This window comes from Oncorhynchus masou, chromosome 10 (assembly GCF_036934945.1).
Source record: "Oncorhynchus masou masou isolate Uvic2021 chromosome 10, UVic_Omas_1.1, whole genome shotgun sequence".
Lineage (NCBI taxonomy): Eukaryota > Metazoa > Chordata > Actinopteri > Salmoniformes > Salmonidae > Oncorhynchus > Oncorhynchus masou.
In genome coordinates, this window is record NC_088221.1 from 4,307,838 (window position 1) to 4,452,016 (window position 144,179).

The 144,179-nt window shown below is 42.0% G+C and overlaps 2 protein-coding genes across 8 annotated transcripts; both read left to right on the forward strand.

Annotated features, from left to right (window-relative positions):
• The first annotated feature begins 5,352 nt into the window (after positions 1-5,352).
• LOC135547064 (cell division cycle protein 16 homolog) lies at positions 5,353-47,717 on the forward strand. 4 transcript variants are annotated; one of them, XM_064975667.1, is made up of 18 exons: positions 5,353-5,553; positions 7,562-7,616; positions 7,708-7,805; positions 14,968-15,006; positions 23,962-24,102; positions 24,573-24,732; positions 25,532-25,626; positions 27,803-27,936; positions 29,055-29,134; positions 29,254-29,303; positions 29,639-29,712; positions 31,336-31,461; positions 31,701-31,853; positions 38,401-38,464; positions 40,639-40,700; positions 41,732-41,867; positions 42,027-42,135; positions 46,856-47,717. In XM_064975667.1, the coding sequence occupies exons 1-18, from the start codon at positions 5,476-5,478 to the stop codon at positions 47,113-47,115; spliced, it is 1,914 nt and encodes a 637-aa protein (XP_064831739.1). In that variant the 5' UTR covers positions 5,353-5,475; the 3' UTR covers positions 47,116-47,717. The 4 variants fall into 4 exon arrangements, with proteins under 4 accessions (XP_064831739.1, XP_064831741.1, XP_064831742.1 ...); XM_064975669.1 differs by having other exon boundaries at positions 7,711-7,805; XM_064975670.1 differs by lacking the exon at positions 14,968-15,006.
• Positions 47,718-51,986: 4,269 nt separating this feature from the next.
• Positions 51,987-89,750, forward strand: LOC135547065 (regulator of nonsense transcripts 3A-like). Of its 4 annotated transcripts, none has more exons than XM_064975672.1 (11): positions 51,987-52,204; positions 59,179-59,285; positions 60,008-60,114; positions 61,441-61,539; positions 71,239-71,349; positions 71,443-71,498; positions 71,604-71,762; positions 75,347-75,480; positions 77,888-78,179; positions 78,764-78,841; positions 81,750-89,750. In XM_064975672.1, exons 1-11 carry the CDS (start codon positions 52,064-52,066, stop codon positions 81,921-81,923), a joined length of 1,458 nt encoding a protein of 485 aa, XP_064831744.1. In that variant the 5' UTR covers positions 51,987-52,063; the 3' UTR covers positions 81,924-89,750. The 4 variants fall into 4 exon arrangements, with proteins under 4 accessions (XP_064831744.1, XP_064831745.1, XP_064831747.1 ...); XM_064975673.1 differs by having other exon boundaries at positions 77,888-78,167; XM_064975675.1 differs by having other exon boundaries at positions 77,888-78,192; positions 81,750-81,909.
• The last annotated feature ends 54,429 nt before the right edge of the window (positions 89,751-144,179 follow it).

Sequence of the window (144,179 nt, forward strand, 5' to 3'; positions counted from 1 at the left end):
CTGCGAGGTGTGACAGAGAGCCCGTATATACAAAAATTGCATTTACCATTTATTGCTTAGCTAATAAAAAATACATTGTATACAATCGGTGACTCAGTGTCATACTTGTTCTGATATCAGATTCGAATTGAAGCAACCCTAACAAAAACGATCGTAGTATGTTTTCAGTACCTTTTGATTCAGCCTCGGTAAGTGTCCATGTGTTGTAAAGATCTCCCTTTTTCACCGATCCAGAGGAGCAGGTAGCTGCATTTTTCCTCTTCTCCTGTGTCCTTCAGAGGACCCGTGAACATTAGCTCCACATGCTGTTGTACTTACGCCATGCATCGGGTAAGTTTGTAGACTCCCAGTCCATTCGTGGTGAAGGAATTCCAGAAAAAATCATCTTTTAAGACCTTTTACTCTGACACCATGTCTTGTTTTGCACACTTTGTACAAAATGATCAAATGCAGTACTACAGGATATTTGTTAACGTAGCTCTTTATTAGCTAGCTACAACTTGCATGTTCACCTATGCCAACCAGGATCAACTGACCATGACCTAACCATCTGGGTGGTCTTAACCAATCATAGCACAGTATGATACTACGGTAAAATGCATCCAATTATAATTCAGTATGTTTACACATATGAATATTACATTCATAAAGTTGGACAACTTTCGAAGAGTACCATGGCATAAGTAATTGATTGACATTGTGAATCAAAAAGATATCCAGCTAGCTATATGATTTAGATGATGTCTTTCAGAGTTCAATACAGGACTGTACCGTTAGCTAGCTAGCTACCTTGCCTAGTCCAACTAGGCTAGCTAATGTTACGTTACCTGCAATGAAAAATCTTAGTTTCTCATCACTTCTCAGCTGTTGTCGAAATGGATGCCCCGTCAGTTCAGCCTGAAAATCCCTCTGATTATTTTTTTGTCGGCTTAAGCATAATTCTTGATAGCTGCTACCCACTGACAGCATCGGAGAAAATATCTGGTAGGAAGAACGGTGAACGAAAATCTCATGATAACAAACTCGTGAAAAACAAACTTACATTTTTTTATTTGCCTAAATTTTTAGAACTGTGTGAGAACTGTGTGTTGGTCGTTCAAAGTTAACTACCTAGCGGGGCAGTATCAGCATTCGCTATGAGCGCCGGACTGTGTGGGTCACTATGAGCAGCTGAATACACAGCAAGTCGAGATAACAGCCAACTTGACAGAGCTTGAAGAATAAAAAAAATCCAGGTGTGCTAAACGCTAAGAGACTCAGGTGTAATCGCTGCCAATAGGGATTCTAACATGTGTTGATTCAGGGGTGTGAATACTTATGTATATGAGATATTTCTGTATTTAAGTTTCAATAAATTAGCAAAGACTTCTAAAAACATGTTTTCACTTTTTCATGATAGGTATTGTGTGTAGTATATGGGTGAGAAAATAAATATATTTAAGCTATCATAAGCTTGGCATATCTTGTCACTGGGATTTTTGCCCATTCTTTAAGGTAAAACTGCTCCAGCTCCTTCAAGTTGTATGGCTAAACAGGTCAGGGACAAAGTTGTGGAGAAGTAGAGATCAGGGTTGGGTTACAAAAAATATCAGAAACTTTGAAGATCCCACAGAGCACCATTAAATCCATTATTTAAAAAAATGGAATGAATATGGCACCACAACAAACCTGCCAAGAGAGGGCCGCCCACCAGAACTCACGGACCAGGCAAGGAGGGCATTAATTAGAGGCAACAATGAAACAAGTTAACCCTGAAGGAGCTGTAAAGCTCCACAGCGGAGATTTGAGTATCTGTCCATAGGACCACTTTAAGCTGTACACTCCAGAGCTGGGCTTTACGAGTGGCCAGAAAAGTGTCCAGAAAAAAAACTCATTGCTTAAAGAATAAAATATGCAAACACGTTTGGTGTTCGCCAAAAGGCATGTGGGAGACTCCCCAAACATGTGGAAGAAGGTACTCGGGTCAGACGAGGCTAAAATTGAGCTTTTTGGCCATCAATGAAAACGGTGTCTGGCGGTTACATCTCATCACCCCGAGAACCCAATCCCCACAGTGAAGCATGGTGGTGGCAGCATCATGCTGTGGAGATTTTTTTAATTGGCCCAGGTACGTCTGGGTTTGGCCGGTGTAGGCTGTCATTGTAGATAAGAATTTGTTTTTAACTGACTTGCCTAGTTAAATAAAGATCTACATCATACTTTCACAATCTTAGCTAACAATCATCATTGTGAATCAAGTCCACTGGCACATCATTTTTAATCCTTGTCATATCTCAACCCCATAGAAAATCTTTGGAGGGAGTTGAAAGTCCATGTTGCCCAGCAACAGCCCCAAAACATCACTGCTCTAGAGGAGATCTGCATGGAGGAATGGGCCCAAATACCAGCAACAGTGCGTGAAAACCTTGTGAAGACTTACAGAAAACATTTGACCTCTGTCATTGCCAACAAATGGTATATAACAAAGTATTGAGATAAACTTTTGTTATTGACCAAATACTTATTTTTCCAGCATAATTTGCATATAAATTCATTAAAAAAATCCTACAATGTGATTTTCTGGATTTTTTTCCCATTTTGTCTGTCATAGTTGAAGTGTACCTATGATGAAAATTACAGGCCTCTCTCATCTTTTTAAGTGGGAGAACTTGCACAATTGGTGGCTGACTAAATACTTTTTTGCCCCACTGTACATGCTAAAATTACCACTGGGCCTATCGATTTTACTTAGGTGATGATAGAAGTTATAGGCCTACTGTTGCATTGGCCTATAGGCTGAGTTCCAGGCGCTCATTTCTTTAAGCGCCAATGGATCACACTGTATGGCGGAGGCTGGTGAACTTGCATAAGTTGAATTTTAGCATTTTATCAATTTTTATCATTTGAATTCAGATTTTTATGATTAACGACTTAGCAGTGATTGAGAAACAAAAATGTTATTGTAGAAATGAAACTGTTCCATGAAAATACTAATTTAAAAATAATTATAATTGGCACATATGTAGATGGGTAGAAATAAGAAATTGAGCTCCAACAGATTTCCATAACAAAATGTTAAATGTTGCGTCCAACCTTATAACAACGAGAGAAAAAATACTATACAGTGCATTCGGGAAAGTATTCAGACCCCAGCCTTATTCTGGAATTGATTATATAGATGTTTTTCCTCAACCGTCTACACACGATAATGGCAAAATAAAAACAAGTTTTTACAAATGTTTGTTAAAATTTTATTTTATTTTAAATGGCATCACATTTACATAAGTATTCAGACCCTTTACTCTGTAGTTTGTTGAAGCACCTTTGGCAGCGATTACAGCATTGAGTGTTCTTGGGTATGACTCTACAAGATTGGCACACCTGTATTTGGGGAGTTTCACCCATTCTTCTCTGTAGATCCTCTCAAGCTCTGTCAGATTGGATGGGAGTGTTGATGCACAGCTATTTTCAGGTCTCTCCAGTGATGTTCGATCGGGCTTAGGTCCGGTCTCTGGCTGGGTCTTTCAAGGACATTGAGACTTGACCCGAAGCCACTCCTGCGTTGTCTTGGCTGAGTGCTTAGGGTTATTGTCCTGTTGGAAGATTAACCTTCGCCCCTGTCTGAGGTCCTGAGTGCTCTGGAGGAGGTTTTCATCAAGGATCTCTCTGAATTTCGCTCCTCTCTGTACTTCGCTTTGCCTCGATTTGGACTAGTCTCCCAGTCCCTGCCGCTGAGAAACATCCCCTCAACATGATGCTGCCACCACCATGCTTCACTGTAGGGATGGTGCCAGATTTCCTCCATACGTGATGCTTGGCAGTCAGCCCAAAGTGTTCAATCTTGATTTCATCAGGCCATAGAATCTTGTTTCTCATGGTCTGAGAGTCTTTAGGTGCCTTTTGGCAAACTCCAAGTGACTTCATGTGCCTTTTACTGAGGAGTGTCTTCCGTCTGGCCACTCTACCATAAAGGCCTGATTGGTGGAGTGTTGCAGAGATGGTTGTCTTTCTGGAAGTTTCTCATCTCCACAAAGGAACTCTAGAGCTCTGTCAGAGTGACCATTGGGTTCTTGGTCACCTCCCTGACCAAGGCCCTTCTAGCTCGATTGCTCAGTTTGGCCGGGCGGCTAGCTCTAGGAAGAGTCTTGGTGGTTCCAAACTTCTTCCATTTAAGAATGATGGCGGTTACTGTGTTTTTGGGACCTTCAATGCTGCAGACATTGTTTGGTACCCTTCCCCAGATCTGTGCCTCGTTACAATCCTGTTTCGGAGCTCTACGGACAATTCCTTCAACCTTATGGCTTCTTTTTTTTCTCTGTCAACTGTGGGACCTTACATAGACTGGTGTGTGATTTTCCAAATCATGTACAACAATTTGAATTTACCACAGATGGACTCCAATCAAGTTGTCAAAGATCAAGGATGATCAATGGAAACAGGATGCATCTGAGCTCAATTTTTATTTATTTATATATATACATTTCTCAACTTGTTTTCGATTTGTCATTATGGGTTATTGTGTGTAGATTGCTGTTAATTTGTATTTTTTAAATCCATTTTAGAATAAGGCTGCAATGTAACAAAATGTGGAAAAAGCCAAGGGGTCTGAATACTTTCCGAAGGCACTGTACATAGCGAGCTCAATTACCTTGTACCCCTGCACATCAACTTGGTACTGGTACTGTATATAGCCATGTTTTTGACTTGTTATTGTTATTCGTTATTCACTGTAGTCATGTTATTTTTTCTCATTCTTATCTGTTATTCACTGTATTTATTCCATGTGTCACTATTTCAATGTTTAATTTAATCTTTAACTCTGCATTTTTGGAAAAGTCTACAGCTGTTGTTTACAAAGTATGCCACCAATATAATTTGATCAGCGATATTAAAAAAATAATAATATTAAAAGGTGTGTAATAATTTAACATTTCATAGGGTTGTTCCCACATGACCATATCTCCATGATACATTCATTTTTTAATATATATTTTTTATGGAAGACATGCTCCTAACACCTGTGTGTAAGCATAACTGGGGCGGAAGTGTATTTTGTCAACTGGAGGCACACACAGCCTATGAATCTCTGTTGAATGTCTAGTGTGTCGTTTTTATTTCAAAGATTAATTCTCGCTGATATGAAAGATAAGGGGCATATCAGCATATGTTTCAAAAACAGTTTCGCAAGCAATGATTATTGACTTTTCTAAACGTGTACACACACCGTTTGAATTATGGTACACGCGAAGCTAAACGCTGAAATGTTCTCTGCTCTAATAAAAAAATATATTGTGGGATTTTTTTTTCTCTGAAATGACCGGAACCCTGATCAATGGGTCGAGTTCCTTGCGGAGTATTTTAAGTGACACTCCCGCTGCAAGAAGACCGCGGACTTTTTTTGTTTCCTTGCGTAGCTAGTTTACGCGTTACTACTAGCGATCTTATTTTCACACGATACAAGTTTTATTTGTCGCTCAATGAAAATGTTACACTTTGATGTATAAAGGGAGCATTAGGACAATCACAATGAATCTCGACAGACTTCGACAACGTGTACGACACTACATTGATCAGGTAAGAAACGTAGACTAGATAGGCTAAATTGGTAGTTGGCTAGCTTGCCGCTGTCTGATTGCCGTAATTTATTGTACCGGCTAGCTAGCTAAGTGAATTGTTCATAATGACAAGTCTACAGTTTCCAGATGTGTAACACACTTGCGTTAGGTAGCTCCTTAGATATCAACATGCTAACCTTAGTACCTAGTTAGCTTCCCTGCTACCTAAGTCAGTGACCTGAGCTAGTTAACGTTGTTGGCTACTACTGTAATGTTATGTACTTGGACTACGGTAGCTAGTTACCCCATTCATAGCTCTTAAACTCTAGGCGGCATTTTGCCTTCTCCCTACAGTCCGTTAACTTCGCCCACGACTGCCTTATCTGAACTACAATCCCGACGCTATGTGTTAACCTTTAGACACGTCAACCATCGCCTGCGATCTAGATTTCAAAACATATGGCCCTTAATTGATTAGCGAGGGAGAATCATTCAATTAAGTTACTTGTAGCAGTTTTGCACAGATCCATACAGCTATGGCTAGCCTCCATCCGACGAAACTACATTTCCTGAGTTACGCTTACACTAGATGGATCATTAGCGCAGGTGGTCGCCTCTTGTTTTCCGTAAACAAGTACTGAAACACTGATATAATGCCATTTGGGAAAACTAATCATATTAAAGGTGTAGGACTTTGTGACATCTGTTGCTGTAAAAAGGGCTTTAAATACATTTTATTTATTGTATCAATTTAACATTTTTAATTATTTCTCGCTGATATGAAAGATGATATCTTTATGCTTACGAAAGCGGTCAACTTGCCATTCATCAGCTTAAAGTCAAAATGCGATTGGAACTTACCAAGAATGGAGTTTTGCTGATCGACTTTAGTCATAACTTGCGTCATGGCTGGTATGTACTTCCAAAAAAGGCTTAAATAAAATGTTATATGCAACTGAAAAAAGGCATTGGTATTGTTTTTCACCAGGTGTGCATGCATCAAATCCACCTCTTCTGAACCACCTACAAAATCTGTAATTAATGCCATGCATAGGTCAGCTGATCCAACAGCAGGGAAGATTTATTTTATCCAGAGAGGAAGAGGTGAAACGAGAGGTTTCACTTTGTTCAAAATCTGTCAAAAATAAGCACACTGTTTCTATGGGCTTATTTTGGACCCAAGCTTGTCGCCTACCTTTGCATCTGGGACAACGACTTGGGCCAGAGATTTGAGCATCTCGTCGTTAGAGGTCTGTTTTTATCACCTACAACAGTGGATGAATGTCATATCAATCTGTTTCACCTGTATTACACAGAATGCAATATTATTTCATACAAGTGGAATAAGTAGATAATATACAGTATGTGTACAGTGATTGTATATTTAAGCAATAAGGCACAAGGAGGTGTGGTATATGACCAATACACCACGGCTAAGGGCTGTTCTTAGGCACAACGCATAATATCCTTATTGCTATTATAAACTGGTTACCACTGTAATTAGAGCAGTAAAATACATGTTTTATACCATATGTACTGTCGGCCAATCAGCATTCAGTGCTCGAACCACCCAGTTTATAATTCTATTTTCTATATTTTAATTTCTCTCCTAATATTGCAGGAGGTGCTGAAGAGGTGGATTTGGTGCATGTGTACTCAGTCAAAAACAATACTTAGATTATTTCCAGACAATGCATTTTTTTGGTTGCATGTAACTTTTCATTTCAACATTTTTTTGGAAGTACATATCTGTGTGACGGCAGTAATATGACGATAGTTGCTTGAAAAGCTGGTGAATGGCAAGTTGAATGGCTGCTTCCTGGGCTTAAAGGAGAATCGCCATATTCAACGTCTCCTGTAAACCCAGATTCTGGTTAAATTCTTGGGCTACTTGGAGGGTGGCTAGATAACTGTTAACTTGTATCAGTGAGTATTGACAGCTCCTGACAGTATCAGTTTCATACTTCTAGTTAATACATTCAGAATGTTTGCTTTCATGCTGCCTTTCCTGTCTGTTTTGTTTGCAGCAACAGTATCAAAGCGCTTTATTTTGGGCAGATAAGATTGCATCCCTGTCTCATGGTGAGTAATCTTCTTGATTTGATGATTGTCTGGCTAGTTACTATAGAAGGTAAGTTAGTAGTCTATTTAACTGATGTTGTACCTTCCACAGAAGACCCCCAGGATATCTACTGGCTAGCACAGTGCCTTTACCTCACCTCCCAGTACCACAGAGCCTCCCATGCCCTCCGCTCACGGAAACTAGATCAGGTAAGACCAACTGGTTGGCTCCCTGGGTACCTGCATATTTCTGTATGTCAGCAACTCACTGTGGGGCACTCAGGCTTGCATGCAACCTGACTAATGACATGTTAATGATATGTCGGCCCACATAATGAGTCCGGAAAGTCTACACATCGCATTCTTCTCTGTAGCTTTCAAAACTATGTGCTATACAGATTGTGCCCTTGTTCTTCAAAACAAATAAGATAATATTGTACCTGGTTAGCTCTCGAGAATCCAAGGGGGTATACAGCCATCCCTAGGGTTCTCAGTTGAACGTATGGACCACAGCTAGCTCAATTTGGACTCCAATCCCCACACTCCATTTTAAAGGTAGATACTTTAATAATTATCACTTGCGATATGTTTTTGAAAACCTTTTGGAACTTACATTTGTACAAAAAAATGTACTTACTATTTTCAGTTTTAGCACTGTGTTTTGAATAACTCATGCATTCAGCCAGTAAACGGAAGTTCCTTCTGCTGCACTCAAATGTCGTACTTCGGCTGGAAGCATGAATTGTTATTCAAAACACAGCCGCGTGCAACTTAAACTGTGTACAGTAAGTGCATTTTTTTTGTACTTTCAAATATTTCTTGCTTATATGAAAGTAAAGTTTTAAAAGTTTCCGAAACCGCATTGCATGCGATGCGTATGAAGGTTTACACCAGGGGTATTCAACTGGGCATCCGGAGGTACTGCGGATGTTCGGCAAAAATATTAAGTAACTTTAATGTTTTTATGAATATTGCAAGCAACAACAGAATACAAGAAATTTGAATGACAACTTCTAGGGGTCTGACAAATGGAGAGAATTTTTTTAAATGTTTAAACTGCCAATAGTTTTCTGTTAAAAAATACCATACAGCACTGAATGAGAGCAAATTTGACATGTAAAGTTGTCTGTTGACCAGCTACCTAAAAGTGATTTTTACATTCATCATAAATATTCAAGTTGATTTTTCCGCCTTTTGTATCTCTGTTAACAGGTCTATATTATCAGCGCTTTGGGTTACTTGAGTTCACTCCCCTTCCAGTGGTCCCTGCGCACAAACGTCAATGTAACCTGTCTAAATGACCACCCGTAGAACTTCCGTCTTTACCCATGAAATGCTTTGGGGCGGCAGGTAGCCTCGTGGTTAGAGCGTTAGGCGTTGGGCCAGTAACCGAAAGGTTGCATGATCGAATCCCCGAGCTGACAAAATAAAAATCTGCCGTTCTGCTCCTGAACAAGGCAGTTAACCCACTGTTCCTAGGCTGTCATTGCAAATAAGGATTTGTTCTTAACTGACTTACCTAGTTAAAGGTTAAAAAAATAAGCTGGTCATGGCTCACATCATCCCAGAAACCCTGGACCCACACCAATTTGCATACAACCCCAACAGATCCACAGATGACACAATCTCTATTGCACTCCACACTGCCGTTTCCCACCTGTACAAAAGGAACACTTACGTCTGGATGCTGTTCATTGACTCTACAGCTCATTGTTCAACACATTAGTGTCCTCCAAGCTCATGGCCTAAACACCGCCCCCTGCAACTGGATCCTGAACTTCCTGAAGGCCAGCTCCCAGGTGGTAAGAGTAGGTAACAACACATCTGCCACACTGACCCTCAACACGTCGGCCCCCCAGGGGTGCGTGCTCAGTCCCCTCCTGTACTCCCTGTTCACGCACGACTGCATGGCCGCGCAATACTCCAACACCATCATTAAGTTTGCAGACGATATGACGGTGGTTGGCCTGATCACCAACGATGAGACTGCCTATAGGGAGGAGTTCAGAGACATGGTAATGTGGTGCCAGGACATCAACCTCTCCCTCAATGTGAGCAATAAAAAAATAATCTTGTTGTGGACTAGAGGAAACTAAAGGCCAAACGTGCCCCAATTCAGTGACTAGGCTGTAGTATAGCGGGCCATGGTCCAAACACGTCAACACAGTCGTGAAGAGGGCACAACAACACCTATTTCCCTTCAGGAGGCAGGAAATATTTGTCATGGGCTCTCAGATCCTCAATGTTGTACAGATTGAGAGCAATCTTGACTGGCTGCATCACTGCTTGGTATGGAAACTGCTCGGCATCCGACCGCAAGTCGCTGCAGAGGGTAGTGCTTAAGGCCCTGTACATTACTGGGGCCGAACTCCTTACTACCATCCAGGACCTTTTTGCCAGGCGGTGTCAGAGGAAGGCCCTAAAAATGATCAAGCCATAGACTGTTCTCTCTGCTGCCGCGTGGCAAGCGGTACCAGAGCGCCATGTCTGTGACCAAAAGACACCTGAACAGATTTTACCCCCAAGCCATAAGACCCCCCCCCACACGCACATTGACACCACTCGCAGTGCTGCTGCTACTCTGTTATTATACAGTGCATTCTCAAAAGTATTCAGACCACGTGACCTTTTCCACATCTTGTTACGTTACAGCTAGTGATGCACTGATATGGCATTTTTGGCTGATTCAGATATTTCCCTTGCCAAAAAAACAACGAAAAACGATATTTAAAATATTTGCTGCCTTAAGCATTTAGTAAAGTTAAGTAGCTAATACACACACATGGACACAGCGGTCTAAGGCACTGCATCTCAGTGCAAGCAGCTTCACTACAGTCCCTGGTTCAAATCCAGGCTGTATCACATCCGTCTGTAATTGGTAGTCCCATAGTGCGACGCACAATTGGCCCAGGTAGGCTGTCATTGTAAATAAAAATGTGTTAACTGACTTGCCTAGTTAAATAAAGGTTACACACACCACACTGACCAAAAATATTTTGTTTGCATTTACATGTCCCCATTACTCGTCAAACATAAACAAAACCTACTTCTTTCACTTACTAGCTGTGCTTTTTCGTTGTTCATTCGTTTTTATTCTCAACCGGGATTTCATCATGCATGTCAAGCAGTGAAGTTTCAGCTCTCTGTCTGTGGCGCCTCTTCCTTGTGCGCACTGTCACTGTCTGTTTCCTTCTTGTCCAGCTGTGTCTAACATTTCACGTAAATCCTGTTTCTTTATCTGCATCAAAGTAGCGGTCCTTGTACATAGCATCGAGCATGGTGGCGACACAGTAAAGAGAGAGTGCCACCGAATCGCTTGTTCACAGCCTTTGTCAGCAGTTTTGTTGCGCAAGCGTTTCAATGCCATGACAGAGGGTATCAAGTCAGCTGCAGACGCAGTTGATGAGCTTATTTCTCCAGTCAGTTGTTCGAATAGAGCTTGGAGTGTGTTCATGTTTACGAGTTTCAAATGTTCTCAAATGCCATTGAAATGGCAGCAGCGGTATGACAACCAGCATATTAATGCGCGTGCAATACGACTTTCTTCAATTCGAAATCCTTGACGACCCACTGTGCTGTCAGACTCAGCATGCTCATGGGGCTGATATCGCTGGTCCAAATGTCAGCCGTGAAGCTTTTTAGCAGTGACGCTATTACTGTGTAACTCCGGTAGGGCAACATCTGAAAAATAGAACACTTGGTAGTGTGTACCGGTGCTCGACCAGTCGGCAAAGCCAACATCACCCAGGACAGAGAATGGTTGATTGTCAAGGGCAATGAATTCCATTATCTTGGCGTTTATTGGATTTTGCCTTTAAGAAAATTCAGCGAGACAACAGTCTTTCAAATGACTGCTCGATCCACACAGCAGACATTGTGGGCTAGGTTATGAATGCTGTGTTGCATGTGTAGCGCAAAATTGTACGTGGCGTCATTACACCATGTACCTACGTTATATAGGTATGCACGTCAGCTTTGACATCGGTTTTGCACATCGGCGTTAAAATAGACATAGGGCCATGTTGGCATTTTTAGCTAATATAGTCGGATTCCGATATACTTACTGATATTGTGCATCCGTAGTTACAGCCTTATTCTAAAATGGATTAAATTGCCCCACCCCCCCTCAATCTACACACAAATCCCCATAAATAACAAAAAAAGGGTTTAGAATTTTTTTCCAAATGTATTTAAAAATAAACAGAACATATTACATCAGTATTCAGACCCTTTACTCAGTACTTTGTTGAAGCACCTTTGGCAGTGATTACAGCCTTGAGACTTCTTGGGTATGACGCTACAAGCGTGGCACACCTGTATTTGGGGAGTTTCTCCCGATCTTCTCTGCCAAATCATGTCCAATCTATTGAATTTACCACTTGTGTACTCCAAGTTGTAAATCTCCAGGATAGGGCTGGGCGATATGGCCAAAATCTCATATCCCGATAACGATACATATTACGATGTACACTTTCTGTAAATTCAATGAATAAATTGTTTATATAAAAGGACCACACGTAAAGGCCTATTTCTTATTACATTTTTGAATTACACTCAACAAATAAAAGATATTGGGTCGAGTGTTATTACCAACTCACTTAACCCCCGTTTCTCAACCTTGTAAATTGGGGACATGTCTTTGCAGATATAAGTTGTAATGACAGCTGTTATCTTCATGATTCTTTGCCATATGGTGTGCCGCGGGCAAAAGCCTCTTGCAACGTCTGAGTGGGGTTTGTTTTGAGCACTCGACCCTACTTTTTTGGGTTTCATCCGTAGACTCTCTCCGTACTTTTTCACATGATTCTTGCGTAGGTTGTAAGAGGTTATTGGTGTTTGAGCCTTTTGACTGGACCGGCCAGCGGCGTATTTTGCGGAGATTGATTTTCTAGTCCGTGTCAGACTTTTCATACTCAAACCACGTCCATGCTTTTGAAGTAACCCCTCTTTTTTAGGTACGGTCTTCGTGCTCTGTGTCGCATTCACACTCCATGTTTTTTTTTTTTTTTTTGTGGCAAATTTCAATTCAATTTCAATTTCAAAGTCCAATTTGAAAAATAATGTTGCCTTAAACACCATAATGTTAATCAAATTAATAAAACAACATTTCTTAAAATAAAACATCTGTCCCATTTACTATGTTCCTACAAAAAAATGTTTGAAATTCTCTAGTACAGCCACTATTGAAGGCTATCTCATGCTTAAAAGATTCTATTTCACATAAGTGTCAACCACCATTAATGCTGGTTAGTGCTAGTTTGACCACCAGAGGGCATCTTTGAAGCATTTGATAGCCTTCAATAGTGGCTGTACTAGAGAATTTCAAACTTTTTTTTGTAGGAACATAGGAAATGGGACAGATGTTTTATTTTAAGAAATGTTGCTTCATTAATTTGATTAATATTATAGTGTTTAAGGCAATACTATTTCTATTCCAAGAAACTGAATGGAATGGCAAATATGGCACTGTACAATGTGACGGTCGGGAGTAGGCTACACAGTACTATGTTATTTAGCTAAAGAATCACTGTGTCATACGCGGGAGACTAAGGTTAAATTCCTCGACGGATAGGAAGGAGTAGGCTGTCCTTGTAAATAAGACTTTCTTCTTAACTCACTTGCCTAGTTAAAGGTTACTCCTCAGCTGGAGAACTGCAAGGCAATCCCATTGTGCGCCTCTTGGGAGCCATGACCAATATATATATTGTCCTGCTAATAACAGGGTTAATAATATCTGTGATAATATCCAAGTGTTTCTTATATAATTCTAAATGAATAATAATTTCTTTGTTTAAAAACCAACTATTTTGGAGATCTCGTTTTCAAATAACGTAAAATGGGCGAGGGGGGGGGGGGGGGTGGCGTGGTATTCTTGAACACGGGGTGAGACATGGTTACTAATTTGTAAATAAAGCTAGTTTATTGTTTTAGAATTAGTTATGTTTTTAGAGGGAGAAAAACCAAGTCATCCCAGTCGAGGCCAGCACAGGTATTGAACCAGCATCTGTAGCAACACGGCTTGCACAGCATTGCAGTGTTTTAGACCGTTGCACCGCTTAGGCGCTGTACAATGTGACCAGTTGGGAGTGTACTTCAATAAGAGCAAAAAAAACAATAACCTTTAGTCTAACAACCAGTTTTAGTAAGTATCAGTTTCTATTTCGGTTTATGTCGCCCATTCATTGTCAGTTAGAGACACAGTAGGACCCAAAAGCATAATCAGTGCTCTAACTCCACCTTGCGCTGTTCTGGAGCAATGAAGTGGTGACGCAGGGTTTCGTACTAAACCACAAATTACCTCCAAGTACCGCAGCATAATCGCAAAATATTTAGTGGAGCAACCACTATGTGAAAAATGGTGTGTTTTTGTAGTCAAATATAGAGGAATAAGTGTTTCCATTGACCTCTGTGTGCATCGTGTGATTATATATATATATATATAATATATATATATATATTTTTTTGACCAATTGTGAGTAGTCATTGCCTACTAAATCTCGAATAATTGGTTAATGTCATTGGAAACCATTGTTTTGACCTCAAAACAGAAATATGCCGTTTTTGTGAAGCGGAAACGTCAAGGAGCGACAACTACTCAGCCGGCCATGTGGTAGGCCACACAATCTCACAAAGAGACCACCCAGTGCTGAAGCCCGTAAAAATCGCATGTCCTCACTACCGAGTTCCAAACTGCCTCTGGAAGCAATGTCAGCACAATAGCTGTTCGTCAGGAACTTCATGAAATGGATTTCCATGGCTGAGCAGCTGCATAACAAGCCCAAGATCACCATGCGCAATGCCAAGTGTCGGCTGGAGTGGTGTAAAGCTCGCTGCCATTAGACACTGGAGCAGTGGAAACGCGTTCTCTTGAGTGCTGATCATGCTTCACCATCTGGCAGTCCGATGGATGAATCTGGGCTTAGCAGATGCCAGGAAAACGCAGTGCCCGACCTCATTAATGCTCGTGGCTGAATGGAAGCCTATCCCTGCAGGAATGTTCCAATATCTAGTGGAAAGCCTTCTCAGACGAGTGGAGGCTGTCATAGCAGCAAAGGAGGACCAAATCAATATTAATGCCCATGATTTTGGATTGAGATGTTGGATGAGCTGGTGTCCGCATACCTTTTTGTGCATGTTGATGTTGGGGCGGTGCGGGAGATTATGATTATGAAGTGTAACATTTTTGAACTGTCCCTTTTAACGTTTAGACTGTCGGCATTTCCCTCATAAATGCCAGATATTTGTAAATGGACACTAACGTGCTTGTGTTACTGTCTGAATGGGCAAATGCTGGTGCCATTGTTGAGGTGAAAAGTTGTCTGTCAGCTTGTGCTTTGGTTTTCATTTTCCCAATATATCTTTCATTTCACAGTTGTATGGCGCGTGTCAATATCTCGCTGCTAGATGCCACGTGAGTATAAACATTAAGCAGTTACTTGTGATGAAATCAAACTCTCCACCCTCCTATTAGTCCATGGGCCTTCTGGAAAATGTGTTCACTTTTATAGTCTTATTTTTATGTGTGTGTGTGTATATATATGTTTGTTTGTATGGGAAATTATGCAAAATTATCTTTTGGAGGCTGTTGAAGGACATTTGAGACAAGGTGGAATGTTCACATGCTCATTGAAAATGAGGATTTAACAACAGTTGAACATTTTATTGGTTGCAGCTCATCTTAAAAACCGTGTGGTTTGGGAAATGTTCTAATGATGACCTAGACTGACTCATCTTATGAAACAGCTGATGTTAGATGTAGCAGAAATACATATTTGTTTAAGGAAAATTGGTCATGGCTTAGTGGGAAATAATACCAAGAAATCCAAATCTGGTATCATGTTGGTTTTATATTTGTCACCTGCAATGCTAACATGAAATGTGTGCCATGTCATTTGTTGAGTTCACACAGATTTAGGTAAACACATTCTCTAAAAAAGAATATTTGTGATAATTTTTTATCTAACCTTTAACTAACTTCTGTCCTTGACCATCATGATTTAAAACTTATGCTCTCTAACCTTCAACCTTAAGTTATTTATTGATGTGTTACCTAATTTGGCAGCCATTAGTTCAGCAGCTGGTTGGCAAATGTTATAGCCTATGGCATCATTTCTAAGGTTTTTCTAATCACCAATCTGACATATTGGTGCGTCTGGCTTCCTGGTTAAGCGAGCAGTGTCAAGAAACAGTGTGGCTTGGCAGTGTTGTATTTCTGAGGACGCATGGCTCTCGACCTTTGCCTCTCCTGAGTCCGTACAGGAGTTGCAGCGACGGGACAAGTCTGTAACTACCAATTTGGATATTGGGGGGGGGGTTACTAAAATAAACAAATAACCAGCCTTTGTGCATTTAGACCATTGCTGACACCCTCGACAACCCTCACCCAGGGCTCTCCATCCCTGTTCATGGAGAGCTACCCTCCTGTAGGTTTTCACGCCAACTCCAGTTGTAACTAAGCTGATTTTTAAGCTTATCGACCAGCTAATTATTAGAATCAGGTGTGTCAGAATAGGGTAGGAGTGAAGCAACAGACTGTAGTGCACCAGGTACAGGGATGTAGAACCCTGCTCTAACCAGTACATATTTCAGTAGGACGTACACTACAATGTATTTTCCCATAGATAGGGTAGCTAGACACCATCTATAAGGCTTCAATACACCAGCTATGTAAGTTGATGTCCCCTAATTATCAGGTGGTTTGTTGGAAAGTAGTGTGTGTGTGTATTTATGACAGCATACAAGGCAGCTTTTACTTTTCACAATATGGCATATCATTATCACTACAGAACATGTCTTTTTTTTTTTCCAAATATACAAATTAGAGCTCTAAGTACAGACCAAAAACAGTTGTTTGAAGAATTTTGCTCATCTATTTTTACAAAGATGAGATATTTAGCAAACCTGGCTGAATTGTTATCTGCATAACTAAAATATTTAATTATCATTAAGCATATTCTACCTATTATTAAAACCAGTGGATCTGGTTTGTGGCTGTGTTGGGAAATGGTTAACCTATGGTTAAATCCACAATAGCTAGGCATCATTGTTTACACTTCTCCTAGCTTTGTCAACTTGTGTGCACTCATTATGAAGGCATTTTGCAAGAATGGGTACCTCTTTGCTGGATGTAATGCATTCCTATGGGATCTCATAGTGCAATGTATGGGACAGGTTTCACATCAACATTTATTGTATAATATTGCATATCATTTTAATGATTTATATATCAGTGAATGTTTCTAGAACAGTTTCTAAGTGTTTCAGGGGCGGCAGGTAGCCTAGTGTTTAGAGCATTGTAACCGAAAGGTTGCTGGATCGAATCTTCAAGCTGACAAGGTAAAAATCTGTCATTCTGTCCCTGAAGAAGGCACTGTTCCCCGTTAGGCCGTCATTGTAAATAAGAATTTGTTCTTGACTAACTTAACTAAATAAAATAAAAATAAACAATTTAATGTAATTGAAAGGCTACAAAATGTATTAACACTTTTCTGGTAGTTATTTAGCGAAATACATATAACTTGCATGGGCCATCATTTTGGGTTGTCCTCATTGTAACACATTTTAAGCAATTATTGGTCTTATTACACCAATTATTTATTCAGTTATGGCCATGCAAAATCAATGCAGTTTCTTCCCATTTGAAAGGACTGGTGGCCATCTTTGAAATAGGCTGCTAGGATTGATTGACAAAATCTATGATGACTATATATACAGTTTGAAGTCGGAAGTTTACATACACCTTAGCCAAATCCATTTCAATTCAGTTTTTCACAATTCCTGACATTTTAATCCTAGTAAAAAGTCCCTGTCTTAGGTCAGTTAGGATCACCACTATATTTTAAGAATGTGAAATGTCAGAATAATAGTTGAGTGATTTTTATTTCAGCTTTTATTTCTTTCATCACATAACCAGTGGGTCAGAAGTTTAAATACTAATTGAGTGTGTTTGGTTGCATTGCATTTTAAATTGTTTAACTTGGGTCAAGCGTTTCGGGTAGCCTTCCACAAGCTTCCCACAATAAGTTGGGTGAATTTTTGTCCCATTACTCCTGACAGAGCTGGGGTAACTGAGTCAGGTTTGTAGTATGCTTGGGGTCATTGTCCATTTGGAAGACCCATTTGCGACCACGCTTGAACCTCTCTGGGATTTGTGGGATGCTAGCGTTGACAACAGCCAGTGAAATTGCAGGGTGCCGAATTCAAACAACAGAAATCTCATAATTAAAATTCCTCAAAACATACAAGTATTATATACAATTTTAAAGATAAACTTCTTGTTAATCCAACCACAGTGTCCGATTTCAAAAAGGCTTTACGGCAAAAGCACACCATGCTATTATGTTAGGACAGCGCCTAGCCACAAAAACCATAGACATTTTCCAGCCAAGGAGGGGGCTCTCAAAAGTCAGAAATAGCGATTAAACTAACCTTCTGATCTTCACCAGGTCTCCCAGGATGCCATTGTTATACAATAAATGTATGTTTTGTTCAGTAAAGTCTCTATGTTCAAAAACCTCTGTTTAAATTGCTGCGTTATGTTCAGTAATGCGTTGTCTCAAATAACTGGTGAAATTGCAGAGCCAAATCAAATGACAGAAGTACTCATCATAAACATTGATGAAAGATAGAAGTGTTATATATAGGTTTAAAGATAAACATCTTGTTAATCCAGCTGCTGTGTCAGATTTCAAAAAGGCTTTACGGCGAAAGCAAACCATGCTATTATCTGAGGATGGCACCCCATCAAACGAACACAGACCATCATATTTCATCCCGCCAGGCGCAACACAAAAGTCAGAAATAGCGATATTATTCATGCCTTACCCTTGAAGATCTTCGTTTGTTGGCACTCCAATATGTCCCATAAACATCACAAATGGTCCTTTTTTCGATTAATTCAGTCGTTATATCTCAAATGTCCATTTATTTGGTGTGTTTGATCCAGAAAAACACCAGTTCCAACTCACACAACATGACTACAAAATATCTAAATTACCTGTAAATCTTTGTCCAAACATATCAACTTTGCTAATACAACTTTAGGTATTTTTAACGTAAATCGATAAAATTTAAGACAGGATAAACGGTGTTCAATAGCGGATAAAAACAAAGTGGAGCGAGCTTTCGGGTCACGCACCCCAACCACAACAGTACACTTCACTCGACCCTTGTTCTGAACAGGGCTACTTCTTCATTTCTCAAATGAAAAACATCAACCAATTTCTAAAGACTGTTGATATCCAGTGGAAGCGATAGGAACTGCAAGCAACTGCCTTAGAATTCTAGATTCCCATTGAAATCCCATTTGAAAAGGGTGACCAAAAAAAAATAATCTTGGTTGGTTTGTCCTCGGGATTTCGCCTGCTAAATAAGTTTATTTTATACTCCGACATCATTCAAACAGTTTTAGAAACTTCAGTGTTTTCTATCCACATCTACTAATAATGTGTTTTTACGTTGTATTAGTTAATGTGACGACTGTTGCTCATCGAATGATTAAAGGTTTCTAATTGCATGATTAACTGAATCAAGCAATTATTAACCTGGGGCACCATGGGAAAATTAGTTTTATTGAGTTTCTATTTCCCAAATTAACTCGAAGAATATCAGTATAGTTAGTCTCGTTCTGAAAATTGCATAACCCGGGAATCTGCACGGACCCGGGTCTCACCAATGAGTTCGTACCAGACCAATCTTAGTTGAGTTTATTTACTAGAAAGCTAAAATGATGATAAAAGATATACATACACAAAAACACATTCTAGACTTGATTAGAACTTCGTATAACGGACCAACTCACTATGGTGCGTGTTACCCAAAAATGGGGATTTAAAAGAGAAAGTACACGAGAGAAATATACATTTGGGTGAATTTGTCAGCTATGCTTATTCTAACCCTAGCCTTGCCCCAAACGGCCGCTCTTATGGGTCAGAATATAATAATGTAATTACGTGGGGAAGGTCTCCGTGGATTCTCCGCGTGGACCATTCAGGCTGCTCAATGACTCACTTCTCCCGTGCAAGTCTTTGGTTGCCCTCACGATGTCAGTGTCCTTTTGGCTTAGGAGTCTGTTCCTTCGCCCTTGCTCTGGAAGGGCTCTTCTGAGGACAGACAGCTCTGTAGCTCGGAGCTCACAGCGTAGGAATGAAACAGTGTAAATACCACGATTCGATGTGGACTGGAGGCTAGGTGGTTCGACTTGAATTCACCCGCTTAGACACAGCTACTCATCCGTAGCTTGGATAGAAAAATATTTAGTTGAAGACAAACCTGTTGCGTTTTGGGTTCGTTGACTTTTTAGACCTCGGCTGCAGCTTGGGGTCACTTAGTCTGATCTGTAAATTCTTCACTCACAGGTTTTATACCCTCGGGTCAGAAGTGGGCATAACCGCCTTTAGGACAATTCTCTGGGCGTACCAAGTTAATGAGGGCAAGGTCTAGATTTTACTCAAATCCAATTTTAGACAATTAACTTCACATTTCATCTTTACCAAAATATGCTCTTTGATTTGTACATTTTCCATACAACGTACAATGTATAAACATCAAACATATATACTAGGTAAACTGTTGACGTTACAATGTTTTCTTAATAACATCTATTAACCAACCTTTAATAACAAAACAAATGACATATACATTTTCATATTTCATCTATCGTCATGACCACCGTGGCTGATGGAAGCCATTGTCCCAAAGTCCCTTTATTTCATGTTTAATGTTCTGAGGGTGGTTCTCCATAGTAACAGAACAAAAGGAATTTGTCTGTGGCCTAAGATTGACCATGGGCGTGAGGGGTCATAAAACCCCCACATCTTCAGACCTCTAGATCTCTCCTCCTCTGTTGGGGTTGAGAGATAATCTGTAGGGTTGTGGTCTCCTGTAACCTGATCAGGACAGTCATTATATATGCATATCCTAGCTTCTGGGCCTGAGTAGCAGGTAGTGTACTTTGGCCATGCTTTTCTTCCGTACATGAAAATACCAACCTCTAGGCTAGAGGTTAACTTTCCTACTTCATGATATCATCTATTTTGTGAAGTGCACCAGTCCCTCCTGCAGCAAATTACCCCCACAACATGATGGTGCCACCCCCGTGCTTCACGATTGGGATGGTGTTCTTCAGCTTGCAAGCCTCCCCTTTTCCCTCCAAACATAACGATGGTCATTATGGCCAAACAGTTCTATTTTTGTTTCATCAGACCATAGTACAATCTTTATCCCCATTGCAGTTGCAAACCATAGTCTGGCTTTTTATATGGTGGTTTTGGAGCAGTGGTATCTTCCTTGCTGAGCGGCCTTTCAGGTTTTGTCGATGTAGGACCCGTTTTACTGTGGATATAGATACTTTTGTACCTGTTTCTTCCAGCATCTTCACATAGTCCTTTGCTGCTGTTCTGGGATTGATTTGTACTTTTCGCATCAAAGTACGTTCGTCTCTAGGAGACAGAACGCATCTCCTTCCTGAGTGGTATGACGGCTGCGTGGTCCCATGGTGTTTATTTTTGAACATGGTACCTTCAGGTGTTTGGAAATTGCTCCCTAGAATGAACCAGACTTGTGGAGGTCTACAATGTTTATTCAGAGGTCTTGGCTGATTTCTTTTGATTTTCCCATGATGTCAATCAAAGAAGCACTGAGTTTGAAGGTAAGCCTTGAAATACATCCACATGTCCACCTCCATTGACTCAGGCTAATTGACATCATTTATCAGAAGCTTCTTAAGCCATGACATTTTCTGTAATTTTTCAAGCTAATTAAAGGCACAGTCATCATAGTGTATGTAAATTTCTGACCCACTGGTATTGTGAGACCGTGAATTATTTCACAAATAAATCTGGCTGTAAACAATTTGTTGAAAAAATTACTTGTCATGCACAAAGTAGATGACCTAACTGACTTGCCAAAACTATAGTTTGTTAACAAGACATTTTAATGACCCCAACCTAAGTGTATGTAAACTTCCAACTTCAACTGTTGCTAAAAAACAACTTCCCCAATGGGTCTCCTTGTCCTGTATCCTTTTGGTATAGTTATCATCTTGGGCAGCCATACTCAACTGGCAGACTGTAGTCCAGATCCGGACTGAGAATGGGGTCAGACAGACCGTGTTAATTTTTTATAGTTTTTTATATAGGAACTCAGTCAGGCTTTTCATTTACTTCTTTTGAGAGTTGTTATAATAGAATACATGAGGTTACATTTTGAAATGTGGTATTGCATGGGCAGTTTTCCTCATGTCATTCACTGACAGACCAGATCTATTTTTAACCTGTCAGAAATGTTCCGTTGATCAACTACTTGCCATGTTAGCAAGATTGTAGTTATGGCCAGATGACGTGCTCTGGGGCCTCGAGTCTGGGGCCTCGAGTCAGTCGATTATCATAACACGACATGGTAAAATTTGCAATCGAAAATCACATCGAATTGCAGGAAATTAACTTTAAAATCATGACTTTCTTTTCACCCTTTTCATTTCAAAATATGTAGAATTGAGGGGAATGAGCTTAAAAATGACTCGATGTTCTTGCCGCCAACAAGTAGTGTGACTGGTTTGGGGTTGCACGAGGTGGGGGTTTGTTTACGAAGACAATCATTTAAAATATCCATCCGGACCTTTGCCATCTAGGAAATGTGTGACCGGACCTTCTCAAATAGTAGTTGAGTACCCCTGATCCAGGGTACCTTGTGGTAATAGAGCACATCCCAATATTGTCCATTCTGGTTCGATATAGCCCAAAATGCATATGTGTATTACCTTTGATGCCCCAAAGGTGAGCCAGTAGAGATGTCATTACCATTACAATTGTTTCATATGTTAATGTGAGGTTTTATGAATTTAACGTATCATATTGCCTTAGTTTTTGAAGACTGTTCCCTGATAATACAGAATTATGTTTCATACCCTGATCCTTTTGGCTCAACTAATTGCATGGGGGTCATAAATGTAATCACATCAAATTGTAGGTGTAGACCTGAAATGCTTAGATACAAGTCCTTCACCAACGATGCAGACGTGTTTGCTAATAAACAAAATAGTGAACTAAGGTAAGAAAAAAAGTAACATAATAAAATAACGTTGACATGGTACACCCTGTAAATGGTGTCAATGTGCTGCGAGGGTACAGGTTAGTCGAGGTAATCTGTACATGTAGGTAGGGGTCAAGTGACTTTGCATAGACAATAAAAAGCAGGTTGCAGCAGTGTGTAAAAATAAATATTTGATTAACTGTTTAGCAGTCATATGGCTTTGGGGTAGAAGCTGTTTAAAGAGGCTTTTGGGCCTAGAGTTTGTACTCCGGTACCGATTTGCCGTGTGGTAGCAGAGAGAACAGTCTATGACTAGGGTGGCTGGAGTCTTCAACACTTTTTAGGGCCTTCCTCTGATACTGCCTGTTATGGAGTTCCTGGATGGCAGGAAGCTTGGCCCCAGTGATGCACTGGGCCATACTCACTACTCTCTGTAGCGCCTTGCGGTCAGAGTCCGAGCAGTTGTCTTTTTAAATTTTTTTTTTTTTTTACCTTTATTTTACTAGGCAAGTCAAATTCTTAAGAACAAATTCTTATTTTCAATGACGGCCTAGGAACAGTGGGTTAACTGCCTGTTCAGGGGCAGAACGACAGATTTGTACCTTGTCTGCTCGGGGATTTGAACTTGCAACCTTTCGGTTACCAATCCAACACTCTAACCACTAGGCTACCCTGCCGCCATACCAATCAGTGATGCAACCAGTGCTCTCGATGGTGCAGCTGTAGAACTATAATTGGTTAAGAGCCTGTAAACCGGCAGCCAATGCCCTCTGGTGCCATTATTCCTTGCGAACATATCATTCATATAATGCAGTGATGGCCATGTATCGGAGGTAGCTAAATGTGGCTATCATACCAAAATATAATCCACAGACATGACCGTTTATGAAAATCATCATTAGACTTTGCGACCCCAAAGTGACCCTCTGGCCCAAGGACTATGTGACCGATGTCGTGTCTATTAGACACTTTTTAATTCCCTTTTTTATTTTTTAATGGTACAAAAGCTCTAGGCTCACCTCCCCTTCACTTGTATTTTAGCTATACCAAAATGTGTTCTTTTGAACATGTTTTCTCTCACTATTTGTTTACTTTCCACCCTGTTTTACTTACACTTACAGACTAGAGACAAGTAAAAGTTCATCGTATTTGTGCTGTTATTCCCCAATATGGTAATTTAGCAGCGTCTTCCTAGCCAAATGATCTTACAGAACTGCCAGCATATTAATTATGTGGCCTAAGCAGGAATCAAACCTACAACCCTGAGTTTACCAGCACCATGCTCCAAACTGACCTGACCCATTGAAAGCACTAACCTATTGTTTGTTTTGTGCAGTATGCTGCCAAAGAGTTCCAGCAGGCCTTAGACATCCTGGACATGGAGGAGCCAGCCAGCAAGAAGCTGCTGGGCCAGAGTGTCAAAGAGGACCACGGGATACAACAGTCGCCCAAGGACTGGGAGATGAGCCCTGCCTCTGTGAGTCTCAGCTCTGACCCAATAGGGTCCATTTTTGTTTTTGTGGCCCTGTAATTCCAGGTTTGTGTTCAAGCCTCTTAGTGTGATTAAAAACTTAAATAAATCCCCAGTTCCTTCACATTTATGGTGTTGTGGTTACAGGTTAACTATAGTATTTGCATACTGTATTGTGGGTGACTAATATGGCAACACCGTATTCAAAGACCCCATGGCTGCATTTTCATGAATTATTCCTTTTGAAAGCAATACATTTTCATTTCTGTAGTAATGATTGTCATATTATTAAAGAGGTCTGTCGTTCACCACATTCATACAGTAGCCACATTCATACAAAATTAATGTGTGGGTCTTTATGTCAGTGGCCCCTGGAGGCTTCTCCGACTGATGCTGCTTCAGTGGTCCTGACCCCTGTGGTCTCACATCTTTCTTTAGCTCCCTCTCTTCCTCATTTCCCACTCACCCCCTCTCAGATCGACAGTTCTATTTGTCTGTTGCGGGGGAAGATCTATGATGCTATGGACAACCGGCCTCTGGCCACGTCCAGCTACAAAGAGGCCTTGAAACTGGACGTGTACAGCTTTGAAGCCTTCGACCTTCTAACGTCCCATCACATGCTGACCGCTCAGGAAGGTGAAGCTTATGGGTTTTGCACGTGTGTAGCAGAACTAATTGTAGATTATTTTGTGCCATTGTTTTTAATAACGATACTGTACTTACGGATGTTTCTGTAGGGTAAATGTAGTTGTACCATGTATGCTATGTAGGCAGATGAGTGTGTATAGTGCATTCGGAAAGTATTCAGACCCCTCGACTTTTTACACATTTTGTTACTTTACAGCCTTATTCTAAAATTGATTAAATGATTTTTTTCCCCTCATCAATCTACACACAATACACCAAAAACTTTTTTTTTTTTTTAAATTTTAGCAAATGTATAAAATAAATGAAATATAGTGATGCACTAATATGAAACTTTTGGCCAATATCTGATATTTTCCTTGCCAAAAAAGAAATGATACCGATAACCAACCTTTTGGTTACTGGCCCAACGCTCTAACCACTAGGCTACCTGCCGCCCCAAAATCTGCAGAGAAGAATGGGAGAACCTCCCCAAGTACAGGTGTGCCAAGCTTCTAGCGTCATACACAAGAAGACTCGAGGCTGTAGTCGCTGTTTAAAGTGCTTTAACAAAGTACTGAATAAAGGGTCTGAATACCTGTGATATTTCAGTTTTTTTCTAAAAACCTCATTTTGCTTTGTCAATATTGGGTGTTGTGTGTAGATTGAGGGGGGGGGGATTTTTTGTCAATTCTAGAATAAGGCTGTAACGTAACAAAATGTCAAAGGGTCTGAATACTTTCCAAATGCACTGTCTATATTTTTTACCCAAGCCCCCCATTTGAAGACCGGTTGTTTTTGTGTGTAATAGAAAAGGACTTCCTGTGCTCACTTCCTCTGAGCCAACAGTGCACTGAGGAGGAAGACGAATTACTTCACTTCCTGTTTGAGAATAAATTGAAGAAGGTATGTCCACTGTTATCCTCCATGTCAGGACATCAATTCTGTTCAGATTCCGATGTTACTTTTCCGTTTTTACAGTCTATGTTGATCACAATGTTGTTTCTGTACTTGAATACCCAGGTCATCATAGGGCTGTGGTAAAATTATACGTGACCATTGAGTCACGGTCATCTCCTCTTATGCACTCCGGACAAGCTTTGGTAGTACCCAACTTGCGACTTAACATCACCGATTGTCCCTCGAACCACTCTGACATCAATGCAAAAGCAATCGGAAATCACATCCAACACTTATCAAAACAGAATCTTGCTTTTAAAACTCACTTAAACTGTGATGATCAATTTGAAGAAAGAAGTTCAACGGCAGGTTGAAACTGAGTGCAAAACATGGTTGTGGATTCTGTTTCAAAGCCTAACACAAAAAAATGGAAAATGCCTTCTAAGGTGATGATCAATTCAAAACACCCATACACATATTAGAGCTTATGCATAAGGGTTATGAGGCCAAGACAGAAAATAAACCTGAATTAAAATGATGATTAAGCCGTTCTACAATACATATTACACATGACAAAAAAAGTCATAATCAAACAGATTTTGGGACATAATTAGTCTTGCCTATACTCCAATTAAACACATTTGAGTAATCACATTTGAGTGTGGATTATTTTTATCATTTTAATATTGACTCATTTATGTCCATGTCTGGGAGAGAACGTATAGCCCTTGGTGATGCTGTTGGTTCATTGCTTTTGCAGGGTGGCTCAGTTAGGCTATTATTATACGGAATTTGTATTTGATTTTGAATAGCCTAGTAAAAGGAATTTAAAAAATGTATTTTCAAAAATAATTGGATGACACATTACCTTTTTAGCTATACAGAATATATCTCCACCATGCGTTTCCATCTCTCCTTGCACTCCTTTATGGAGTGCGCAGAGGGGTTGTCAACAGTTTAAATGTTTTGTTGTGAAGAAATTTTACTGTCGACGTTCCCGAACAGATTTCACTTTCCAAATGAATCACTGGGTAGCTGCAGGAACTGGGTTGGAGAGCCCATGGCATACAGTTTTGGCGGAATATCACCTGCCACGCAGCGAACGCATGCTCCTCAAAACAGTGGTTGAGGCGTGGCGTGGAATAAGTGTGTTCATATTTGACTTCTCAGCTGCTCGTGTTATGCACATGCACCGCTATAAAACCGAAGCAGCGCCATCATTGAAAAACGGACTGGTGGGAAAGCGCATGCCTCCGTTCACTATTCAGTTGCAAACAGATTACTTTTTATCCTGCCCCTTTGATAATGGGACGTTCTAATTTGACATATTAGTGAAGACCAGATTAAATTAAGTATAGTCTGAGTGAGAATATGATAGAACAGCTGTGCAGCCTGCGGCAAGCATTTTTTGCAATTTGTTAAATCATCAATAGCCTATAGTTGCATCATGCAACCCATGTTTTGACTTTCTAAGACATTCTTATCATTCACAACTGAAGTTGCCAAATAACTAAATACAGGACCTGTTTCAAATGATCACTTTTATGCTCAACATAGCCACGTATGTGCACTCTCTCCAGAATGGGAAAAAATATCCATTTCATTCATGTTAAGTTCAGTATCATTGTTCTTACTATAAAATCATATAATATTAAATAATGGAACGGGACTTCTAAGCATATCTTGTCTGCCATATGAACAAGCCAGATAACATACAGTAGGCAAACTCGTATTCTGTTCTACTGAAATACATTTGCTTTGTATCATGTTTCTTTAGACCTGACTGAAATAAGTCATGGATTTATTGTGATGCTGTATATTAAATTGATAAATCAGACTTTTTTAATTGTAGATATTCCAAAGGCACGCATCAGCCACTTGGTATGCGTGGAGGCCTAGAGACTTAACTTGCTTATGTTAACTGTCATTTACCGTGAGACGAACAGTCTTTTGCATGACAATAACCGGCAGAAAGAATCTCACAACGGCCACAGTAGGTCATCGCATATCACTTTGGATTTTGCCCTATAGTTCAGAATGAACCATATTACATTTACTCCTATTGTAGTATTGGTCATCTACAGCTGCCCTTGTCAGTCAACCAGTAACCATGACAGCATAACCCTAAAATGTTCTCCCCACCCTTTTTGTCCCTCCATCCATTTCTCTTTCCTTCCCTCAGTATAACAAACCCAGTGATATGGTGGTCCCAGAGATGGTCAACGGTCTCCAGGACAACTTGGATGTGGTGGTCTCCATCGCAGAGAGGCATTATTACAACTGCGACTTCAAAATGTGCTACAAACTCACATCCATGTAAGTTTGATAACTAATCGCTGGCCCACCTTAACCTTTTAACTAGAAATACATAGACTGGCTCCTCTTGAGATTTATTGGCAGTCTGCTGGTGTTAATCTGCCAAACTAACCTTTTTTTTGTTTATAACCTCAGTCTAAGTACCCCCCCCCAACAGCGACGCTAACACATGGAATGGTTTTGAGATGGTCATACCAAGGATCATTTAGCTATTTGATTTAGCATTTTAAGACCCCTTCAGGTATAAAAACAAATATATTATTTGATGAAATATTGAATTTGGCCTTGGCCTAACTACTATAGCTCATAGAAGCATTGAAAAATCTTAAGGTTTTGAAATATCTGTCTTATATTGAGGAGATATGACATTTTTGGGGGACACATATTTAACGAGTTGTTGGCACAAAACTACTTCAGTTCGTTGGTATGGGTTACTTTAAGATGAGTGCAGGTGTTAAAATGGCCAAACCTTTTTTTGTTCATAAGATCTTATGATATACACTTGAGTGTACAAAACATGAGGAACACCTTCCTAATATTAATCTGCACCCCCTTTTGCCTTAGAACGGCCTCAATTAATCGGCCATGGACTCTACAAGGTGTTGAAAGTGTTCCACTGTGATGTTGACTCCATTGCGTCCCACAGTTGTCAAATTGGCAGGGTGTCCTTTGGGTGGTGGACACATCTTGATACACACGGAAACTGTTTAGTGTGAAAAACCCAGCAGCGTTGCAGTTCTTGACACAAACGGTGCCCCGGCAACTAATACCCCGTTCAAAGGCACTTAAATCTTTTGTCTTGCCCATTCACCTTCTGAAATGCACACACACAATCCATGTCTAAATTTTCTTAATTAAGGCTTAAAATTCCTTTAACTTGTCTCCTCCCCTTCATCTCCACTGATTGAAGTGGATTTAACACGTGACCTAAATAAGAGATCATAGCTTTCACCTGGTCGGTCTGTCATGGAAAGAACAGGAGTTCTTAATGTGTTATGCACTCAGTGCATGTCTGTTGGAATATTATTCTCTCAGCTCAGTTCTGTGAATAGGGTATAAGTTGCATACTTATAATTTGGCCCCGTCTACATATCACCTGAATGTTTTGTTTCTTCAAGGGTGATGGTGAAAGACCCATTCCATGCCAACTGTTTACCTGTTCATATAGGAACACTGGTGGAGCTCAGCAAAGCAAATGGTAATATGGTTGATGCTCTCCTTTAAGTGTGTTTATTCATACATACTCATGAAAGATAAATGTACATCTAAATTGTTTGGAGAGAGTACCATGATTCTCTGCTCTTTATTCCCCTACAGAACTGTTTTACCTTTCACACAAGCTTGTGGACTTGTATCCCAACAACCCAGTAAGTATAACCCCTGCTTTGTTTCCCACTACTTTCCTCTGATATGAGTATACCCACCACAGGAGGCTGCTGAGGGGAATACTGCTCATAATAATGTCTGGAGAAAATGGAATGGCATCAAACACCTACAAACCACGTGTTTGATACCGTTCCACTCATCCTGCTACCAGCCATTACCCTCTTCCCCAATTAAGATGCCACCAACCTCCTGTGATACCCCTCTATACTTGCATCTTGACATGGCATATGTCCAAGCTCTGATTGGTACAATGTTTTTTTTTTAATGGATTTAATATTTGACCACTAACCAAATGGTAAGCATTGTTTTCATCCAGGTCTCTTGGTTTGCTGTGGGATGCTACTATCTAATGGTCGGTCACAAAAATGAACACGCTCGTAGATATCTCAGGTACCAGATGTCATGTTCTTATTGCCAGGCCTATTCAGCAGTCAGATGTTGATATCCAAATATTTTGATTCAGTCACTTGCTGATGAATCACAAGTTTGGAGACACCTACTCATTCAAGGGTTTTTACTTTACTTTATTTTTAATATTTTCTACATTGTACAATAATAGTGGAGACATTAAAATATGACATGACACATGGAATCATGTAGTAACCAAAAAAGTGTTAAACAAATCATATATTTTATATTTGAGATTATTCGAAGTAGCCACCCTTTGCCTTGATGACAGTTTTGCACACGCTTGGCATTCTGTCAACCAGCTTCACCTGGAATGCTTTTCCAACAGTCTTGAAGGAGTTACCACATACGCTGAACACTTGTTGGCTGCTTTTCCTTCACTCTGCAGTCCAACTCATCCCAAACCATCTTAATTGGGTTGAGGTTGGGTGATTGTGGAGGCCAGGTCATCTGATGTAGCAATCCATCATTATCCTTCTTGTTCAAATAGCCCATACACAGCCTGGAGGTTTGTTGGGTTATTGTCCTGTTGAAAAATAAATCATAGTCCCACTGTGCGCAAACCAGATGGGATGGCGTATGCTGGTTAAGTGTGATTTGAATTCTAAATAAATCAGTGTCACCAGCAAGGCACCATCACACCACCTCCATGCTACACGGTGGGAACCTCACATGCAGGGATCATCTGTTCACCTACTCTGCGTCCCATAAAGACATGGCTGTTTCAACCAAAAATCTCAAATTTGGACTCATCAGACCAAAGGACAGATTTCCACTGGTCTAATGTCCATTGCGCATGTTTCTTGGCCCAAGCAAGTATTTTCCTCTTATTGGTGTCCTTTAGTAGGGGATTCTTTGCAGCAATTTGACCATGAAGGCCTGATTTCATGCAGTCTTCTCTGAACAGTTGATGTTGTTTGTTACTTGAACTCTGTGAAGCATTTATTTGGGCTGCAATTTCTGATGCTGGTATCTATTGAACTTATCCTCTGCAGCAGAGGTAACTCTGGGTCTTCTTTCCTATGTCGGTCCTCATGAGAGCCAGTTCCATAATAGAGCTTGGTTTTTGTGACTTCACTTGAAGAAACTTTCAGTTCTTGAAACGTTCCGTATTGACTGACCTTCATGTCGCAAAGTAATGCTGGACTGTCATTTCTCTTTGCTTATTTGAGCTGTTCTTGCCATCAAATGGACTTAGTCCTATTTGGTAAAAGACCATCTTCTGTATACCACCCTTGTCACAGCACAACTGATTGACTCAAACTTATTAAGAAGGAAATAAACTCCACAAATTAACTTTTAACAAGGCACACCTGTTATTTCAAATGCATTCCAGGTGACTGACTACCTTATTAAGCTGGTTGAGAGAATGCCAAGTGTTCAAAGCTGTCATAAAGGTGGTTACCTTTTTGGTTACTACATGATTCCATAGTTGTAATGTCGTCACTATTCTTCTACAATGTAGAAAATTAAGAAAAACCCTGGCATGAGTAAGTGTAAACTTTTGACTGGTACTGTATTACTTACTTACTTACTCTGCATTCGTTCTGTGACTGAGTAGAATATCTCTTATTTACACTAACATCCTAATTCTGTCTCCCGCAGCAAGGCAACAACTCTGGAGCGGACGTACGGTCCGGCATGGATCGCCTACGGTCACTCGTTTGCGGTGGAGAGTGAACACGACCAGGCCATGGCTGCTTACTTCACCGCTGCGCAACTGATGAAGGGGTATGTACTGTTATTGAACCCAGACTTCCCTTCCACACACGCACATGGACACCCAGATACCCCCACAGAACAGGATGTGTGTGAAAGTTATTTTCAATGACGGCCTAGAAACAGTTGGTTAACTGCCTGTTCAGGGGCAGAACGACAGATTTGTACCTTGTCAGCTCGGGGATCTAACCACTAGGCTACCCTGCCGCCCCAATTAACCCCTAACCTTTGCTCTCATCTCTCCTGTCCAGGTGCCATCTCCCTCTGTTGTACATAGGGCTGGAGTATGGCCTTACTAACAACTCTAAACTGGCCGAGCGCTTCTTCAGCCAGGCCTTGAGCATCGCACCAGAAGACCCCTTTGTCATGCACGAGGTGGCCGTGGTGGCCTTCCAGAACGGAGAGTGAGTAACACGCAGAATATTAGTTTTGCATGGTCTCTATGCACACTCACAGGTCCCTGCACACTGACACTCCAACACAAACACTCACTCCATCATTTGCTCACAGTCATAATATGCACATACATTTATACTGACTCTACACACACGCATACCCACTGACATCCAATCAGTATATATGCTGCTGCTACTCTGTTTATCATACTGTTGAAGTCGGAAGTTTACATACACTTAGGTTGGAGTCATTAACTTGTTTTTCAACCACTCCACACATTTCTTGTTCAACTATAGTTTTGGCAAGTCTGTTAAGTCATCTACTTTGTGCATGACACAAGTAATTTTTCCAACAATTATTTACAGTCAGATTATTTCACTTATCATTCACTGTATCACAATTCCAATGGGTCAGAAGTTTACATACACTAAATTGACTGTGGATTTAAACAGCTTGGACAATTACAGAAAATTATGTCATGGCTTTAGAAGCTTCTGTTAGGCTTTTTTAGACATCATTGAGTCAATTGGACGTGTACCTGTGTATGTATTTCAAGGCCTACCTTCAAACTCAGTGCCTCTTGCTTGACATCATGGGAAAATCAAAAAAAATCAGCCAAGACCTCATAAAAAAATTGTACATTTACATTACATTTAAGTCATTTAGCAGACTCTCTTATCCAGAGCAACTTACAAATTGGTGAATTCACCTTCTGACATCCAGTGGAACAGCCACTTTACAATAGTGCATCTAAATCATTTAAGGGGGGGTGAGAAGGATTACTTTATCCTATCCTAGGTATTCCTTGAAGAGGTGGGGTTTCAGGTGTCTCCGGAAGGTGGTGATTGACTCCGCTGTCCTGGCGTCGTGAGGGAGTTTGTTCCACCATTGGGGGCCAGAGCAGCGAACAGTTTTGACTGGGCTGAGCGGGAACTGTACTTCCTCAGTGGTAGGGAGACGAGCAGGCCAGAGGTGGATGAACGCAGTGCCCTTGTTTGGGTGTAGGGCCTGATCAGAGCCTGGAGGTACTGCGGTGCCGTTCCCCTCACAGCTCCGTAGGCAAGCACCATGGTCTTGTAGCGGATGCGAGCTTCAACTGGAAGCCAGTGGAGAGAGCGGAGGAGCGGGGTGACGTGAGAGAACTTGGGAAGGTTGAACACCAGACGGGCTGCGGCGTTCTGGATGAGTTGTAGGGGTTTAATGGCACAGGCAGGGAGCCCAGCCAACAGCGAGTTGCAGTAATCCAGACGGGAGATGACAAGTGCCCGGATTAGGACCTGCGCCGCTTCCTGTGTGAGGCAGGGTCGTACTCTGCGGATGTTGTAGAGCATGAACCTACAGGAACGGGCCACCGCCTTGATGTTAGTTGAGAATGACAGGGTGTTGTCCAGGATCACGCCAAGGTTCTTAGCGCTCTGGGAGGAGGACACAATGGAGTTGTCAACCGTGATGGCGAGATCATGGAACGGGCAGTCCTTCCCCGGGAGGAAGAGCAGCTCCGTCTTGCCGAGGTTCAGCTTGAGGTGGTGATCCGTCATCCACACTGATATGTCTGCCAGACATGCAGAGATGCGATTCGCCACCTGGTCATCAGAAGGGGGAAAGGAGAAGATTAATTGTGTGTCGTCTGCATAGCAATGATAGGAGAGACCATGTGAGGTTATGACAGAGCCAAGTGACTTGGTGTATAGCGAGAATAGGAGAGGGCCTAGAACAGAGCCCTGGGGGACACCAGTGGTGAGAGCGCGTGGCGAGGAGACAGATTCTCGCCACGCCACCTGGTAGGAGCGACCTGTCAGGTAGGACGCAATCCAAGCGTGGGCCGCGCCGGAGATGCCCAACTCGGAGAGGGTGGAGAGGAGGATCTGATGGTTCACAGTATCGAAGGCAGCCGATAGGTCTAGAAGGATGAGAGCAGAGGAGAGAGAGTTAGCTTTAGCAGTGCGGAGCGCCTCCGTGATACAGAGAAGAGCAGTCTCAGTTGAATGACTAGTCTTGAAACCTGACTGATTTGGATCAAGAAGGTCATTCTGAGAGATAGCGGGAGAGCTGGCCAAGGACGGCACGTTCAAGAGTTTTGGAGAGAAAAGAAAGAAGGGATACTGGTCTGTAGTTGTTGACATCGGAGGGATCGAGTGTAGGTTTTTTCAGAAGGGGTGCAACTCTCGCTCTCTTGAAGACGGAAGGGACGTAGCCAGCGGTCAGGGATGAGTTGATGAGCGAGGTGAGGTAAGGGAGAAGGTCTCCGGAAATGGTCTGGAGAAGAGAGGAGGGGATAGGGTCAAGCGGGCAGGTTGTTGGGCGGCCGGCCGTCACAAGAAGCGAGATTTCATCTGGAGAGAGAGGGGAGAAAGAGGTCAGAGCACAGGGTAGGGCAGTGTGAGCAGAACCAGCGGTGTCGTTTGACTTAGCAAACGAGGATCGGATGTCATCGACCTTCTTTTCAAAATGGTTGACGAAGTCATCTGCAGAGAGGGAGGAGGAGGGGGGGGGGGGGGAGGAGGATTCAGGAGGGAGGAGAAGGTGGCAAAGAGCTTCCTAGGGTTAGAGGCAGATGCTTGGAATTTAGAGTGGTAGAAAGTGGCTTTAGCAGCAGAGACAGAGGAGGAAAATGTAGAGAGGAGGGAGTGAAAGGATGCCAGGTCCGCAGGGAGGCGAGTTTTCCTCCATTTCCGCTCGGCTGCCCGGAGCACTGTTCTGTGAGCTCGCAATGAGTCGTCGAGCCACGGAGCGGGAGGGGAGGACCGAGCCGGCCTGGAGGATAGGGGACATAGAGAGTCAAAGGATGCAGAAAGGGAAGAGAGGAGGGTTGAGGAGGCAGAATCAGGAGATAGGTTGGAGAAGGTATGAGCAGAGGGAAGAGATGATAGGATGGAAGAGGAGAGAGTAGCGGGGGAGAGAGAGCGAAGGTTGGGACGGCGAGATACCATCCGAGTAGGGGCAGTGTGGGAAGTGTTGGATGAGAGCGAGAGGGAAAAGGATACAAGGTAGTGGTCGGAGACTTGGAGGGGAGTTGCAATGAGGTTAGTGGAAGAACAGCATCTAGTAAAGATGATGTCGAGCGTATTGCCTGCCTTGTGAGTAGGGGGGGAAGGTCAAAAGAGGAGAGGAGTGGAAAGAAGGAGGCAGAGAGGAATGAGTCAAAGGTAGACGTGGGGAGGTTAAAGTCGCCCAGGACTGTGAGAGGTGAGCCGTCCTCAGGAAAGGAGCTTATCAAGGCATCAAGCTCATTGATGAACTCTCCGAGGGAACCTGGAGGGCGATAAATGATAAGGATGTTAAGCTTGAAAGGGCTGGTAACTGTGACAGCATGGAATTCAAAGGAGGCGATAGACAGATGGGTAAGGGGAGAAAGACGGAATGACCACTTGGGAGAGATGAGGATCCCGGTGCCACCACCCCGCTGACCAGAAGCTCTCGGGGTGTGCGAGAACACGTGGGCGGACGAAGAGAGAGCAGTAGGAGTAGCAGTGTTATCTGTGGTGATCCATGTTTCCGTCAGTGCCAAGAAGTCGAGGGACTGGAGGGAGGCATAGGCTGAGATGAACTCTGCCTTGTTGGCCGCAGATCGGCAGTTCCAGAGGCTACCGGAGACCTGGAACTCCACGTGGGTCGTGCGTGCTGGGACCACCAGATTAGGGTGGCCGCGGCCACGCGGTGTGGAGCGTTTGTATGGTCTGTGCAGAGAGGAGAGAACAGGGATAGATAGACACATAGTTGACAGGCTACAGAAGGGGCTACGCTAATGCAAAGGAGATTGGAATGACAAGTGGACTACACGTCTCGAATGTTCAGAAAGTTAAGCTTACGTAGCAAGAATCTTATTGACTAAAATGATTGAAATGATACAGTACTGCTGGAGTAGGCTAGCTGGCAGTGGCTGCGTTGGTGACACTACACTAATCAAGTCGTTCCGTCGAGTGTAATAGTTTCTACAGTGCTGCTATTCGGGGGCTAGCTGGCTAGCTAGCAGTGTTGATTACGTTACGTTACGTTGAAAGAACGACAATAGCTGGCTAGCTAACCTAGAAAATCGCTCCAGACTACACAATTGTCTTAGATACAAAGACGGCTATGTAGCTAGCTAGCTACGATCAAACAAATCAAACCGTTGTACTGTAATGAAGTGAAATGAAAATGTGATACTACCTGTGGAGCGAAGCGGAATGTTGACCGGGTTGTTGAAGTTCAATTCGGTAGACGTTGGCTAGCTGTTGGCTAGCTAGCTAGCAGTATCTCCTACGTTAAGGACGACAAATAGCTGGCTAGCTAACCTCGGTAAATTAAGATAATCACTCTAAGTCTACACACTCTAAATTACACAATTATCTTGGATACGAAGACAGCAAAGACAACTATGTAGCTAGCTAACACTACACTAATCGAGTCGTTCAGTTGAGTCTAATAGTTTCTACAGTGCTAGTAGACGGTGGACGTTAGCTAGCTGCTGTGCAGATAGCAGTGTAGACTGCGTTAGGACGACGAAATACGATAATTACGCAATTATCTTTGATACAAAGACGGCTAAGAAGAAATTGCTAAGATTAGACAAATCAAACCGTTGTACTATAATGAAATGTAATGAAAATGTAATGAAAAGTTATACTACCTGCGGACCGAAGTGTAGATGCGACCGCTCGCTCCAACCCGGAACCAGACCTCCACAAGTCTGGTTCGTCCTTGGGAGCAATTTCCAAACGCCTGAAGGAACCACGTTCATCTGTATAAACAATAGTACGCAAGTATAAACACCATAGGACCACGCAGCCGTCATACCGCTCAGGAAGGCGACGCGTTCTGTCTCCTAGAGATGAACGTACTTTGGTGTGAAAAGTGCAACTCAATCCCAGAACAACAGCAAAGGACCTTGTGAAGATACTTTATCTATATCCACAGTAAAACCAGCCCTATATCGGCATAACCTGAAAGGCCGCTCAGCAACTTCTGGAGAAATGTCCTCTGGTTTGATGAAACAAAAATGGTACTGTTTGGCCACAATGACCATCATTATGTTTGGAGGAAAAAGGGGGAGGCTTGCAAGCTGAAGAACACCATCCCATCCGTGAAGCACAGGGGTGGCGGCATCATGTTGTGGGGGTGCTTTGCTGCAGGAGGGACTGGTGCACATCACAAAATAGATGGCATCATGAGGTAGGAAAATTGTGGATATTTTCAAACAACATCTCAAGGCGTCAGTCAGGAAGTTAAAGCTCTGTTGCAAATGGGTCTTCCAAATGGACAATGACCACAAGCATACTTCCAATGTTGTGGCAAAATGGCTTAAGGACAACAAAGTCAAGGTATTGGAGTGGCCATCACAAAGCCCTGACCTAGAAAATGTGTGGGCAGAACTGAAAAAGCATGTGCAAGCATGGAGGCCTACAAACCTGACTCTGTTACACCAGCTCTGTCAGGAGGAATGGGCCAGAATTCACCCAACTTATTCTGGGAAGCTTGTGGAAGGCTATCCAAAACGTTTGACCCAAGTTAAGCCATTTCAAGGCAATGCTACCAAATACTAATTGAGTGTATGTAAACTTCTGACCCACTGGGAATGTGATGATAGAAATAAAAGCTGAAATAAATCATTCTCTCTACTATTATTCTGACATTTCACATTATTAAAATAAAGTGGTGATCCTAACTGACCTAAGACGGAGTTTTTACTAGGATTAAATGTCAGGAATTGTGAAACTGAGTTTAAATGTATTTGGCTAAGGTGTATGTGAACTTCCGACTTCAACTGTTTATCCTGATGCCTTATGTTTACACATATCTACAACTATCAATCCAACATCCCTTCACATTGTAAATATGCTACTGGAACTGACTGATGCTTTCTTTCTCATGTGTTTTTGTTGTTTTTAGAATTTACATTATTTCGCATTTCACCATACTTGTACATGGGACATTATAACTTAAGATGATACCAGTATTGCAATATTTTTTCCATGTCAAAAATGAAAACACAAAGCAGAACAATGTCTTTCGTCCTTTAAATCCCTGATGTATGTGTAACAATGGGCTGTTTTCCTGAAGTAGATTTTGCTTCTTGTTTTTTCCTTGTCACGATACTAACGAGTGTCGCGATACTGGCATCATCCTGGCCCGAACACATACTGGGATAATGTGTATTTCTACTCACACACAGACACGCACGTGCACCCGAACATGATGTAGAATACCTCCACGTGCACACATTTGGCTGAGTACTTTTCCTTTTGTGAGGGTCGCGACATCTTTGCCGGAAATCTGAACTTCGAACTCTTAGACGCAGCTGACCAAATTACGTAAAATTTTACTTCTGGGTTAACAGAGATTAGGTTGTGACTAAAAACACGGGTTCTGTCTATTTAGTCGGGAAAAGATTATCCAACAGCTGTACCTGGCAACGTGTCCACCATAGTTGCTGGAAAGGACCATTTGAAAAGACAATTTGAACGAGCACAGTACTGTTCAGGCTGACACGATGTGTGAAAGGTACTATTGCCTTATTTTTACTTATTTATTCATGTGTGGATTTAGCTGAAATGTCTTCGGTTCTTCCCTTTTCAGCTGGAAAACAGCCGAGAAGTTGTTCCTGGATGCCATGGACAAGATCAAAGCCATTGGGAATGAGGTAGCTGCTCATTTCAATCGAGTGCCACGTATCATGCTCCAACCTTTAAGTTTTGGGACTTAATCATACGACCAACATATTTTCCATGCATGGATTACCAAATGGGTTCACTTTGACTCCAATAAGAAACTATTGGGGGAAAAAGCAACAATCATAGCAAAATTGTTTTTAAAACAGTAGAAGACATGTATTAATGTTATCTGGAGAATCAAAATTACCAGAAGACTTTTAGCACAATTACAGTTAATTTGCATATTCTGTAAAAAAATATATACATTTTCTCCATTCACGTTTTAATGTCCCATGTACAAGTATGGTGAAATGCCCAATAACAATGTAATACTAAAAACAACAAAAACGCACTAGAAATAAAATTAACACGAGAAAGCAAGCATAACACACACACACACACACACACGGTCAGTCAGTTCCAATACCATATTTACAATGTGAAGGGATATTGGAGTGATAGAGGTAGATATGTATAAGCATAAGGTGACTAGGCATCAGGATATATGATAAACAGAGTATCAGGTATTTGCTGATTGGGTATGTGTGTGTGTAGTCAGTATATTTGTGAGTGATTGTTTGTGGTGGAGTGTGAGTGTGCAGAGACCATGCAAAAATAATAATACGCATGTTACTCTCCGTTCTGGAAGGCCACCTCGTGCATGACAAAGGGGTCTTCTGGTGCGATGCTCAAGGCCTGGTTGAAGAAGCGCTCGGCCAGTTTAGAGTTGTTAGTAAGGCCATACTCCAGCCCTATGTACAACAGAGGGAGATGGCACCTGGACAGGAGAGATGAGTGCAAAAGTTAGGGGTCAATTCTAATGGGTAAGGTAGGTTGGCAAGTACAAGTTATATGCTCATAAAGATATATTATTTTGTGGCTCCCGAGTGGCGCAGCGCTCTTAAGGCCTTGCATCTCAGTGCTAGAGGCATCACTACAGACCCTGGTTCGATCCCGGGCTGTATCACAACCGGCCATGATCGGGAATCCCATAGGGCGGCGCACAATTGGCCCAGCGTCGTCTGGGTTAGGGGAGGGTTTGGCCATGGTAGGCCGTCATTGTAAATAATAATTTGTTCTTAACTGACTTGCCTAGTTAAAATAAGACATGTTTTAAAACATGTACTTACCCTACGGGCAGTGTTGGCATCTCTGCTAGTTAGACGTTGGGAGTGGTAGGGCCTACTGTAGGACGTTTCAAAAAGCATGTCAAACTCCTCAGTCACTTCAAACAAATGTACAGTAACCCAAATACCATAACAAGTCTCACACACAGAATATTATAGGAATTCTGGTATTTTTAACATTTCCTGTAAAATAGCTTTTTTTTTTGAGAATACACATGACTAGAGCACTGTGTTCATATAGAGGGTAGCTGGTTTCTGTATTAGTTCTACCAGGTATTCTTAGTACTGACACTTTTAATTTCAAGGCTAAATTTTGTTCATGGTTATACTTATAACCATAGGCGTACATTTTTATTATTTTTTTACAAATATTTATTTAACTAGACACGTCAATTCTTATTTTCAATGACGGCCTAGGAACAGTGGGTTAACTGCCTTTAGGGGCAGAACGACAGATTCAATCTTGCAACCTTTCGGTTACTATTCCAACACTCTAACCACTAGGCTACATAAGGTGCATCATCACTGCAGGTGTTCTGGCTATCTAGTCAAAATCAATTATACAGGTCCCCCTTCACCCTCTTGTGGTGGTATGGATAACTTATTAGGTCTCCAGAGACTCCTGGATTCAAATAAAGATGTGTTTTTAGATTTGTGCTAGAATGACTTGCCTTCTTAGACAATACACACATTGGGTGATATCTTATGTCTCCAGAGAAACCTAGATTCAAATAATATCTGTGAAATAACTATAGTCAGATAATTATATTTTTATTTGGGGGGGGGGGGTGACAGGTCAAAATGACCCCAAAGGTCTTGAATATTTAAGTCCATATTGATACAGAAACACATTATTTAGAGTTGTTAATGACCTGGTCAATTTTAAGAATTGAATAAACCACCTTTGGGTTACCAGTCGATAGTATGAGGGTTAAGAACTGGCAGCCAGTATCGTTAAGTTGTAAGATTCAGTTTTAGAGTTCTGTTCAATGCAAACATTCCTCTTTTGCCATGATTTCGTTTTTTTTATTTGTCAGGTGACCGTGGACAAGTGGGAGCCTCTCCTGAACAACCTGGGTCACGTTTGTCGAAAACTTAAGTGAGTATGAATCCTCTTGGGTTGTCCATGTGCAACATGTGGAAGGTGTTGGTTAGATATCCACCTTTGTGATATGGATGAATCCTGAGCTGAAATGTGGAGCAAACTGAAGCTTGCTAGCTTTAGCTCATCCAGAATATTTATAGCTGGCTTTGTGACATCTTTTGAGGGGATGGAACTGAACAGAAAGGAGCTCTTGTAGCTCTCCTATGATGCCATCGTTGTAATTTCCATGTTCTCATCACACTTATGGGATGGGTAGGCAGGCATTTATCGATTGTCTTCCAGGTACTACGTTAAAGGACAGGGATCCAAAATTAACCTGAGTGGTATTTCAGGTGGCGAGCCTGAGGTGATGATAGGACCTCTCTCTCCTCTGACTATTTTCAGAGAGACACACTTGCTCTCCTCAGTACTTCTGTATAAGTAGGTCTCTAATTGAGTATTCATGCACAGATCTGTTCATGAATAATGCGTAGGAGCCACTCAGCAGATCTAGAGAGAGGCTTTGCGGTACAAGTGGAGGTTTTGAAAAGGTTTGGGTACTTTATGTAAAGGGCAATATTTGGTAATCTGCACCTTGCAGTTAATGTTTTTTGTTTTTATTTTAATAAAGGCTTCTTAACCGAACTGCAGTGTGTACTGACCAATTGATTGAATCAGTTTAAGTCAAACTCCTGCGAATGACATACACATGGTTCAGTATTTGATTTGTACAAAACATGATGGGCTGTTTTCCTATGTGGTGAATTTGAAAACTACTACTATTTGGACACGGGTCTGAGAGAGGAAGATGTGTTTACCTCTTATTTTGGATCTCTGAACACACCACAGGGGGCTGCTGAGGGGAGGAACGGCTCATAATAATGTCTGGAACGCTATCAAACACATGGTTCCACCTATTCTGCTCCAGCCATCCTCCACAATTGAGGTGCCACCAACCTCCTGTGGAACACACCCAGACCAGGCAGATCTCTAGATTGGCTCTGGGAGAAATGTCTGATTGGTTATTTTGTTCTGTCCTCCAATAGGAAGTATGACCAGGCGTTGGAGTACCACCGCCAGGCCCTGGTTCTCATCCCTCAGCACGCCTCGACCTACTCGGTCATCGGATATGTGCACAGCCTCATGGGAGACTTCGAGAGCGCCATCGACTACTTTCACACGGTACTGGTTATTCAGTTTTTGGGTGTTTTTGTTCCTTTATTTGAATGTTAAATCCATTGACATGGATCCATTGACATGACCATGTGATATGTTGAATACATTTTGCTATACATTTTTTGTATGTTATTACAACTATTGAGTTTTGCTTCTTTTTGACAGGCACTCGGTCTTAAAAGAGATGACACGTTTTCTGTGACGATGCTCGGCCACTGCATTGAGATGTACATTGGAGACACGGATGCCTACATAGGTCAAACTTCCTACATGGGTAAAACTACTTTGCAACCCGTGTTAGAACACCTATACAAACAAAACAAAAAATAATAGCATTTGTATTTTTAACAATGAACCATCAGATTTGATACAAGGCAACTGTTGATTTTATGTTTTCGGTTTTTCTTTTTCCTAGTCTAGTTGCTAGCGTGTGCCTTGTGGGTGAATTACATGTTAAAGGGGCAGTGCAGCTAAAAATGTGCTATTTCCACACTATAGCTGTTTTAATATTCAATTGGCGAACAGATTTTCATGTGAATATTGTAAAATCTACATGCATTTTTCAAACCATAGATGTTTTCATAAAAGGCTGTGTGTGATGTAGTGCACATAAAATTACTTTTGTGGTGAAATACCCATGTAGTGAATGGTTTTCCATCACATTTTCTTCACAAAAAATGTTGCGTTATATAGCGAATGTGCCCAAAGGTATCGGCATGTGGGATCGAGCCAACAGCTCGCAGATACAGTGCGGGTATAGCCAACATGAGATTATTATGAACAAAAGAGATTATTTTTGCCAAATGGCAGCTCCGCATCGATCATAATGTCACCAGAAGAAGAGCCTCGATATTTATTGGAAAGGAGCATCAAGGTCCTCACCGTGCACTTTCGCCACCCTGTGAATTTCATCATAGCTAATTTAATCTGTAGCCAAATACTGCATGCCTGCCTGAGTCGTAGTGGGAGGAACGCACCATATCACCGGACTCCAAGTTTACTTTGATATCATGGTTATTATAAACTTAGAAAAATAAACGTCCTCACTGTCAACTGCGTTTATTTTCAGCCAACTTAACATGTAGAATCTTGTTATGTTCATACAAATATTTACAACTGAGACATAAACTGAACAAGTTCCACAGACCTGTGACTGACAGAAATCGAGTAATGTGTCCCTGAACAAAGGGGGGGGGGGTCAAAAGTAAAGTCAGTCTCTGGTGTGGCCACCAGCTGTGTTAAGTACTGCAGTGCATCTCCTCGGCGTAATGCTTATTCCTTCGACGATAAACGCGAATCCGACCATCACCCCTTGACTCGCCAGTGAAGAGAACTTTTTGCCAGTTTGGTCCAGTGATGGTGTGTTTGTGCACATAGGCAACGTTGTTGCAGGTGATGTCTGGTGAGGACCTGACTTACAAGAGGCCTACAAGCCCTCAGTGGTCTGCCACTGCGAGGATGATCAGCTGTCCGTCCTGTCTCCCTGTAGCGCTGTCTTAGGCATCTCACAGTACGGACATTGCAATTTATTGCCCTGGCCACATCTGCAGTCCTCATGCCTCCTTGAAGCATGCCTAAGGCATGTTAACGCAGATGAGCACAGACCCTGGGCATCTTTCTTTTGGTGTTTTTCAGAGTCAGTAGAAAGGCCTCCTTTAGTGTCCTAAGTTTTCATAACCGTGACCTTAATTACCTACCGTCTGTAAGCTGTTAGTGTCTTAACGACCGTTCCACAGGTGCATGCTCATTAATTAATGTTCATTGAACAAGCATGGGAAACAGTGGTTTAAACCCTTTACAATGAAGATCTGTGAAGTTATTTGGATTTTTACTAATGATCTTAAAAAGGGACATTTTTTGCTGAGTTTATATACAGTCATTAGTAACAGCTCTTTATGGCTGACATCCATGAAGGTGCTGGAAAACGCGGAGCTAGAGGAGTACAACTTTGTAACATTCACACAATATATACAGTGCCTTGCGAAAGTATTCGGCCCCCTTGAACTTTGCGACCTTTTGCCACATTTCAGGCTTCAAACATAAAGATATAAAACTGTATTTTTTTGTGAAGAATCAACAACAAGTAGGACACAGTCATGAAGTGGAACGACATTTATTGGATATTTCAATCTTTTTTAACAAATCAAAAACTGAAAAATTGGGTGTGCAAAATTATTCAGCCCCCTTAAGTTAATACTTTGTAGCGCCACCTTTTGCTGCGATTACAGCTGTAAGTCGCTTGGGGTATGTCTCTATCAGTTTTGCACATCGAGAGACTGACATTTTTTTCCCCATTCCTCCTTGCAAAACAGCTCGAGCTCAGTGAGGTTGGATGGAGAGCATTTGTGAACAGCAGTTTTCAGTTCTTTCCACAGATTCTCGATTGGATTCAGGTCTGGACTTTGACTTGGCCATTCTAACACCTGGATATGTTTATTTTTGAACCATTCCATTGTAGATTTTGCTTTATGTTTTGGATCATTGTCTTGTTGGAAGACAAATCTCCATCCCAGTTTCAGGTCTTTTGCAGACTCCATCAGGTTTTCTTCCAGAATGGTCCTGTATTTGGCTCCATCCATCGTCCCATAAATTTTAACCATCTTCCCTGTCCCTGCTGAAGAAAAGCAGGCCCAAACCATGATGCTGCCACCACCATGTTTGACAGTGGGGATGGTGTGTTCAGAGTGATGAGCTGTGTTGCTTTTACGCCAAACATAACGTTTTGCATTGTTGCCAAAAAGTTCAATTTTGGTTTCATCTGACCAGAGCACCTTCTTCCACATGTTTGGTGTGTCTCCCAGGTGGCTTGTGGCAAACTTTAAACGACACTTTTTATGGATATCTTTAAGAAATGGCTTTCTTCTTGCCACTCTTCCATAAAGGCCAGATTTGTGCAATATACGACTGATTGTTGTCCTATGGATAGTCTCCCACCTCAGCTGTAGATCTCTGCAGTTCATCCAGAGTGATCATGGGCCTCTTGGCTGCATCTCTGATCAGTCTTCTCCTTGTATGAGCTGAAAGTTTAGAGGGACGGCCAGGTTTTGGTAGATTTGCAGTGGTCTGATACTCCTTCCATTTCAATATTATCGCTTGCACAGTGCTCCTTGGGATGTTTAAAGCTTGGAAAATCTTTTTGTATCCAAATCCGGCTTTAAACTTCTTCACAACAGTATCTCGGACCTGCCTGGTGTGTTCCTTGTTCTTCATGATGCTCTCTGCGCTTTTAACGGACCTCTGAGAATATCACAGTGCATGTGCATTTATACGGAGACTTGATTACACACAGGTGGATTGTATTTATCATCATTAGTCATTTAGGTCAACATTGGATCATTCAGAGATCCTCACTGAACTTCTGGAGAGAGTTTGCTGCACTGAAAGTAAAGGGGCTGAATAATTTTGCACGCCCAATTTTTCAGTTTTTGATTTGTTAAAAAAAGTTTGAAATATCCAATAAATGTCGTTCCACTTCATGATTGTGTCCCACTTGTTGTTGATTCTTCACAAAAAAATACAGTTTTATATCTTTGTTTGAAGCCTGAAATGTGGCAAAAGGTCGCAAAGTTCAAGGGGGCCGAATACTTTCGCAAGGCACTGTATAAAAGTATGGACACTTCTTCAAATTTTGGATTTGGCTCTTTGAAGGTGCTGGAAAACGCGGAGCTAGAGGAGTACAACTTTGTTGCTGACAGGTGTATAAAATCGAGCACACAGCCATGATATCTCCATAGACAAACATTGTCGGTAGGGTTGAGCTCAGTGACTTTCAATGCGTTACCGTCATAGGATGCCAACTCAGTTTGTCAAATTTCTGCCTTGCTGCCCCGGTGTGCTGTTATTGTGATGTGGAATTGTCTAGGAGCAACAACGGCTCAGCTGCGAAGTGGTAGGCCACACAAGCTCATAGAACATGACCACCGAGTGCATAGCGTATCAAATAAAAAGTGTCTGTCCTCGGTTACAATACTCACCTCTGAGTTCCAAACTGCCTCTGGAAGCAATGTCCGCACAATAACTGTTCGTTGGGAGCTTTATGGAATGGGTTTGCATGGCTGAGCAGCCGCACACAAGCCTAAGATAACTATGCGCAATTCCAAGCATCGGCTGGAGTGGCGTAAAGCTTGCCGCCATTGGACTCCTGAGCAGTGGCAACGCGTTGTCTGGAGTGATTAATCATGCTTCACCATCTAGCAGTCCAATGGACGAATCTGGGTTTGATGGATGCCCCAATGCATAGTGCCAACTGTAAAGTTTTGTGGGGGAGGAATAATGGTTCGGGCTAGGCCCCTTAGTTCCAGTGACGGGAAATCTTAACGCTACAGCAGACAATGACATTGTATACGATTCTGTGCTTCCAACTTTGTGGCAACAGTTTGGGGAAGGCCCTTTCCTGTTTTAGCATGACAATGCCCCCGTGCGTGCACAAGGCGAGGTCCATACAGAAATGGGTTGTCGAGATCGGTGTGGAAATACTTGACGGCCTGCATAGAGCCCTTGGAGGCTGTTATAGCAGCAAAGGGGGGGACCAACTCCATACTAATACACATTATTTTGGATTGAGATGTTCGACAAGTTCTACATACTTTTGATCATATAGTGTAGCTAGAATATGGCTGACAATGATAAATGATCAAGGCAAGCTAACACATGATGGAAGGTTGCAGGGAGTTATAACTGGCGATATATACAACCGCCATAATACGGTCCGATATTATGACATATAGAAATACTCATGTTTTCATAAACGCACACAACTTCAAAATATAGGGAAAGAACACTGGATAATGTTTGAAAGGTGCTGCAGTGTAGCTAGGCTGGAAACTGAAGGATTGAGAGGTGTGTGCGCGTACGCGCAGCTTTTCACCGATGTGATGCCACAGCTCATGGCTGAGGGAGCAAGGAGTTCTTCACAGACTGACTATAAGAACAAGGTAGTTCAGACTTGAACACTGATGGTACATTCAGCATTTTAATGGTAATGTGTCTTTCAGGGACGGACATAAAGGACAAAGTCCGTGGAACGCTGAGCACGCCAGTGTTGATGAAGATGCTGAACATGTCAACGGAACCCAGTGACGCTCGAGCCACGCCACTTCTGGAGGAGAGCGACATCATGGTCCTAGAGACGTTGCCGTCCAATCAGGACAAGGCCTCGTTGGACACGCCCCTTCGGCGCTCGCTGCCCCTGGAGTGTGACATGTACGAGAGCGACATGATGCTTGAGACCTCGATGTCGGACACCAGCACGTAATGTCACTGATGACATGATCGTCGTAGTGACCAGTTGTGGGACCAATTCTAAACCAGACCTTTGGCACTTATCTTTAGGTTTCTTGTCGACTTCCTCTCTTTGGGATTTGAAATGATTGGATTGGTGTAGCTGAAGCGGTGGGGAACAACCTGGGTCTCGCTTAATAGAATGTAAGGCAGAGTTTTTAGCATAAATTTGAGCTCTAGTCGAACTGGTTTTCTACCGTATAGTAAATTTTTTTATTTTTTTTTGCGGCTGAATTAATATTGCTCCCAGTAATCCAGTCCTTTCAGATTCCCAAGGGCCCAGGGATGTGGGGTGAGTGATTGGTTTGGAATAGGGCCTCAGGTAGGTAGTTTGTTGAAGAAGTGGGGAAAGCAGAGACATTGTCCTCGGATGCTTGACTGAACAGAATTAATGCAGCCGCAACACCTTTTGAGCTCCAACTGACTGCCCCGTATCCCTGCCTCCTAGCAGGAACATGTGGGATGCGTACCTGTGGCTTTTTACTTTGAATAAACAAAACTGTCTGAATGCCAGAACTTTTTGATGAAAATATTGTTGGTAATTCCTACAATAAACCATGCATTTATCTTTTTATATTTATTTCTGTGATCATTGTAATCCTGGCAAGTTTTGTCTCTTGATAGTAATACTCGAAAGCATTGACAGGGAGATGATCTCATGTTATCAATTGTCCCTTGAGTTTAACTTAAATTCCTAAACAAAAATGCTTGTGTAATAACACTCAGGTATGTCAGTCATGAAAATACAAAGCATTGAGCGGTGAAGTTTGTCAACAGACCCCAGTATTTTAATCTTCCCCCAGTGTTATTGATATGGTAATTATACAGTACATTGTGTCAACCTATTTGCGTTATCAATATTGTGTAATTATGCAACACCTACAGGGCTACATCAATTTGATGGTAGAAACTCTCATTTTAAGTCGACGCACTACACATTATGCACAGCCCCCTTGAACTTCAGTTTCATAAATAATGGTTGATGTTTGTGCATCTCTGCGGAACTCCCAACAGAAGTTAGGACCGAGACAAATGCATAATGGAATCGAATAGAAACTAAATCCATGGTTCCTGTTCCAAGTAATGATCTTGGTCGATCAACCAAGTGGGCAGTCAGATTTCCATTCATTTCAAGCAGCCAAGCCCAATGATTGTCACAAAGCGTACCATGCCCTTATTTGGTCCCTACTTAACCACTTCCTCACCATCGTGGAAAGTAATGCTCAGTGTGTTTGTTTTACATCTCAAGAGCTGTCAGGATATAGTGCTCAAATCTACTCACACAGCCATGTAATCGAGAAAAGCACGTTTTGGGGGTCTTTGTGACGCCATCTTTTTGGAGAACCAAGGCAAAACGTCACACACACTTTAAAGGTCAGATGGAAGGAAGGAGTGATGTTTAATTTCTGATATTTCTCCTTGTGCTGCTTCAAATGAGGGCTGGTTACTACTCTCGATCGCCTTCCTGACAACTAAAGCAAGGATTCTAGCTGCGCCCCTGACAACCACCAGAGTTCTCACTCAACTCCTCCACTTATCCCCCTCTCATACATACACACACACATAACTCACCCACTGCACTCTACTCGCCTCCCTCTCTCTCTTTCACCCTCTCCTCAGTCTCTCAGCAGAACACGTGCAGTAGAGTGCTCCTTTCCTCATGGAGTATAGCAGCAGCAAGCAGAAGGGGTAGTGATGGGCTGCACTCCGTCTAAGTCCTCCATCACCTACACCCAGGACAGGGTGTGTCGGGACTTGGACACCTGCTCCACCTTTGTCCCCAGTCTCAAGAGTTCCGTGTCTACCCCGAAGAGACCCTCGCCTCAGCTCTGTCTGGAGACCAGCAGCGGCAAACAGACTTTCCTCAGTGGTGAGAGGATTGTCACTCAATGACTTTATCGGAAGGTTTGGGGAAAGAAAGTATATATAACGGGGTACTATACTATAAGTAGCCACCAGTAACATGTTGATTCTTCTCATGGTATCTCAAAGTACTTACAGAGCATTGTAAGGGGATAATGTAGCCTATTTTTGTATTGCAGCATTGTTAATTGTAATTTATTGGTGGCTTAAAATATAGTGCTTAGGCTGATGTGTTAAGGTATTAGTAGCTCAAATAAAATCCAGTTAAATGGCTTGGACACATGAATGTCAATTAATTGCCAGTGCAGACACCTGTGAGTGGTCACTTTGCTATAGTCATTACTGTTAATCTCCTCTATATGCAGTTCCGTACCGTGACAGCAATGGGCGGTCTTTAAGCCAGCCTTCGAGCCCGGACGCGTGGAGCACTTTCACCACTGCAACCACTGCCAGCCCGCTCTGCCTGCCACACTCTATCCTCAAGCCAAGCTGCAGCGAGAGAGACAGCGACTCTGACGGGGATGAGAGTCCCACATGCGGCTAGAGGTGACGGACAATCTGCGGAGACAGATTTGCGTCTATACTGTCTATACTATAGGACTCTGCAAGCAAAATGAAGTGCGTGGTTGGCGCACTGAGGTCCAGATCTCAAGAAAAGTAGTTTCTGAAGAACTTTGAGAATGTTGATTTCCCTTATGAATGTCACTGACGTTATCCTTCATGGCCAAAAATGTCCCGGGAAAGGACACAGCATTTCTTAAAACAGTTTATTAAAGGCCCCATGTAGCCGTTTTTACTTCAATATCAAATTTCTGGGTAACAATTAAGTCCCTTACTGTGTTTTGTAAACTATCAAAATGGTCTAAAAGAAACAAATAGCTTCTTAGCAAGAGCAATGTATCAAACAATAATTTTGCTAGGACTGTCTGGGAGAGGGAAACCTGAAAACGATATGTTATTGGCAAATAGGTTTGGAACTCTCTTATTGGTCTATTAACTATTTACTGCCTGGTGAGGTCATGACCATAAACTACTGGGAGGTCAAAGCTCCATCCCCAACCTGGACTCGAGTAAATGTAATATGATATGTTTCGTATTGTAATTATACATTTGTTTATATCTATCCATTTCATATGATATGTTATGAATTACAATGTGTTTTGTCTAATGTTAGCTCGGTGGATAATGTTAGCTAGGTTAGGGTTTAAGGTTAGGGGAAGGGTTAGCTAACATGCTAAATAGTTGGGAAAATAGCTAAAAAGTAGTAAGTAGTTGCTAATTAGCTAAAAGTGTTCTGTGATGAGATTTGACCACGCAACATTTGGGTTGCTGGACATTTGTGTTATACACTCACCCAGACCAACGACCCTACTTTCGTGTTTGCCTTAAGTAACCGGTTTTATGTTACATTTGGTATGGTTACATATCATATTAATTTGTGTGTCCCGGATTTACATTTACTATGTTAGTCTATGAAACCAGGCTGCCAACCCACCAAAACAGGCTGAACATTTCAGATGGTCTTTTCAAATAGCTTGTACACTAAAATGGCCTTATCATCAATTTCACAATTTTTGTATTTATTTTATTTTACATTTCTTTAACAAGGTAGGCAACTTGAGAACAAGTTCTCATTTACAATTGCGACCTGGCCAAGATAAAGCAAAGCAGTTTGACACATACAACAACAGAGTTACACATGGAGTAAATCAAACAGTCTATAATACAGTAGAAAAAAAGTCTATATACAATGTGAACAAATGAGGTGAGATAAGGGAGGTAAAGTAAAAATAAAAAAGGCCATGGTGGCAAAGTAAATACAATATAGCAAGTAAAACACTGGAATGGTTGATTTGCAGTGGAAGAATGTGCAAGGTAGAGAGAAATAATGGGGTGCAAAGGAGCAAAATAAATACAGTAGGGGGAGAGGTAGTTGTCTGGGCTAAATTATAGATGGGCTATGTACAGGTGCAGTAATCTATGAGCTGCTCTGACAGTTGGTGCTTAAAGTTAGTGAGGGAGATAAGTGTTTCCAGTTTCAGAGATTTTTGTAGTTCGTTCCAGTCATTGGCAGCAAAGAACTGGAAGGAGAGGCAGCCAAAGGAAGAATTGGTTTTGGGGGTGACCAGAGAGATATATCTGCTGGAGCGCGTGCTACAGGTGGGTGATACTATGGTGACCAGCGAGCTGAGATAAGGGGGGACTTTACCTAGCAGGGTCTTGTAGATGTCCTGGAGCCAGTGGGTTTGGCGACGAGTATGAAGCGAGGGCCAGCCAACGAGACCGTACAGGTCGCAATGGTGGGTAGTATATGGGGCTTTGGTGACAAAACGGATTGCACTGTGATAGACTGCATTCAATTTATTGAGTAGGGTATTGCAGGCTATTTTGTAAATGATATCGTCGAAGTTGAGGATTGGTAGGATGGTCAGTTTTACAAGGGTATGTTTGGCAGCATGAGTGAAGCATGCTTTGTTGCGAAATATGAAGCCAATTCTAGATTTAACTTTGGATTGGAGATGTTTGATGTGAGTCTGGAAGGAGAGTTTACAGTCTAACCAGACACCTAGGTATTTGTAGTTGTCCATATATTCTAAGTCAGAACCGTCCAACATGAACAGGCAGTGATCGGTTTCAACCTCATAGTTTGGAGATCTACATAAAACACAGGTGATCACGTTTAACTTCTGTTGTGACAGTTTTATAAGGCTTGATACACTACTCTCTCACTAATCTGCACACCACCGATCAGCCAATCGAAATAATATACGCCTATTCGCAGCTCAGACCTGTAGACTGTTTAATGATAAACTATTGTAGCCGAATTAATTGAACCAAATAATTTTTATTTTGGGACAGGTCGTCCTTTATTATATGAACAAGGTGTTTTCCAATAGGCCTTTTTTTCATGCAAAACATACGTAAATAATTTCCGTGAATGGTGTGTGATTACCGAGAAGATAGCGCACCGCATAAACACAGTAGCACCAGCTCGAGCAGAGCTCTTCAGCTTGGAACTCTCGCGAGGGGAAAATGACTTCCACAGGAGAGGGAGAAAGATGAGGTCTGAAACGGACCTAATGACCGGGGGCAGGGAGGAAAGTGTCGTCGAAATACAATTCAGAGATATTCCGAGGGGACAGGACGCCGTCTCCGTCAACTCAAAGCAGAAAGAAGAGAAGAAGGAGGTCTTTACTAAGGTAGGCAGAGCACTGATGGTGGGTTTGTTATTGCTATCGATCGCAGATATGAGGAGCAAGATAATCAGCACCACAGACAGCGAACGCGAGAAGGATGCGTAGCCATGCAACGATCTGCATTGACAGGCGCATTCAATATACTGTATGTCAACAACAGATCTGATGAATGCTTGGTTGTGCACAGCAATATAGCTGTAATTTGCCATAATACGGTCGTAGGTGTATGCATGTAAAGCTATTTACTGTAGCTTATGCTATGTTGATAAAAAGGCAAAAGTAGTCTGCACCGGTGCCCAAAGATTAAATGCAATGACCAGCGCCTGGAAACAAGCGCACACTTGTTGTTTTGTTGACTGTATTTGGGCCTACCTGTCAAAGGCAACGGAAATTGATTATTACTAGATATGAACATGTCATTATGTCGTAAAACAACCTCCGTAACGCAGTGTAGAATTCAGTAATACAAATGGCCCAACTGCCGGCAGATGGCGATATTGAGTCGTACCTTAAGGTCCAAATGCATTGTATGTTGCCGGCAATACATTAGTATTCCTCGTCTAGCTGTTTGTACCTACAACATTCTCCATTCAGGTTGCATAGACTTCGATTTCGTCCTTAACTTTATTTAATGTCGAGAAGACGGGAAAATGTGTACTTTTCCGTGGGCGGCTAACTTTGGAATATGTCTTAGAGTGAGATTTCACTGGCTCCACCCCTAAACGGTGGTCCTGGGTCCCCCTCCTATGAAAAAAATGTATTTGTTTTAAAGCTAATTTCCTGCAATTGTATATTGTCACATGGCTTAGGCCCATGACCAGGTTGGAATAAATAAATACAAGTCACAGGTCAGGTGGGTTTGGGATTCTTTTAAATTTGAGCTACTTTGAATTACTTTAAATTACTTTGAGATTATTTGGGCATGGGATTTAGAGTTTTCTAACTGGGGGACATTGAATTACAGTTTTTTTGGTTCGAACATGCTAATATTAATGGTTGGTGGCAGTGGCTAACCATATGATGGATTGCAGTCTCCATATGAAACCAACATGTAAATAATGAATTAATTTGGGTGAACTTTCCCTCTAAAATAGGGCCGTAGAAAATACTGCCTAGAGGTAAAGTGCATTCTGACCCCTTGACTTTACACATTTTGTTATGTTAAAGCCTTAAAAATAAAAAACATACCTTATTTACATAAGTATTCCTTTGCAATAAGACTCAATTGAGATCAGGTGCATCCTGTTTCCATTGATCATCCTTGATGTTTCTACAACTTGATTGGAGTCCACCTGTGGTAAATTCAATTGATTGGACATGATTTGGGAAGGCACACACCCGTCTTTATAAGGTCCCACAGTTGACAGTGCATGTCAGAGCAAAAACAAAGCCATGAGGACGAAGAAATTGTCCGTAGAGCTCCGAGACAGGATTGTGTTGAGGCACAGATGTGGACCCAAAACATTTCTGCATCATTGAAGGTTCCCAAGAACACAGTGGCCTCGCATCATTCTTAAATGGAAGAAGTTTGGAACCACCAAGACTCTCATTAGAGCTGCCACCTGGCCAAACTGAGCAATCGGGGGAGAAGGACCTTGGTCAGGGAGGTGACAAAGGATTTGGTGGTCATTTTGACAGAGGACATGGGAGAACCTTCCAGAAAGACCGCCATCTCTGCAACACTCTGCCAATCAGGCCTTATAGTAGAGTGGCCAGATGGAAGCCACTCCTCAGTAAAAGGCAGAACAGAGAATGAGATTCTCTGGTCTGATGAAACCAAGATTGAACTCTTTGCCCTGAATGCCAATTGTTATATCTGGAGGAAATCTGGCATCATCCCTACGGTGAAGCATGGTGGTGGTAGCATCATGCGGTGGTGGTAGCATCATGCTGTGGGGATGTTTTTCAGTGGTAGGGACTGGGAGACTAGTCATGATCGAGGGAAAGATGAGCAGAATAAGGTACAGAGAGATCCTTGCCTCCCACTCCTTATCAATAAAATGCATCGTAATGCATGTGTAACTGACTGTACAGAAGGGCCGCAAATCTTTTAAACATTTTTCCAAAATTGCACTTTTCTGTTTAGCAGGTACTCCGCCTGCCCTGAAATAGCTAGTCACAACAAGCTCACACAATTCTCATCACCTCAGTCACACATTTAATTAACAGAGGATGGGTCAAATTGTGTTCAGTTGGTAAATACATTTTTAATTGCACAGACGGAGACCCCTGACAATTATGTCAGATCCGACCCAGATCCGAGACAAAACTAAGCATTTTAGATCCGGACCGGGTCCCTGGGTTGGATCTCGGAATGTCAGATCTGGTGGACCCATCAAGACCTCTACCACAGACACAAAGTCGAAATTGGCTATATCGTAAAAATTCCAGAAAAAATTGCTTTTTGGTTTTAATTTAAGGTTAGGCATAAGGTTAGCATTTTGGTTAAGGTTAGGGCTAGGTTCACATTTTAAGAACAGAAATTGTAGAAATAGGTCTGTGGTTATGATAATTAGTGACAACCAGGCACAACTCCAATATAAATAGTTTTTTCACAGAGTTGCTGGGTTGTCACATGTCCTACTGATTTCAGTATAATTCTCGCAACCTAATCCTTCCCAAACCTTTGTTAGATCAAATAAGCCACTCATAGCAAATAAGCCATGACATTTTTTTGTTAACTAAATTCAACACTTTCTCATTGACCTCCATACAAATATTCCTTGCTTGGTGAGTGAAAAAAAAAAGAATGAACGGCACCTACTGAAGAAGACAAATTTTGGGTCCAGGTATCCCTCTCGCTTGGCATATTCCTCCCTGACGCAGCACTGTATCGCTTTAGTAGAAACCAAGACTGTTCTGAGGGCAGGTCTGCCAGTTTTGACGAGGAGAAATTACTTTTCATAGCAGGTGAGGAGAACTTACGGAGCAGGCTAGGAGAATTTACATGGCAAGTTAGTAGAATTAGGTTAAGATTAGGAAAAGGGTTCGAATTAGCTAAAATGCTACGCTTTCTTTGACATGACTCAAACAGGTGGTGAAGGTAGGCAACATTACCACCTCTCCCTGCTTCCATCACTCAGACGTGGAACACTAGTCACTTTAATGTTTACATACTGCTGTACTCATCTCATATACTATATTTTATTCTACTGTATTTTAGTCAATGCCACTCCAATATTTCTCCTAATATAGATATATTTCTTAATTCCATTCTTTTACTTTTAGATGTGTATATTGTTATGAATTGTTAGATACTACTGCACTGTTAGAGCTAGGAACACAAGCACCTGCAATAACATCTGCTAAATATGTGTATGTGACCAATACAATTGTATTTTATTTTGATTATAGGAGCATTACAACAACTGTAAGACTTGCCAATAGTTTCTGCCCCAGACCATCAGGCTGCTGAAAAGCCACCACTAGACAGCTACCTACCGCCCCCTCCATTGGCATTTACCCTGCCCCCACAATGGACAAACAAAAGTTTGGACACCTACTCATTTACTATTTTCTACAATGTAGAATAATAGTGAAGACATCAAAACTATGAAATAACACACATAGAATCATGTACTAAACAAAAAAGTGGTAAACAAATTAAAATAGTCACCCTTTGCCTTGATGACAGCTTTGCACACTTGGCTTTCTCTCAACTAGCTTCATGAGGTAGTCACCTGGAATGCATTTCAATTGACAGGTGTGCCTTGTTAAAAGTTAATTTGTGGAATTTCTTTCCTTCTTAATGCGTTTGAGCCAATCAGTTGTTGTGGTAAAAGACCAAGTCCATTTGATGGCAAGAACAGCTCAAATAAGCAAAGAGAAACGACAGTCCATCATTACTTTACGACATGGTCAGTCAATACGGAACATTTCAAGAACTGAAAGTTTCTTTAAGTGCATTCGCAAAAACCATCAAGCGCTATGATGAAATTGGCTCTCATGAGGACCACCACAGGAAAGGAAGAGCTACCTCTGCTGCAGAGGATAAGTTCAATAGAGTTACCAGCCTCAGATTGCAACCCACATAATTGCTTCGCAGAGTTCAAGTAACAGACACATCACAACATCAACTGTTCAGAGAAGACTGCGTGAATCAGTTCTTCATGGTCAATTTGCTGCAAAGAAACCATTACTAAAGGACACCAATAATAAGAAGAGACTTGCTTGGGCCAAGAAACACGAGCAATGGACATTTAGACCGGTGGAAATCAGAGTTCAAATTTGAGATTTTTGGTTCCAATCCCTGTGTCTTTGTGAGACACAGAGTAGGTGAACGGATGATCTCTGCATGTGTGGTTCCCACTGTGAAGCATGGGGGAGGAGGTGTGGGGGTGCTTTGCTGGTGACACTGATTTATTTCAAATTCAAGGCACACTTAACCAGCATGGCTACCACAGCCTTCTGCAGCAATACACCATCCCGTCTGGTTTGTGCTTAGTCCCACTGTCTTTTGTTTTTCATCAGGATAATGACCCAACACACCTCCAGGCTGTGTAAGGGCTATTTGACCAAGGAGGAGAGTGGAGTACTGCATCAGATGACCTGGCCTCCACAATCACCCGACCTCAACCCAATTGAGATGGTTTGGGATGAGTTGGATGCTGAGTGAAGGGAAAGCAGCCAACAAGTGCTCAGAATATGTGGGAACTACTTCAAGACTGTTGAATCTTTCCTCGTGAAGCTGGTTGAGAGAATGCCAAGAATGTGCAAAGCTGTCATCAAGGCAAAGGAGGACTACTTTGAAGATTCTCAAATATTTGCTTAACACTTTTTTGGTTACTACATGATTCCATATGTGTTATTTCATAGTTGTGATGTCTTCATTATTATTCTACAATGTAGTAATTAGTGAAAATCAAGAAAAACCCTTGAATGAGTAGGTTTGTCCAAACTTTTGACTGGTACTGTATGTATTTACCAATATTTATATTTTAAATCATTGTTTCATTCACTTCTCTTTTGGGCCTGTGCTGTTGGAGCTCGTAGTTTACGAATACCACTGTACTCTGCAAATACATCTAATCTAATATAAAAATATCTAGCTACAACCAGGTCTGCCCTGAGTACAGTCGTGGCCAAACGTTTTGAGAATGACACAAATATTAATTATCACAAAGTCTGCTGCCTCAGTTTGTATGATGGCAATTTGCATATAATCCAAAATGTTATGAAGAGTGATCAGATGAATTGCAATTAATTGCAAAGTCCCTCTTTGACATGCAAATTAACTGAATCCCCAAAAACATTTCCACTGTATTTCAGCCCTGCCACAAAAGGACCAGCTGACATCATGTCAGTGATTCTCTCGTTAACACATGTGTGAGTGTTGACGAGGACAAGGCTGGAGATGACTCTGTCATGCTGATTGAGTTCGAATAATAGACTGGACGCTTCAAAAGGAGGGTGGTGTTAGGAATCATTGTTCTTCCTCTGTCAATCATGGTTACCTGTAAGGTAACACGTGCCGTCATCATTGCTTTGCACAAATAGGGCTTCAAAGGCAAGGATATTGCTGCCAGTAAGATTGCACCTAAATCAACTATTTATCAGATCATCAAGGGGCACCACCAGTACAGAGCTTGCTCAGGAATGGCCGCAGGCAGGTGTGATTGCATCTACACGCACAGTGAGGCAAAGACTTTTGGAGGATGGCCTGGTGTCAATAAGGGCAGCAAAGAAGCCACTTCTGTCCAGGAAAAACATCAGGGACAGACTGATATTCTGCAAAAGGTACAGCGATTGGACTGCTGAGGACTGGGCTAAAGTCATTTTCTCTGAATCCCCTTTCCGATTGTTTGGTGCATCCGGAAAATAGCTTGTCCTGGAGAAGACAAGGTGAGCTCTACCATCAGTCCTGTGTCATGCCAACAGTAACGCATCATGTGACCATTCATGTGTGGGGTTGCTTCTCAGCCAAGGGAGTGGGCGCACTCCCAATTTTGCCTAAGAACACAGCCATGAATAAAGAATGGTACCTACACACAGTTTGGTGACAAAACAATGTATTTTCCAGCATGATGGAGCACCTTGCCATAAGGAAAAAGTGATAACTAAGTGGCTCGATGAAGAAAACATTGATATTTTGGATCCATGGCCAGGAAACTCCCCAGACCTTAATCCCATTGAGAACTTGTAGTCAATCCTCAAGAGGCGAGTGGACAAACAAAACCCCACAAATTCTGACAAACTCCAAGCATTGATTATGCAAGAATGGGCTGCCATGGGCTGTCATCAGTCAGTGGCCATGTGGCCCAGAAGTTAATTGACAGCATGCCAGGGCAGATTGCAGAGGTCTTGAAAAAGAAGGGTCAACACTGCAAATATTGACTCTTTGCATCAACTTCATGTAATTGTCAAAAGCCTTTGACACTTATGAAATGCTTGTAATTATACTTCAGTATTCCATAGCAACAAAAATATTTAAAGACACTGAAGCGGTGAAGCAGTAAACTTTGTGGAAATTAATATTTGTGTCATTCTCAAAACTTTTGGCCACACCCGTACAGTCTTGATTTACATTTATGTGACGCTGCTAACGCAGCGGGCTTAAAAGAAACAGAACCCCTGTTCTGATAGTTTTAACCTGATTGGCTGATTGTGATACACAATATCCAGGATTAGTATTTAGCCTCTATCATGGTGGTGGAAAATGGTGTATCATAAGGTAAGTGCACATATTTTCCCCGTTTTTTTCTGGTTTATTGCCATTAAGTTGAGGAAATCAAAGCCTATGCAGCCTAATAGGTACGAACGATCCAATAGGGATACAAATGTATTGCCAACCTGCATTCAATGCATTTGGATGGTAAGATGACTAAACTCAATATTGCTGTCTGCTGGCCTTTGGGCTATGATAAAGAAGACATTCCAACTTTGATTATGACCTTGAATGTCTTGTATGTCTTGGCAATTTTTGTGTAATTTCAACCCACTATTCTGTGTTTGTGCATTTATGTCCTTCTCGGTTCCAGGTAGTAATAAGGCGACTTCCACCCAACCTGTCCAAGGACCAGCTGGAAGAACAGCTCAGTCCTCTTCCATCCTATGACTACTTCGAGTTTTTCCCTGCTGATCAAAGGTGAATATTTAGAACATTTAATGCAATGACACCATGTGTTGGGACAGAGTGCCTACCAGGGGCAGATTGGGACCCCACACCGGCCCATTTCTTTCTCTGAGGCCTCTGCATAGAGGGTGTTCTTTAATGGAAGCCTCTCCAACAAAATCCAGGTAGAATCAGGAAATCCCCAGGGCAGCTGTCTAGGCCCCTTACTTTTTTCAATCTTTACTAACGACATGTCACTGGCTTTGAGTAGCTGCTGCCTTGGCAATGGGGAGCCATAATAAATATAAAATACACCTGCCCATTTTTGTCCCCCCTTGAGGCCTGTCATTAACCGGCTAATTATCAAAAAACCCAAGTTAGACGGGCCCACTAAGCTAAAATGGACCAGCCCATCTGGCATTTGCCCGAAATGCCAGATTGACAGCACAGATCAGTGTTTTTCTCAGATTCATGCTGCATCGTGATATTGACATTCCCCCCTATCAAACAATTGACTTCACCTAACCTCTGCTGTTGAAACCTATTCAGCTTGAGTGGATAAATTCAAAATTATCTGGCCAAAACAAAGAAAGGATGCTAGCACAGCCAACTAATTATTAGGCTACCACCTAAAAGCAGGGACTGGAGAAGAGAATGTCATCATCATGCCTATGGAGTCACCCTATTATGCCCACACTCTAGATAGGCTCCTCTCGTGGAATGGGTTTCTAAGATAACCTGCTCATTTCCCGCAGCCTCTATCCACACCTGTTCTCCAGAGTTTACATTAACTTCAGAAACCCCGAAGACATCCTGCTCTTCAGAGACCGCTTTGATGGCTATGTTTTCATTGATAACAAAGGTACCTTTTTCACACAAACCTATAATATAAACGTCATGGGGCAGTTTCCCAGACACACCAGTCTAGTCTTGGACTAAAATGCATTTTTGATGGAGTTTCTCTATTGGGCTTGCTTTTTAGTACAGGACTAGGCTTAATATGTGTCCTGGAAACCTTTCCTAAATATTCCTTATTACCAATGTGTTAGTGCTTAGCAGTTAGTGTTTACACAATGTTAGAATGTTTTTCAGCACATGAAAGTAGGTGGTGGTATAGTGCTCTATATACACTGAACAAAAATATAAACGCTGCATGCAACAATTTCAACAGCTTCCAGTGTATTCAAATTGCATTCAAATTGTGCATTCAAATTGCCATTGATAAAATTGTGTTCATTGTTCATAGCTTATGCATGCCCATACCATAACCCCACCGCTACCATGGGGCACTCTGTTCACAACATTGACATCAGCAAACCACTCGTCCACAGGACGCCATCTGCCCGGTATAGTTGAAACCATGATATCTCCAGTGTGCCAGTGGCCATCGTAGGTGAGCATTTGCCCACTGAAGTTGGTAATGACGCTGAACAGCAGTCAGGTCAAGACCCTGGTGACGAGCATTCAGAGGAGCTTCCCTTAGACGGTTTCTGACAGTTTGTGCAGAAATTCTTCGGTTGTGCAAACCCACAGTTTCATCAGCTGTCTGGGTGGCTGGTGACATTTATAGTAGAGAAATTAACATTCAATTCTCTGGCAACAGCTCTGGTGGATATTTCTTCAGTCAGCATATCAATTTCACGCTCCATCAAAACTTGAGACGTGTGACAAAACTGCACATTTTATTGTCTCAAGCACAAGGTGCACCTGTGTAATGATCATACTGTTTAATCAGCTTCTTGATATGCCACACCTGTCAGGTGGATGGATTATCTTGGCAAAGGAGAAATGCTCACAAACAGAGATGTAAACACATTTTTGCAAAACATTTGAGAGAAATAAGCTTTTTGTCTATGGAATATTTTATTTCAGCTCATAAAACATGGGACACTTTGCATGTTGCGTTGATATTTTTGTTCAGTATATAATTCAATAAATCTGTTAGGCTATGTGTTTTAGCATCCCCAACGGTCAGTGTTCAGTGTTTTGTTGTGATGCTACATGGGATTTTGTTTATGGTGACAAACAATGATGGCTCTCTCTCTCTCTCTCTGTAGGTATGTGTGCTCTAATCATTCATAAGACAAGAGGGTTATCCTTGTACAGCCACAGGTGCCATGGTAATGGTTTGATCTGTGTGTCAGGTGTTGTCTAATGATTATCTGTCTCTATGTCAATATTTGCTCAGGCCAGGAGTACCCAGCTGTGGTAGAGTTTGCCCCCTTTCAGAAAGTCTCCAAGAAGAAGCTCAAAAAGAAAGATTCCAAAGCTGGAAGCATTGAAGAAGGTAGGTGCTGGACTTGTCTCTAATCCGAAACTATCCAGACATACAGCTTGGATACCTGATTGTTTCTGCATTCATTGTCAAAAGATGTTGGGACAGACAGACTGAGACTGGCACCCAAGCTTCCTTTTAATTTTTAGTATGTGTTTTTAGACCCCTCATTGTACTACATGCATTGATTCAGCATCTGCTGAATAACACAAATATAAAATATAGGTCGTGGATATGGATACAGAGTTTTCGTCCACGCCACACCCATCTGGAAGTCTCTTTCTCAAAGCTAAGGATCGAGATCACGTTCTGTGTGATATTTTACGCACAAATTCGTTTTTTCTACCATAGCTGCTGCTCTCACACTCTTCCTTCCTTTACGTTTTGCTCTTTTACTCACCTTCTGAACCTGTGACATGGTGAGGTTGGAATCTGGTGCAGAGAAGAGACCAGATGAGGAATCAGTGGTTAAGGATAAACAATACTTTCCTGAGAAACAGTAACAGGAGGATCACAGTTACACTGGGAAAACAACAAACACTAAGTCTCAAACTCACTCAGGAGACAAACACACATGGAACACAATTCAAGCTTCAGCAAAGAACAACAGAAAACACACCTCTTTTAACCTCTAGCGTCGAGCAATCCCGTTTCCGGGAGCGTAATCATAGCCTCAAGCTCATTAGCATAACGCAACGTTAACTATTCATGAAAATCGCAAATGAAATTAAATAAATATATTGGCTCACAAGCTTAGCCTTTTGTTAACAACACTGTCATCTCAGATTTTCAAAATATGCTTTTCAACCATAGCTACACAAGCATTTGTGTAAGAGTATTGATAGCTAGTATAGCATTAAGCCTAGCATTCAGCAGGCAACATTTTCACAAAAACAAGAAAAGCATTCAAATAAAATAATTTACCTTTGAAGGACTTCAGATGTTTTCAATGAGGAGACTCTCAGTTAGATAGCAAATGTTCAGTTTTTCCAAAAATATTATTTGTGTAGGAGAAATCGCTCCGTTTTGTTCATCACGTTTGGCTAAGAAAACCCCCGAAAATTCAGTCATTACAACGCCGAACTTTTTTCCAAATTAACTCCAAAATATCGACAGAAACATGGCAAACGTTGTTTAGAATCAATCCTCAAGGTGTTTTTCACATATCTATTCGATGAAAAATCATTTGTGGCAGTTGCCTTTCTCCTCTGAACCTAATGGAAAAGTGGACGCAGCTGGAGATTGCGCAATAATTTCGACGGAGGACCCCAAGCGGACACCTGGTAAATGTAGTCTCTTATGGTCAATCTTCCAATGATATGCCTACAAATACGTCACAATGCTGCAGACACCTTGGGGAAACGACAGAAAGTGTAGGCTCATTCCTGGCGCATTCACAGCCATATAAGGAGACATTGGAACACAGCGCATTCAAAATCTGGGGCATTTCCTGTATGAAATTTCATCTTGGTTTTGCCTGTAGCATTAGTTCTGGGGCACTCACAGACAATATCTTTGCAGTTTTGGAAACGAGTGTTTTCTTTCCAAAGCTGTCAATTATATGCATAGTCGAGCATATTTTTGTGACAAAATATCTTGTTGAAAACGGGAATGTTTTTTTTTATCCAAAAATTAAAAGAGCGCCCCCTATATCGAAAAAGTTAAGGAGAAGTATATATTTTAATTCCATGCATAACACTTGTATTTTCATCAACATTTATGATGAGTATTTCTGTAAATTGATGTGGCTCTCTGCAAAATCACCTGATGTTTTGGAAGCAAAACATTACTGAACATAACGTGTCAATGTAAACTGAGATGTTTTGATATAAATATGAAACAAAACATACATGTATTGTGTAACATGAAGTCCTATGAGTGCCATCTGATGAAGATCATCAAAGGTTAGTGATTAATTTTATCTCTATTTCTGCTTTATGTGACTCCTCTCTTTGGCTGGAAAAATGGCTGTGTTTTTATGTGACTAGGCGCTGACCTAACATAATCGCATGGTATGCTTTCGTCGTAAAGCCTTTTTGAAATCGAACACTGTGGTGGGATTAACAACAAGTTTATCTTTTTAAATGGTGTATAATACTTTGAGGTGTATAATATGTTTGAGGAATTTTAATTATGAGATTTCTGTTGTTTGAATTTGGAGCCTTGCACTTTCACTGGCTGTTGTCAAATCGAACCGTTAACGTGATTTCAGCCGTAAGAAGTTAAGAGGTATGTTTTCTGTTGGTCTTTGCTGAAGCTTGAATTGTGTGCCATCTGCATTGTCTCCTGAGTGAGTTTTCACAGTGTTACTGTGATCCTTCCATTACCGTTTCCGAGTAAAGTATGATTTTTATCCTTAACCACTGATTCCCCGTCTGGTGTCTTCTCTGCACCTGGGTCCAACCTCACCATGTCACAGCAAGCTTCAGCCAATAACATGGACCCAGCAGAGATCACCCAGATCAAGAATGCTGTAACCCACCAAGGAGCACTGTTGGGGAGGCAGCAAGAACAACTCTTCTATATATCAGAAACCCTCCGGGCACGTACCGGCTCCCTCCAACCACAGTCCAACCCCAACACAGGAGGAGCCAATGCCCAAGTCTCATCACCCAGTGCTACAGGTGTCTCCATAGTTCCTTCAGAAACACTGCACTGGGAACCCAAGATCCCAACCCCCTGAGCGGTATGACGGCCACCCAGGAGGACGCAAGGGACTCCTCACCTCCTTGTTCCACACCAATCGGGCCATGAACGCCTACATAATCTCTCTACTCTCGGGCAAGGCCCTGACGTGGGCAACAGCGGTGTGGGAACAGCAGCCTCCATTCTGCAGCTCCATATTAGCCTTCACTGCGAAGAGTCTTCGACCACCCAGTCAGTGGACAAGAAGCGGCCAGCCGACTGTTCAACATCTGTCAAGGGGCCAGACCAGTGGCTGACTTCACCATTGAGTTCCGCATCCTCGTCACCGAGAGTGGGTGGAATACGGAGGCACTGGTACCGCTTCCCACCAGGGGGGTTGTCTAATGCCATCAGAGGGTAAATGGGCAAGACAGAAGAGTTAAGTGCCTTTGAACAGGGTATGGTAGTAGGCTGGGTGGGTAAAGGTGTTCTTAATGCTTTGTACACTCAGTGTATGCTGCTGTATAGTGGCAAGAGTAAATAACTGCATGTAACTCAGCAGCTAAAAAGAGCATGAAATCGCTAGACTGCCTGTTTGTATCAAGCTTATGTCTCTAATACTGACAACAAAGTTTGTATGAACATGTCAAGAATTTAGGCCTATTCTGTGTAAAACATGTAAATAGCTTCATGTAGCCTACTTCCCTCCTGCAAAAGGAACATGACATCAAGCTTATGCTTACTGGGGCATGTAATGCAAAGTTGGAATTTTATTTTATTTTTGTAGTTTGTTGGAAATTGCGCTTATGCTTAATAGCCAGGGTTGGGTAGGTTACTTTCTAAATGTAATCCGTTACAAGTTACCTGTCCAAAACTGTAATCAGTAACCTAACTTTTAGATTACCCAAACTCAGTAACGTAATCTGATTACATTCAGTTACTTTTAGATTACTTTCCCATCAAGAGGCAGTAGAAGAAGACAAAAATGTATGTTACCAATTGAACAACAATATTGCAGGATAAATAAATGTTAAAGTTTACAAAGCTGGCTGTATATGGATGTTATTAAATTGTACTTTATGGGTTGGTTGTGTCAGCTTCTTCAAACCTATCGCTTTCTACTACAAATAATAATACGATTAAATGAGATATTTACATTAAAAACCAAAGTCTACCAGAATTCCAGTCATTTCAACTAAGGACTTATTAACCAGCCGTGCTCTGTTGTTTGTGATTTTGTTGTCATGGAGGACTGAATGGGCTCATTGATTCGAGTTGAAAAATAAATGCTGCGCTCATGGAATGGCATGCTTTGAGCACTACTGAAAGTGCTATTTACATGTGAAAAAGGAATGCCATATGTGGCATTTGCTATAGGCCTATTGTTTATCTTTTTGTTGGTGGTGACATTTTGATAATATGCAGCTGTTTGAAGGCCGAATCAATATATGAAACAATAACCAAATGGGGTGCCCTGCCTCTGTTTTGGTAAAAAGCTGAGGGATGGGTGTGGAGAAATGTAACCATACCTCATGATATCAAAATTATTGTTTTAACCTTGTTATGAGGCTATACAGTGTTTGTTTACATTTAACATGTTTACAAACACTGGATAAAAATAAGCTTATATGTTGGGTTCTCGTGGAGTGTGACAGTTGAACTAAGCTCATGAGGCATTTCTAAGTTATTTACATTTACATTTACATTTAAGTCATTTAGCAGACGCTCTTATCCAGAGCGACTTACAAATTGGTGAATTCACCTTCTGACATCCAGTGGAACAGCCACTTTACAATAGTGCATCTAAATCATTTAAGGGGGGTGAGAAGGATTACTTTATCCTATCCTAGGTATTCCTTGAAGAGGTGGGGTTTCAGGTGTCTCCGGAAGGTGGTGATTGACTCCGCTGTCCTGGCGTCGTGAGGGAGTTTGTTCCACCATTGGGGGCCAGAGCAGCGAACAGTTTTGACTGGGCTGAGCGGGAACTGTACTTCCTCAGTGGTAGGGAGGCGAGCAGGCCAGAGGTGGATGAACGCAGTGCCCTTGTTTGGGTGTAGGGCCTGATCAGAGCCTGGAGGTACTGCGGTGCCGTTCCCCTCACAGCTCCGTAGGCAAGCACCATGGTCTTGTAGCGGATGCGAGCTTCAACTGGAAGCCAGTGGAGAGAGCGGAGGAGCGGGGTGACGTGAGAGAACTTGGGAAGGTTGAACACCAGATGGGCTGCGGCGTTCTGGATGAGTTGTAGGGGTTTAATGGCACAGGCAGGGAGCCCAGCCAACAGCGAGTTGCAGTAATCCAGACGGGAGATGACAAGTGCCTGGATTAGGACCTGCGTCGCTTCCTGTGTGAGGCAGGGTCGTACTCTGCGGATGTTGTAGAGCATGAACCTACAGGAACGGGCCACCGCCTTGATGTTAGTTGAGAACGACAGGGTGTTGTCCAGGATCACGCCAAGGTTCTTAGCGCTCTGGGAGGAGGACACAATGGAGTTGTCAACCGTGATGGCGAGATCATGGAACGGGCAGTCCTTCCCCGGGAGGAAGAGCAGCTCCGTCTTGCCGAGGTTCAGCTTGAGGTGGTGATCCGTCATCCACACTGATATGTCTGCCAGACATGCAGAGATGCGATTCGCCACCTGGTCATCAGAAGGGGGAAAGGAGAAGATTAATTGTGTGTCGTCTGCATAGCAATGATAGGAGAGACCGTGTGAGGTTATGACAGAGCCAAGTGACTTGGTGTATAGCGAGAATAGGAGAGGGCCTAGAACAGAGCCCTGGGGGACACCAGTGGTGAGAGCGCGTGGCGAGGAGACAGATTCTCGCCACGCCACCTGGTAGGAGCGACCTGTCAGGTAGGACGCAATCCAAGCGTGGGCCGCGCCGGAGATGCCTAACTCGGAGAGGGTGGAGAGGAGGATCTGATGGTTCACAGTATCGAAGGCAGCCGATAGGTCTAGAAGGATGAGAGCAGAGGAGAGAGAGTTAGCTTTAGCAGTGCGGAGCGCCTCCGTGATACAGAGAAGAGCAGTCTCAGTTGAATGACTAGTCTTGAAACCTGACTGATTTGGATCAAGAAGGTCATTCTGAGAGAGATAGCGGGAGAGCTGGCCAAGGACGGCACGTTCAAGAGTTTTGGAGAGAAAAGAAAGAAGGGATACTGGTCTGTAGTTGTTGACATCGGAGGGATCGAGTGTAGGTTTTTTCAGAAGGGGTGCAACTCTCGCTCTCTTGAAGATGGAAGGGACGTAGCCAGCGGTCAGGGATGAGTTGATGAGCGAGGTGAGGTAAGGGAGAAGGTCTCCGGAAATGGTCTGGAGAAGAGAGGAGGGGATAGGGTCAAGCGGGCAGGTTGTTGGGCGGCCGGCCGTCACAAGAAGCGAGATTTCATCTGGAGAGAGAGGGAGAAAGAGGTCAGAGCACAGGGTAGGGCAGTGTGAGCAGAACCAGCAGTGTCGTTTGACTTAGCAAACGAGGATCGGATGTCGTCGACCTTCTTTTCAAAATGGTTGACGAAGTCATCTGCAGAGAGGGAGGAGGGGGGGAGGGGGAGGAGGATTCAGGAGGGAGGAGAAGGTGGCAAAGAGCTTCCTAGGGTTAGAGGCAGATGCTTGGAATTTAGAGTGGTAGAAAGTGGCTTTAGCAGCAGAGACAGAGGAGGAAAATGTAGAGAGGAGGGAGTGAAAGGATGCCAGGTCCGCAGGGAGGCGAGTTTTCCTCCATTTCCGCTCGGCTGCCCGGAGCCCTGTTCTGTGAGCTCGCAATGAGTCGTCGAGCCACGGAGCGGGAGGGGAGGACCGAGCCGGCCTGGAGGATAGGGGACATAGAGAGTCAAAGGATGCAGAAAGGGAAGAGAGGAGGGTTGAGGAGGCAGAATCAGGAGATAGGTTGGAGAAGGTATGAGCAGAGGGAAGAGATGATAGGATGGAAGAGGAGAGAGTAGCGGGGAGGGAGAGCGAAGGTTGGGACGGCGCGATACCATCCGAGTAGGGGCAGTGTGGGAAGTGTTGGATGAGAGCGAGAGGGAAAAGGATACAAGGTAGTGGTCGAAGACTTGGAGGGGAGTTGCAATGAGGTTAGTGGAAGAACAGCATCTAGTAAAGATGAGGTTGAGCGTATTGCCTGCCTTGTGAGTAGGGGGGGAAGGTGAGAGGGTGAGGTCAAAAGAGGAGAGGAGTGGAAAGAAGGAGGCAGAGAGGAATGAGTCAAAGGTAGACGTGGCGAGGTTAAAGTCGCCCAGGACTGTGAGAGGTGAGCCGTCCTCAGGAAAGGAGCTTATCAAGGCATCAAGCTCATTGATGAACTCTCCGAGGGAACCTGGAGGGCGATAAATGATAAGGATGTTAAGCTTGAAAGGGCTGGTAACTGTGACAGCATGGAATTCAAAGGAGGCGATAGACAGATGGGTAAGGGGAGAAAGAGAGAATGACCACTTGGGAGAGATGAGGATCCCGGTACCACCACCCTGCTGTCCAGAAGCTCTCGGGGTGTGCGAGAACACGTGGGCGGACGAAGAGAGAGCAGTAGGAGTAGCAGTGTTATCTGTGGTGATCCATGTTTCCGTCAGTGCCAAGAAGTCGAGGGACTGGAGGGAGGCATAGGCTGAGATGAACTCTGCCTTGTTGGCCGCAGATCGGCAGTTCCAGAGGCTACCGGAGACCTGGAACTCCACGTGGGTCGTGCGCGCAGGGACCACCAGATTAGGGTGGCCGCGGCCACGCGGTGTGGAGCGTTTGTATGGTCTGTGCAGAGAGGAGAGAACAGGGATAGATAGACATAGTTGACAGGCTACAGAAGAGGCTACGCTAATGCAAAGGAGATTGGAATGACAAGTGGACTACACGTCTCGAATGTTCAGAAAGTTAAGCTTACGTAGCAAGAATCTTATTGACTAAAATGATTGAAATGATACAGTACTGCTGGAGTAGGCTAGCTGGCAGTGGCTGCGTTGTTGACTTTGTAGGCTAGCAGGCAGTGGCTGCGTTGTTGACACTACACTAATCAAGTCGTTCCGTCGAGTGTAATAGTTTCTACAGTGCTGCTATTCGGGGACTAGCTGGCTAGCTAGCAGTGTTGATTACGTTACGTTACGTTACGTTAAAAGAACGACAATAGCTGGCTAACTAACCTAGAAAATCGCTCTAGACTACACAATTGTCTTAGATACAAAGACGGCTATGTAGCTAGCTAGCTACGATCAAACAAATCAAACCGTTGTACTGTAATGAAGTGAAATGAAAATGTGATACTACCTGTGGAGCGAAGCGGAATGTTGACCGGGTTGTTGAAGTTCTATTCGGTAGACGTTGGCTAGCTGTTGGCTAGCTAGCTAGCAGTATCCCCTACGTTAAGGACGACAAATAGCTGGCTAGCTAACCTCGGTAAATTAAGATAATCACTCTAAGTCTACACACTCTAAACTACACAATTATCTTGGATACGAAGACAGCAAAGACAACTATGTAGCTAGCTAACACTACACTAATCGAGTCGTTCAGTTGAGTGTAATAGTTTCTACAGTGCTAGTAGACGGTGGACGTTAGCTAGCTGCTGGGCAGATAGCAGTGTAGACTACGTTAGGACGACGAAATACGATAATTACGCAATTATCTTTGATACAAAGACGGCTATGTAGCTAGCTAAGAAGAAATTGCTAAGATTAGACAAATCAAACCGTTGTACTATAATGAAATGTAATGAAAAGTTATACTACCTGCGGACCGAAGTGTAGATGCGACCGCTCGCTCCAACCCGGAACTGACGTGTATGTGTAATATATATAATTTTTAAGTCCAAAATAGATGTAGCAACTACAGATTGCCCCTTTAAGTCTAATACAAGTGTGCAAGTTTGAGCATGTGTCCATTAGGCCTATGGATTTTTATTACATAGGCTGGGATCCGCACTATGCAGCTGTTGCAAGAGTGCATTTTTCACTGGCTGTCCACCGGTTTCAAAAACAATGATTGATAGGAAGCGTAAAGTTCTTGAAATCACCCATTATTGGGTTCAAATACACATTTAGATTTGTGAACAGCCATCCAGAACAACCACAATCTGTAAGGTGCAAATAGCTAAATGAGAGAGCAGCAGTGTGATTCACATTAATGTTCTATGCAGATATCAATAATAAGTGATATCCATATCGCCGTAGACTACACCACTGCTGTCATCCTTACCTCCAAGCGTTTATTCAAGTTGGATAGTCTTTGGATGCCGACAGCAGTCGCACCATTGGAAGACATAGCTTGAACTGTAGCCAACAAAAGCACATTCCTGCTCTTTTCCAGCGATCCATCAAACCCATTTGGTGTGTCATCATAGTGGTCTCTGACTTGTGGTCAAACTTGCTCTGGTGGAACAAACTTGAACTTGCGTCTTTTTTCAATGCTGATTTGAATGTCATTGAGAAAACAGCGAAGTGTCAAAGATGGGGTTTTTTCTCGCAAACATCCTTTCTGAATTTAAAAGTAATCCTCAAAGTAATCAAATAAGAATTTGTTCTTAACTGACTTGCCAAGTTAAATAAAGGTTAAATTAATAAATGTTTTTTAAAATATAATTTTTCAAAAGTGTGTGTAATCTGATTACTATCTTTTTGCTGGTAAAGTCACAGATTACTGTTAGTTTTTGTAATCCCTTACATGTAACAGATTACATGTAATCCTTTACTCCTCAACCTTGTTAATAGCCTACTGAGGGAATGCAATAGTTCAAACAGTTTTGTTTACAATATGATCAAGGAGGGGGGAGCGGCAGCGGAGCACTGAGCACAGCAGCGGAGTTGGCACTCAGCTATGCAAAAATGCGCAGAAATATCTGTATTTTCATCTTGGGCAAATTGGGATACAGTGAAGGATAAACGTAACATACTTTTCTATACTTTTCTATTTTGTGAATAGAGATACGCAGCTATTATGTCAATCACCATTAGCGTGGCCCCACCCAATAACGTTACCGCCTGTCATCTTGATCTTTTAAACTCAATCTTTACCCACATTTTTCTTTACCACTACATCCTTTTGTAACAAAGTGACTGATTGACATCCTCCCTCTTCTTGACTCATCCTTACCCTTCTCCCCCTTGCAGACCCGGAGTACCGGCGGTTTCTGGAGAACTACTCCTGTGATGAGGAGAAGTCCATGGCCAACCCCGAAACCCTGCTGGGAGAGATAGAGGCCAAGACAAAGAAACTCATAGGTATTGGATCAATCAGTCAGTCTGTCTGTCTATCTACCAATAAGTCAGGCAATCAATCAATCTGACTTTACATTACATCTGATTGAATTTCAGCCAAAAGAACAACACCTCTTCTGGAGTACATCAAGAATAAGAAACTTGAGAAGCACGTAAGAGTAATGTAACAGTGAGAAATAATGCATTTACCATTGCCCTTTGTGGACTCCTATCCAGATGTAGATCAACTCTCAAAATAAGATGCAATTTCTCTGTAGAGGATAAGAGAGGAGAAGAGAGAGGAGCGTCGACGCAGGGAGCTGGAGAAGAAACGGCAGAGGGAGGAGGAGAAGAGGAAACGGAGGGAGGAAGAGAGACGCAAACGCAAGGAGGCGGATAAACAGAAGAAACTATCGGAGAAGGAGATCAAGATCAAGGTGGTCACTGGTTCTGTTGACACAAAGTCAAAACCAAAGAACATTTGTGACCAACCCGTTCGATTCTGTCTTATGTACCAACATTTGATATTGTGTTTTTTACATTGGATAAAAGCAGAGACACAGAGCTAGAAAATGGTATATCATACACTACAGTTGAGGAACAATGGTTAACGTAATTCTGCTATGAAAGTTGATAAACTTGTAACTTCCCTTTTGAGAAAATGGCCCTTGAATGTTTTGGTACACCTAGTAGAGAGCTCAACTTTGTCTACACCCATTTAGCATCGTTCACACCCTCTAAACCTTTATCCCCACCCATCTCTTTAAGGATTCAAATGTGAGGCCATATACTAAACAACTAAAGGTCTCAAGACTGAAGGTTTGTTTTTACTACGGGTGGTTCGTAAATTTAATCTGGGGTGCCAGAGTGTGCTCAGAGTGCGCTCTGGGTATTCGTAAACTAAGAGCGTTGCCAGATTGTCCGTTCATAAATTCAGATCTTTTCACTCTCACTCTGGCAGAGTTGGTTAGGCTTTTTTATGTTATCCGGAGAGTTAGTTACTGCAACTGTGCTGTTGGCAACAATTTAAATACGCTTTTTTTGCCAACGTTTGCTGACACCGGCCATATTCAACAGGTGTTGAGTGTTCACAAATCGTCAGTTATTCTGCACTCTGGCACAATCAGACGAGAGTGTTCTGAAATCAGAGTAGATAGCCAGAGCGAATTTATCAGCGACGTCTATCGAGTGGCGTAGTGGTCTAAGGCAGTGTGGGCTGTGCCACTAGAGATTTTGGGTTCGAGTCCAGGCCCTGTCGAAGCCGGCTGCGATTGGGATACCCATGGGGCAGGACACAATTGGCACAACGTCGTACGGGTTAGTGGAGGGTTTGGCCGGCAGGGATGTCCTAGTCCCATCGCGCACTAGCAACTCCTGTGGCGGGACAGGCGCAGTGCACGCTGACACGGTCGCCAGGTGTACGGTGTTTCCTCCGACACATTGGTGTGGCTGGCTTCCCGGGTTAAGTGGGCATTGTGTCAAGAAGCAGTGCGGCTTGGTTGGGTTGTGTTTCGGGGGACCCACAGCTCTCAACCTTCGCCTCTCCCGAGTCCGTATGGGAGTTGCAGCGATGAGACAAGACTGTAACTACCAATTGGATACCATGAAATTGGGGAGAAAAGGGTATAATAGAAAAAATATATATAGACACTGCTCAAAAAAATAATGGGAACACTAAAATAACATCCTAGATCTGAATGAATACTTTTAAATACTTTCTTTACATAGTTGAATGTGCTGACGACAAAATCACACAAAAATTATCAATGGAAATCAAATTTATCAACCCATGGTGGTCTGGATTTGGAGTCACTCAAAATTAAAGTGGAAAACCACACTACAGGTTGATCCAACTTTGATGTAATGTCCTTAAAACAAGTCAAAATGAGGCTCAGTAGTGTGTGTGGCCTCCACGTGCCTGTATGACCTCCCTACAATGCCTGGGCATGCTTCTGATGAGGTGGCGGATGGTCTCCTGAGGGATCTCCTCCCTGACCTGGACTAAAGCATCCGCCAATTCCTGGACAGTGTGGTGCAACGTGGCGTTGGTGGATGGAGCGAGACATGATGTGCTCAATTGGATTCAGGTCTGGGGAACGGGCGGGCCAGTCCATAGCATCAATGCCTTCCTCTTGCAGGAACTGCTGACACACTCCAGCCACATGAGGTCTAACATTGTCTTGCATTAGGAGGAACCCAGGGCCAACCGCACCAGCATATGGTCTCACAAGGGGTCTGAGGATCTCATCTCGGTACCTAATGGCAGTCAGGCTACCTCTGGCGAGCACATGGAGGGCTGTGCGGCCCCCCAAAGAAATGCCACCCCACACCATGACTGACCCACTGCCAAACCGGTCATGCTGGAGGATGTTGCAGGCAGCAGAACATTCTCCACGGTGTCTCCAGACTGTCGCGTCTTTCACATGTGCTCAGTGTGAACCTGCTTTCATCTGTGAAGAGCACAGGGCGCTAGTGGCGAATTTGCCAATCTTGGTGTTCTCTGGCAAATGCCAAACGTCCTGCACAGTGTTGGGCTGTAAGCCCAACCCCCACCTGTGGACGTCGGGCCCTCATAGCACCCTCATGGAGTCTGTTTCTGACCGTTTGAGCAGACACATGCACATTTGTGGCCTGCTGGAGGTCATTTTGCAGGGCTCTGGCAGTGCTCCTCCTGCTCCTCCTTGCACAAAGGCGGAGGTAGTGGTCCTGCTGCTGGGTTGTTTCCCTCCTACGGCCTCCTCCACGTCTCCTGATGTGCTGGCCTGACTCCTGGTAGCGCCTCCATGCTCTGGACACTACGCTGACAGACACAGCAAACCTTCTTGCCACAGCTCGCATTGATGTGCCATCCTGGATGAGCTGCACTACCTGAGCCACTTATGTGGGTTGTAGACTCCGTCTCATGCTACCACTAGAGTGAAAGCACCGCCAGCATTCAAAAGTGACCAAAACATCAGCCAGGAAGCATAGGAACTGAGAAGTGGTCTGTGGTTATCACCTGCAGAACCACTCCTTTATTCGGGGTGTCTTGCTAATTGCCTATAATTTCCACCTGTTGTCTATTCCATTTGCACAACAGCGTGTGCAATTTATTGTCAATCAGTGTTGCTTCCTAAGTGGACAGTTTGATTTCACAGAAGTGTGATTGACTTGGAGTTACATTGTGTTGTTTAAGTGTTCCCTTTATTTTTTTGAGCAGTGTACAAAAAATATATATATATTTTAATAAATTGTTTGAAGATGTAATCTGGAGAAAGGTGTTTTATACAACAGCCTTCTCAGTGTTCTCTTTTTGACTCAGTCTGCATATTTGCAAACAAACGCCAGAATTTACTCAGCTCCTTAGCTATCGTACTCTAATTCCACTGATTTCAAAACTCGGTCCTTCAGAAAGTGGAGAGCAACATTTATGTAGTTCTATTATGTGATATCTTTCAAAAAAGAAAAAAATCTTAGAAAGGAATATCTACCCATACTGACCAGCTCATGTTATAGACAGAAGCGTGATCTGCCATGTAGCAATCTGAACTCCTCTCTTGGCATGTCCAACACGCTCATTATCTCAGCCAATCATGGCTAGCGTGAAGGTTGCCACCTTTTTCTGTGGCTAAACCGACTTCGCTCGTGATTTAACAATTTTATTTGTATTTACAGATGGCATGCATGTTTTTTATTAAGGCATATGAAAGTCCACATGTTCCAGAAGGCATTTCTGCAAAAAAAAACACACATTTTTTCAAATTTTGATCTAAATATGTTCAAATGGGTCTCAATTGGCGCACGACATCCACCTAGTTTTCTGGAACGTGTCCCATTTTGAATGGTATATGCACATTCACCAAATGAAAGCTTTTAGGAAGCCCTTTGTGAGCTGGATTTTGTTAGTCGTAACTATTGGTCAGATAGACAGTAATTTCTGTACCCAGAGTTAAGGCTGTGACCAGATTTTATAGTTAGTGACTGTTTTGTTAATAACTGTTGGTAGTTGTTGGGTACTAAGTGTGTTTTGGGCTTGCCTCAGCTCCTGAAGAAGAGTGACTGGGACGATGATGTGGACTCTGACAGGCTCAAGGACAAAGGAGACAGTGGGGACACAGAGAGGGCCAAGTGGGACAAACCCTGTGGACACATGAAGTCAAAGGAAACCATGGACCCGTAAGGAGATTTTAATGCAATATTCATGATATTTTTGTTTTATATCAGTCTCTGATGCTTTGTTTTTCTCAGTTATGAGAAACCCAAATTGAAATTAGCTAGTGGTAAAGGACGGGATTTCTTCTATACTGTGAGTTTTCTATCCTTATCACAGTGGATGCCACATTTGGCTTTGACCAACCTGGAGCCTTTACAGCTTTGTGACAAAACCAATGTTTCTAGCCAAGGCCTGGTCATAAGCTGATACCACACCCCTCCAGTGTCATACCTAGGGCTGTTGCAGTGTTCTTATTAACGCCACACTGGCAGTCATGAGTCATGACCGCAGTAAAGTTATACAGTGACTGTTGAGTCACGGTAATATCCTTTTATGCACTCCGGTCATGTGTTGGTAGTACCCTAACGAACATTAGGTGGCTAATGGCCTGGTACTCAGGGGTCTATTTTCCCTTCAAACACTCTGACATCAATGCAATTGAAAATCACATAACACTTATCATCAAAACAATATCATGCTTTCAAGACTCACCCCACTGTGATGATACATTTGAAGAAAGAAGTTCAACAGCAGGTTGAAACTGAGTGGAAAACATGGTCGGTCATTGTGGATGTTGTTTCAAAGCCTAACACAACAAAATGGACAACGCCTTCTAAGGTGATGATTAATTCAAAACAACTACATGCATATTAGAGCTTATGCATATGCATAAGAGGCCAAGCTCGGGGAAAAAAAACCTGAATTAAAATAATGATTGTGCTGTTATACAATACATAGCCTACTGCATATTACGCATGGCAGAAAAACATAAAACGAAACTGATTTAATATGTCTTTGGTACATAATTGGTCTAGCCTTTAGGCCTACTCCAAAATTAAACACATTGTATTATTATGCAATCTGGATGGCCTGGGTTACCTCATGCGACACTCCAAAATGTATATCCAGGAGTCGAGGAGAGAATGTATACCCCTAGGCAATGTTGTTGGTTCATTGATTGTCCAGGGGGTCTTACAGTTGTGGTAAATTTGTATATGATTTTGAATAGCCTAGTAATAGGGATTTTTTAAATATTTTATAATTAATTAATAGGCTGACATATTAACGTTACCTTTAGCTACAAAATATCTCACCACCAATCGTTTCCATCTGCTCCTCTCCTTTATTCCTTTCTCAAGCGTGCAGAGGGGATGACAACAGTTCAGTGAAATATGTTTTGTTGTGAAAACATGTTACTATCATTGTTACCGACAGATTTCATTTGGTTTCCCAAATTAAGCATTGGGTAGCTGCAGGAATAGAGTTTGAGCCCATGGCATCCAGAAAATCACCTGTTGTGTAGCGAGTGAATGATCCTCAAACAGTGGTTGATATGTGGAGTGAAATAAGGGTTCTTGTATTTATTTCTCAGCTGCTCATATTAAGCATAGCTCCCCTACAAAACCCAATTAACCAAGTAGCCTATCCGGCGTAACTGAAAAACGGACCACGGGAAAACACGTGGCCTCTTTTCGCTATTTGAGTGTGGACGACGTGTTTTCCCCCCTGTCCCTGCCCAATGGGCCATTCTAAATTGAGACTAATGTGACATAGTAAAGACAAGATTCAATTGAGAATAGTCTGATGGGTGAAAATATGATCACTCAATGAGAGAACAGCTGTGCAACCTGATGCAAGGAACAGAGAGCAAACTTTTTTCCCCCCGACTTTCTCAAATCATCAATATCCTGTAGTCATGCACCCCATATGTGTTTTGATTTCTAAGACATTTTAAGGTAAGTATCATTCACAGCTAAAGTTGCCAACTAACTCTAAATGTAATGTATAGGACCTGCTTCAAATGATCACTTTCACACTCAACATAGCCACAACATATGCACACTTTCTCCGGAATGGGAAAAATCTCCTTTCTATTTCTGTCACGTTCTGACCTTTATTTCCTTTGTTTTGTCTTTATTTTGTATTATCAGGGCGTGAGTTGGGATGGGCAGTCTATGATTGGTTTCTGTTTCGGCCTAGTATGGTTCTCAATCAGAGGCAGGTGTCGTTAGTTGTCTCTGATTGAGAATCATACTTAGGTAGCCTGGGTTTCACTGTTGGTTTGTGGGTGTTTGTTTCCGTGTCAGTGTTTGTCGCCACACAGTACTGTTTCGGTTTCGTTTCATGTTCACGTTTATTGTTTTGTTTTTTCATAGTGTTCAGTTTATTTATTAAAGTAATCATCATGAACACTTACCACGCTGCATCTTGGTCCGATCCTTACTCCTCTTCAGACGAAGAGGAGAGCTGCCGTTACAATTTCATTCAGCTTTACGACTTTTGCATGACAATAACCAGCTGACAAAATGTAATGACCGCCACAGCCCTAGTAATAACCAGTCTACCTGTGCTTCCCTTTCCTGCCACTAGGGGTCAGATGGAGAGCGATAAGGAGCAGAGAGAGCACGGCCGCAGGCAGAGAGACAAAGACCACAGAGGAAGAGACGAGGAGAGGAAACGACAGCGCCACCACTACGAGTTCGACAAGTCCATGCGGTGCAAGGAGGATACCAAGTGGGGTAAAGGCTACTGCCAGGACCGTGCAAAGAAAGATGGCCAATACCACAGCTCCTACGACATGTGCGACAAGGTGGGCAAGGAGGTCAGAGAGGACATAGGCGGTAGCAGGAAGGACCGCGTCCGGAACAAGGTGAGCGACAAGGTGAGCAAGAGAGGTAGGTCGTTGTTTTGTGGTTGATTTTTATTTAAAGAACAATAATAATATAAGTAGGTTACACCTTTATTATTGTGTAGTTATTCCTGAAAGTACAATATAACAAAAGTATTGTTGCAAGGTTTGAGTCCTTTGGAATTCTTTGAGGATTTCAACCTGTCGTTATACCGATTTTTAAATATTTTCAAGTCAACAAAGTTTGTTTTATGTTGTGATATATTCTGTTTTTTTTACGATACAACCCCACCACACACATTTCGAGCTGCTTGTCACACTGCTTGTACAACATAGTCTGTGTTTCATCAGCTGTGCAAACAGACAGTGCTATACTGTTGCAGGGAAGTGGAGACATTTATACTTCAATATAACATTATTGTCCACGAGATGAAAGATTTACAAGCTAAAGATGATCAAAGGTACAGTCATCATACATTATGTTAAAAACAGTGAGAATTACAGTACATGTGCACTACACATAATAACACACATACATACAAACTCACATGTATAAATACCTTGACATATGACATATTTGTATGTAACCCCCATTGATCCAGGCCTGTGTCTCTCAGTCTGTGTTAGCCTATCAGGACAGAAGGACGTCCCAGTCAGAGGGGCCACACCAGATACGAGGGGCTCTGCCAAACAAGGTACAGTCAGCTCGTCTTTCCACCACCGGCCAAGGTACAGCTATAGCTAGCCTTTCTACATTTGGGATGAGGAGGGGCATACAAGGTAGTGGGATGGTGCACCAAAGTATAGATGTATAGCTTCTCTTCTACCCTTTGGTCCTTTCTACATAGGTGGCATATCTGTTCTCAAATAGTATTTGCTGCCTTTCAAATACCTTTAGTGTTTGGTTGAGCCTGCCTGGAGTGCCAGAAGAGAGCAGGGTTTGCACTTTTGGGAGTAATCTATTGCATCAGGCAAGCTCAATTAAGAGCTGATAAAGAAGAAAAAAATACTATTTGAAAATACTAAAATACTATTAAAATACTAATACTATAGTGAGTGAGGTTACTAGTCAATGGACTGCTAGTCTTACCAGTAGCCTTTCTATAGTTAGATCGTACCACAAAAAGTGTGTTTTGTGTCCCTATGACATTTTAGGTAGAAATTGTGCACCAATTTTAACTTTAAAAAGCCAATTATATTAAATGGCGCTACTTTTAATAAAACCCACATGGAAAATTCAGTAAATCTGATTTTTAATATGAATAAAGACTTGCTAAAGTGCCAAAATTCTGAATTTTGACATTTCTCTCTGTGCATCCTGTTACTTCTAGGAACATTGTAACCTGCTTAACCCCAAAATGTCCCTCATTTTAAGGTCAACCCTTTTATGTGAACTGAACTGTTTTAATATGGCCAAACTATTCCTTTAAACATTGAACATATAATTATCGAATCATAGTGTAAAAGTTCTACTTTTTTTGGCCATTTTCTAGTGTTATGTGGTGGAAATCTGAGTGGGACGAACAAAACACATCACCCCTGTTACCCATACATCGGAAGACAGGCTACAAATGTTTTAACAAATTTTAAATGTTTTGTGAAGCTTGCATTTAGTCAATTGTCCCTCCCTGTTGCACACAACAAGCTTCCATTACCCCTGTCACAAGGGGATTTATGGCTGATTTAAGATTAAATCATCAACCCTGTTACTTTATTTGGTCCTTAATAAGCACTTGCTATAGTATTTTTCTTGAGATGGTAAAACATGTTTTTATTAAGTTGAACGTGTGCTCTTTATGGAAATGTTGAAATTAGGGCATTTTTTGTTGTTGCTTTTACCAAGGTACACTACCCGGCTTTACTACTGAAATAAGTGAAGGCATCCCACCGCATCTTTTGGAGGCTCCATTTTCAATGACATAAAGATAAATGAATATACATTGATTACACACAATACCCCATAATGTCAAAGTGGAATTGTGTTTTTCAATATTTATTTCTCTCAAATCAATGAAAAATGGAAAGATGAAATGTCTTGAGTCAATAAGTATTCAACCCCTTTGTTATGGCAAGCCTAAATAAGTTTAAATGTAAAAATGTGCTTAACGACTCACATAATACGTTGGACTCACTATGTGTGCAATAACAGCGTTTAACATTATTTTTGAATGACTACCTCATCTCTGTACGCCACACATGCGAAGATCACTCAATTGCAAAGATCACTCAATTGAGAAGTGAAATTCAAACACAGATTCAACCACAAAGACCAGGGAGGTTTTCCAATGCCCTGCAAAGTAGGGCACCTATTGGTCGATGGGTAAAAAAATAAAAAATAAAGACACTGAATATCCCTTTGAGCATGGTGAAGTTATTAATTACACTTTGGAAGGTGTATCAATACACCCAGTCACAACAAAGATTACGGCCATCCTTCCTAACCACTCAGCGATTTCACCATGAGGCCAATGGTGACATTAAAACTGTTTCCAAGTTTAATGGCTGTGATAGGAGAAACATTTGGATGGATCGTTTGTAGTTACTCCACAATACCAACCTAATTGACAGAATGAAAAGACGGAAGCATGTACAGAACAAAAATATTCCAAAACATCATGTTTGCAATAAGGCACTGAAGTACTGCAAGACATGTGGCAAAGCTATTTACTTTCTGTCCTGAATACAAAGTGTTATGTTTGGGGCAATGTTGGCTGCATCATGTTATGGGTATGCTTGTATTCGTTAAGGACTGGGGAGTTTTTCAGGATAAAAGAGAAATGGAATGGAGCTAAGCACAGACAAAATCCTATAGGAAATCATGGTTCAGTCTACTTTCCATGAGACACTGGGAGATGAATTCCACCTTTCAGCAGGACAATAACCTAAAACACAAAGCCAAATCTACACTAGAGTTGCTTATCAAGTGGACAGTGAATGTTCCTGAGTGGCCGAGTAACAGTTTTGACTTAAATCTACTTGAAAATCTATGGCAAGACCTGAAAATGGTTGTCTAGCAATGATCAAAAACCAATTTGACAGAGCTTGAATAATTTGGAGAATAATAATAGGCAAATGTTGCACAATCCAGATGTAGAAAGCTCTTAGAGACTTACCCAGAAACACTCACAGCTATAAACGCTGCCAAAGGTGTTTCTAACACTATCCAGATGTAGAAAGCTCTTAGAGACTTACCCAGAAACACTCACAGCTATAAACGCTGCCAAAGGTGCTTCTACAAAGTATTGCATCAGAGGTGTTGAATACTTATGTAAATGAGATATTTCTGTATTTCATATTCAATAAATGTGCTGAATAGAAACATCAAAACATTCTTACAACCCCAAAGCTTGTGAATGTGGCGCAGGAACCACTGACTCACGACCAATTTGCTACTCTGAGACGCTTTGTTGATATGGCCTCTGGAATTAAAAGAAAGCGCAATGTAGAATCTCTATTGATATTGCTTTTTAGTCCAGGACTTGTCAATCTGTGTCCAGTAAAATATGGTATAGTTTAGCACCCATTTTGTGTTAACAGTGAGTTTGTGCCGTTATTGTAACCGAGATCTCTCTCCTGTGTTTCTGCCTCTTTCTCTCCATACAGGACCGGCCTGCCATGCAGCTCTACCAGCCAGGCGCTCACAATCGCAAGCGCGTGAGCTCTGCGATGAAAGGTTATGAGCATCCCATGAACCGCTCGCCAGAACACGCGGCGGCGGACCACTGCTACGAGGCCGTCGCCATGGAAACGGGCTCGGAAAAGAGCGGAGACGAGTAGTCCAGTCTGTCTGCTCTGATAAGCCTTTCACAATATTTACGCCTATGAATTATGAAGCCTTTATCTGCTGGTTTTGATTATATAAATGCTTCAAAATTCACAAAAGTGACGTGAGCTGATGAAGACGATCTCATAGAACAAAATGTATAAGAACCCCTGTTTACCACAGAATACATTTTTTCCGTTTATGAAAAAACAAACATGAACTTCTCTATAGGCTTTGACGAGCCATGGCGGAGTTATTAGTGCCTACAAAAAGAGGACATTACTATTGCTCTCTATTGGGCTGCCAGATTGTAGGCTTGTGTGTTACTAAACGGCATGCATGCACAAGGCTCTGGGGTTGATGGAGCTGCACTCGCCGTTGAAATCATTTAAACTTTACAACGATTCTGGGTCAAACCTTTGCGCAAATAATTTCAAAAGGATTTGAAGATTGGGTCACCCATGATTGGGGTAGGAGAGTAACAAAGATCAATCATTCCCAATACATAATGGAAACCTTTTCATCTTATTCTCCTTTGTTGTATTCTGTACATCAGAGAGAATTTTCTCTGGATGCGATTAGATTGTGTTTTGTCAAGCATGATGGGACAGAAGCTAAAGGAAGTTGTTTGTTTCTTGCTTGTGTGTTATTCCCATGTTGTGTCACCCCTGGGTACAATAGCACAGTATGTGCATTTATTATGGATCCCCATTAAGCAGCTACTCTTCCTGGGGTCCGGAAAAATTAAGGCAGTTATACATAAAAAAAAATAGAATACATTTATAACAGGTTTCACAACACACTAAGTGTGTGCCCTCAGGCCCCTACTACACTACCACATATCTACAACACAAAATCCATGTGTATGTGCATGTATAGTGTGTATGTTATTGTGTGTGTGTGCATGTGTCTGTGCCTGTGTGGGTGTTGCTTCACAGTCCCCGCTGTTCCATAAGGTGTATTTCTATCTTTTTAAATCTGATTCTACTGCTTGCATCACACGCAAGCCTACATCAGTTACCTGATGTGGAATAAAGTTCCATGTAGTCATGGCTCTATGTACAAGGGCATAAGGCGAGACCCAAATGCAGACACAGGAGGAAGATGGTAGAGCACCGATATTTATTATAACAAAGGGAGTAGGCAAAGGCATGTCGGGGACAGGCGAGAGTTCATACACCAGGTCAGAGTCCAAACAGTACCAGACGATAGGCAGTCTCGAGGTCAGGCCAGGCAGGGGTTAGAAACCAGGTCCGAGTCCAAAACAGTACAAGGGGATAAGCAGGCCTGTCACAGCCTACTAGGAGTGGTGGGTTGGATTCAGGTGCAGAGAGCAGGGTTCGGTAAATAAAAAACGGTCAACCAATATACAGGGTGCATAAAACAGACCAGCCCAAACGCAGGACCAAACAGTCCGGAGAATACAAACATGAAACCAAAACCAACAGAGTAACAAAAGACAATCCTGCTCAAAACAAGGGCGGGTCAAACTACTACATATAGGGAAGCTAATTAAACCAAAATACACACAGGTGAAACTAATAAGACATAACCAACAGACGAACGAAAAAGGTATCGGTAGCAGCTAGTAGGACAGTGACTACGACCGCCGATCACTGCCCGAACAGGCAGGGGAGCCAACTTCGATGGTCAAGGCTGGTAGTCAGAACAGGCAGAGTGGTCAGGCAGGTGGGTTCGGAGTCAGGACAGGCAAGGGTTGAAACCAGGAGGACTAGCAGCAAACAGACTGGGGGAAAAAAACAGCAAGGAAAAATGCATTTTGGCTTGGTAAACAAGACAAACTGGCACAGAGAGACAGGAAACACAGGGATAAATACACTGGGGATAATAAGCGACACCTGGAGGGGGTGGAGACAATCACAAGGACAGGTGAACCAGATCAGGGTGTTACTCTATGTAGTACTGTGCACCTCTCACAGTCTGTTCTGGACTTGGGGATTGTGAAGTGACAATACCACTCACAAATACAAGTAGTGATGAAGTCAACCTCTTCTCCACTCTGAGCCTGTTGAGATTGACATGCATATATGTTAGCTCTCTGTGTACATTCAAGGGCCAGCCGTGCTGCCCTGTTCTGAGCAAATTGCAATTTTCCTAAGTCCCTCTTTGTGGCACCTGACCACACGACTGAACAGTAGTCCAGGTGCGACAAGACTAGAGCCTGTAGGACCTGCCTTGTTGATAGTGCTGTTAATAAAGCTGCCCAGTGCTTTATGATAGACAGACTTCTCCCCGTCTTAGTGACTGTTGTGTCAGTATGGTTTGACCATGACAGTTTACCATCCAGGGTTACTTCAAGCAGTTTAGTCACCTCAAATTGCTCAATTTACACATTATTCATTACGAGATGTAGTTGAGGTTTAGGGCTTGGTGAATGATTTGTCCCAAATACAATGCTTTTAGTTTTTGAAATATGTAGGACTAACATATCCCTTGCCACCCATTCTCAAACCAACTGCAGCTCTTTAAGTGTTGCAGTCATTTCAGTCGTTGTAGTAGCTGACGTGTATAGTGTTGAGTCATCCGCACACTGGCTTTACTCAAAGCCATGTCTAAGTAAAGAGATTGAAAGAATTACCTCCATTCATGATGTTTATTTGACCCTTAATGTCTCATGACAACAATACATACAAATCTAAAGTGAAGTAATGTAATTAAGAAATAGATAAATATTAAGATTGAGCAATGTCGGCATGGCATTGACTAAAATACAGTAGAATAGAATACAGTTAATACATATGAGATGAGTAAAGCAGTATGTAAACATTATTAAAGTGACTAGTGTTCCAATATCAAAGTGGCTAGTGATTCCAAGTCTATGTATATAGGGTAGCACCCTCTAAGGTGCAGGGTTGAGTAACTGGGTAGAAGCTGGCTAGTGTAACAGTCTAATGGCCTTGAGATAGAAGCTGTTTTTCAGTCTCCCTGTCCCAGCTGCTTTGATGCACCTGTACTGACCTCGCCTTCTGGATGATAGCGGGGTGAACAGGCCGTGGCTCAGATGGTTGATGTCCTTGATGATCTTTTTGGCCTTCCTGTGATATTGAGGTGCTGTAGGTGTCCTGGAGGGCAGGTAGTTTGCCTCTGGTGATGCTTTGGGCAGACAGCACCACCCTCTGCAGAGCCCTGCGGTTGCTGGCGGGGCAGTTGCCATAACAGGCGGGAATACAGCCCGACAGGATGCTCACAATTGTGCATCTGTAAAAGTTTGTGAGGGTTTTAGGGGCCAAGACAAATTTCTTCAGCCTCCTGAGGTTGTAGAGGCGCTGTTGCGCCTTCACCACACTTTCTGTGTAGGTGGACTATTTCGAGTTGTCCGTGATGTGTACGCCAAGGAACTTGAAGCTTCCACCTTCTCCACTGCGGTTCCGTTGATATGGATAGGCTCGTGCTGCCTCTGCTGTTTCCTGAAGTACACAATCAACTCCTTTGTTTTGTTGACGTGGAGGGAGAGGTTATTTTCCTGGCACCAACCTCCCAGGGCCCTCACCTCCCCCCTGTAGGCTGTCTCGTCTTTGTTGGTAATCAAGCCTACTACTGTTATGCCTGATGCAAACTTGATGATTGAGTTGGAGGCGTGTGTGGCCACGCAGTCATGGGTGAATAGGGAGTACAGGAGTGGGCTGAGCACGCATCCTTGTGGGGCCCCAGTGTTGAGGATCAGCAAAATAGAGGTGTTGTTTCTTACCTTCACCACCTGGGGTTGCCACGTCAGGAAGTCCAGGACAGGGCGGTGTTCAGGCCCAGGGTCTCAAGCTTAATGATGAGCTTGGAGGGTACTATGGAGTTGAATGCTGAGCTATAGTCAATGAACAGCATTCTTACATAGGTATTCCTATTGTCATGATGGGACCGAGCAGTGCGATGGCGATTGCATCGTCTGTGGATCTATTGGGGCGGTAAGCAAATTTAAATGGGTCTAGGTTGTCAGGTAGGGTGGAGGTGATGTGATCCTTAGCTAGCCTCTCAAAGCACTTCATGATGACAGAAGTGAGTGCTACGGGGCAATAGTCATTTAGTTCAGTTAACTTTGCTTTCTTGGCTACAGGAACAATGGTGAAAGTGGCGACAGCAGACTGGGATAGGGAGAGATTGAGTATGTCAGCTGGTCTGCGCATGATCTAAGGACGCGTCTGGGGGTGCCGTCTGGGTCGAAAGCCTTGCAAGAATTAAGACATGTCATTGTTTTTATGAGAAGTGTTCCTGAGGCAGCACATTATATGGCGGTTTCCCGGACACAGATGAAGCTTTGTCCTGGACTAAGAAGCTCGGTTAATAGAGAAGCTTTATAGTCCAGGGTTAAGATGAAACTGTCCGGGAAACCGTCCCTATGTGTCTGTCTACTACCTGCCTGTGAGGGAATACCTCCTCATCCACAGAGATCATATTTGATATGCCGTTTTTGTGATTCCATTTGACTGGTTTTTTAAAAAGAAATTCTATAGATTTTACCACAAAGAAAATATACAAAGTAGTGACAATTGTATTTAAGAAATTCTAAATGTATTTTCAGTGTTGGATGTAGAATCTGTAAACCAAATAATTTGTGTGCGTGTGTGTGTTTCAGCATTTAAGTGTGATAGGAGACGGAGAGGAGAATGTTTAGGTTGTCAACAATATGCTTTGTCAATTCTCTTGTATAATGTGACTTACGACAATTCTTACATAATCCTGTTTCTAGATGTCATAGACTGCAGCTATTTGTGGTAGGAAACATAAGGTGACTCGAGCCATCTATTATTAAGCAGTATTTCACACTTGAGCCAAGAAGAACATAACTTTGATATTCATCATAATTTACCACGATGAAAAGAAGGCAAAATAACGTTGCAGGTGCTGAGTTTGATGCTGTTGAAAGTCTCAACGTTTTCTACACTGTTTGCGCGGTTTTCTACCAAATTGTGAACTGTTGGATTCAGCTGTTGCCTGAACTGAGATTGGAAGGAAGTGAAATCAGATTCTTGTTAGCTGTAATAGACACCTTCCTTCTGTTTTTTGTTTGTTTTCATGAAGAGATTTGAAAAATAGTTAAATAAAACTATCAAATAAAGATGTCTGTTTGGAAAAAAAGGATGACCATTACTTTATGGCTAGCAGTACACTTATCTTGAAATTTCTATGAATATCCTCTTCATAATAGGTACATTTTAATGCCTCATGGGCTATGCATACTACTGGCATTATAATGCACAATTTAGGTGCGAAGCTGCTCTGTTAATAAAGCATTTTGAGCAGACAGCAGGTTTAGGAAGCAACGTGTTATAATCCATATTCTGAAATGAAACATTGTTACAAAGTCGTATTCACATTTTATTACTCGAGACATCATTGCCATACAGTGAGCTCCAAAAGTATTGGGACAGTGACACATTTTGGGGATTTGAAATGACAGGTTAAAGTGCAGACTGTCAGCTTTAACTTTAAGGTACACTAAATGGCCAAAAGTATGTGGACAACCCTTCAAATTTGTGGATTTGGCTATTTCAGCCACACCCATTGCTTACAGGTGTATAAAATTGAGCACACCACCATGCAATCTTCATAGACAAACATTGGCAGTAGAATGGCCCATACTGAAGAGCTCAGTGATTTTCGTCATAGGATGCCACCTCTCCAACAAGTCAGTTAATCAAATTTCTGCGCTGCTAGAGCTGCCATGGTCAACCGTAAGTGCTGCTATTGTGAAGTGGAAACATCTATGAGCAACAAAGGCTCAACTTTGAAGTGGTAGGACACAAGCTCACAGAACAGGACTGCTGAGTAATGAAGCGTCTAAAAATAGTCAGTCCTAGGTTGCAACACTCACTGCAGAGTTCCAAACTGCTTCTTGAAATAGGTTTCCATGGCCGAGGATCACCATACGCAATGCCAAGCATCAGCTGGAATGGTGTATAAATTGCTGCCATTAGACTATGGAGGGGTGGAAACGCGTTCTCTGGAGTGATGAATCACGCTTCACCAACTGGTAGTCCGACGGACTAATCTGGGTTTGGCGGATGCCAGGAGAACGCTACCTGCCCCAATGCATAGTGCCAACTGTAAAGTTGGTAGAGGAGGATTAATGATCTGGGGCTGTTTTTAATGGTTTGGGCTAAGCCCCTTAGTTCCAGTAAAGAGAAATCTTAACGCAACAGCATACAATGACATTCTAGACGATTCTGTGCTTCCAAATTTGTGGCAACAGTTTGGGGAAGGCCTTTCTTGTTTCAGCATGACAATGCACTCATGCGTCATTCCTAACTCAGTTGCCAGAGAGGACGGAATCCGCTAAGGGATTTCACCATTAGGCCAATGGTGACTTTAAAACCTTTGGAAGTTTAATGGTTGTGATAAGAGAAAACTCAGGAGAGATCATCAGCATTGTAGTTACTCCACAATAGCAACCTAATTGACAGAGTGAAAAGAAGAAATCCTGTACGGAATACAAATATTCCCAAACATGCATCCTGTTTGCAAACAAGGCACTAAAGTAATACTGCAAAACGTGGCAAAGCAATTCACTTTTTTGTCCTGAACACAAAGTGTTATGTTTGGGGCAAATCCAATACATCACATTACTGGGTACCACTCTCCATATTTTCAATCATAGTGGAAGCTGCATCATGTTATGGGTATGCTTTTAATCATTAAGGACTGGGGAATTTGTAGGATAAAAAGATAAACAGAATGGAGCTAAGCACAGGAAAAACCTAGAGGAAAACCTGGTTCAGTCTGCTTTCCACCAGACACAGTTGTCCAAAAAGTTATAATTTTGACTAATCTGTTTATAGATAATTCTTCCAAGAGTCTTGATGATCTTCCAGGTGCTTTTTGTCAAACCTGAGTCAAGTTTTTGGACCAGATGGGTCCTATTATGTTTGGTCGAAAACCGAACACTGCATTCCACAGTAAGAACCTTATACCAACGGTCAAGCATGGTGATAGTCGTGTGAAGGTTTGAAGATGCTTTGCTTGCATTAATAGAAGGAACAATGAATTCTGCTCCTTATCAGATAATTCTACAGGTGAATGTCAGGCCATCCATCTGTGAGCTGAAGCTGACGGTCAGCTAAGTCATGCAGCAAGATTGTTGAATGGTTAAAAAGCAACAAATTTGAAGTTTTTAAATGACCTAGTCAAAGTCCAGACCTAATCCCAATTGCGGTGTGGAAGGACATGAAACGAGCAGTTCATGCTTGAAAACCCACAAATGTTGCTGAGTTAAAGCAGGTCTGTATACAAAAGTGGGTTTAAATTCCTCCACAGCGATGTTAAGAGACTGATCAACAACTGCGGGATGCCTTTGGTTGGAGTCATTGCAAGGTGGCACAACCAGTTATTGAGTGTAAGGGTGTAATTACTACTTTTTTGTTATTCGTAAACTCAGGTTCCCTTTATCTAATATTAGTTATTGGTTGAAGATCTATCTACATTCAGTATCAAAAATGTGCAAAAATAGAGAAATTCAGAAATGGGGCAAATACTTTTTCTCGGCACTGTATGTAAATGAGATTTCTGTAATACATTTTCAATAAATATGCTAAGAATTGAAAAACATGTTTTCACTTTGTCATTATAGAGCATTGTGTGTAGATGGGTGAGACATTTTTTTATTTAATACATTTTAAATTCAGGCTGTAACACAACAAAATGTAAACTCAGATTTTTTTTCCTTGCATATCTGATACCTTATTTTAAACAATGTCGAAATTGACTACAATTGTAAATAGGATAATTTTTATCATAATGTTGCGCTCATCCAAAACAACATTTTGTAAGTGAGTTCGTCATGACTTATTAGGGTGTCCAATTACAGTGATGTAAAATACTGAGGTAGAAATACTTTAACCTACTACTTAAGTTGTTTTTGGGAGTATCTGTACTTAGGGCTGGGTGGGATACCATATTTTACGATAAACCGGTATTGATGCACAGACCGGTTTGGGTTTTTACTTTACCTTCTATAATGCTATTTGAACGTTTGGTTTGTTAAATGTGTTAGGCCATGTTTAACTTCCATTTTGATAATATACTTCGCTACCTGAGTCAGCTCTCTCCGATCGCTCTCTCCATGCCGCTTTCCACACAGACCTAGCCCTGTCACTTGCGTTCAGTCTGCATGATCAATGCAGACACCTATGTTGTTTTCACTTTGCTTCTAATATAAATCCTCTAGCGTTCTATAATAACACAAAATCGTTACTTTGTGTTTCTTACATCTGCAAACAGCTAGTTTGTTATTTCTTATCAAGTTGGTCCTAAATATTGTTAGCTGGCTAGCTAGCTAGCTACTCTATACAGTGCATTCGGGAAAGTATTCAGACCCATTGACCTTTTTCAACATTTTGTTACATTGCAGCCTTATACTGATGTTGACTAAATAGTTTTTTCCCTTCATCAATCTACGCATAATATCCCATAATGACAAAGCAAAAACAGGTTTTTATATATTTTTTCAAATTGATTCAAATTTGATTCAATTTACTCAGTACTTTGCTGAAACACCTTTGGCAGCGATTACAGCCTCAAGTCTTCTTTGGTATGATGCTATAAGCTTGGCACGTCTGTATTTGAGGAGTTTCTCCCATTCTTCTCTGCAGATCCTCTCAAGTTCTGTCAGGTTGGATGGGGAGCGTCAGTGAACAGCTATTTTCTGGTCTCTCCAGAGATGTTCGATCAGGTTCAAGTACGGACTCTGGCTGGGCCACTCAAGAACATTCAGAGACTTGTCCTGAAGCCACTCCTATGTTGTCTTGGCTGTGTGCTTAGAGTAACTGTCCTGTTGGAAGGTGAACCTTCACCCCAGTCTGAGGTCCTGAGCGCACTGGAGCAGGTTTTCATCAAGAATCTCTCTGTACTTTTCTCTGTTCATCTTTCCCTCGATCCTGACTAGTCTCCCAGTCCCTTTCACTGAAATATATCCCCACAACATGATACTGCCACCACCATGCTTCACCGTAGGGATGGTGCTAGTTTTCCTCCAGACTTGACGCTTGGTATTCAGGCCAAAGAGTTCAATCTAGGTTCATCAGACCAGACAATCTTGTTTCTCATGGTCTGAGAGTCCTTTAGGTGCCTTTTGGAAAACTCCAAACCGGGCTGTCATGTCCTTTTACTGAGGAGTGGCTTCCGTCTGGCCACTCTACCATAAAGGCCTAAATGGTGGAGTGCTGCAGAGATGGGTGTTCTTCTGGAAGATACTCCCATCTCCAGAAAGGAACTCTGGAGCTCTATCAGAGCTACCATCGGGTTCTTCACCTCGCTGACCAAGGTCTACTCCCCTGATCGCTCAATTTTGCCGGGCGGCCAGCTCTAGGAAGAGTCTTGGTGGTTCCAAACTTCTTACATTTTAAGAATGATAGAGGCCACTGTGTTCTTGGGGACCTTCAATGCTGCAGAAATGTTTTGGTATCCTTCCCCAGATCTATGCCTCAGCACAATCCTGTCTCTGAGCTCGACGACAGTTCCTTCAACCTCATGGCTTAGTTTTTGCTCTGATTTGCACTGTCAACTGTGGGACCTTATATAGACAGGTGTGTGCCTTTCTAAACCATGTCCAATCAATTGAATTTACCACAGTTTGACTCCAAACAAGTTGTAGAAACATCAAGGATGATCAATTGAAACAGGATGCACCTGAGCTCAATTTTGAGTCTCATAACAAAGGGTCTGAAAACGTATGTAAATAAGGTATTTCTGCCTTTATTTTTAATACATGTGCAAACATTTCTAAAAGTCTGTTTTCGCTTTGTCATTGTGGGTACTGTGTGTAGATTGATAAGGAATTGCTTTTATTTAATACTTTTTAGAATAAGGCTGTAACTTAAAAAATGTTTGGAAAAAGGGAAGGAGTCTGAATACTTTCCGAATGCACTGTATATTACTTTTATTTCCTCTAAAAGTACAATTGTGAGGAAAATAGTATTGTTTTATACTTCTTATTGTTTAGCTGTGAAGCCCACATTCTGAGTGAGATGTGATATCGCTGGAATGATCCCAGAAATATTTGCTTTGCAGTTTGGAGTCATTTGTGTCATGTCTTGCCATGTCCGAAATGCTCCTCAAGATTGCGTCACTAAACCACACTTCCCTCATGCCTCTCCAATTTTCTTTGAAGTTATACAGACTTCGATATTTTGTTACACTATTGAAACATCTCAGAGAACTGGGAATGCATACTAAAGCAATTTTATGACAATAAAGGGAATAAAGAGTTATGTTGTCAAGTTTGGAATTGGTAAAGTGTTGGATGCAGAATCTTATGCCATATAGGTTCTCAGCAACATGAAAGTCTTTAATTCTTCGCAGACATGTTTTTGTCTGTCAGCATTGAAGCGAACAGCAGCACAGCCAAAGTGTAGACAGAATAAATCGCTCTCTCCTACTATTATTTTTGACATGTAAAGGGTATCTGAATTATTATTCATTTTGGATCACCTGAGTGTTTTTCTAGTTGGGTAATAAGGGAAATCATTTTCATGGCTATTTCCCTGTCAGTCTGAGATGAGGCTGTTGGTGGTATCAAGCTGACTTTGATTATCTAGACTTAAATCTTGGTAATAAGAGGAGACTGAAGATGGGTGACTTTTACAGTTGTGTAGCAGATATAAGATATATTGTCACACATTCTGAATGCAATGAGAAGCCATATATTTGCAATGTCATTGTCCCGCACTGGCTAAACAATGTGATCGCCTTTATAAATTCAATAAAATGTGGTACCTCATCAAATCCTTGTGAAATATACTTAATTTATGTGCGTGCGGAAAGAACACTCTAGAAATCTCACAAAATATCATTAGTGTAGTTGCTGAAAGCAAGAACATTTTAGAAATCCAGCATACTCTTGTTTGTGTGCTTGCTGAAATCAAGAGCATTCTTGAAATCTCACATCCGTCTTATTTTTTCTATATCTTCAGCTCGCTCTACCTCAAACAATAAACACAAAACAAATGTTAATATGTGCAGATGGCCTCAATCTTACATTTGAAATTGAATGCTAACTCGCCCCCCCGCACACAATTAATTTGAAAGCCGTCACATAATCGGTCAATAAAATTGCTCCGCCCATGCATCGGCACATTCTTTCAGCAAGCCGGGGACAGAGTTAGCACTCAATTTCAAATGTATGACCCCGGAGGCGAATGCTTAACGCCCCACTCTGATCTTATGGTGACACGGCTGTTAAGGGTGGAGTGGAATACAAAACAACAATGAAACACACGTGGAATAGACTAACAGTGACGGGTAAAACTTCTAATCACTGATTAATAGTTAGACATATCAGCATTTAGTAGACGAAAAACTCATATGATCATAATCAACAAGCCCCACCTGAAATAACTTTGCCTTGTGTGCATGAAGGGTGTAAATGTGAGCATGTTTTTGATAATCAAGAGTAAATTACAGTATAGTGCTCACATGTGCACGTGTGTGTGTATGTATGTGTGTGTGTGTTTGTGTGTGTATCTGTGTGTGTATGCATATATGACATGATACTTTGAGTCATCCTTCCAGTCTTTGGAACAATTTGGGCTCTGTTCAATCAGATCCGCTTTAGCCAACATCCGCATGGCAGTTGTTTTGGCGGTGTCGGATGTGGAACTGCATTAGAGCTGTCAAATCCACAAGTGGCTCCCGGCATTATACCTAAAGTGGACATTGCCATTGGCTGCACAGAGTCACATTAATAGAAATCCCATGCAGCCACACTGAAATGTAAGAGATGTAAAATACCCCACTGGGCACACCACATCATTTCAACATGGACATTTTGGTAATATTTGGTTGCGACGTTGATCAATGAGATTTCAACATTTATTCACCCACTCAAAAAGACAGCCAGAGGTATGTTGAATTCCCAATGTGTTATCACTGTGATTTCGACCATCTAAAGGCACAACCAAATTCCAATGGAAAAACTATGTCTGATTTGTTTAGTTTAGTAGCCATCTAAATTTGTTATCATTGCACTTTCAACCATTTAAAAGCGCAACAAAGTTCAAATGGTAATACAATGTCATATGTTTTATTTATAATGTGTTTTCACTATGCTTCATCTAATAGCAACCACATGACCTGGATTGTTGAGATTACATTAAAAGTGCATAGTGCATGTAATCAATGGTGTTCAAGATTCTGCACAGGTCATTATAGCAATTGTGAAGATCTTCACAGACCTGCGACATTTGCATGCTACGTATCTTGAACATGCACGCTTTCTATGATTACATAAGAAGACATTTCAAGTTACAGTGGGATGACCTCCAAATGTGGCCATGAATGTTTTACTCATTTTAAGGTTGAATAAATACTGTTACATTCGTTTGTAAATTAGTTTGTAAGATTGCCTTAACTTTAGGCTATTTACTGTATTGCAAAATTTATATTGAATTGTGTTTGGTTGTCAAAGCAATGTAAAAAATAAAAAATAAACTCAAACATCAATATTTGAGATATATCTTTTGTGCCACTGATTTTGGCTTTAATTCTAGTTTGTCTCCAAATTTAATAATTTAAATGTTGGATTCACGTCTCCATCTCTACCAAGAATCAAATTTAAAGAATAGGACTAAAACAAATCTAAATTAATTTAAATTGCATTTCAAGTTTGATTTGATTATTTGGTTGAGAATGGAATTAAAGCCAGACCAGATCGCACAGACGGAGGTATCCAAGTAGAAGATACATCACCTTCAAAGGAACTCAATTCAATATCCAGTTTGGCTATGAATTAATAATTGATATGTTGGATTCACGTCTCCATCTCAACCCAAAATCTAAGTTGAAGAATATGACTTAATCTAATCCAATTTTAAATGCATTTAAAATAAAGTTTGATTTGATTTAGTCATACTAATTAACTTATATTGTTGGTTGAAGGGAAGATTGACTTGATTCAAGCAGCTTGTGCCCAGTGGGACACCTCGATTAGGATGTTAGAAATTCAAATGATTTTACATTTGAGCGTAATTATTTCTATATAGGTCGTTATCAATAAAACGCCACAATACGGTGCAGAGTGTTTGGCTGCTGGGGGGCAAGGAGATCCACAGCTCTGCTAAAACCATTGACAACTATGTGCCGTTTTCAAGGGATTATTAAATAAATGTTTTGGTTTTAATATCAACACTTCTTGAAGAGCATAGCCAGAACTACACATTTCAGATTATTTCACAATCCACATTAGCTCTATAATCAGAATTATACAGCAAGTAACTGAATTTTCATGATCAGTAAACATCAATTGTTCATGTAAGTAGCCTATCCATTTGGCATTAAACGAGCTAGCGAAGCAAACAACATGTCATTTAGCTTGCTTATCAGAGATTAGGCTTTTGGAAAGAGCTTGACATTGGAAAATTGATCTGTCTACTTATTGATAGTTAGTATTTCCTTTCATTTCGGCAAGGCCAAACAAGAGGAAATTAATAATTTTAGAATTTTTCAAACCAAAGCAAGAAACAAAAATGCCTATTTTTCCTTTTGCCAATATTAAAGCCCAAAATTATAAATTATATTATTATTTAAAAATAAATAAATTAAAACAGCATTCCAGCCGATGTCTATTCTACAAGTTACCACCGGCTAAATCTATGACGTTAAAATGCTTATTTTCTCTGTTCCATCTGACTGCGACGAATCGCTGTCTCATCAGCCCAGCCAGGCAATGTATAAACTTGATCTCCACTATAAAAAGCATCAAGACATTCTCACATTTATTTTAGACTAACATTTAGTTTTCAACAGTGGAAATTTGTATAAAACTCCAGCTGTCCCATAGTAATGGCATGTCAGGGGTCGTAACAAGACAGGCAGCATTTCTCAGCCAGTCAAAATCATGAATCAGTTGGCATACTTTTTATGGATATATAAAAATAATTCTCAGTGGAAAAAAAGTTCAAACGAAACAAAGTGCAGCTGGTTTGCAGTCTATCCAGCTTCAGTTTGAAGTGATTGTGTTAGCTGTGTTGTTGGCTAGCTCCTCTGAACAATAGTATCCTGAGCGCATTTTCTATGCCAGGACAAAATTGAGCATCATTAGCTCATTGTTATGGATGTATGAGGACGATGGTGAACGTCAAGTTTGGCATGGTGGCAGCACTTTTACTTGATGGGTTTGTTATAAACATCATTGTAAATATTTGCATTTGCAATCTAGATGGAAGAACGGTAAATTTTCATCAACTTCTCAGTCATGCAAACACTTTTGATGGCATCCAGCACTTCGGATTTGGAAGGAATGTTATATACCAAACTTTCATTACACCTTGGCACAAACCCAAACGATCATCGAAGGCCAGTCTGAAATCTCAAATTTATGGTGGAGATCTTATAATAACTCTATGGCTTCTCTTAGCGGGTGATATCCATCAATGCCCTGGTCCTCAGTTCACCTCAAACACCAAACGGCCTATGCAATCATGTACCTCCTGTGAACGTTGGGTTAAGAATAACCGCAAAGCTCTGGTGTGTTTGGAATGATCGCAGGGGATTCATCTAAAATGCAACGATCCTAGCTTTGGTCATGGGGTCAATGAATCATATCTTTGCTGTCGGTGTGCTGCACCCACGGGGTGTGTGAGCATTGAAGGTGGAGTGGGACAAGAGGACTTACCTAGGACGGAGAGCGCACCAGAGGAGGGGGGTATAAGCAGTGCGAAGGCCACCAGAGGCGAGAGATGGTGGACACAGTGGTGCACACCTGGAGAGGTGTGCTCCATGGCGGCAGAGATGCCACTGGAGGCGTTGCAGCAGGAGGAGGGTAGTGCAGCGGGAGGCGAGTTACAAGTGTATTGGGAATTCAGTGAGGCCTTTGGGAAGTAAGGTATACAGTTTGTAAACTTAAAAGTCCGAAGTCTACTACCGAAGATTGATGAGATACGCCTGTTGGTTCACAAATCAGAGGTGGGTGTCTTATGTTTCACAGAGACTTTTTGAATTCATCTGTTTGTGATTCAGAAATTGAGATAGGCAATTCAAATCAAATAAAATGTATTTATATAGCCCTTCTTACATCAGCTGATATCTCAAAGTGCTGTACAGAAACCCAGCCTAAAACCCCAAACAGCAAGCAATGCATGTGTAGAAGCACAGTGGCTAGGAAAAGCTCCCGAGAAAGGCCAAAACCTAGGAAGAAACCTAGAGAAGAACCAGGCTATGTGGGGTAGCCAGTCCTCTTCTGGCTGTGCTGGGTTGAGATTATAACAGAACATGGCCAAGATGTTCAAATGTTATCAAATCAAATCAAAGTTTATTGGTCATGTGCGCCGAATACAACAGGTTACAGTGAAATGCTTACTTACAGGCTCTAACCAATAGTGCAAAAAAGGTATTAGGTGAACAATAGGTAAGTAAAGAAATAAAAACAGTAAAAAGGCAGTGAAAAACAGTAGCGAGGCCATATACAGTAGCGAGGCTATAAAAGTAGTGTCTCTTCACGACTGAGTATGCACCCCTGGGGTGCTCCAGTGTTGAAGATCAGCGTGGCAGATGTGTTGCTACCTACCCTCACCACCTGGGGGCGGCCCGTCAGGAAGTCCAGGATCCAGTTGCAGAGCGATGTGTTAAGCCCCAGGATCCTTAGCTTAGTGATGAGCTTTGAGGGTACTATGGTGTTGAACGCTGAGCTGTAGTCAATGAATAGCATTCTCACATAAGTGTTCCTTTTGTCCAGGTGGGAAAGGGCAGTGTGGAGTGCAATAGAGATTGCATCATCTGCGGATCTGTTTGGGCGGTATGCAAATTGGAGTTGGTCTAGGGTTTCTGGGATAATGGTGATGATGTGAGCCATTACCAGCCTTTCAAATCACTTCATGGCTACGGACATGAGTGCTACGGGTCTGTAGTCATTTAGACAGGTTGCCTTTGTGTTCTTGGGCACAGGACTGTGCTTCCCTTTGTACTCTGTAATAGTTTTCAAGCCCTGCCACATAAGACGAGCGTCGGAGCTGGTGTAGTATGATTCAATCTTAGCCCTTTATTGACGCTTTGCCTGTTTGATGGTTCGTTGCAGGGCATAGCAGGATTTCTTGTAAGCTTCCGGGTTAGAGTCCCAAACCTTGAAAGCGGCAGCTCTACCCTTTAGCTCAGTGCGAATGTTGCCGGTAATCCATGGCTTCTGGTTGGGGTATGTATGTATGGGGTATGTAAGCCAGTGACTGATGTGGTGTACTCCTCAATACCATCGGAAGAGTCCCGGAACATGTTCCAGTCTGTGCTAGCAAAACAGTCCTGTAGTTTAGCATCTGCTTCATCTGATCACTTTTTATATGACCAAGTCACTAGTGCTTCCTGCTTTCATTTTTGCATGTAAGCAGGAATCAGGAGGATAGAGTTGTGGTCGGATTTATCAAATGGAGGGAGAGCTTTGTATGTGTCTCTGTGTGTGGAGTACAGGTGATGTAGAATGTTTTTCCCTCTTGTTGCACGTTGATAGAAATTTGGTAAAACTGATTTAAGTTTCCCTGCCATTACTCTGATGTCAGGAAGGATCAGAACGATGGGGGGATATGTGCATTTGTAAGATTGGATATTGCTTATAACGTCAGATCAAATTTAAACGATGATCTGGAGATTGTCTGGCTGGATATCTGCCTTCCCAAAACCAAGCCAATTTTGTTGGGGGTGTGCTACATGCCACACAATCAGAATGCATTCTCTGAAGGTCTTGAAATTGTGCTGTCAAACTGTAATGATTCAAACTGTAATGATTCCCTGGTGAAGGAAATCATTTTGTTAAGGGATTTCAATACAGATGTCGGATAGCCTAACCCACCATGTATTTATGCACTTCTGTAGATCAGTCACTCAGATTATAAAAGATCCCACCAGGGTATGTGAAAGAGTGCAAAGTATGATTTACTTAATATTGGTGTCTGATAAATCCAAAATATCACAGAGCGGAGTAATAGTCTTATGGAATCAGTGATCAATTTATTACATTTTGCACAAGGAGGGTTTTCAAATATATAGTTAAGTGTCAGAAAAATGTTAGGATCTGAGGACTCAAAAAATACTATGTTGAAATGTTTAGGTAGCAAGTGGGTAAAATTAACTGGTCACCTGTGCTTGCTGGATGGTGTAGGGATAGACAGTGCCCGGGAAGCCTTTAAATGTAGATTCCTTGATGTGGTAAATGTGATGGCTCCCATTAGACAGGTCAGAGTAAAGCAGAGATCTAGCCCTTGGTTTAATCATGAGATTCTAGAATCTATCCAAGCAAAGAATAAGGCCTTTAAGAAAATTAAAAACTCTCAAGAGCAGCCTGATTTTGTCCTATATAAATGTCACACAAATGAAGCACAGAGCAGGATGGTTGAAGCTAAGAGGGGTTACTTTGCTGATAAAATCATTGAGAACAAAAATGACCCTAAAAAGCTTTGGAAATCATTGATGTTATGGGGCGCTATTTCATTTTTGGATAAAAAGACGTGCCCGTTTTAAGCGCAATATTTTGTCACAAAAAGATGCGCGACTATGCATATAATTGATAGCTTTGGAAAGAAAACACTCTGACGTTTCCAGAACTGCAAAGATATTCTCTGTGCGTGCCCTAGAACATGAGCTACAGGCAAAACCAAGATGAAACGGCATCCAGGAAATCAGCAGGAATCAGCAGCTCCGTTTTCAATTGTCTCCTTATATGGCTGTGAATGCGAGAGGAATGAGCCTGCCCTTTCTGTCGTTTCCCCAAGGTGTCTGCAGCATTGTGACGTATTTGTAGGCATATCATTGGAAGATTGATCATAAGAGACCACATTTACCAGGTGTCCGCCCGGTGTCCTGCGCCGAAATTGGTGCGCAAACCTCAGCTGCAAGTATTTTTCCATGGAATTCAGAGAAGAAAGCAGGCTTCCACGAACGATATATCAATGAAGAGATATGTGTAAAAACACCTTGAGGATTGATTCCAAACAACGTTTGCCATGTTTCGGTCAATATTATGGAGTTAATTCGGAAAAAGTTTGACGTTGTTGGTGACTGAATTTTCGGGTCGTTTCGGTAGCCAAATGTGATGTACAAAACGGAGCGATTTCTCCTACACAAAGATTCTTTCAGGAAAAACTGAACATTTGCTATGTAACTGAGAGTCTCCTCATTGAAAACATCCGAAGCTCTTCAAAGGTAACTGATTTTATTTATTTGGTTATATGTTTTTTTTGAAAATGTTGCGTGCTAAATGCTACTCAAAATGCTAAGCTAGCTTTGCATACTCTTACACAAATTAGTGAATTGCTATGGTTCAAAAGCATATTTTGAAAATCTGAGATCACAGTGTTGTTAAGAAAAGGCTAAGCTTGAGAGCAGGCGCATTATTTTCATTTTATTTGCGATTTTCAGAAATATTTAACGTTGCGTTATGCTAATGAGCCTGAGGCTTTATTCACGATCCCGGATCCGGGATGGGGAGTATCAAGAGTTAAGGAACTAGGCTGTAGTAGTACTACTCGGATCTTTTATCAGGCTGTAGTAGTACTACCAAAAAACAAACTGAACAGTATTGGACTGAACGTCAGGGGGAGATGGTATATGACAAAGCAAAGTTCCTTCTGTTGCCAGCAATCTGATTATTATTATTTTTATTTTGCAAAGGTAGAAACAGCCAAAATAGCCAGTATGCTAGCAGAGGTTAAATGACAAAAAGCCACAGGCCTGGATATTATTCCTGCCAGGTTTCTTAGAGATTATGCTGAGGAAATTGCTCTTGTATTACGCATATTGTTAATCTCTCTCTTGAACAAGGCATCTTTCCCAGGGACATGAAACAAGCTAAAGTTATACTTCTGTATAAGAAGGGGATCAAGCCTGACCCCGGAAAGTATAGGCCTGTAGCTATCATCAGTATGACATCAAAGATCCTGGAGAGTGTTGGACATAAGCAAATTAATGAATATGTCAACAAACAACGTCTAATGTTTGATTTTTTTCGGGTGGATTTTAGAAAAACATACTAGACTGATTCATGTCTACTTTCCTTGACTGACTTCATCAGGAAAAAGATTGATGATGGAAATCTCTTTGGAATGGTTCTGCTTGATTTACAGAAGGCCTTTGATACAGTTAACCACTGTCTCCTACTCTTCAAACTGGATGCACTGGGGTTAAGCGGTATCCCTCTAGGCAGGGTAAAGTCCTATTTGTCATGAAGGGAGCAAGTAGTACTTAGCACAGAGCTTACTACCATTATCAAATGGCTTGGAGAAAAATAAGTTATCTCTGCACTTAGGTAAAACTGGGGCAATTATTGTCAGGATTTGGCCAGGATTGTTCCGGTTTTGGCCACTAGATGCCCCCATTGTGCTTTTTGACTCTTTTGTTTTCCCTTGTCTACAGTTATTATTTGCACCTGTGCCTCGTTTTTCCCTTGAATGTATTTAAACCCTTTAGTTTTCCTCAGTTCTTTGCTCTCTGTTCGAATGTTAGCACCCAGCCCCAGCGATGCTGTGAACATTTGTTGCGCCAGTTGGACTCTCTTGTGGTACTCTGTTTTTGGTCTCGTTTATTTATTTTTGATTATCTTTTGAGGCTTTTTCCTGCTGTACCTACCACCTTGTGGATTTACCTTTTGACTTGGAGGAATACCTTTTTCTCTTGGAATTACTTTTGACGATGTGGATTTATATTTTTGCCTGAAGAACTTTCCTTTTTACTTTATTAAAACACTGTCTCAAGTACTGCTGTGTCTGCCTCATCTTCTGTGTTCTGCCGACTATTAGTGGCTCAGTTTGCTAAGTGACTGTTTCTCACACCGGAGACCCGAGTTCGTAACCGGGTCTTGACAATTATTTTGTAGTCCAGACCAAAATTGTGTAGGTCCTATAAAATCAGTGAGGAGTTGGGGTGTGAGGTGCTGACTCCTAAAACTGTTAGCTACCTGGGATGCATCCTTGATGAAAGCTCGGAGGTGTGAGCATGGCCACTAAAGTGCTAGGGTTTGACTAGAAAGTCAGAGCTGCTTAGTAAGGACTCAATGAGAGTGCTAGTCACTGCCTTCATTCAATGCCATTTTCACTACGCTAGTACTCCCGGTTTGGGGGTCATTATCGACGCTTCTGAAGGGGAAGCTCCAGATGATCAGGATAGTATTGAAGGTGAGTCCACACACTCCCATAGGCAGGAGCTGCTTTCAGGAACTCAACTGCCTGCCTGTTGAGTTTAGTGTCCCAGATTAAACTAGGTTTGGTTTACAGGAGTACTTATGGTTCTGCGCCCAGATACATAACTGATTACTTTCCCCATGTTACTGATGCACACAATCACAGCACCAGATCAGGTGTTGCTAATGTGTGCTTATACAGGTTCAGGAGAAATCCTAATTCAAACAGAGATGCTAGTTCTAGGTCCCAAGAAACAAAGAGATCTTCTGTTGGATCTGACAATTAATCGTGATTGGGTGTACAGTCTCAAATAGACAGCTTTTTTCCTTCTACGTAACATTGCAAACATTTGAAACTTTCTTTCCAAAAATGATGCAGAAAAATGATCTATGCTTTTGTCACTTCTAGATTAGACTACTGCAATGCTCTACTTTCCGTGCTACCCAGATAAAGAACTAAATAAACTTCAGTTAGTGCTAAATACGGCTGCTAGAATCATGACTAGAACCAAAAAATGTGATCATATTACTCCAGCGCTGATTTCAAGGTTTTACTGTTAACCTACAAACCATTACGTGGGCTTGCTCCTACCTATCTTTCCGATTTGGTCCTGCCGTACATACCTACATGTACACTACGGTCACGAAGTGCAGGCCTAATTGTCCCTAGAATTTCTAAGCAAACAGCTGGAGGCAGGGCTTTCTCCTATAGAGCTCAATTTTTATGGAATGGTCTGCCTATCCATGTGAGACACTCAGACTCGGTCTCAACCTTTAAGTCTTTATTGAAGACCCATCTCTTCAGTAGGTCCAATGATTGAGTGTAGCCTGGCCCAAGGGAGTGAAGGTAAACGGAAAGGCACTGGAGCGACGAACCGCCCTTGCTGTCTCTGCCTGGCCGGTTCCCCTCTCTCCACTGTGATTCTCTGTCTCTAACCCTATACAGGGGCTGAGTCACTGGCTTACTGGTGCTCTTCCATGCCATCCCTAGGAGGGGTGCATCACTTTAGTGGGTTGAGTCTCTGACGTGATCTTCCTGCCCGGGTTGGCGCCACCCTCAAGCTCGTGCTGTAGGGGAGATTTTCGTGGGCTACTTGGCCTTATCTCAGGGTAGTAAGTTGCTGGTTTGAAGATATCCCTCTAGTAGTGTGGGGGCTGTGCTTTGGCATTGGCAAAGTGGGTGGGGTTATATCCTGCCTGGTTGGCACTGTCCGGGGGTATCATTGGTGTCTCCTGACCCTTCCTGTCTCAGCCTCCAGTACTTATGCTGTAATTGTTTGTGTCGGGGGGCTAGGGTCAGTCTGTTTAATCTGGAGTATTTCTCCTGTCTTATCTAGTGTTCTGTGTGAATTTAGGTATGCTCCCTCTAATTTTCTCTCTCGCTCGCTTTCTCTCGCTCTCTTTTTCTCTCTCTCTCTCTTCTCTCAGAGGACCTGAGCCCTAGGACCATGCCTCAGGACTAGCTGGCCTGATGACTCCTTGCTGTCCCCAGTCCACCTGGCCGTGCTGTTGCTCCAGTTTCAATCTGTTCTGTCTGCGGCTATGGAAACCTGACCTGTTCACCGGATGTGATACCTTGTCCCGAACCTCAGGTTTTTGACTCTCTCTCTCTACAGCACCTGCTGTCTCTAACTTTGAATAATCGTCTATGAAAAGCCAGCTGAACATTTACTCCTGAGGTGCTTACCTGTTACACCCTCTACAACCACTGTGATTTATTATTATTTGACCCTGCTGGTCATCTATGAACGTTTGAACATCTTGGCCATTGATTACAGGAATTTTTATCAATGATGACTAATTATGTATACATTTCAATCAGGACTGACTAATCAGAATACTATTATGTTACTGTATATGTACTAATCAGAATACTATTTTGTTACTGTATTTGTACTAATCAGAATACTATGTTACTGTATATGTATGAATTTTCTTTCTTAATCTAAGTACTGAATATACTGTTTGTGAATGAATCAAGGATTAGAACAATGACGGTCTGTTCCTGTGTAGAAATTAATGAACTAAATCTTCAGACTGGCTAGAATGCTTATCTACACCGGAAAACCTTGGCCCAACCATAAATTATATTAAATTGGTAGGGAGACGGATGTGGGAAGGCTTGAGATACATCCTTTGTACTGGAACGGAGATGGCACGGGTTGGTACTGGAACTAATGACGTCATTTTCTGTTTATAACCTGTGGTAAGCTGTATTGTGTTCAGTACTCTCGTGAATAAACTCTGCTGATTGACTTTAAGACTGGGCTCTGTCCATTATTATAGAATAAAGGTCTTACAAATCCTTATGAATTGACAGAGTGATTCATTTTAATTGGGTATTAAAACATAGAGCAATTTAATTCCTTTAATAATTGGTCCTTCAAGCCGGATCTAAATATCCGTCCCTGCTATCTGGAGGTCGTACGCCGGAAGAATCGTGCACGAACGGGTCTGGTCCCGTTAGTGAAAGACCTGGCCTCTGAATTGAGGTTAAAAAAAACAGGCCGGTATACACCCCAGAAGACAGGGACGGTGACTAGATCCAAACGAACAGTGCTTTTCCCAGTCGGCAGCAGGTCAGTAGCCTTTATTCTCGAATTTGGGAGGGATTATTTAGGATATTTTTTTATTAAATGTTATAAAGGAGTTTGGATTTAATCAATGATAGGTGCTTGAATATTCTGAACAAATACAATGGGTTTCTACCTTGGGTTTTAACCAAAATAGATAGGATGGAAACAGGTCTGAAATTGACCTGTGGTAAGGTGCACTACCATAAATAAACTAGAGCTTAATAAATCCTGGTTTTGCAAGCCAGAAGGTTATTAAGGAGAGATATAGTATGCATTGGGGAATTAGGACGCTTGTTCCGTACAAATAGGATAGCCATTAATTCAAAAAACATACCTAAATAAAGTTTGAACCTGAGTAGTCTATCTGTATTTGGGAAGTAGTCTGACTATGAAGAAGTAGCAGATAGATATATATAAAACAGGTGAGGATAAATTAGGCTTGGTGAGAAGGCAGGGTAATTCCAGGTGAACAGAATAATTGAAACCTGTACAATGCTGAAAGAAATTAATATCTACGGGATGAGGCTAACTTAGTCTAGAGTAGTGAGAACGGTGAAAGTCCCAAGGAGAATATCCTACGGGTGAAATGTAATGTCCGATCAAAAGTCGTCTATAGACGTGGTTTCCAGGAAGGAGAAATACATACTGATTATCATTAAAGAGACACACACATAGTCAGACAGAAAAGCAACTAAAGTAACTAAGTAACGGTAAATTGCAAATTCATAGAAATACACGCACATAGAATGTAAAATTAAATATAGAAAGGCATAGACAAGTTTTTAAATACCATAGCTACTAGTAACGGTAAGGATTAAGAATGGGTGGAAATTCCTCAAAGGAAGTACCGGAACTAACGGGAGACGAGCGTTATATGGAACAGAGAGACAAGAGAAACATTGATTTCGGTCTAAGATGGAGAAAGAAATATGATTTTGATGGCCGTTTAAATGTAGAAAAGCTGGAATCACTTATAAAATAGATACATAAGGAATGTGGAAAAAAATGTGAAAAAATGTGAAAAAGAAGAATAAACACAGCCGGAGTTTGGCTTTCAGAAGCAAAAAAGAGAGTTGGGGGCGCAGAAAATGTTAAATCTAACAAGAGTCAAGAGGCGCTGCCCTCCGCTCCCGCAGATGAAAAAGTTAAGAGTAACAAACTATATCCTTCTCGATTATACCAAGAATACAAAGGTAATCCAGTTGATGAAATAGTGGTTGTAAGAATACGGCTGCAGGAGCTACCTGCGAAATTACCACCCATATATGTGAACCCTGCTGAAGCCGAGGGAGGTATAATAGAATTAGAAAAGGGAATAAAGTCGAGAAAAGTGGATAAGGTGAGTCAAAAGAAAAATATAAAATGTTTTAATTGTAACGAAATTGGACATTTCGCCTGGGAGTGTAACACTCCCTGCAAACGTCATCACCAATGTTGTAATTTAACTGAGGGGAAGGTCAGAGGCGACAATCGGGTAAAAAAAAAGAAGGGTCAGATACAAAGAGAGCGAGATTAAGGAGGATCCTAACTGAGGGAAAACTTCGGGTCGTTAAATTAGGGCTATTTTCTGTTGTCCAGAGGCCGGAGTTACAAATTTAAACAGAAAATGGGTCTATTTGCAGAGAATCTCAGTCAGTTCCATAGTGGGGGTGGTATAGTGGTGAGCGTAGCAGTCTTACAAACTGCAGTCCACTGTTTGGTTCCCAGCCGAGGCGGTTAACTAAAATTGATTTTAGATTGTAATTCATCTATTTGTATGTTTTGCCTGAAAAAAGACGGTCGCTGGTGTTTGTAAAAGATATGAACTGAACGTTTAATATGTGTTTTAGATAGAATTGAAAAAATAAGTAATTAAAAATAATGGCGAGACAATTTCGTTGTAATACGCTATTTTGCCCAAAATGATCTGCTAGAATAATGTATTGAGATGGGAGTTGCATCTAAATAAATGTATTATAGAAGAGAAAGTCACCTAAAGTTAAATGTAGGGAATAACGGAGAGATACGATAGCCAGAATGTTATATTTTTATGAATCGACGGACATATGATAAACTTAAACAGAGAAAATGGGTTGTGGCATTTAGAGGGAAAATGCATGCATTATAGCTTAGAGTTACTTTTCAAAAGTGGCTAAAAGTTCCAAATATTTAAAAAAAGGAGCTAAATATTGCAAGGACAGTCTGAAAAGATGCTACAGCTAGCAACGGAATTGCTAGGCTTTCAATGGGGCTATATAGTGCAACGCTTTGGACTATAAAATAGGTGAGAATAGTTTAATCGTTAAAAGTTGTGATTGTTTTCCCGAGTATTGATTTTTGGTTAGGTAACGGCAGTGAATTCAACCAAGAAGTTAACGTATTCTAAAAACTGTTTTCATTACGGGGGACAAGTAGATGTCTTATCTTAAAGGGACAGTGCACGTTTATCACAGTGGTTTGAGTGTATGGCAGTGTATAAAATATTTTGGGATGACAATTTCAAGATAGACTGAATGAGTTACATGAAACATCGAGAGATTTAAAAAAGATGCTAAAAACTAGCAGCTGATTCGCTAGGTGGGCATCATAGATTTGTGGCATTTATTTGGACTGTATTAGGCTATGAGAAAGGGAGACTGGATTTCTGAATAGTAAAACATCGTGATAATGGATTCTGATGGTTGTTGATTCCGGGTTTGATTGTTTATGTAACACCAGTGAATTTGAGCACTATTTCCATTGTGTGGAACAATGTTAGGGTATTTATATTGAAAAGCAACCTCTATAGAAACATAATTGCATATGTTTCGGGAAATTAGCTAGGTTGAATTTGGTTATTTGAACTTTTCCCCTGATACGTAGACATCTGTAACAGGGGTAAGCAGATGATGATTTGTTTTATTGAGATGTAAATGTGAGTCTCTGAGTAATTTTGTCATCTGAAGCATTATAGTAGTGAGTTTTTGTATAGTTTGTTTTTTGCTGATAAAAGTGGTTTGTTTATTTGGTTACTGGTTATGGTCAATTTTAGGGTTTGATTTAACATAGTTAAATATTGTATTCTGGTGCGTTTAAGTAGGATTCCTTATTCCGGGACGGATGGAAGTTATCTAAAATATGTAAATTGAAGGAGGCATGGGAGAATGCGATTGCATTTTTATTAAATATCTGGGATTAAATTACGGATTTCTTCCACTGAGAAATGTACGACATTTGCGGCAGAGGGAAAAAGTAATACATTGGATAATAATGTTATCAGATTAATTGTATCAAAGGGTAGCATGTTCATTTAAGTAAACATATGCATAGACGTTGTTTAAAACTTATGATTTGAGTCAAAGAGGAATTATCATTAGGTTTAGTTCACTTTTGAGTTTCTGAATCGAAGTAGCATAGTGAATGCTAGTTAGTTTGGCGTGTTGTGTTCTTCTGGGAAAATTGAGGTTTAGGTGTCTCACTTTTAGATGTTTCCTGGGATTATAATCTTGGGGAGAGTGGGTGAGATAGCGGCCATAAACGACCAAATTGAAAAAGGCCTGGAAGTTTTAATTATCCATTAAGGTTTGCAAATATATACACATAAAACATTTGATAGGACTATTTGTTTTAGTGCAAAGGTATTTTAAAGAGGCACGCTCACATATGGAACTTTATGAGTTTTTATTTTATGAGTTTTAATTACACAAGTGAATTTTTTTAATTTTAAGGATAAAGGGTTCTTTAATATGTCTAAGGTAGTATGAAACATGACTATAAAAGGGTGGTATGACCTATTGACCTTATCATGGCTATCTTTTGGGGTCTGATCAGCCCCGGGGGAGAGCCATTTGTATAATGAATTGTGGACAGTTGGGTTACTAATTTTAAGGTAAATTAATTATATTGGAGTTTTAGTTTGGGGTTTAGAATTATTATTTGAATCACTGAAGAGAAAGTGTTTCAGGATTCTGTTTTACAATATTAGCTGTGAAGTTTTTGAATTGGCTATTATGAATTTGATATTACAACAGAAAAGAATTATATTTATCATTGAGAATAAATAGGGGTGATAAATTACTGTAGATAAGGTATTCCACACTATGCAACATATATTACATTCATGTTATTGTCAGATAGAATACTGAGGATCCCTGAAGGAAAGAGCTTGTAAGTGTAGGAAGGATTTTGATATGGTTAGCCTTTGTTTTGGCTCTGTTTAATTATTAGGAGGTTTTTTAAATAGTATTAAATCTAACAGGAATATAGGACATCTGTGATGATTTATGATTATTGTAAGGATTAAGATAGATTGATTAAGGAAATGTAAGGACTTTAGAGATTGCCACTTATAAACATGTTTTTTCTAAAAATCAATGATTTTAGATAGTCAAACAGTGAGACGCTTAGTGGCATTTTGAGAGATAGGAGAGAAAGGAATTACTGTTTAAATCGGTAAATATATATATTTAAGAACATATATAAATAGCACAGATACTTATTAAACTAGATAAGACACTTGACAGAGAATTGATACAGGATTGAGATGAATGGATGCCCAAGGGAGAATTGGACATACATGATAATGTCAGAAAATAAGGATAATTTTCTAATCCTACCTAATTCATTATTTAGGGTATATAAGGTTGTTACCTGGGCAGAGCGAGGTATCAAAAGGGGGTTAATAATACATTTTTAAAAATTAGCTAACAAATAGGCATAGAAGTTAAAGATATAATCAGATAAAACATATGAGAAACTGTTTGTTAACCAAGCCTGTATGTCCAGGATTTTATGCATTACAGGTGAACTACAGGTGAAGTCAATTCCAGTCCCAGAGGCTTGTTGGAGGGACCATACCAAGGACTCCTGGTGACAGCTACCTGAAAGAGCTACCCGGATTCATATCACACGGCGGGAGGGTGAGACACACTGACACTGTCGAACAATAAACAGTGTTCGAGAGGAGAACTGGAATTAACAGAATTCCGGGGGCCATCTCTCGAATTAAGTAATCCTCCCTGTCCTATCACCCCTATTTTTGTTCATAGAAGTGAAGGTGTGTCTGGCTCTTGCTAGTGATGTGTTCTCGGGGAGAGTGGGGCCTCACATGGAAGCTGTTCGTCTGAGCTGTCTTATCGTGGGTGCCATATTCCTGATACAGCACGTCCTACTTGAGCATGCGGAGAGTGGTAATTTGACCCATGGTTTAGATGATGAGGATTTTGTTGCAAAACAAGCATAAGAGATCCCTAGATCTGGGTAGACAGGAAGTTAGAGTAGAGGTTGGGAAGGATCTCTCAATGGAGTTTTATGTAGACCAAATGGGGTCTCTAACTACATGGCAGTCTAGGACTCTGAGCCATTATGGTATATATCGGTGCAGGTCCCCATATTGATCGTGGACACAGGTCATAGCTCATTTGGAGAGCGAGGGCTATATGAATCCACTCACTCAGTATGGAAGGAGGTGGAGTATAGTGAAGGTGAGAGTTTTTGATTGTAATCCGGAGAAAGGGATGTATTGCATAAAGATACACCTAACCCTTTAAACAGTACGAAATGAGGACCTAGGGTTGTGGTATAATGGATATGACCAGGTCTTGGTCGACACCCTAGTACGGTTCTGGGTAGAGGAGTTTAGGCCATTATGGTAAAGCTGTTCACAAAAGCAGAAATGCCAGATAATGACAGTTGCATTGACTTGCACTATTTATATCCACAGGTTCCTCCCTTTACAGCAGGGGTGTCAAAGTCAAATGGACGGAGGGCCAAATAAAAAATTTAGCTACAAGCCGAGGGCCGGACTGTTCGAATGTTCATTGAAAAATTTTTAAATGACGCATATAGTCTAGTGAACCTAATTGAACCTACTGAAAACCTAACAAATATATTCCAATATGATCAGATAAATAAAGCAATATTTTCTTATGGCTCTGTCAGTAATCTTTAATTTTCAACAGACACAAAAGACAAATTTCCTTTATATAAAAATCCCCATAACATGAACATTAAATGAAAGAAACCGGTATTCAAGGCACCATCAGTAGCCTATATTTTCTATTTTAGCAAAAGTGGGCTAAATTTTTGATGAAATCCCCCTCCGTAAATGGCCGGGCTGATTTAGCGATCTCTTCTGCCAAAATAAAACTGGCCTTGACAGCAGCCTGGCCTTGTGATTTGGCTTTTTTGAACAGAGCCTGTCGAGATTTGAGGCCTCGTTTTAATTCCTCTGCCTTTTGTAGCCTTTGTTCCATGTCCATATTCTTGTTTTTGTCCGCGTGTTTCGTTTCATAATGTCGTCTCAGATTATACTCTTTCAGTACCGCCACACTTTCTCCACACAGAAGACACACAGGTTTTCCAGCTACCTCCGTGAACATATACTCCGACTCCCACCTTGTTTGAAACCCCCGGTTCTCAGTGTCCACCTTCCGTTTTGCCATTTTTGATGGGTATCTGAAAGTTAATTTTACTGTGATGCTGACGACTGCTGTGCCAATAAATATTGAAATGAAGCAGCCTACTGCTCGGTGCGTCACCGTTGCATTGTGGGAAATGTAGTATTGGTGCGTGTAAAAGATCTGCGGGCTGCCGGCTTGCTGCGGTCTGCGGGCCGGTTCTAATAATAAATCAAGATCATCCCAGGGGCCGTAAAAAACCTTCTCGCGGGCCGGATGTGGCCCGCGGGCCTTGACTCTGACATATGTGCTTTACAGTGACCGGGGGATATTTTTACAGTTTGGCCCGGTACAGTACTCTTGGGAAATGATGTCAGGGTGAGGTTTTACCGGCAGATTGGACAGGATTATGCTCCCTTGTACATTTGGGAATGCCTTTCACACTCATTCAACACCGAGACATGAAGTTTAGCCAAATGGGAGAAAAGCGCTACTCCATCCGGGTCTCTTGATGACAAAGTATACATTGATAACATTGGGGTTCCACGGGGGGTGCCAGATGAGTTCAAAGCAAGAAATCAGATCCTAGCAGGATTAGAGTTAAGCATTTCCAGGTGGTCTACTCTCAATAAGAACGTGGACTGGAATAATTATATTTATTATAATCAACAGCGCTTTAACAATTATACCAGAGATGCTATTAAAGGTTTTGCAGAACAGACTGAAGCAACCAGCCTGATGGCTTGGCAGAATAGAATTGCATTAGATATGTTATTGGCTGAAAAGGGAGAAGTATGCGTGATTATCGGGACCATGTTTGTGCTTACATCCCAAATAACACAGCTCCGGACGAATCGGTGCCTGAAGCCTCAGCTGGTTTGACCACCCTGGCTCAGGGTTTGGCAGAAAACTCTGGGGTGGACACTTCTCTGACTAATTGGTTTGATAGTATGTTCGGAAAATGGAAAAAATATTATGATCACTGTATTATGGGCTACATTCACCTGTGTGACTGTTTTAGTTTTATGTGGCTGTTGTCTAATTTCCTGTGTACAAGGCCTTATTTCCAGGACTCTGGAGAAATCAATGACAATAGATGGCGAGGTACCAGTGGATTCCAGGTTCTGACTCGTGGAGTGCTGAATGCATGTCTACAGAACAAGTGGACGAATCTGGATCCTTCATTTGCAGGGAATTTATGTTTGAGGAGACCATTTTTGATGTTTAGGGAGGCTAGGTTGTATCATGTTTCAATATTAGACTGTTTTTTTTATGAAGATTGTAATGAAAATCCTGATAAGAAGAGTTATGATTCTGATGTTGGCCTGAGAAACAGTCATGGCGAATGCAAGTAGTGGGTTATGTTTAGGTGATGTTTTGATGACAAGAAATATCTCTAATAAAAATAGAAATAGGCTTTTTAATATTACAATATAACTAAAATGTGTGATTGGAGGTATAATATTTAATCAAAGGGTGGATATGTTAAGGGAATTTTTATCAATGATGACTAATTATGTATACATTTCAATCAGGACTGACTAATCAGAATACTATTATGTTACTGTATATGTACTAATCAGAATACTATTGTGTTACTGTATATGTATGAATTTTCTTTCCTAATCTTAGTACTGAATATAATGTTTGTGAATGAATCAAGGATTAGAACAATGACGGTCTGTTCCTGGGTAGAAATTAATGAACTAAATCTTCAGACTGGCTAGAATGCTTATCTACACTGGAAAACCTTGGCTCAGCCATAAATTATATTAAATTGGTAGGGAGACGGATGTGGGAAGGCTTGAGATACATCCTTTGTACTGGAACGGAGATGGCACGGGTTGGTACTGGAACTAATGACATCATTTTCAGTTTATAACCTGTGGTAACCTGTATCGTGTTCAGTACTCTCGTGAATAAAATCTGCTGATTGACTTTAAGACTGGGCTCTGTCCATTATTATAGAATAAGGGTCTTACAAATCCTTATGAATTGACAGTGTTTAATTTTAATTGGGTATTTAAACATAGAGCAATTTAATTCCTTTAATAGCCATGTACTGTTATTGTCACGCCCTGGTCGTATTATATTGTGTTTGTCTTCATTTATTTGGTCAGGCCAGGGTGTGACATGGGTTTATTGTGGTGTGTTTTGTCTTGGGGTTTTGTTGGGTGTTGGGTGTGTGGCTTAGTGGGGTTATCTAGCAAAGTCTATGGCTGTCTGGAGTGGTTCTCAATCAGAGGCAGGTGTTTATCGTTGTCTCTGATTGGGAACCATATTTAGGCAGCCATATTCTTTGAGTATTTCGTGGGTGATTGTTCCTGTCTCTGTGTTTGTTGTCACCAGATAGGCTGTATAGGTTTTCACGTTCCGTTTGTTGTTTTTGTATTGTTCGTTTTTTCATCGTCATTAAACATGTCTCAAAAATACCACGCTGCATTTTGGTCCGCTTCTCCTTCACCAGACGAGAACCGTTACAGTTATAATCTCTACTCGGCACAGCCAGAAGAGAACTGGCCACCCCTCATAGCCTGGTCCCTCTCTAGATTACTTCCTAGGTTCCTGCCTTTCTAGGGAGTTTTTCCTAGCCACCGTGCCTCTACATCTGCTTTGCTTGCTGTTTGGGGTTTTAGGCTGTCTTTCTATACAACACTTTGTGACATCGGCTGATGTAAAAAGGGCTTCATAAATACATTTGGTTGATTGATAATGCTGGGAAAGGTACTTTCTTGTGTGTTTTTATTCATGTGGATGTATGGCTTTTTCAGGTTTTATGTGTGCGTGTTTTTAAAAATGGTTGAATTAATAAACTAAACTCAATCTAAATAAATGTAACTAGAAAACAGCTTAAACAAATGCAAATGTAGCTACTGTTCTGGCTGCACTGTTTGATGTGACTGTAAATTAGCCATAGTTGGCTGGCTAGCAAGCAAGGGTTGCCAGCTAGTATGGCAATGGAACATTTAGAATGAATGACTGGGTCGCGTCCATAGATACAGACAAAAAGACTGAACGACTGGGTCACATCTCTGACAAGCGAACCGATTGAATGAACAACCAGCTGGTTGGGTAGCAACCCTATATTTGTGTCGAGATTATATATTGTGGAAGGATGAAATAGTATGAATAAATTAATCAAAATAAGGTTAATGAAAATATGTCTATCATTATTTGAATATGTTGGTAACCCGTTAAAAAAAAAAAAACATCGATAATGCCCTCGAAGCCGGTGGTTGGAAAATATATTGGCATAGTTTGCCGGCAATCGACATCGTCTCGGCCTAACAATACCGATGCCAATGTAGACTCCAAACACCGGGTTCTCTGGCATTATCCCTGAAGTAAACTCAAAGCCTTTCGCTCTCGGAGTGCACACTGGATGCTTCTGGCCAAGGAATAGGGTTGATCCAAACATTCTGACCTCCCAATGGCAGTGAAGCACCCTAGCTAGGTACTTCCAGACACAAATGGAAGACCTCCTCACTGACCATTTTACTCGCCATAGCAGAGCTGGTTAGGCTGTTTTCATGTTATCTAGAGCGTTGGTGACTGTAACTGTGCTGCTGGCAACAATTTAATTACATTTTTTGCAGACATTTACGGACACCGGTCATATTCAGGGTGTTGCATGTTCATAAATTCATCAGTTATTCTGCGCTCTGGCACACTCAGACTAGAGTGCTTTAGGAGTAGATAGCCAGAGTGAATTTACAAATCCACCATTAACTATAATAACTCCTTTTATTTATTTTTTAAACCTTTATTTAACTAGGCAAGTCAGTTAAGAACAAATTCTTATTTTCAATGACGGCCTAGGAACAATGGGTTAACTGCCTTGTTCATAGGCAGAACGACAGATTTTTACCTTGTCAGCTCTGGGATTCGATCTTGCAACCTTTCGGTTAATAGTCCAACACTCTAACTACTTGTCTCCTTAGCGTAATATATGGACAATATAACACGGCTAAGGGCTGTTCCTATGAACAACGCAACGTGGAGTGCCTGGATACAGCCCTTAGCCATGGTATATTGGCCATATACCACAAACCCCCGAGGTGCCTTATTGCTATTGTAAACTAGTTACCAATGTAATTAGAGCAGTAAAAATAAATGTTTTGTCATACCCATAGTATACAGCCTGATATACCACAGCTGTCAGCCAATCAGCATTCAGGGCTCGAACCAATCAGTTTATAATAATTGATAAGCAATAGCGTAAAGCTATATGGCTGTAGCAGCTAGCCCTCAAGGAGGCAATGCACAGTCAACCGTCACTGAAAAAAAACAACGTTGCCATAAAAACATCAGCAGAATCCAATAGACTCCATTACATATCCATATAGAATGCATAAAACAATATGGTCTTGACAAGCTTTCATGCATTGTACATAGGCTAAACATTTTTGAAATAGCTAAATCAGCTATTGTGCTTCCTGTTTAACAACAATAAATAGCCAAAATAGTGAGGTTTCACTGTGAAGCTAATATTGAATTGCATTTGGACTGCTTATGTATGTCTTTTTCACAATGCAACTCTTCTCATTGGAAATAAAACAACCAGCACACCCGTGCATATTATTAAATGAGACTGTTGTTCAAGATGGCTTGGTTTTATATTCACCTTATGCATTGATAGCTGATATTGATTGGTGATATGATGCACTACAGCTACATTATAAATCCTAGACTACTTCTGTCATGTCTTGTTATGTCTGTTCCTGTCCTTTCTCTTCATTCTCTCTCTCTGCTGGTCTTTTTAGGTTACCTTCTCTGTCTCTCATTCTTCAGCTGTTCTACATCTCCTCTAACTAGCTCATTCACTCTTTCACACCTGTTCTCTCTTCCCCCTCTGATTAGGTCTCTATTTCTTTCTCTGTTCCTGCTACTTTCAGTGTCTGATTCTTGTTTGTGTTTTTTGATGCCAGAAGCAAGCTGTCGTCTCGTTTGCTTCCACCTTGTCCTGTCCTGTCGGAGTCTGCATGGCAGGTGCAACCTGCATTATACTACGTTCTTTTGTTCCATTGACTACGTTGGAAGAGGATTTATGCCATTCCTGTTTTTTATTAAAGAACTCTGTTTTCTGTTAAAACCGCGTTTGGGTCTTCACTCAAGTTCATAACAGAAGAATCAGACCAAGAATGGACCCAGCGGCTCCGGACCCTTTTCACTCCGCCGTCGAGATCCAGGGAGCGATGCTAGGCAGACACGAGGAGGAATTGTCTGCTGCTCAACATGCCGTTGAGACCCTGGCCGTCCAAGTCTCCGACCTCACAAGACGGGTTCACCAACTCCACCTCGATCCACCGCCCACTTCCAGGGTTTCCGAGTCTCCGGAGCCCAGGATCAACAACCCGCCGTGTTACTCTGGGGAGCCCACTGAGTGCCGCTCATTCCTCACTCAGTGTGATGTGGTGTTCTCTCTCCAGCCCAACACTTACTCCAGGAGCGCAGCCCGCATCGCCTACGTCATTTCTCTCCTTACCGGACGGGCGCGTGAGTGGGGCACGGCAGTCTGGGAGGCGAGGGCTGAGTGTATTAACCAGTATCAGGACTTTAAGGAGGAGATGATACGGGTTTTTGACCGTTCTGTTTTTGGCGAGGAGGCTTCCAGGGCCCTGTCTTCCCTATGTCAGGGGAATAGATCCATAACGGATTATTCTATTGAGTTTCGCACTCTCGCTGCCTCTAGTGACTGGAACGAGCCGGCTTTGCTCGCTCGTTTTCTGGAGGGTCTCCACGTCGAGGTTAAGGATGAGATCCTCTCCCGGGAGGTTCCTTCCAGTCTGGACTCCTTAATAGCTCTCGCTATTCGCATAGAGCGACGGTTTGACCTTCGTCGCCGAGCTCGTGGAAAGGAGCTCACGTTCTCCGTTGCTCCCCTCTCCACATCACTGCCACCTGCCGCATCACTGCCACCCTCCCCCGCCGGCTCGGATGCTGAGCCTATGCAGCTGGGGGTATTCGCATCTCGGCCAAGGAGAGGGAACGGAGAATCACCAATCGCCTCTGTCTCTACTGCGGCTCCGCTGGTCATTTTGTCACCTCATGTCCAGTAAAGGGCCAGAGCTCATCAGTAAGAGGAGGGCTACTGGTGAGCGCAACTACTCAGGCCTCTCCTTCTGGATCACGCACTACCTTTCCGGTCCATCTCCGCTGGCCCGGTTCATCTGCTTCCTGCAGTGCCTTGATAGACTCTGGGGCGGAGGGCTGTTTTATGGACGAGACCTGGGCTCGGGAACATGACATTCCTCTCAGACAGTTAGGGAGCCCAGGGCCTTGTTCGCTTTAGATGGTAGTTCTCTCCCCAAGATTCAGCGTGAGACGCTGCCTTTAACCCTCACTGTCTCTGGTAATCATAGCGAAACCATTTCTTTTTTAATTTTTCGTTCACCTTTTACACCTGTTGTTTTGGGTCATCCCTGGCTAGTGCGCCATAACCCTTCTATTAATTGGTCTAGTAATACTATCCTATCCTGGAATGTTTCTTGTCATGTAACCTGTTTAATGTCTGCTATCCCTCCTGTTTCCTCTGTCTCTTCTTCACAGGAGGAGCCTGGCGATTTGACAGGGGTGCCGGAGGAGTATCACGATCTGCGCACGGTGTTCAGTCGTTCCAAGGCCACTTCTCTCCCTCCACACCGGTCGTATGACTGTAGTATTGATCTCCTTCCGGGAACTACTCCCCCGGGGTAGATTATACTCTCTGTCGGCTCCCGAACGTAAGGCTCTCGAGGATTATTTGTCGGTTTCGCTCGACGCCGGTACCATAGTCTCCTCCTCCTCCCCCGCCGGCGCGGGGTTCTTTTTTGTTCAGAAGAAGGACGGGTCCCTGCGCCCATGCGTGGATTATCGAGGGCTGAATGACATAACAGTTAAGAATCGTTATCCGCTTCCTCTTATGTCTTCAGCCTTCGAGATCCTGCAGGGAGCCAGGTTTTTCACCAAATTGGACCTTCGTAACGCCTACCATCTCGTGCGCATCAGGGAGGGGGACGAGTGGAAGACGGCGTTTAACACTCCGTTAGGGCACTTTGAATACCGGGTTCTTCCTTTCGGCCTCGTTAACGCTCCAGCTGTCTTTCAGGCACTAGTTAACGACGTCCTGAGAGACATGCTGAACATTTTTGTTTTCGTTTACATGGATGATATCCTGATTTTTTCACCGTCTCTCTCGATTCATGTTCAGCACGTGCGACGCGTCCTCCAGCGCCTTTTGGAGAACTGTCTTTATGTGAAGGCTGAGAAGTGCACTTTTCATGCCGCCTCTGTCCCTTTTCTCGGTTCCGTTATTTCCGCTGAGGGCATTAAGATGGATCCCGCTAAGGTCCAGGCTGTCATTGATTGGCCCGTTCCTAAGTCACGCGTCGAGCTGCAGCGCTTTCTGGGCTTCGCTAATTTCTACCGTCGTTTCATCCGTAATTTCGGTCAGGTGGCAGCTCCTCTCACAGCCCTTACTTCTGTTAAGACGTGCTTTAAGTGGTCCGTTTCCGCCCAGGGAGCTTTTGATCTTCTTAAGAATCGTTTTACATCCGCACCTATTCTTGTTACACCTGACATCTCTAGACAGTTTGTTGTTGAGGTTGACGCGTCAGAGGTGGGCGTGGGAGCCATTCTTTCTCAGCGCTCTCTCTCTGACGGCAAGGTCCATCCTTGCGCGTTTTTCTCTCATCGCTTATCGCCGTCAGAACGTAACTATGATGTTGGTAATCGCGAACTGCTCGCCATCCGCTTAGCCCTAGGCGAATGGCGACAGTGGTTGGAGGGGGCGACCGTTCCTTTTGTCGTTTGGACTGACCATAGGAACCTTGAGTACATCCGTTCAGCCAAACGACTTAATGCGCGTCAGGCTCGTTGGGCTCTGTTTTTCGCTCGTTTCGAGTTTGTTATTTCTTATCGTCCGGGCTCAAAGAACACCAAACCTGATGCTTTATCTCGTCTCTTCAGTTCTTCTGAGGTCTCCACCGACCCCGATGGGATTCTCCCTGAGGGGCGTGTTGTCGGGTTGACTGTCTGGGGAATTGAGAGGCAGGTAAAGCAAGCACTCGCTCACACTCCGTCGCCGCGAGCTTGCCCTAGGAACCTTCTGTTCGTTCCCGTTCCTACTCGTCCGGCCGTTCTTCAGTGGGCCCACTCTGCCAAGTTAGCCGGCCACCCCGGCCTTCGGGGTACGCTCGCTTCCATTCGCCAGCGTTTCTGGTGGCCCACTCGGGAACGTGACGCGTCGTCGATTTGTCGCCGCTTGTTCGGTCTGCGCGCAGACTAAATCTGGGAACTCTCCTCCTGCCGGCCGTCTCAGACCGCTTCCCATTCCCTCTCGACCGTGGTCTCACATCGCTTTAGATTTTATCACCGGACTGCCTTCATCAGCGGGGAAGACAGTTATTCTTACGGTTGTCGATAGATTCTCTAAGGCGGCTCATTTCATTCCTCTCGATAAGCTCCCTTCTGCTAAGGAGACGGCTCAGATCATTATCGAGAATGTTTTCCCGAATTCATGGCCTTCCGTCTGACGTCGTTTCCGACAGAGGCCCGCAGTTCACGTCTCAAGTTTGGAGGAGTTTTGCCGTTTGATTGGGGCTTCCGTCAGTCTCTCGTCCGGCTTTCATCCCCAGTCTAACGGTCAAGCCGAACGGGCCAATCAGACTGTTGGTCGCATTTTACGCAGTCTTTCTTTTCGTAACCCTGCGTCTTGGTCAGAACAGCTCCCTGGGCAGAGTACGCCCACAACTCGCTTCCCTCGTCTGCTACCGGTCTATCCCCTTTTCAGTGTAGCCTCGGGTACCAGCCTCCGCTGTTCTCATCTCAGCTCGCCGAGTCCTGCGTCCCCTCCGCTCAGGCTTTTGTCCAGCGTTGCGAGCGCACCTGGAAGGGGGTCAGGTCGGCACTTTGCCGTAATAGGGCGCAGACTGTGAGGGCCGCTAATAAGCGTAGGACCAAGAGTCCTAGATATTGTTGCGGTCAGAGAGTATGGCTCTCCACTCAGAACCTTCCCCTTAAGACAGCTTCTCGCAAGTTGGCCCCGCGGTTCATTGGTCCGTTCCGTATTTCCCAGGTCATTAATCCTGTCGCAGTGCGACTTCTTCTCCCGCGCTATCTTCGTCGCGTTCACCCGGTCTTCCATGTCTCCTGTGTTAAGCCCGTTCTTCGCGCCCCGCTCGTCCCTCCCCCCCCCCATCCTTGTCGAGGGCGCACCCATCTACAGGGTTCGTAAGATTTTGGACATGCGCCCTCGGGGCCGTGGTCATCAGTACCTAGTGGATTGGGAGGGGTACGGTCCTGAGGAGAGGAGTTGGGTTCCCTCTCGGGACGTGCTGGACCGTTCGCTGATCGATGATTTCCTCCGTTGCCGCCAGGTTTCCTCCTCGAGTGCGCCAGGAGGCGCTCGGTGAGTGGGGGGGTACTGTCATGTCTTGTTATGTCTGTTCCTGTCCTTTCTCTTCATTCTCTCTCTCTGCTGGTCTTTTTAGGTTACCTTCTCTGTCTCTCATTCTTCAGCTGTTCTACATCTCCTCTAACTAGCTCATTCACTCTTTCACACCTGTTCTCTCTTCCCCCTCTGATTAGGTCTCTATTTCTTTCTCTGTTCCTGCTACTTTCAGTGTCTGATTCTTGTTTGTGTTTTTTGATGCCAGAAGCAAGCTGTCGTCTCGTTTGCTTCCACCTTGTCCTGTCCTGTCGGAGTCTGCATGGCAGGTGCAACCTGCATTATACTACGTTCTTTTGTTCCATTGACTACGTTGGAAGAGGATTTATGCCATTCCTGTTTTTTATTAAAGAACTCTGTTTTCTGTTAAAACCGCGTTTGGGTCTTCACTCAAGTTCATAACAACTTCATCCTAATATAAGCTGAATGTATTGAATACAAAACAAACACTGACTTATTATAAAGGAGAACATGTCCAATTTAATTATATGCATGCATTTCAAACAGAAACATATATTACATTAAATGAATACACCATTGTAATATTAGTAATGTCTTTCGCTCTCCTTGCAGGGGAATAGACAGATGAACTACAGCCCCCAGATGCCCAAGTCTCAAAACATGAACCGCGGGAAAACATCAACTCGTCATTTCTTACCAATATGAACCCTTAGTGGTTTTCCTCTATCCGTGCAGTAATCCTTGGAACAAATACTCCATTGTACAAAATGAGTCAAGTATCAAGTTGTATTAGGGTGTACATGGTCCAACAAAATGATTACTTGCAGGTTCCTCCTAGACAATGCAACAGCAATAAGAAATAATGCATTAAGAACACAAAGTAAATGGCTCAGTAGAATATAATAAACATTTTAGCATCTCCAAATGAGGTACATCAAGGATATTAACATTCAACATGTATAAGAAATGTAAATGAGGGCAACATTTTGGCATATATTTTTAATACACAGGAAAGTAGATCACCGGTTTTTGTTCCAGCCCTTCACTAACACTTCATTCAACTAATTGTTGTCTAAATTGTAGACCATGAACATTTGAAAACAGTGTTTTTGCTAGACAGGAATAAAAACTTGAACACAGAGCAGTACCCTGAGGAAGAAAACACCAACATCTGAATTTTACACTATATATACGGTTGAAGTCGGAAGTTTACATACACCTTAGGCAAATACATTTAAACTGAGTGTTTCACAATTTCTGACATTTAATCCTTGTAAAAATTCCCTGTCTTAGGTCAGTTAAAATAACCACTTTATTTTAAGAATGTGAATGGTCAGAATAAAAGTAGAGAGAATTATTTATTTCAGCTTTCACATTCCCAGTGGGTCAGAGGTTTACATACACTCAATTAGTATTTGGTAGCATTGACTTTAAATTGTTTAACTTGGGTCAAACATTTCGGGTAGCCTTTCACAAGCTTGCCACAATATGGGTGAATTCTGGCCCATTCCTCCTTACAGAGCTGGTGAAACTGAGTCAGGTTTGCAGGCCTCCTCGCTCGCACACGCTTTTTCAGTTCTGCCCACAAATTTTCTATAGGATGGAGGTCAGGGCTTTGTGATGGCCACTCCAATACCTTGACTTTGTTGTACTTACCCTATATTGACACAACTTTGGAAGTATGCTTGGGCGACCAAGCTTTAACTTCCTGACTGATGTCTTGAGATGTTGCTTCAATATATCCACAATTTTCCTATCTCATGATGCCATCTAATTTGTGATGTGCACCAGTCCCTCCTGCAGCAAAGTACCCCCACAACATGATGCTGCCACCCCTGTGCTTCACGGTTGGGATGGTGTCTTCGGCTTGCAAGCCTCCCAATTTTTCCTTCCAAACACAACGATTGTCATTATGGCCAAACCGTTCTATTTTTGTTTCATCAGACCGGAGGACATTTCTCCAAAAAGTACGATCTTTGTCCCCATGTGCAGTTGCAAACTGTAGTCTACATGCTTTTTTATGGCGGTTTTGGAGCAGTGGCTTCATCCTTGCTGAGCGGCCTTTCAGGTTATGTCAATATGGGACTTGTTTTTACTGTGGATATATATACTTTATACCTGTTTCCTCCCGCATCTTCACATGGTCCTTTGTTGCTGTTCTGGGATTGATTTGCACTTTTCGCACCAAAGTACTTTAATCTCTAGGAGACAGAAAACGTCTCCTTCCAGACCAGTATGACGGCTGCGTGGTCCAATGGTGTTTATACTTGCATACTATTGTTTGTACAGATGAACGTGGTACCTTCAGGTATTTGGAAATTGCTCCCAAGGAAGAAACAGACTTGTGGAGGTCTACAATGTTTATTCTGATGTCTTGGCTGATTTCTTTTGATTTTCTCCTGATGTCAAGCAAAGTGACACTGATTTTGAAGGTAGGCCTTGAAATACATCCACAGGTACACTCCAATTGACTCAAATGATGTCAATTAGCCTAACAGAAGCTTCTAAAGCAATGACATAATTTTCTGGAATTTTCCAAGCTGTGTAAAGGCACAGTCAACTTAGTTTATGTAAACTTCTGACCCACTGGAATTGTGATACAGTGAATTATAAGTGAAATAATCTGTCTGTAAACAATTGTTTGAAAAATAACTTGTGTCCTGCACAAAGGAGATGTCCTAACTGACTTGCCAAAACTGTAGTTTGTTAACAAGAAATTTGTGGAGTGGTTAAAAAACGAGTAAGCTTCCCAGCTGGCCAACATCCGGTGAAATTGCAGATTGCGGAATTCAAAATACAAAATTCGTAATATTAAACATTCATGAAAATACAAGTGTCTTACATTGTTTAAAAGCTTAACTTGTTAATCCAGCCGCTTTGTCAGATGTCAAAAAGGCTTTACGGTGAAAGCATACCATGCGATTATCTGAGGACAACACCCCACTTACAAAAGCATTACAAACATTTTTCAAACAAGCAGAGGCATCACAGAAGTCAGAAATAGCCATAAAATTAATCACTTACCTTTGAATATCTTCCTCTGTTTGCAATTCCAAGGGTCCTAAATACATATCAAATTGTCGTTTTGTTTGATAAAGTCCTTTATATCCCAAAAAAGTCAGTTTAGTTGGCGCGCTTGATTCAGTAATCCACCGGTTTCCCTCGCTCAAAATGCATACAAATGAATCCCAAAAGTTACCAATAAACTTTGTCCAAACAAGGTTCTACTCAATCCTCAGGTATCCTAATATGTAAATAAATGATCAAATTTAAGACGGAGAATAGTATGTTCATTACCGGAGGTAATTAATGAAGTGCGCACCACAATACTACTGCCAAAATGGGAGCCACCTAGAAAAACTACAAATTCAAGCTCATTTTTCAAAAAACAAGCCCGAAACTCTTTTTAAGACTGTTGACATCTACTGGAAGCCCTAGGAACTGCAATCTCAGAGGTATTCCATTGATTTTCCCATAGACAGCCATTTCAATGAGTGGTGAGCTCCACAAAAACAAAATTCCGTATGGACTCTCCTCATGTTTCTGCCTGCCATATCAGTTCTGTTATACTCACAAACATTAGTTTAACCGTTTTGGAAGGAGGAACCATGCTCGGAGGGGTGGCCAGTCCTCTTCTGGATGTGCTGGGTGGAGATTATAACAGAACATGGCTAAGATGTTCAAACGTTCATAGATGACGAGCAGGTTCAGATAATAATCATCACAGTGGTTGTAGAGGGTGCAACAGGTCAGCACCCTCTACAAGCACAGTAAATGTCAGTTGGCTTTTCATAGTCGATCATTCAGAGTTAGAGACAGCAGGTGCGGTAGAGAGAGAGTCGAAAACAGCTTGTACGGGACAAGGTAGCACGTCCAGTGAACAGGTCATGGTTTCATAGCCACAGGCAGAATAGTTGAAACTGGAGCAGCAGCATGACCAGGTGGACTAGGGACAGTCATCAGGCCAGGTAGTCCTGAGGCATGGTCCTAGAGCTCAATTCCTCCGAGAGAAGAGAGAAAAAGAAAGAGAGAATTAGCTGGAGCATACTTAAATTTACACAGGTCACCGGCTAAGACATATATGGAGTATAACAGACTGACCCTAGCCCCCCGACACAACTATTGCAGCATAAATACTGGAGGCTGAGACAGGAGGGGTCGGGAGACACTGTGGCCCTGTCTGACGATACCCTCGTACAAGGCCTAACAGGCAGGATATAACCCCACCCACTTTTGCAGAGCACAGCCCCCACACCACTCGAGGGATATCCTCAACCACCAACCTACTACCCAAATTCAAATCAAATTTTATTTGTCACATACACATGGTTAGCAGATGTTAATGCGAGTGTAGCGAAATGCTTGTGCTTCCAGTTCCGACAATGCCGTTATAACCAACAAGTAATCTAACTAACAATTCCAAAGCTAATTTCTTATACACAGTGTAAGGGGATAAAGAATATATACATAAAGATATGAATAAGTGATGGTGCAGAGCAGCATAGGCAAGATACAGTAGATGGTATTGAGTACAGTATATACAGTGCCTTGCGAAAGTATTCGGCCCCCTTGAACTTTGCGACCTTTTGCCACATTTCAGGCTTCAAACATAAAGATATAAAACTGTATTTTTTTGTGAAGAATCAACAACAACTTCTTCACAACAGTATCTCGGACCTGCCTGGTGTTCCTTGTTCTTCATGATGCTCTTTTAACGGACCTCTGAGACTATCACAGTGCAGGTGCATTTATACAGAGACTTGATTACACACAGGTGGATTGTATTTATCATCATTAGTCATTTAGGTCAACATTGGATCATTCAGAGATCCTCACTGAACTTCTGGAGAGAGTTTGCTGCACTGAAAGTAAAGGGGCTGAATAATTTTGCGCGCCCAATTTTTCAGTTTTTGATTTGTTAAAAAAGTTTGAAATATCCAATAAATGTCATTCCACTTCATGATTGTGTCCCACTCACTTGTTGTTGATTCTTCAAAAAAAATACAGTTTTATATCCTTATGTTTGAAGCCTGAAATGTGGCAAAAGGTCGCAAAGTTCAAGGGCCGAATACTTTCACAAGGTACTGTACATATGAGATGAGTATGTAAACAAAGTGGCATAGTTAAAGTGGCTAGTGATACATGTATTACATAAGGATGCAGTAGATGATAGAGTACAGTATATACATATACATATGAGATGAATAATGTAGGGTATGTAAACATTATATAGGTAGCATTGTTTAAAGTGGCTAGTGATATATTTACATCCTTTCCCATCAATTCCCATTATTGAAGTGGCTGGAGTTGAGTCAGTGTGTTGGCAGCAGCCACTCAATGTTAGTGGTTGCTGTTTAACAGTCTGATGGCCTTGAGAGAAGCTGTTTCAGTCTCTCGGTCCCAGCTTTGATGCACCTGTACTGACCTCGCCTTCTGGATGATAGCGGGGTGGACAGGCAGTGGCTCGGGTGGGTGTTGTCCTTGATGATCTTTGTGGCCTTCCTGTAACGTCGGGTGGTGGTGTCGGTGTCCTGGAGGGCAGGTAGTTTGCCCCCGGTGATACGTTGTGCAGACCTCACTACCCTCTGGAGAGCCTTACGGTTGTGGGCGGAGCAGTTGCCGTACCAGGCGGTGATACAGCCCGCTAGGATGCTCTTGATTGTGCATCTGTAGAAGTTTGTGAGTGCTTTTGGTGACAAGCCGAATTTCTTCAGCCTCCTGAGGTTGAAGAGGCGCTGCTGCGCCTTCTTCACGATGCTGTCTGTCTGGGTGGACCAATTCAGTTTGTCTGTGATGTGTATGCCGAGGAATTTAAAACTTACTACCCTCTCCACTACTGTTCCATCGATGTGGATAGGGGGGTGTTCCCTCTGCTGTTTCCTGAAGTCCACAATCATCTCCTTAGTTTTGTTGACGTTGAGTGTGAGGTTATTGTCCTGACACCACACTCCGAGGGCCCTCACCTCCTCCCTGTAGGCCGTCTCGTCGTTGTTGGTAATCAAGCCTACCACTGTTGTGTCGTCCGCAAACTTGATGATTGAGTTGGAGGCGTGCGTTGCCACGCAGTCGTGGGTGAACAGGAAGTACAGGAGAAGGCTCAGAACGAACCCTTATGGGGCCCCAGTGTTGAGGATCAGCGGGGTGGAGATGTTGTTGCCTACCCTCACCACCTGGGGGCGGCCCGTCAGGAAGTCCAGTACCCAGTTGCACAGGGCGGGGTCGAGACCCAGGGTCTCGAGCTTGATGACGAGCTTGGAGGGTACTATGGTGTTAAATGCCGAGCTGTAGTCCAGATGGGTTAGGGCAGTGTGCAGTGTGGTTGAGATGGATGGTCATCAGATGGTCATCTGTGGACCTATTTGGACGGTAAGCAAATTGGAGTGGGTCTAGGGTCTCAGGTAGGGTGGAGGTGATATTGTCCTTGACTAGTCTCTCAAAGCACTTCATGATGACGGAAGCTGTTCCCAAGCTCTCTTGGGAACAGGAACAATGGTGGCCCTCTTGAAGCATGTGGGAACAGCAGACTGGTATAGGGATTGATTGAATATGTCCGTAAACACACCAGCCAGCTGGTCTGCTCATGCTCTGAGGGCGCGGCTGGGGATGCCGTCTGGGCTTGCAGCCTTGCGAGGGTTAACACGTTTAAATGTTTTACTCACCTCGGCTGCAGTGAAGGAGAGACTGCATGTTTCCGTTGCAGGCCGTGTCAGTGGCACTGTATTGTCCTCAAAGCGGGCAAAAAAGTTATTTAGACTGCCTGGGAGCAAGACATCCTGGTCCGTGACTGAGCTGGATTTATTCTTATAGTCCGTGATTGACTGCAGACCCTGCCACATACCTCTTGTGTCTGAGCCGTTGAATTGAGATTCTACTGATACAAGGCCGAGTACAGCCCACGAAGACCTCCCCCATGGCACGAACCCAAGGGGGGTGCCAACCTGGACAGGTAGATCACGTCAGTGACTCAACCCAGACAAGTGACACACCCCTCCTAGGGGCGGCATGGAAGAGCACCAGTAAGCCAGTGACTCAGCCTCCATAATAGGGTTAGAGGCAGAGAAGCCCAGTAGAGAGAAGGGAACCGGCCAGGCAGAGACAGCAAGGGCGGTTCGTCGCTCCAGTGCCTTTCCGTTCACCTTCACTCCCCTGGGCCAGGCTACACTCAATCATAGGACCTACTGAAGAGATGAGTCTTCAATAAAATACTTAGAGGTCGAGACTGAGTGTCTCACATGGATAGGCAGACCATTCCATAAAAATTGAGCTCTATAGGAGAAAGCCCTGCCTCCAGCTGTTAATTAACTTGTTATGGCTGCAATCCCACTAACGGGACCAATATTAAAACTACCAGTGAAAATAGAGGGCGCCAAATTCAAAACACAGAAATCTCATAATTACAATTCCTAAAACATACGTGTCTCATATCATTTTAAAGTTCATCTTGTTGTTAATCCCACCAAAGTGTCCGATTTCAAATATGCTTTTTAGCAAAAGCACTACAAATGATTGTTAGGTCTCCACCAAACCACAATAAGCACAGCCATTTTCCAGCGAAATATAGCATTCACAAAAAGCAGAATTAGAGATAAAATTAATCACTAACCTTGTAACGGTTCTCGTCTGTCGAAGGAGAAGCGGACCAAAATGCAGCGTGGTGGTTATTCATGTTCTTTAATGAAATGAACTAGACATGAAATAATGAACAAACCAAAGTACGACCGTGAAAACCTATCCAGCCTATCTGGTGAACACAGAGACAGGAACAATCACCCACGAAACACTCAAAGAATATGGCTGCCTAAATATGGTTCCCAATCAGAGACAACGATAAACACCTGCCTCTGATTGAGAACCACTCCAGACAGCCATAGACTATGCTAGATACCCCCACTAAACCACACACCCAATACCTAACAAAACCCCAAGACAAAACACACCACAATAAACCCATGTCACACCCTGGCCTGACTAAATAAATAAAGACAAACACAATATATTTCGACCAGGGCGTGACACTTGTATTATCTTCATCAGATGACACTCATAGGACTTCATGTTAAACAATACATGCATGTTTTGTTTGATAAAGACCATATTTATATTAAAAAATCTGAGTTTACATTGGCGTATTAGATTCACTAGTTCCAAAAACATCAAGTGATTTTGCATAGCCACATCGTGTCAACAGAAATTCTCATCATAAATGTAGATGATAATACAAGTTATACACATGGAATTATAGATATACCTCTCCTTAATGCAACCGCTGTGTCAGATTTCAAAAAAAGTTTACGGAAAAAGCAACCCATGCAATAATCTGAGACGGAGCTCAGAACAGTTGCCAAATTAGCCGCCATGTTGTAGTCAACAGAAACCACAAAATACATGATAAATGTTTCCTTACCTTTGATGAACTTCATCAGAATGCAGTCCTAGGAGTCCCAGGTCCACAATAAATGCTGGATTTGTTCGAAAATGTCCGTTATTTATGTCCAATTAGCTACTTTAGTTAGCGCGTTTGGTAAACAATTCCAAAGTCACAAAGCGCATCCACTATAACGTGACGAAATGTCCAAAAGTTCCGTAACAGTCAGTAGAAACATGTCAAAAGATGTACTGAATCAATCTTTAGAATGTTGTTTACATATATCTTGAATAACGTTCCAACCGGAGAATTAAAATGACTTCAGATGACCGGTGGAACGCAGGTCCTTCCCCTGTGAACGCGCATGGTGAAACCATGGTCAACTCATGGCAGTGGTGACTATTTCCTGTCTCATTCTACCCCCCTTCACATTAGAGTCAGACAAAGTTCTATTGACTGTTGATATCTAGTGGAAGGCGTAGGAAGTGAAAACCCATCCAACTCACTGTAATTTCAATGAGAGCTTGGTTGAAAATCTGCCACCCCCAGTAAAAAACTCAATCAGGAAGTGGAATTTCTCAGGTTTGTGCCTGCAATACGAGTTCTGTTATACTCAGACATAATTCAAACAGTTTTAGGAACTTCAGAGTGTTTTCTAACCAATACTAATAATACTATGCATATATTAGCAACTGAGACTGAGGAGCTGGCCGTTTACAAAGGGCACCTTTTCATCCAAGCTACTCAATACTGCCCCTGCAGCCATAAAAAGTTAACTAGCTGTAGCGAACTGAAAAGAGGAGTGACCTAGGGATGTGTGTGCTTTGGGGACCTTTAATAACAGAATGAGACTGGCAGGACGGGTGTTGTATGTGGAGGATGAGAGCTGCAGTAGATATCTCAGATAGGGGGGAGTGAGGCCTAAGATGGTTTTATAAATAAGCATCAATCAGTGGGACTTGCGTCGGGTATACAGAAATGGCCAGTTTACAGAGGAGAATAGAGTGCAGTTATATATCATATAAGGAGGATCGACGGCAAATCTGTTGGCTGTGTGGTGAAGAATAAAAACTCTGAAATGAGAAGCATCACCTTGTTCTTACCGGACATCCTGTAGAGGGTCAGAACCCAAGTCAGAATCAGCATTAAGTGCATAGAGGGTGAGGGCTCAGAAGCCAACTAGTTCCAGTTCCAGCAAGCTGTTTTTTTCATGGTCCTTCGTTTCGCCAGATTTCTGACCAGCTACAGGTAGGATTGCCTCATTAGCTGATAATTAACCATTTGCGCACCCCAGGATGCAGACGATTTTTCCTGCATCCTTAAGCCGAATGGGGCTGCATATCACACACACACACAAATCTGTCACGTCCCAGAGGAAGACAAGCTGCGAGGTCCTACACACCACCCTCATCGTAGCACTGACCAGCACTGCTCCAGGTCATGTCTGAGGGAAACTTCAGACTCGACGCTCCTGTGGCTCTGGCCGGGAAGGTCTAGAAGGACGTTGGTCGGCTGAGCAGCTGGACCCGCCCCGGTTAGAGCCTAATTTGTACCTGCCAGAGTGACGGGAGCACCACCTTCCCCTCGAGGTGGTCCAGCTGCTCAGCCGACTGACGTCCCTCTAGGCCTCCCCGGCCAGAGCCACATGAGCGTCTAGTCCGTTTCTGCTCCCTAAAGCAGATGAAGACAACTCCAGAGGGCATAGTCTACCACACCATGGTCTGCACACCCTCAGCCAGAGTCTTGACTAGCCATAGTTAAGGAGACTCCTGCTCCAATCGTGGAGCCACAGCCAGTCGCTCCCATGGGGCCCGGTCTGGTTGCCATTGTGAAGCCGTCCTCTCCTCCCCGTGGGGATCCCCTGCTAGTCAAGGTATATTCTTGGGTGCCTGAGTTTCGACTGTCTTCTGCCCTGGAACCATCATCCACAAAGTCTCCATGCCCCACATGCCAGCAACAAGCTAGTTCCAATCCTGAGGGTCCTTCCCGGTACACTCTTAGAAAAAAATGTGCTATGTAGAACCTAAAACGGTTCTTCGGCTGTCTCCATAGGAGAACCGTTTTGGTTCTTGGTAGAACCATTTTGAGTTCCATGTACAACCCTTTACACAGAGGGTTCTAAATGGAACCCAAAATAGTTATATCTGGAACCAAAAAGGGTTCTCCTATGGGGACAGCCAAAGAACCCTTTTGGAATCTTTTTTTCTAACAGTGTAGGACCAGATTTCCCTTCCTTCCTGGTAAGATCAGAGTTCCCTTCCTTAACGCTAGCGTCAGAGTTCTCTGCCTCCACCGAGGGGATTGTGTTTCTTCCCAGTAGGCCAAGTGTTTCCTTAAGTAAGTCTAGAGTTCCCTGCCTATAGCCAAGAGAGGAGGAAGTGGTGCCTTATTAGAACATTATGGTGATGAGGAACCCCCTAACAGGTCTGCTTTGAAAGTAACCTATCTTATAACATAACCCTCAAATATTTTAACATTGAAGACTCATAGGTTGTGATAATGTACAGGAACTCAAGTGTTTTTGTTCACCCAACTTAGAATAACTCACAATCAAATGCAGACCGTATTACCTCTCAAGAGAAATCTCTTCGATTGTAGTCACAGCGATGTACTATATTCCCCCTCAAGCCCTCAAGGAACTACCCTTTTCCATGCACCGGCAGAACAGAGATGCTACCTCTGGTAAGACGAGGGGTGGGGGTGTGTGTCTTTTTGTCAATAACAGCTGGTGCGTGATGTCTAATATGTCTCGAGGTATTGCTTGCCTGAGGTAGAGTAACCTGCCTAAATCATTACCACCCCATGGCACTCACTTCTGTAGCCATGAAGTGCTTTGAAAGGCTGGTCATGGCTCACATCAACAGCATCCTCCCAGACACCTTAGAACCACTCCAATTCGCATACCACCCCAACAGATCCACAGACTCAATCTCAATCACACTCCATACTTCCCTTTCTCACCTGGACAAAATGAACCCCTATGTGAGAATGCTGTTCATGGACTCCAGCTCAGCATTTAACACCATAGTTCCCACGAAGCTCATCACTAAGCTAAGGACTCTGGGACTAAACACCTCCCTTTGCAACAGAATCATGGACTTCTGGACGGGCCGACCCCAGGTAGTATAACACTGGGGCCAATCAGAGGTGTGTACTTAGTCCCATCCTGTATTCCCTGTTCACCCATGACTGTGGCCAAAACCGACTCCAACACCATCATTAAGTTTGCTGACGACACAACAGTGGTAGGCCTGATCACCAACAACGATGAGACGTCATTGAACTGACAATGTGGTGCCAGGACAACAACCTGTCCCTCAATGTTAGCAAGACAAATTGAGCAGATCGTGGACTACAGGAAAAGGCGGGCCAAACAGGCCCCCATTAACATTGACGGGGCTGTAGTGGAGCGGGTCGAGAGCATCAAGTTCCTTGGTGTCCAAAACGCCAACAAACTATCATGGTCCAAGCATACTAAGACAGTCGTGAAGAGGGTACGACAAAACCTTTTCCCCCTCAGGAGACTGAAAAGGTTTGGCATGTGTCCCCAGATCCTCAAAAGGTTCTACAGCTGCATCAAGAGCATCCTGATTGGTTGCACCACTGCCTGGCATGGCAACTGCTCGGCATCTGACCGTAAGGCGCAACAGAAGGTTGTGCAAACGGCCCAGTACATCACTGGGGCCAAGCTTCCTGCCATCCAGGAGCTATGTAATAGGCGGTGTCAGAGGAAAGCCCATAAAATTGTCAGAGTCACCCAATTTATAGACTGTTTTCTCTGCTACTGCACGGCAAGCGGTACCGGAGCGCCATGTCTAGGACTAAAAGGCTCCTCAATAACTTCTACCCTTAAGCCATTAGACTGTTGAACAATTCATAAAAATAACCACCTGACAATTTACATTGACACCCCCCCTCTTGTACACTGCTGTTACTCGCTGTTTGTTTGTTACCTATGCATAGTCACTTCGTCCCCACCTACATGTACAGATTACCTCAACTAGCTTGTACCCCTGCACACTCACTCGGTACTGGTGCCCCCTGTATATAGCCTTGTTATTGTTGTTCTTATTGTGTTACTTTTTATTATTACTTTTTATTTTAGCTTACTTGGTAAATATTTTCTTCTTCTTGAACTGCACTGTTGGTTAAGGGCTTGTAAGTAAGCATTTCACAGTAAAGTCTACACCTGTTGTATTCGGCGCATGTGGCAAATAAAGTTTGATTTGATTTGAAATAAAGATAAACACTGGAATAAGTAGGTGTGTCCAAACGTTTGACTGGTACTGTATATATATATATATATATGTATACTCCGGACTCCGACATTGCTCGTCCTTATATTTATATATTTCTTAATTCCATTGTTTTACTTTTAATTTGTGTGTATTGTTGTGAATTATACATCGAGTGGGTCTTAACCTGAATGGTGATTGGTTAAACCCTCTTGAAACTCTAGGGGCGCAATTTCATTTTAGGATGAAAAACGTTCCCGTTTTAAACAAGATATTTTGTCACATAAAGATGCTCGACTATCCATATAATTGATAGCTTTGGAAAGAAAACACTGAATTTTCCAGAACTGCAAAGATATTGTCTGTGGGTGCCCTAGAACGGGTGCTACAGGCAAAACCAAGATGAAACGGCAACCAGGAAACCAGCAGGATTTTTGAGGCTCCGTTTTCCATTGTCTCCTTATATGGCTGTGAATGCGAGAGGAATGAGCCTGCCCTTTCTGTCGTTTCCCCAAGGTGTCTGCAGCATTGTGACGTATTTGTAGGCATATCATTGGAAGATTGACCATAAGATACTACATTTTCCAGGTGTCCGCCCGGTGTCCTCCATCGAAATTGGTGCGTCTTTTTCAGCTGCTGGTATTTTTCCATGCGATTCTGAGGGGAAAGTAGGCTTCCACGAACTGCATATCAATGAAGAGATATTTGAAAAAACACCTTGAGGATTGATTCCAAACAACATTTGCCATGTTTCGGTCGATATTATGGAGTTAATTCGGAAAAGGTTTGACGTTTTCGTGACTGAATTTTCGGTTCGGTAGCCAAATGTGATGTACAAAACGGAGCGATTTCTCCTACACAAAGATGCTTTCAGGAAAAACTGAACATTTGCTATGTAACTGAGAGTCTCCTCATTGAAAACATCCGAAGCTCTTCAAAGGTAAATGATTTTATTTATTTGGTTATCTGGTTTTTGTGAAAATGTTGCGTGCTAAATGCTACTCAAAATGCTAAGCTAGCTTAGCATACTCTTACACAAATTAGTGATTTGCTATGGTTCAAAAGCATATTTTGAAAATCTGAGATGACAGTGTTGTTAAGAAAAGGCTAAGCTTGAGAGCAGGTGCATTATTTTCATTTTATTTGCGATTTTCAGAAATCTGAGGCTTTATTCACGATCCCGGATCCGGGGTGGGGAGTATCAAGAGGTTAAACCCACATTTCAGCTGGTGTCTATTCCACAAGTTACCAACGGCTAAATCCATAACGTTAAAATGCCTATTTACTCTGTTCCATCTGACTGTACAATATATTATACACAAAGAATGCCAATTGAAAGTGCAGCTAGTTGTAGTCTTTCCAGCTTCAGTTTGAGGTGATTGTGTTCGCTGTGTTGTCGGCTAGATCCCCTGAACAACAGTGTCCTGACAAGTGAGCAAATGTTCTATTCCAGGCGAAATCGTGCCTCATTAGCTCATTGTTATGGATGTATCCAAATAAGTGTCACTAGAAAACAGCTTAAATAAAAGCAAATGTGGCTACTTTGCTGTTATTCTGGCTGCACTTTTTGATGTGACTTTAAGTTAGCCGTAGTTGGCTAGCTAGCAAGCAAGGGATAAGAACGTTGCCAGCCATATGGCACTGGAACATTTAGAACGAACAACTTGGTCACGTCCATAGATACAGAACAAAAAGGGTGAACAAATGGGTCACGGCTCTCGCAACCGAACTGATAGAATGAACAACCAGCCGGCTTAGGTAGCAACCCTAGATTTGTGTCGGGACTATATCTTGTGAAGGAATGAAATTGTATTGTTTTATGAAAATATGTCAATCACTATTTGAATATGTTGGTTAACCGTTGTATAAAAGTGTTAATGCCCTTGAAGCCAGTGTTTTGAGGATATATTGACATGGTTTTTTGTCTCGGGCCTATCCTCCAAACACCATCTTCTCGGGCATTATCACTTATTGTGATAATGTTAGATATTGCTGCACTGTTGGAGCTAGGAACACAAGCATTTCGCTAAGCCCGCAATAACATCTGTTAAACTTTGTTTACGCGACCATTAATATTTTATTTTAATTGATGTTATCAATATGGGATAGAAACCTGAGCACAGGAGTAGACCATAGTGAACAATTGATTTTCCATTTTATTGTTTGCTCAGAAATATATTTGTAGTTGGTTGTGTAAGTATAATGAGAACAGGCATTGAAGGATAAAAAACATGGACCCATTTTGTGATTTTTTGTTTTACAATGTCATCCACATCTCACTTTATGTAAATATAACACTATCACTGCTGGCTCAGTCGGGCCACGGTCTACATCACTCAACCCTGGGAGTCCTTGGTCCTGTAAGTCATGAAACACATAGGTACACATAGGTTCTTGAATGTCATTATGTCTGTCACTTATTCAATCCATACATTACTATTGATGTTCTCAGTTTGGACCAGAGAACAGAAATAGGCAGGAATTCAGAGTTTTCAGACCCCTTGACTTTTTCCACATTTTGTTTCGTTACAGCCTTATTCTAAAATAGATTTTTTTCCCTCATCAATCTACAAACAATGCCCCATAATGACAAAGGAAAAAACAGGTTATTAGAATTTTTTGCATATGTATTAAAAACAGAAATACCCTATTTACATACGTATACAGACCCTTTGCTATGAAGCTCGAAATTGAGTTCAGTTTCATCCTGTTTCCATTGCTCAGCCTTGAGATGTTTCTACAACTGGATTAGAGTCCCCCTGTGGTAAATGCAATTGATTGGACAAGATTTGGAAAGGCACACACCTGTCTATATAAGGTCCCACAGTTGACAGTGCATGTCAGAGCAAATACCAAGCCATGCGGTTGAAGGAATTGTCCGTAGAGCTCCGAGACAGGATTGTGTCAAGGCACAGATCTGGGGAGGGATACCAAAAGATTTCTGCAGCATTGAAGGTGCTCAAGAACACAGTGGTCTCCATCATTCTTAAATGTAAGTTTGGAACCACCAAGAATTCCTAGAGCTGGACGCCCGGGGAGAAGGGCCTTGGCCTTGGTCAGGGAGGTGATCAAGAACCGATTGTCACTCTGACAGAGCTCCAGAGTTCCTCTGTGGAGATGGGAAATCCTTCCAGAAAGACAACCATCTCTGCAGCACTCCACCAATCAGGCCTTTATGGTAGATTTGTCAGACAGAAGCCATTCCTCAGTAAAAGGCACATGAAGGCATGCTTGGAGTTTGCCACAATTCTCTGGTCTGATGAAACCAAGATTGAACTTTCACCTGAATTTCACGCGTCAACGTCTGGAGGAAACCTGACACCATCCCTACAGTGAAGCATGGTGATGGCAGCATCATGCTGTGGGGATGTTTTTCAGCGGCAGGGACTGGGAGACTAGTCAGGATCAAGCGAAAGATGAATGGAGCAAAGTACAGAGATCCTTGATGAAAACCTGCTTCGTAGCTCTCAGGACCTCAGACTGGGGCAAAGGTTCACCTTCCAACAGGACAAAGACCCTAAGCACACAGCCAGGACAACGCAGGAGTGGCTTCGGGACAAGTCTCTGAAAGTTCTTTAGTGGCCCAGCCAGATGCCGGACTTGAACCCAATAGAACATCCCTGGAGAGACCTGAAAATAGCTGAGCTGCGATGCTCCCTATCCAACCTGACAGAGCTTGAGAGGATCTACAGAGAAGAATGGGAGAAACTGTCAGGTCTTCTATAAGTAGTGGGTGGAGGAGTCAGGCGCAGAGAGCAGGGTAGTTCACAAGATGTGAATCTTTATTTTCCAAAAACCCAGAGAGACGGTCACGCCACACACACAAGGGCGTGTAAAGACCCAGTCCAAAACAAACAGGATGAAACTGATCGGAAAAATGAATACCACAAAATAATCACACACCATAAACAGAAAAACAAGCCCGCACAAAAGCCGGCGGGCCTACTGGGTTTAAATAGCCCACAACCTAACCACGACACAGGTGCAACTAATCAGACACAACTAAATGAAACAGAAAAGGGGATTGTGGCAGCTAGTAGGCCGGCGACGACGACCACCGAGCGCCGCCTGAACAGGAAGAGGCACCATCTTCGGCGGGATTCGTGACAGATACTCCCCAAATACAGGCGTGCCAAGCTTGTCGCTTCATTCCCAAGAAGACCGCTGCCAAAGGTACTTCAACAAAGTACTGAGTGCAGGGTCTTCATTTATATTTTTTCTTTCTATTTTTATACATTTGTAAAATATTTGAAAAACCTTTATTTGATGTGTCATTATAGGTACTGTGTGAAGATTAAAAAAATCGATTTAATCCATTTTAGAATAAGGCTGTTACATAACAAATTGTGAAAAAAGTCTTGGGGTCTGAATACTTTCCAAATTCACTGTACAGTGGGGCAAAAAAGTATTTAGTCAGCCACCAATTGTGCAAGTTCCCCCATTTAAAAAGACGAGAGAGGACTGTAATTTTCATCATAGGTACAATTCAACTATGACAGAGAAAATGAGAAAAAAAAATTCCAGAAAATCACATTGTAGGATTTTTTATGAATTTATTTGCAAATTATGGTGGAAAGTAAGTATTTGGTTTCTCAATACTTTGTTATATACCCTTTGTTGGCAATGACAACAAAGATGATGTTTCATCTTCAATGCCCTTGCTGATGGAAGGAGGTTTTCACTTAAAATCTCACGATACATGGCCCCATTCATTCTTTCCTTTACACGGATCAGTCATCCTGGTCCCTTTGCAGAAAAACAGCTCCAAAGCATGATGTTTCCACCCCCATGCTTCGCAGTAGGTATGGTGTTCTTTGGATGCTACTCAGCATTCTTTGTCCTCCAAACACAACGAGTTGAGTTTTTACCAAAAAGTTATATTTTGGTTTCATCTGACCATATGACATTCTCCCAATCTTCTTCTGGATCATCCAAATGTTCTCTAGCAAACTTCAGACGGGCCTGGACATGTACTGGCTTAAGCAGGGTGATACATCTGGCACTGCAGGATTTGAGTCCCTGGCGGCATAGTGTGTTTACTGAGGGTACTCTTTGTTACTTTGGTCCCAGCTCACTGCAGGTCATTCACTAGGTCCCCCTGTGTGGTTCTGGGATTTTTGCTCACCGTTCTTGTGATCATTTTGACCCCACGGGGTGAGATCTTGCATGGAGCCCCAGATCGAGGGAGATTATCAGTGGTCTTGTATGTCGTCCATTTCCTAATAATTACTCACAGTTGATTTCTTCAAACCAAGCTGCTTACCTATTGCATATTCAGTCTTCCCAGCCTGGTGCAGGTCTACAATATTGTTTCTGGTGTCCTTTGACTGCTCTTTGGTCTTGGCCATAGTGGAGTTTGGAGTGTGACTGTTTGAGGTTGTGGACAGGTGTCTTTTATACTGATAACAAGTTCAAACAGGTGCCATTAATACAGGCAACGAGTGGAGGACAGAGGAGCTTCTTAAAGAACAGGTCTGTGAGAGCCAGAAATCTTGCTTGTTTGTAGGTGACCAAATACTTTTTTCCCACCATAATTCACAAATAAATTCATTAAAAATCCTACAACGTTATTTTCTGGAATTTCTTTTCTCGTTTTGTCTGTCATAGTTGAAGTGTACCTATGATAAATTACAGACCTCTCATATTTTTAAGTGGGAGAACTTGCAAAATTGGTGGCTGACTAAATACTTTTTTGCCCCACTGTATATGTGATGTACAGGGATGAGTTTGTCATTCAAAAATAATGTTAAACTCTATTATTGCACACAGATTGAGTCCATGCAACATACAATGTGAGTTGTTAAGCAATTTTTTTAGGCTTGCCCTAACAAAGGGGTTGAATAATTTGACTCAAGACGTTTGTCATTAATTTGTAAAAAAAATTAAAAACATAACATTCCACTTTGACATTATGGGGTATTTTGTGTAGGCCAGTGACATAAGATGTCAATTGAATCCATTTAAAATTCAGACTGTAAAACAATAAAATTTTGAAAAGTCAAGGGGTGTGAATACTTTCTGAAGGCACTGTATATGGCACACTCGAAAAGAGGATTCATATGTTAATGCACAGAATCTCAGAATGCAAAGCACCAACAACCAGAGGCAAAGCAATTGCATTTGTTGTCGTGGGAAAAGTATTGGTCCTATATGAGTTCAATTCAAGATGATGAAATCAGAGGTGAAGTGGCTAAATGAGTGTTGCCTAAAAACATGGGGTATCAAAGGATCTTGTAATCATTATCTTCCACTATCCCTGCTTCACTCATGCAATCATCCTTAAATGTCTTTGTATTTACGCTCGTTAACAAATGCTAAGGACTTTGTAATGAAAACCATTCAAGTCAATCAATTTTAGCTGAGATCAAAGGCCATTGTAATTTAGGAAAATGGCAAAGAAATGCAGAGCAATCTTCTGTAATGTGATCTTGAGCTTGTTGAGCACTCACCATACTGTACATGTTGGATAAATATGCAGTAACTTTCTTCAAAAGCAGCTTTGACAAGCAGCATGGTATCCCACCTGCAAGTCATTACGATACTTGTGTTAAGTGCTTTGATATTAAAATGACTGATTTAAAACAATTTGCTGCTTGTAGATAGCAGGATATCTGCAACCACTTCTGTTGATATGCAGGCATAAGCTGAAAGAGTTTATGACAACATGGGACGCAAGCATTACATGTCAGCTTGGCAGCCTCCAAAAGATACCCCAACATAAATATGGAGACTAATATTATTGACAAACAAATGTTATATTGGTATAGAAATGCATTACATTATTCATTACAATACAATAGTTTATGTAAAGTAACACTGCTTACTTGAGCTTCATTTGTTGCTGAGTATTGAGGCATTTAGTGCACCCTAGTTTTTACCCACTTGAGGGCAATGTTGGCTAAGAAAACAGCAATATGTGGCTATTTCCCAGACCAATGTATACATCTATATGGTGTTATTTTTCTCAGTGCTATTTTTTTACCTCAAAAGTTCTCACAGAAGTATGGTCCTTTATGTGTTGAGTTAAGAATAGAAAAGTTGAGATTGTCTGTCTCCTCTGTTTTTGTCCAATTAAGAAATGTATATTCTAAAAGTTGACTCTGTAATATGTCATACGTACTATATTGTGTTATTTTTCAGAGTTGATAAAAAAACAGCAGTTCAGATTAATGTGTTATGATCATCAATTTCTACAGTCATTTGTAAAGTACACTATCACTGCTATTCATTCAGTTGTGCTTTTAGAAAATCAATTTGATTGCTGTCTAATCAGTCTCTAAAATGGAATAAAAAGGCACTTAAATAATTACTGATCAGACCACTACTTCACCCCACAAGTCAGATGATAGCAAGATCCTCAACCACCATTTGATTTGTTCAAATTGTGTCGAGTTTCATTGATGTTTCAAAGATGGAAGAAGAACATAACTGGTGGGTTTTATACCAGTTTGAAATAACAAGGGAGACTTTCTGCTGTTTGTGGTCTTGTGTGTGTCTCTCTCAGGTTGGACAGAGGAGGAATATTGAGGGGATTTCCCAGTGGAAAAAACTGTGTGTTCACAGTGTGACAGAGGCCTGTTTTCACAACATGGTTGGATCCTGTCTGTCAACAAAGAGGATGCATACAACAATTATGCAATATACCCCAATAAAGATGAAATAATGAAACAAAAGGTCTGAAATATGCATCAAATTATTTCACATTATCAGTGAGTGAATAATTAGGTATACACGCCATGTATTAGAACTTACTTTCTGTGGAAACTCAGAGCCCTTCTCAATTGACTCACCAAACTCATGTAGCAACCCCTATAGAATAGCATATGCATTAACAATATCATTGAGAGAAGCTTGGATCAAAAATAGATTAAATGGAGACAATTTAGTGTTAATTCTGATATCTCATTAGCTTGCATTGTATTTGGAAAACCTTATCATGGTCAAACTAGAGATTTCCTGTGTTTCCTCTCCCATAAGATGAGTGTTGTGTCAGTCAGTCAGAGCTACAGTAGGGGAGGGGACTTTCCTACTATTTCCGAGCTGAAATGGTTGGTGACAGGGCTTTCATCCAACCCACTGAGGGCCCTTTGTTGTTATTTTGGGATATCTCACAGGGGCAATCTCAGCTCACAGCAGACAGACTACTTCTCATCTCCAAACACACATACGCATCCCACTAGACAATACGCTGCGACATGTTCACTGTCACGTCAATCAAACCAGCTTGCGGGTTTTGGTTGAGAGGAATGTATGTGTCTTTTTGACTTATTTCTTCATATGCTGCTTTCAATATAATCACTTATCTTACCACTGATTGTTCTGTGCATTGATGGATTGCTGTCACTTCCAGTGTAGAATGGTGAATGAAAATAGTTTCCTCTTAGTACGGAAATTGGTTCAGATTTCCAGAACTTTAAATTGACAATTATTGATGGTGTGCCACGTTAAACATATTGGACGTTTTAATAGTACATTTTACATTATTTCAAATGACAAAAGTTATTTATATAGTCTAACTTCACACTTCACAATTATATACTATATATATTGTATATTAGAATTTTTGTCTTGATATTGAACCAAAAAATACAAGTCCTCCCCCAATACTGGAAGGAAATCACAACAACATATGCAGTTGTAAGTGAAAGTTTACACACCCCTTGCAGTCTTCATATTTTGCTGACCTAAAATAAAATCTAAAAAAAGTATTCAAATATATTTTTTCCTTAACAATGTACACAACCTACTCCAAATGACTAAAAAATACAAAATGAGGATGTACTGATATTTTGAACAAGATTCTACCAACCGTGCACAACTCGTAGGGCAACATATATCCATTGTTTTTGTCAAAATTGCTCATGCTCAGTAATTTTTTTGGGGGAATCATTGATGGACAGCAATATTCAAACAGGTGACATCAATACTGGATCATACTATAGCTTTCACTTGGATTCACTTGGTCAGTTTATGTCATGGAAAGAGTATAATTTGTACACTCAGTGTATATGACTTGTTTTTACGTTGGCTGTAGGGCGTTTTTAGTTTTTATATTCGTTGTCAGTGTTCCCATGACAACGAATATAATCTGATCTCTATCAAAGATGGTGGATTTTACTCTGTAGCCTATACAGAGAACTACAACAATAGGTAACAATATTCTGCTTTTCAAATCACATAAATGAACAGCATTCGTTTGTTTACTAAGTCTGACATGAAGTGATTTCATTTTCAAATGGTTCACGAGAACATTCTTAACCCGGTGCCACAAAACAAATAGACACAACTTAGCCTACGTGGTTCATGTTGATTAGATATTTATGTTGGCCACGAAGTGCACTGTGAATCTGTTTTGGTTGTCTCAGTTCTGAGTGAAGGGTGCTACTGTTGTGTGACCCTCAGACAGGGATAACAGAATGCTGCTGTTTAAAACAGACGAGGCGGTAGCTCTCTCTCGCTGTGAAACACTGACCCCCGCTCTTAACCCCCCCTAAGCTTCCACGTTCCCAGTCTACACTCCACCAAACAATAGCAATAAATTCCCCCACATCAGACATGGAGCCAGAGAACAACTTCTAAATGATATGCATCTCCTGCTGGTCCCACAGCAACCGGCTTGACTTTACTTTTGCATTGTCTTTGATCCCGCCAAAGCTTTGATTCATTTTCTCTTTCACCCTTTTAGCTAAACATATCATGTGAATTTGGAGCTTTGTTCCTGACAGGCCCCGTCTTAACTCGCTCTCTCCACAGGCGCCAATCGCTTCCCAGAGGACATATGCAGTGGAGGAGGAGAGGAATTCTGTGGGATTCAAAGACTTTGCCTATACTCTCTGGTTTCTTTCTTTCTTTGACTCTTCTCTTTCCCTCCCCACATTGGCCTGCTCTGTCTGTGAGAATCTGCTTGCTCTCATACTGAACCAACAGCCCAGCCCAGGAGGACCATGGTCTGCAGGCTTTTGTTCCAGCCCAGCTCTTAATTGGATTGAACCTGATCGAGGTTTTATTGGATGATTATGATTGTGTGTTAGACCTGGGCAGGAACAAAAAGCCTGCTATTTTAAGGCTACTGATTTAGATTCGCAGTCCAGTGTGAAAAGTAGGAGGAACCAGGGCTGAGGAATCTCAGCCATCTTATGGGTAATAGCAATAGGAATTGCAGAATGGGAGTGTTCTCAATACCATGTAGTGGTTTCTGTTACTTACAGCAGCACAGATCTACATACACAGAAGTCAAATGCCACATGCATAAAACATACACGAGGATAGAAAAGTGATTTTCAGCTTTGAGAACAAATGTAGATAGTATCTGCATGAGCAGACATGCAATTTTTGCTGTCTCAGTATTTTGTCTGACACGATAAAAAAAATCCCCACTATCAGCTTGTTTTATCATACTCTATCAGAATCCCAAAGATACATTTTCAATGCATTTCCAGATATTGCAGAGGCACATACTCAGTTTTTTACTGACAAAAATGTGTTTATATATAGAAACCAGACAAAGTTTAAATCAAGTTGATAAATCAGCATATCCCCAAGCAACTGGGAAAGTGTGAACGGTCATTTTTGTACAACAGTGAACCAATCAGTTGGTAAAACAGCGCAACGATACAAATCCAACAGACCATGACTTCCTTCAAAGGAAAAGACAAGGAGCAACTTGGAGACGCAAATGAAAGTAATGAACAGTTAAATGCCTACCAACAAAACGTAGCTAAAATACTTTCAATGCACACCAAAACAAAGCTATAATCTGGTGTAAAAAAAGTAGATTCGCTCCAAAAAACAGTCGAAGCTATCGTGTCAGACAAGCACAACCAAGGCGTGCGCATGAACGAACAAGACAACAAAATGTGCATTTTGGAAACAAAGTTGCAAACTTCAGAAGAATTGGACCACCAAGAAAACAGAATGAGATGTAAGAATCAGAGAATATTGGCCTCACCATAAGACGAGCAAAAAGGACTTTTCTAGTTACGTGATCAAACTGATATAAGAGGAACTTGACGTGGGTATATCACCAGAAGTTCTGGCGCGATGACATAGGATTGGCGTGAAACAGAAGAACGCAAAATACCCACGCATGGTAATCTTCAGACTATGAAACTATCAGACCAAAGTCAATATTCTGAAGGGGGAAAGGAGATCAAAATCCAAGGCCAGACTATTCGAATAGTCAAGGAATTGTCTTCTAAGCTGACAAAAAGACTTAACCTGATGGGGCTATGGGAAATACTGCCCCCTTTTGG

Bases quoted from the DNA above. Each gene is read 5' to 3' on its own strand.
- LOC135547064 (XM_064975667.1), top strand. From the start codon at position 5,476: ATGTATAAAGGGAGCATTAGGACAATCACAATGAATCTCGACAGACTT. The intron at 25,627-27,802 runs GTATGTCCACTG...TCCTTCCCTCAG, and splicing joins TTGAGAATAAATTGAAGAAG to TATAACAAACCCAGTGATAT. The intron at 29,304-29,638 runs GTAAGTATAACC...GTTTTCATCCAG, and splicing joins ACTTGTATCCCAACAACCCA to GTCTCTTGGTTTGCTGTGGG.
- LOC135547065 (XM_064975672.1), top strand. From the start codon at position 52,064: ATGAGGTCTGAAACGGACCTAATGACCGGGGGCAGGGAGGAAAGTGTC. The intron at 59,286-60,007 runs GTGAATATTTAG...CATTTCCCGCAG, and splicing joins TTTTTCCCTGCTGATCAAAG to CCTCTATCCACACCTGTTCT. The intron at 78,180-78,763 runs GTGAGCAAGAGA...TGTGTCTCTCAG, and splicing joins GGAACAAGGTGAGCGACAAG to TCTGTGTTAGCCTATCAGGA.